At 37.9% G+C, this 132,525-nt stretch overlaps 6 protein-coding genes across 10 annotated transcripts; 2 read left to right on the forward strand and 4 right to left on the reverse strand.

Moving 5' to 3' along the window:
• Positions 1–8,091: 8,091 nt before the first annotated feature.
• LOC586345 (60S acidic ribosomal protein P2) lies at positions 8,092–11,321 on the reverse strand. The gene is made up of 3 exons (XM_786131.5): positions 11,220–11,321; positions 9,405–9,577; positions 8,092–8,417 (listed from the first exon to the last, which is right to left on the reverse strand). Exons 2-3 carry the CDS (start codon positions 9,574–9,576, stop codon positions 8,254–8,256), a joined length of 336 nt encoding a protein of 111 aa, XP_791224.1. The 5' UTR covers position 9,577; positions 11,220–11,321; the 3' UTR covers positions 8,092–8,253.
• Positions 11,322–24,897: 13,576 nt separating this feature from the next.
• Positions 24,898–36,072, forward strand: LOC115926750 (voltage-gated hydrogen channel 1-like). Of its 2 annotated transcripts, XM_030992001.1 has the most exons (6): positions 24,898–25,186; positions 27,048–27,086; positions 29,396–29,563; positions 30,583–30,712; positions 31,330–31,497; positions 35,763–36,072. In XM_030992001.1, the coding sequence occupies exons 1-6, from the start codon at positions 24,920–24,922 to the stop codon at positions 36,014–36,016; spliced, it is 1,026 nt and encodes a 341-aa protein (XP_030847861.1). In that variant the 5' UTR covers positions 24,898–24,919; the 3' UTR covers positions 36,017–36,072. The 2 variants fall into 2 exon arrangements, with proteins under 2 accessions (XP_030847861.1, XP_030847862.1); XM_030992002.1 differs by lacking the exon at positions 27,048–27,086.
• Positions 36,073–41,378: 5,306 nt separating this feature from the next.
• On the reverse strand, positions 41,379–74,665 carry LOC100890423 (pre-rRNA 2'-O-ribose RNA methyltransferase FTSJ3). Its single transcript, XM_030992003.1, has 16 exons — positions 74,518–74,665; positions 73,586–73,691; positions 72,837–72,963; positions 71,784–71,883; positions 69,889–70,107; positions 68,973–69,187; positions 67,901–68,073; positions 64,828–64,947; positions 63,744–63,879; positions 63,083–63,351; positions 61,723–61,937; positions 59,746–60,153; positions 44,349–44,451; positions 43,408–43,495; positions 42,437–42,624; positions 41,379–41,602 (listed from the first exon to the last, which is right to left on the reverse strand). The coding sequence occupies exons 1-16, from the start codon at positions 74,582–74,584 to the stop codon at positions 41,398–41,400; spliced, it is 2,739 nt and encodes a 912-aa protein (XP_030847863.1). The 5' UTR covers positions 74,585–74,665; the 3' UTR covers positions 41,379–41,397.
• LOC115926751 lies at positions 45,350–50,167 on the reverse strand. Of its 3 annotated transcripts, none has more exons than XR_004065247.1 (2): positions 48,563–50,167; positions 45,350–46,604 (listed from the first exon to the last, which is right to left on the reverse strand). XR_004065247.1 is itself a non-coding variant. In XM_030992004.1 (2 exons), exons 1-2 carry the CDS (start codon positions 48,680–48,682, stop codon positions 45,621–45,623), a joined length of 1,104 nt encoding a protein of 367 aa, XP_030847864.1. In that variant the 5' UTR covers positions 48,683–50,159; the 3' UTR covers positions 45,350–45,620. The 3 variants fall into 3 exon arrangements, 2 of the variants coding, with proteins under 2 accessions (XP_030847864.1, XP_030847865.1); XM_030992004.1 differs by having other exon boundaries at positions 48,563–50,159; XM_030992005.1 differs by lacking the exon at positions 48,563–50,167 and adding an exon at positions 47,457–48,520 and having other exon boundaries at positions 45,350–47,394.
• Positions 74,666–76,971: 2,306 nt separating the features above from the next.
• Positions 76,972–95,264, forward strand: LOC582932 (eukaryotic translation initiation factor 3 subunit C). Its single transcript, XM_030992006.1, has 19 exons — positions 76,972–77,206; positions 77,990–78,185; positions 79,408–79,524; positions 80,870–81,013; positions 81,791–81,897; positions 82,392–82,545; positions 83,378–83,640; positions 84,279–84,375; positions 85,994–86,106; positions 86,849–86,972; positions 87,514–87,793; positions 88,451–88,647; positions 89,334–89,459; positions 90,072–90,222; positions 90,847–91,090; positions 91,889–91,954; positions 92,685–92,772; positions 93,878–94,340; positions 95,009–95,264. The coding sequence occupies exons 1-19, from the start codon at positions 77,043–77,045 to the stop codon at positions 95,044–95,046; spliced, it is 3,132 nt and encodes a 1,043-aa protein (XP_030847866.1). The 5' UTR covers positions 76,972–77,042; the 3' UTR covers positions 95,047–95,264.
• A 6,234-nt stretch (positions 95,265–101,498) lies between these two features.
• LOC582170 (lissencephaly-1 homolog) lies at positions 101,499–128,328 on the reverse strand. Of its 2 annotated transcripts, XM_003728400.3 has the most exons (12): positions 128,195–128,328; positions 124,905–125,160; positions 119,616–119,694; positions 115,137–115,418; positions 114,230–114,326; positions 111,010–111,184; positions 108,591–108,687; positions 106,692–106,823; positions 106,137–106,160; positions 103,743–103,841; positions 102,726–102,882; positions 101,499–102,163 (listed from the first exon to the last, which is right to left on the reverse strand). In XM_003728400.3, exons 2-12 carry the CDS (start codon positions 124,934–124,936, stop codon positions 102,090–102,092), a joined length of 1,248 nt encoding a protein of 415 aa, XP_003728448.1. In that variant the 5' UTR covers positions 124,937–125,160; positions 128,195–128,328; the 3' UTR covers positions 101,499–102,089. The 2 variants fall into 2 exon arrangements, with proteins under 2 accessions (XP_003728448.1, XP_787226.2); XM_782133.5 differs by lacking the exon at positions 106,137–106,160.
• Between the last annotated feature and the right edge of the window lie 4,197 nt (positions 128,329–132,525).

Raw genomic sequence — 132,525 nt, forward strand, 5'->3', positions numbered from 1 at the left:
GAATTTTCAGATCCTTGCAACTCCTGTTCATTAAAGAAGCAACCCTTCCTTCATTCTATCACCCCTAAATGAGATGAATTGTCTTTCTTAAAGGTAATACAAAGTTTTGGGAAATTTTGAAAATTGGGTGGATAGTGAATCTTTACAATTTTGATATATTTGGATGCCCCTGTGGATGTATTATAAGCACTAAAAAAAAAATAGCCCCTAAAACACTTCTGTTTTCAAGAAAAATTGAATATAAAAATTTACCGGTGCTCCCGGTAAATTTGGATAAATTTCAAATAGCGCCTATGGCCGTACAATCGTAGCTGCGACCATGAAAATCTCAGAATATGTAGTTGTGATATATAATTTTCAAACGGGAATAGCTAATCGGTCGATTTCAGTCAAGAAACATTGTTTCATAGCTAAATTAATATTTTGACCTTGAGAGGGAGGTATACAAAATAAAGAGTTTATTATGCCTCCGTTACGAAGTAGCCGGAGGCATTATGTTTTCGGGTTGTCCGTCCGTACGTACGTACGTACGTCCCGTTCTTGTGATCGCGTTATCTGAAGAACCGATTGATGGATTCCTGCCAAACTTTGGTCATGTATGTATCTTGCAGAGCCGATGAACTGATTAGATTTTGGGGTCGCGAGGTCAAAGGTCAAAGGTCACAGGGCTCATTAGGTATGTAAAAACAGCTCGTGATCGCGTTATCTAAAGAACCGATTGATGGATTCCTGCCAACCTTTGGTTATGTATGTATATTGCAGAGCCAATGAACTGATTAGATTTTGGGGTCACGAGGTTAAAGGTCAAAGGTCACAGGGCTCATTATGTATGCAAAAACAGCTCATGATCGCATTATCTCAAGAACTGATTGATGGATTGCTGCCAAACTTAGGTCATGTATGTTACTTGCAGAGCCAATGAACTGATTAGATTTTGGGGTCACGAGGTCAAAGGTCAAAGGCCACAGTGCACATTATGTATGCAAAAACAGCTCGTGATCCCGTTATCTCAAGAACCGATTGATGGAATCCTGCCAAAATTAGGTCATGTATGTTACATGCAGAGCCAATGAACTGAGTAGATTCTTGGTTCATAAGGTCAAAGGTCAAGGGCTTATTCTGTATATGAGAAATTGCTTGTTATCACGATATTCTGAGAACCTGTCAATGGATTACAATTGAAATTGAATTCGAAAAATTTCTTCTGTTTTGGTTTGTAAAATTGCTCTATGACGGAGGCATCATTTTCGACTGCGCGCAGTCGAATTCCATCTAGTTATTTATAATTTCATAACTTTAGACTCGATTTCAACCGCGACAACGATCAATGTATATTGTAGGAACGCATATGATTCCAATATGTTAATTTGAACCAAATTCATGACCCCATACCAAAACTTTGTAATACCTTTAATTAGTTTTATAGAGACTAGCTATTAATGACCATTGAATGTAGGGAAAATGGATTAAAGGTTTTCATGTGTCCAGTATCTATTTAGAAACAAATACATACCGGTACTGGTTAATAAGAAAAAGTACTATTAGATTCCTGTGTATGAACATTTACTAATGCTGCAGCTTCAACAGCGACCCCCCAAAATCCTCAATCAATATTATTGTTTGTTATACCGTATTGTATACCACATCTCAGATGCGAATTCTCAAAACGTGATAATTTGACAAAATATTCTGTTCAAAGGTTTTCATTATTTAATGTACCGGTAGATAAAGTGTGTCTACCCTCTGCGTGCATCCATTGTTAATTTCATATTCACTATCTGTCGCTATAGATACTGCCGCCCAACAGTCAGTAGTGAATTTCATGCCTCCGGTTTTGACCAATCTGAGGCCTAGCATCTTAACTTGTGGTATATACAAATCTCTTCTTTTTTAAATTAAAAAATCGACAGTGCAAGTCAGAGGAGAGTATTTTTTTAATCCTAGTCTGATGGTGCCATTTTTGTGCAATTTTTCAATCAATATGAAGGTTGTCCTTTTTTGGTGGAATGTACCAAATCTCCATTTTGACCATTCTAACATCAATATCTTGATGGTGCATGGATATGTGTACCTGTTATTATAGGCTGATTGTACTTAATATTGAGCTAGGCTGGTAGTTTAGCATTGTGATATTAAGTTGTAAATAAGATAGTAATATAACATTCTACTCTGTTTGGCGTATTGTGAAAATTACAAATGATTATTCTCTTTCATAAAAAATAAGTGGTTCATTATAATAATTTCCTCAATTATGTTATTTATATTAAAGAGGGCGTTGCATGACAAGACTATGTGTCTTACCCGTGGCCTGACTCGGGGCTAATCGGGTATAATACGACTACGGACGACGCAAACGCAGTATTCACGTACGTGCAACATACACAAAACCGAAGCGTCAGGAGAATTTCGGTCTGTTCGACGAACGCTAGCGCGCTGACTGTTAATCAAGTCCATTCGGTTACGTGCAGTTGTCTAAAAGAAGTCGTAGATGGCGTTAACCAGTATTTTTCATGCTACACCCCCTTTAACTAGTAGGTTATTTTTTAATTTTTTGTTTAAATACTTACAAACTTTTAATGTAGCCAAATTTACCAAAGGTAACTTTTCTTTTTTTCTTCCATATTCATGAGTGTCTTGTTATGATTGTAAAAGTTTAAAAAGTTATAATTATATTCTAGGAATTTTGTTCACATTTTTATCTTATTTTCATTCTAATTGCAGATACTTGATACCAAAATTCTGAGATTTTAAGCTCTTTTTTTCTCCAACTTTTAGTACCTTTTGTATATATACAGTTTGTATTTTTATTGTCTTTGCCTGCCTTTGCATGCATGGGCATCCATTTGTGATTGTACTATGTTTGTAAATAAAGCTATGTCATCAGTCAGTGTGTTTATATATACAGCGAAGTAAAATAATCCATATTATCTTTGAAGGCCAGGAAGAGTATAGATTGACTCGTACCATTTTAAGTAGAGTGCAGATAATATTTCTGTTATCGGTACATGCAGCCGTGCCTTTGGAACATCTATTTATTTCTGTGCTTTGAACATGTGCAAAATATAGGGAATCAGGCACTAGTCATTTTTGTACTTGTTTTAATTCGTGCATACATCTTCACAAATACAGGTAGTGTTCGCTCACAAGAAAAAGAAAGACAAAAAAAAGCATGTGACTGTACCATTTTAAGACTTGCTTAAACTACAGGTAAGCGATTTGGATCGAAGTCATTTCCGTAATATTTGCCAAAGAAAAAGAGTAAAGATTGTGATACTTGCTTAATTTTCCCAAACAGACCACATTTTTTCTTGCCCCTTTGGCATGCCTTGGAACAATAAGGCAGGTGTGTTTTGAATTGATTTGCTGAGGGGCAATTCATTTTGGAGCTTCCCGCCCCAGTTTCATTGTATTTTTTGCTTGTATCTCATAGTCTTATAACACTACCAGACAGGTAAATTACGTGTTTCCAGCATAAGTGGTAATACCTCAATGTATAGAAGGACCAAAAACATTTTAACATCACAACTCCATTTTTGCACAAAAAAACATTGTGCATTAGCTTGTTGTTTTACTTGTTACATTGCAGTTATTCCATTCTACCTATGGTCAGAATGGCTGTTTATCGATGCATAAGGTTTACTTACCATTCAAAAGTGAGAGGTGCAGCTTAGATATGGAAAGCGGGTATGTTATCATGTTAACGACCTTATTATTATTAATTGGTCCTATGCAATGCAATTCATACTTGGAGTGAGCTGAGAAGAAAACAACGAAATTAGTATAAATGTTCTCTCTTTTTACACGTTTTGCTTTTAAAAGATAAATCTGTATTGCTCTAAAGTAATTTTTTTTTAATATAAAATATGCCAGGTTATTGCCTATGTTCTATATGTGAATGGCTACAGCATCCATAATCTGTAGGTCGAGCACCAAAGTTTGAGAACTGTGTGTGTGTACAAAGCCAATATAATCTTGTATCATTCTATGCATGGTAACTTCAGAATATCTGTGTGCTGTTAATTTCCAACAACAAAACTGTTCAATTGGTCTGGTTATCTCCCATTTGTTTGGATAGTATGGCATTTTACAATGTAAAGTGAGATGACTTCTTGATATTAAAAATAGTGGTGTATTTTCAAGTTAACAAGATCATTTTTTTAGGCTTTAGAAATTGAGACAATTATTTTTGTCTAGGCTTCTTGGCTTGAAGACCTGGAGATAAGTAACGTCGTTGTTTTCAATGAAATTTTAAATTTAATGTTATTTGCATGATGAAAAACTGTATTTTGGCCAATGAGATAAATATGTTGGATATATATATATATATATAAGATTAAAAAACAGTAATGCTCTTTTGAAATTAATTTTCAATCTGCACAATTCAATCAGTGAGTTATGTATTTGAAATGTTTTGTATGTAGAAAGAAAAATAATGCAATATGTAAACTTGGCATGCTAGTTACCAAGATGAATTGCTCGATAGCAAAAACGTATGCACAGATGCAATAAATTGCACTGCCAGTTATTAAAAAGTTAATTAAAACCTCCATTACCTCTGTGTAAGAAAAGCTGCTCATATGTCGATTTTAACGCTTCTTTCAGGGTAATTTTTATTTATGAGCAGTTTATCCCTTTGCTAAAAATAACCTCGTCATGGCGAATTTTTATTATCATTGTGCTATTCATTTGTTTTAATATGCCTCTAAGACTTGCAATTGTGAAATTTTATCAACTGTACTCAAGGTATTTTAAAATGTCAAATATGCAGTAGTAACTTAATGAGAAATAAAATTGCGAGGATGAACTTGTACGGTAAAGCAATATCATGTACTTAGTCAAGTGTGATGTTTGGCCAGTTGATTGAGAATGTGCTATTGTAATGCTCCAAGGCACCAGGTAGTTTCTTTTGTGGATAAACATGTACTTGTTACATGGTTTGCTTGTGCTTCATCTAATAAACTAGTGTTTTAATGTCTTTCCAAAAGTTGTGTCTTTATTATTTTCTTTGAAGTTCAAGAGTTGATTTGTAAGGTAGCCGGGGAACCTATACTTATTGTCCCTAACCTCAGAAACATGATTATCTTTTTTAAAGAGGAACTCCACCCTGATATTACATTAGTTTTAATAGAAATATGAGAGACACTCAGTGTAAGTTTGAGCAAAATCTGATTAAAGTAAGAAAGTTGTGATTGTGACTCTAGCGTATTTTGCTCCTCTCTGATTTGCTCTATACAGAAAATTTCATAAACTGTTGTTTCCTTAGTGATTGATGACGGAGTAGACTAGTTACATACAGGGGTTGTATAAAAACATTTTCAATGATCATATCTGAATGTATGATTGAAAATTTTCTTGTTGGAAAATTTAAATGTTTGAAATTTTTTTAGTGAAGGGCAAATCATGTGGGAGGGGGGCTCACAAGATATGTCAGTATAGCCCCTTTCAAAGTGGAAGGGGTACCACCAACAAAAAAGGGTTCTTTCTGGAGAGAAAAGGGGGCATTTTAAAGAGAAACCTCAAAGCGGTAAATATACAATATTTAAACATTTGTATACAATATACCCCTGAATTGTGATTAATATATTATCAGAGATGATTTCAATGTTTTATTATTCTTTAGGCCATTTAAAACATCTCAAAAATGTAAATACTTTTGCAGTTGGGTGTGATGGTCTGAAAACTCTGAATATTCTTTTTAAGATCTGTTAGGTTACAGTTAATTATAATAAATAGGAAAACACATCCTCATGGGGTTATAAGCACAAGCATATCATGAAATACTGAAAATACCTTCAACATGTAACATAATTATATCAACTATAATTGGGAGAGAGCGTAGCGTGCAAGCTTTGGGGGAAATTAAAGAAAAATTGCTCTTAAAGGAATAGTTGAGTTCTGTTTTCAGACCGCAATGCCTTCAAAGTGATGGTTATTGCTCTTATTCTTATCTATGACATTTCTAGTGCCCTTTTAGAACCTAAAATTGCTATGATGGTAATTTTAGACCCCAAAATGTGTGAAATTTAGCCATCACGATTAGTATAGCAATTCAGCTCCACTTTCAAAAAAATACGGTGACCATTAATTAATTATTTAATAAAAATAACAATACATGGGCCGGCTGGTTGTGCATAATATAGCGAACACGAAAATGCCAACAAAAAAGCTAACATCGGCATTGGCTGAAATTAGACGTAAAAGGCGCTATTTCGTTTTTTCAACAGCTCTTTCAAATTATCTAATATTTGTGGTGGTACACAAAATTATTAGAAATCGTTATATTCATGAATATTTCAGCCATCTCTGAATCGATTTTGATCAAACAAAGATGATTTTGTCATTTAAATTTTATGTTCTTTTAAATTTGACACTCAGTTTTTCATTATCTCACACACAAAAATATCTTGTGTAGCACCCTTTGCAACAGAACTCAACTATACCTTTAAGGGGCATATGATACGGAGAATTGGAAAGGGGGCACTTATCAGAAGGGTAAAGGACACTTATTAGAAAAGAAAAGGAGCATGTGTCGAAAGTAAAAAGGGCAATTATCAGAGATGAAGAGGGCATTTCCCGCACCTGCAAAGGGGCACTTAATTACTAGATATTTTTTAAGGCACTTATGTGAATGGAAAAGGGAAATTGATGATAAAGGAAAATGTGCATTTGTGGAAGGTAAGGGGCTCTCATTTTAAAGGAAAAGGGACACTTATGTGTAGGGAAAAGGGCATTCATTAGGAGAAAAAAGGCACATATCAGAGGTAGAAAGGGGCACTCATCAGAGACGAATAGGAGCACTTGTCAGAAGGGGTAGGGGCACTTATTACAAGGGAAAAGAGACCCTTGTCAATGAAAAACAGCACATCTCAGATTTGAAGAAGGGCACTCACCAGAGATTTAAAAAAGGGCACTTTGGAGTTTTGAGAATGGAAAAGGGGTACTTATTGCAAAGAAAGGGGTCCTTTGTGAAGGAAGAGGGGCACCTATCAGATTTTGACAGGGGCACTTATCAGAAGGAAAAATAAGCACTTATAATTAGAAGGGTAGGGGCACTTCTGACAAAGGAATAAGACCAATTGTCCCAAGTAAAAGGGACAATTAGTAAATAGGAGCAATTATCAGAGGTGAAGGGGCACTTATTGTACCTGAAAACGATCGCTCACCAGAGATTAAAAGGGGCTCTTACAAGAATGTGAAACAGGCACCAATTATAAAGAAAGGGGGGCACTGTGCCTCAATCACCCTCCCCCTCAAGTAAAAAAAAATAGAACAAAAAGGATGCGGGGGGGGGGAATGGCATCTAACAACATTCCCCCTTTAAGTAAGAAAATTGGAGAAAAAATTGGGATAAATCAGATTTTTTTTTTTTTTTTAATCAGGAAGAAAAAAATAACTGGGAAACCGATTTAAATCAGGTCATTATCAGGCCTGCTTCTTTCTTCACTTTGCAAAGATTGAGTAAGCATCATGGCTTTAACTTTGAAGGCAGCCGTTGTCTTGTTTTGTCCCTTCCATTCTTTACATATACCGGTACATTATATCGTTGCTTCCCATCATTCTGTCCCTCCCCCTTCAACTGTCAGTCTCTCATTCCTTTCTTCCTCCCCATCTCTCTCCCTTCTTCACACACACTTACAGTAATATTCCAGCTTGCTCTTTTTTCTCTCGTTCCATCTCGCATCATTCTCATTAACATACCATTCACAAACTTCAGTAGTTCTCTCATGCACATAAACAAAATAGAACATGTACATCAACTACAGGTGCCTAAACTCCCAAGTATGGAACCCTAAATTCCATACCTTTGTAACAAAAGGCTTGTGCATACAGATCTAACAAATCTCATTCCCAGAGAGACTTTTCATCTTTTTTTTTTTGTGATGGATAGTCAGTCTCAGCCAGACCTACCAACATATTTGTGGGTCATTTACATTTTAATGTTTCGCCATTCACAATTGACTTTTTAGTCTGGCAAATTTTGGTTGCTCTAAAATGATTAGCAAAGTATTTTGCACCATCCTTTCAATGAAATACAATAATCACACAGTAATTACACTTTATCAAGAAAAGGATACAAGGACCAATCAGTAATTGATGTTACAACTGTAGTGTATTTATTATAATATATTACAGAATTTGAGGGATATCAAATGCTCCAATAGCTATACAAAATACAAGATGGAAGTCCACAATGTTGCAACATTTTCTCCTTTTGTCAGCGTTTCTTGCCATAGTTTCGAATCAAGCGGCATTCTAATCGAAGAGACCAAAGCCCATGTCGTCATCAGATTCCTCCTCGCTCTCCTCCTTCTTTGCTTCCACCTTCTCCTCTGCGGCTCCACCGGCAGCAGCACCACCACCGGCAGCAGGAGCGGCTCCTCCGCCTCCGGCAGGCATCGATGCCAGCTTGGATTTGCCTGGGTTTGGAGATTAGATTGAAACAAAATAACATACAACATACCAGGGGTGATAGTGAGCACTAAAAAAAAATATGTTTTTTGTTTTGCCCTCAACCATGCCCCCCTTGAGTAAAAAAAAAAAAGAGGATTCGCGGGGGGAAATGGCATCCAACAACATTCCCCCCTTTCCAGTAAGAAAATTGGGAAAAACTTGGGGAAAAAATAGGGCAAAGTAGGGAAGAATAGAGAAAATAAGGGGGAAATCAGGATAAAATTGGGAAGGAAAACAAAATCTGGTTTGTATCAGGCCTGACATACTGACGTAGTACATCTATTCACACAAAGACTACTGGAGACAAAAAAGTATTAACTCTTTTTTTGTAGCTGTCATTTGATTCAGAAACTATTTGATTAGAGTTCTGTTACTTCAGTTAAACTCTGGGCCTAAGATCAAGTTTAACAAAGGAAAACTTAGACCTCTGATTAACTACCTTATTTAGAGCACATCATCGTACAAGAATATGAGCACTCGAGTCTGCGAGACTCAAAACGAGAATAATAGCGCAAGAATCAATCTCTCACCAGATTTTTTTGTATTTTTTAGAGTATGTATAAAGTAAATGTTTGCTTTTGTACTTTGTCCAGAGTATATGACCTAACTTTTTAATATAACTTCAGTCCACATTTTCAGAGACAAAATAGCTCATCACTGACAATCAGCCGAAAGATGGTTAAGTTTGCATCATCATAAAATGTGGCTAGTATGAAGCAAAGTTCCCATATAACTCTGACCAATATGTATACTTTCTCCGTTATCAGGATAAATGAACACTAATTGAGCTACATTAACATTTGGCAATCAAACCTTTCCAATCGATAAGGTGAACAAATAATATTTGATCTACAAAAACAACTTTTGCTCTTGTAAAAAGACCTGTCGTCACTTCCAAAGTGAAACGCATCAACTCAAAAGAGAGGTGTGTGGAAGGATCCCTGATTACTCACCCTCTTCGATCAGATCCTTCACTTTCTTGCCTTCCAGCTCCTTGATGACGATACCGAGCTTCTCATCGTCGATCTCGACTCCGACACTCTGGAGAACTTTCTTCACATCAGCAGCTGAAGCATTGGGTTTGCCGCCAAGGGCGAGTAGGAGGTATGCGGCCACGTAACGCATTCTGCACACAAAGAAAAAGCAAATCCGTTATTGAATAAGGTTCATTTTTCAAGACCTTCTTTAATACTTTTCAATTTATAAACTTTTTTTCATAGATTTGACTTTCACAAAGTAACTTTGTGTGTATCCTCCCATCATATTCAAGATCATTATCGATTGAGGGAGGGTTAAGACTTGATTTTAAAAAGTGCAATTATGGATCTTCAAAAAATTCAAAATGGCAGGTGATCTTATAGCTTATCAAGTTCTGGTTTTAAATGGGGTAAATTAAAAATGAGCTTAGCTGTTAACATAACTAGGACCAGATATATTAAACAAACAGAAAATCACATTCACTGACAGTAAAAGCACACCAAACACATCTGCATACAACACATGGCACCACAAATTATTCCTGGCCTGGAGATTGGCATGACAAGCTCAGCTCCATTTCTTTACATTATGTGCCAATTAATCAGATACACTGTATGACACAATCTCTACCAAAGTTTTACAGCAGATATCATCTGTTTGTACTAGGTCTACCGGTAGTCTGAACAATTTTAATTTGTTTGAATCGTGATTATTTCTATCATCAAAATCCTGATAACTTTTTTAATATTTGTGAAATGTTGTTGGTATAAATGCTCCACGCCACATTCTCAGATATTTGAGAAGACTAATCACAGAGTGTCAGTCGAAAGATGGTGTTCAAATATTACATCATCATGAAATGTGGAGTGAGGATTTCTTGACATGAGTAAAGTAAAACATGTTTGACATTTAGAAAAACATTTAACAAGTCAACATCTAGGGCACATTTCGGAACAACTTTAGAATACCCCACCACTAAAATTGACCAAACGCTCGTAGGGTACCAAATACTTCACCAATGAAGCTGAATTTCAAGACTTTTTAAGTAAAACTAAACCTAATCCTAATTCTTAAGTTAAGCCCACATTTTTCCCTCCAGTTAATGCTGTGACTGTTTTATAAATTTTTATACAAATTTGTCAAAAAAATCCCCCAACGAGATTGTACAATACCAAAAGCAGACAAAAAATAAATTAAGATTTAAGATAAGAATTGTCACATTAATATCAATTCAAACTTGTGACACAAAGAACCTCTCACTGCCTTGTGTTTCATCCGGGAAAAATTAGGACGTTTTGAGAGGAAAAGGAGTTTCATACACCAAATATGTCATGATCAAATCAAAATTGATGGAAGGTTGGGTTCAAAATAATCAATCGAGGTCATTTTAACTGCCTTCACATTCAGATACTATCTCGAAAATTAATGATATCTTATCTCCAGGCAATATCAAATCAATTTACTGATTGTAGCCTGTATGAAGGACCAACAAGAGTAGCACATGTGTTACACCACTTCGAGCAAGCAATCCACAGCCACGCACCACATCATGCACACAACACGTTTCCATTCACACTACACACGTACACATGGCATTCACAGTTGTCGGCGACTCTCGCCATGTCTCGACTCACTGCACTCAGTCACAGACACGATACCATTTTTTCATAGTTAAATTTCCTCCTTAATATTCATTAAATACTATTCTTATTTTCAAAATTGAGCACCTAAAGTTATTAAGTTTATCAAATAAGCGTCATTTATATTTCATAATAGTTTGGGCGTCTTACTTTAAGTCTTTTCGACACGAAACGATGTGCACGCCAAGGCCCAATTGATAACCTTAGTTGAAAGAGGCTGTTCAACGTCGTCCAAAATTGAACTCGCATGAATGCGAGATACGTCGGTACGGTTTGGATTTCGGTACCATACTACGCATATAGAGATTGTCAGGAATGGGGGCGGGGACTTGTTGCAATGTTCATACTTTTAACTTTTCACTAATCAATCTCCTAACTTCTGCACACTATTTGAAGGGGGCAAGGGGAATATTAATTTACACCAGCTCACCAATAACTTTTCAACCATGAGATATATAAAAAAAGAGTCTAATCAAATTTTGCTCATTAAATCACATATATTGTTGCGCTCAGTTGATCGCAATCGGTGAGCTCGCCAGCCAGCTAACAAATATATGCCATAGGTTGAAACCAAAGTATTTATTTTTACTGGTTTTATATTTTTGTTTTGAATATTATTTATTGTGATTCCATTCAACAAATTCAGAAAAAAACAAAATTACATTTTGTTATAGATAATACAAAATCAAGCTCATACGTTTCGAATAATATGACAAATAATGACCGTCAGAATGGAAACAATAAAACATAAAATACCTCAACTCCCTTTCCCTCTCAAAGTCCCCTCCCCCTATAAAAAAAAAACACCCTCTCCTCCCGGCCTAAAACCCCTTCCCCCTCCCCCCAAAAGAAACCCCTTCGTATATATTGTTTTGTTCTTAATAGAGCTTATTTATATCGCATTAAGCAATTTAATACAGAAACAAATAACTCGAATCCATGCATTTGAAGATGAATGGAACCGAAGGGACACTGATATTAATCAAGGAATGGAACAATCATATAACATAAAATGAAGGAAAACATAATAATCCATCATACAATGAGTTCTTATATCCTTCGACCACCAAAATGGCCTCAACTCCGAGGGACATCTACCCAACCCGTCCCCCTATAAGGACCCCTGACCACCCCCATCATATTATTTAGCACCACTCTGCCTTTTTTTTTTTTACCCACTTCTGAAAATCTAAACCTTTTGTTCATCCCTATATTTCTTTCTTTTTGATGCCGGGCCTACAACTGGCGGAGGTATTATCGAAAAGTGCTGTAGCCCGATAAATCATATTATATTTAATTATGAAAGTAACTTAAAGCATTTTTACTCTTTGGGAGTTTCCTGAAATGCCTACATGGATATCCTGCCAATCTATTTCTTAGTATCCCGGATTACTTTTTTTTTTAGGACACCCAGACTTGAAAATATAGTCTACTTTGGGATTAACATTTACTTTCTTCTGATGTGAAACACAATGTATATATAAATTATATATGTGATTTCAACATAAAATAATGCAGATCATAACGCTTGTGTTGAGAACGCCCTTAATACCGTCTAGAGAGAAAAGGCTGCAAAATTTTGACAAGCACGGCTATTTGCGTCATATGGAATATCAGTGAATGTAGATCATAATTAAATTGCATAATTAATGAAGTATGGAATATGATATTGCTATTATTAATTTTTATTTGGGAACAGGAAACCATCACACGGTACGTTATTAGTACCATTTTCAGGGGTCCACAGCGTTGGACTCAATTTGCCGACAAATTTACCACCCCCTCCCCCCCCCCCAGAAAAATGCAGCCCCCCCCCCCTCATTTTCTGAGTAGATATATTTTTATGCACATAATTATTGCTTCATAAAAAATGCTTTATGATTATTGTTTTCTTCTTCATTTTTTTTTTTTTTTATTATTCCTGCTTGTCAGAAATATATTTTAGACTCCTTTTGTGTGCCCGCGCCCGTGTCCTCAGTAGGCCTATTCTGGCATTGCCCTAGTCAATCTCCCATTTACTTCATTAACAGTAAACCCCAACCCTCCACAACCGCAGCCAGGCTTGCCCTCAACTTTGCACGTGTGCTAGAAATTACAGATCCGACGTCTTTAAAAAAAAAATAATGACAAAGTATAAAAGAATGACTCGAGAGCCCCTGACATAACTCAAAGGAGTCCGAGTTTCACTTGATCGAATATTTATGGACGAGTTATTTGACGACTCAGGTACGACTTTTGCCCACACAAAGTCACACGGCATGCATGGGTCATCAAGAAAATATGAGCTTGTTTGCTGCCCTCTATTGATCAAGATCTTTTACAATAGTGGGGCATTTATATCACTGATCTCTCGATCTACGAAAAAGGGAGGGAAAAAAATTGAATGACGTCGCTAAATTTTTTTTTTGTCCCTGAAATTTGAAAATTTGGCAGATCGGTATTGTTAGGAGGGGGGGGGGGGGGGGGAGATCACTTTTTAGGTCAGTTTTTTTTAATTTTTTTTTAAATAAATTTGTTTTGAGGGGGGGGGGGGGTTTTCCTCCACACACATTTAAACAAATTGAGGGGGTTCGACCCCCCCCCCCTGCGTACGCGCCTGTTCCCATCTCTGAAAGGCCCACATTATTTAACATATTTTCCAACAAAATAGCTAGGCTATCTGAAGTCGGGACAAACCTTAAAATAGTAGCGGCTTTTTATATTTACAGGTCTCTTGATTATTATAAAGCAGTGGAATTTGAGGCAAAAGAGTCATTAATTCCCATCGTTTATAGACACTGAACAGTGCTCTTCTTTTTCTTCTTCTTTCTAAAAATCGTGCTTCTGCCACTTTCAATCTGCATATGATCACAATTATTTTTATCGAGTTTAATGAATAGGCCTATATACCACCAGATCAGTTTAATTTAGACCTACTTTTTGTATATTTATTCTGCAATATTATTGCGCGGCGAACATTTATTTAAACAGTTGATAGGTACTATAACGAATACAGACATTAGGCTTTTCATCTAATTGCATCAGTATCAAGAGTAGGCCTTACTTTTTTATTTAAAAAAAATATTGCAAGAATGAACAGAATGCCTCCGTTTATATCGTCCGATTTTTGCTTTCTGTTCATTTTTTACGATGATGATGATGATGACGATGATGATGTAACCTCAACAAAAAGCTTTATTTGCAATTCGTTGCTATTCAATTATTATCCACTTTAGGTTTCATAATTGTCGACAGCTGGTCACAACAGAAGTCCCTATGAAGGAGAATCGCAATTATTATAGGCCCATCCAATTGGTTCACTTCTGCTGCCAAATAAGTGTTATTTATCACTAATCAAAAACAAAAGTAATAAAACAAAGTCTAACTTTATTTTGTCTCGCATACAATTCTTTTTAGAGAATATACACTGTTGCTCATAAAGTTGGAATGTTTTTTGTTTACCCCAATTTATGGAATTAAAGTGACAATGATTTATTCCTAATAGATCTAAATAATAGAATACATTCTCAGATTTTATTGAATAACGATTTGTCAGTGTTTGTTTTACGTAACTGCTAAAGCATGTGTATGCTGCTATGCTTATCAACTAGGGGACCAGTACGCCCTTAAGTCATAAATGACAGTAATGAGGATTAATTGCCCACAAAAAGGCACTCAATATAGCACATCGACACGGTTTTGATCCTGGGGCCTCACAGTTACTAGGCCATTGCTTTGTCACCGAACCATGACTGTACGCAAAGGGGGTTAGGGTGGGGGGGGGGGGGCAGTTCACACAAATAAAAAACAAACAAAGAAAATGCAATAAATAATTCATTGCATTTTACCCCGGTCCCCAAAATTAAAAAAATCCTCTGTACGGCTATGCATTACGGCTTAAGGCATGGGCACGCAGAAGTATTTTTTCTGTTGGGGACCGGGGGAAATGTGAAGATTGGAAAAACATAACAAAACAAAACAGACAGAGAGAACATGTAATGCTTGGAATCAGATTATATTCTAACCCGAAAATCTATATATTATATACGGCGAAGTAAAAAGCAATACAGATTAAGTGATAAACAACCTGTAAAAAAGAATCGCCTTATAAGTTTATAACACTTTTTAAAATAGAATTGATTATGTCTACTGGACAGGATTAGGCCTATTCAATCTCACGTTCCTAACGTACACAAAATTTAGATGGGGTAAAATGGGACCGAGCGTTTACGGTCCGGTTCATCCAAACTATATAGGGAAAAGAACAACAATAAAAAAAAACCTTTAAATATTTCTTTCTCAAATTTTCATCATAAAAAACATCATTGTGTAATATTGAGTAAAATCAGCCCTCTGTATGATGCAGAGTACTCAGAACAACCAGGCGCGTACGCAGGGGGGGGGTTGAACCCCTCCCCCCTTTAACCTTTTTTTCTGTCAAAGTTTTGGAGGACCCCCCTTTTTTTTATTACTAAAACAAATACAAATAGTGGTAATGGATGACCCAAAAACTGACCTTACCCCCACCCCCCCCCCTCACGAAATGAAGCTTCTGCTTTAATCCAATCTGTAAAGCGCTTATAGCGACATCTTCGATGAAAGTGATATTTAAACCCAGAATATCATTATCAGGCATATATTGTTATCATATATTTTTACGGATACAGGAAATGGACTTTTCACGATCGATTTTGACTGTATGCATCCGAGGTCTGATCAGATCCAAACCTGAATGGGACTTGAGGGTTATACTTAATGGATCTTAAATTAGGAATGAAAAAGTTTTAAAAAAAACAAGCGGACCCTTTTTTTATTTTTGGTCTCGAATTTGAAAATTTGACATTTTGCTCCGTTGGGGGGGGGGGTAAGGTCACCTTTCTTAGGTCAGCCATGGGGGTGATTTTTTTTTTTTTTTTTTTTTTTTTTTTTTTTTTTTAAATAATTAAAAAATAAAAAATAAAAAAAAAATCCAAAGGGGGGGGGGGGGGGGGGGGGGGGGGTTTCGGGATTTTTTAGGGGGGTTCACACACATAAAAATACACAAAAAGGGGGGGGGTTTAACCCCCCAAACACCCCCCCCCCCCTGCGTACGCGCCTGCCCATACCCCCTTCCCCCCACCCCCACAAAAAAAAATCAGAAAGCTGTGATTGCGAGCGCACTTCAGAGTTAGCTTCCTGAACGATATCAATAACGGCTCGAATTAAGACTAGTACGAAACACGATAACAACCAAAAGTAAGAACTCCTTTGATCGAAGACGTTGTTTCTCACCTCCTTAATCCCTTAAATATTCTAGAGATTCTACTGCAAACTTCTCCATTATTATCTGCCGGTCAAATTCTTAAGTGATTGCATCTTTTCATTCTTTACAAAGAAATATAAGCCCAAACCCATCTCGTTTTATCGCGTTTTCACTGACGACAACGCCGATGCTGGTGGAGGGTCAAGCTGCAGGCATCCTTGCCTTGCAAGGAGCAAGCTGGAGACCCGATGCGTGCCCGTGTGTCGGCTGAACCAAACCGTAGGCTGCCGACCGTCTTGGCGTGGGGACCGGCCATCAACAGCAAACGCAAGCAAGATCATCATTTTCGATAAGCTGATCAAGCTTGGCCTTTTCTTGTCATCTGCCACCTCCCCATCCCCCCCCCCCCCCGGGAATTTACCAAGCCAAAGAGAGCTGAGCTGACTCAATCTCAAATATTTACGTGAGTTGTTTGCACTGAGCAGTCTTTTCTATTGTAACACTAACACCTATTTCCCCCCTCCTCTTCCTCCTCATCCTCCCTCTCCTCCCTCTCCTCATCCACCTTCTCTTCCTCCTCCCTCTCCTCCTCCTCCTCCTCCTCCTCCTCCTCCTCCTCCTCCTCCTCCTCCTCCCTCTCCCTCTCCTCCTCCTCCTCTGGCCTCACCCCCCTCTCCTCCACCTTCTCTTCCTCCTCCCTCTCCTCCTCCTCCTCCTCCTCCTCCTCCTCCTCCTCCTCCCTCTCCCTCTCCTCCTCCTCCTCTGGCCTCACCCCCTCTCCTCCACCTTCTCTTCCTCCTCCCTCTCCCCCTCCTCATCCCCCTCTCCTCCTCATCCCCCTCTCCTCCTCTCCTCCTCTCCTCCACCTCTCCCTCCTCCCTCTCCCCCTCCTCCTCCTCCCCTCCTCCTCCTCCCCCTCCTCCTCCTCCCCCTCCTCCTCCTCCTCCTCCTCCTCATCCTCCCTCTCCTCCATCTTCTCTTCCTCCTCCCACTCCCCCTCCTCCTCCTCATCCTCCCTCTCTTCCTCCATCTTCTCTTTCTCCTCTCCCCTCCTCCTCCCTCTCCCCTCCTCCTCATCCTCCCTCTCCTCCTCCATCTTCTTTTCCTCCATCTTCTCTTCCTCCTCCATCTCCCCCTCCTCGTCCTCCCTCTCCTCCCTCTCCTCTTCCTCATCCCCCTCTCCCCCTCTCCCCCTCCACCTCTCCACCTTCTCTTCCTCCTCCCTCTCCTCCTCCTCATCATCCCCCTCTCCTCCTGCACTTTCTCTTCCTCCTCCTGACTAAAGTAGATTTCAGATAATACTGAGCTTAACATTGCCATGGTAAATTAATATGGCCTTTGATTATACTTCATGATCAAATGATCAAGATAATGAAACGATTAAACTGCTCTATTTTTTTTATTTAATAATTTCTCATTTTGATCAAATACATGTGGTTGGAAGTGACCCACAGGCTACATTCTAACCTAATGTAGTTTGAAAGCCTGTTTCTGAAGTTCCAGGTTATTTTCGCAATGGGCAGTTTGTTTGAAGTGTATTTCTTTGAGAAAACTACATTGTACTTTCTAGCTTTGGATTTATTTTTCTTCAGGAGATGCTAATGGGCATGCTTATAGTACCTTCTGCTCGAGCAACTAAAACAATTAAAACATTTCATCAGCAATCAGAGCAATAAGAAGATGAAAGCTATGATAGAGAGGGAATAATCCTTTGTTTTAATCATACTTTTGCATTAAAGAAATTTAAGGTGTTTAAGGTGTGAAATATTTACCAAAGTAACAGGAAATATTTGTCTCAATTCAAATTAATGCAATTCGGAATATTAAAACTTGCCAAAGCAAACTTGATTTCAACTCCTCAGGCTCGCTGCCATGGACTTGCATTTTGTTATAGTTTTTAGTTGCATTGAAATTTGAGGGATATACAGTATATTACCTACCTGCTTACACATAGGCTACCAGTAGATATTTATCATATCAGTGTTAGTTAGCGGTAGATTATGACTTGGAAGGCCGAGTAAGGAATAGTTCACAATATACAGGAATAATTTAGCCATAGGATAGCTCACTTTCAAAGAGCCATTTCATGTAAATTAAGTGTATGGCAAATTGGAGAGAAGATACAAAAAGAAGAAAATAAATTAATGTAATTTAGATTGTGGCCCCAGAATATATGAACTGTTTTCCGGCTCTACCTTTTTCTCTGCAAGAAAAATGGAATTTGTAAATGCCATACTTTCAGAATAGAACAAAACTTGACTAACCAGATTCAGAGAGAGTGTTTCAATTGTTTTTACTCTTTCAACTGGTGAAAAAGAGAGACATGTATTTTCATTCATTCATTTATTCATTTATTGCCAACAATTCTAGTTACTTTGTATTTCAGCATGACCTTTGGTAAATGGAGCAAGCAAAGAGGAAGATCAAATCATGTTTGGTCCCATTCTTTACACCATTCCTTATGACAATAAATCAATCACTAAGAGTAAACATTGAATCTTAAAGAAGTAGTTTTTGTTTGCACTAAGGTTAAAAGAATTCTATTGTTATGAAATATGACTCAAACATAGATACATTGCATTTATGTACATGTACATTAAAACTATTTACACAATCTTATTGAATTATTTTAATATTATTCTAGATTCAGATTGTACAATTTTTTTTTACAATAAATGCATCAATAATAAAAAGTAATTAAGTATCTCCTTAAAGAAGGTCTGTTTTGCATCTTTTTCTATGGGGGAGGCTTAATTCGATAATGGAGCATAAAGAAGAACCACTGACTTCATCACTAGCCTAACACCTTTTTTCCCAGTAATAATCCTGAGTTTTGCAATAATTTTATTTAACCAATAAAACACCCCATACAGGTGTACCATATTGGGAAGTTTCAGGCCAGGTGATTATATACAGACTCAAAGGAGGATTTTCTTTCCTTTTCTTTTAATTCTTCAAGTGTCTTTGTTTTACTTTACTGATTGTGTGACTTTTTTTTTTTGGTCTTGAAAAGATGCCTGCATTACCTAGGCATATCATTAAAAGAAAACATTATGTACACATGATTTATGTTATACTGATGTCTGAAACACTTTGGTTCATTTTCGACTAAAATTAAAATACATCACTATGTTTAGGTTTTTGTCAGTTCAAAATCACATTAAAAAAGGAAGTTAGTCAGAGGTCTAAGTCTCTTTTTGTTAAAAGTTATTTCATACCCTGGAACAAATTTAACTTTTTGTTGTTGATATTGATGATCATAATCCCCCCCCCCCCCAAAAAAAAAAAACCACAATGGTCAGGAATGTTGTTCCTTCAAAGAGCCCTCGGTGTATTTCTCAGTAATTGTGTGTCCTGTTTATTTCCTCTTTTTTTTTGCACACAGCACATACAAATTAAAAGTTCATTTCCTCATATTCCGTGTTCTACATGTATGTTATTTTCCCTCTTCAATCTTCAGCTCTTTCATTCAAGCTTTGGGGTCTGTAGCTTGTTCTGTCCTGCCTGAGTGTTTGTTCTCAATTACTTATTGTTGTGGAACTTGACTGCAATATAATTGACGGCCAACAAAATAGATAACTTTGTGTGATCATATTGTGTGTACATGGTATTGTCTGACAGTGAAAGCAGGATAATACATTTTTAGTATCGTGTGTCACGGTCGGATCGGTATTTGAGAGGGAAAAAAGAATCCATTAACTTCTCTCAAAGGGTTCACTTTGTATTGAAGTTAGCAGTGTAAAGCGGTAATGGCCGAGGGTGAAGGTGAAGGTAGGTGTGCTGTAGACTCTGGAACCATGAAGCCTGATTTAAAGCAGACTGAGGAAGTTTCTCAGGGTTTGTTGGAACAGGGAGATGGGGGTGGTTCCCATGGAAACAAAGTGGGAGAAAAGAGTGGTGATGGCCAATTTGCAGAGCAAGGAGGAGTTTGTGAAACTTCCGAGGATAAAAACGATGGATGTGAAACTCATTCAGGAGCTAAAACTGATAAGCATAAAACCAAATTGGAAGGTAAATAAATATTGTTTTTGTGTTGTGCTTCGTTCTCAAAAAGTTTTACAGGACAATTTTCAAAGCATAGGAAGTAACTGTTCAAGATTATTTAGGGGTCACATAGCCCCCCCCCCCTCTCCCTCTCTCTCTCTCTCTCTCTCTCTCTCTCTCTCTCTCTCTCTCTCTCTCTCTCTATCCCCCTTCTTTTAAGGAGCTTTAGGTAAGATTGAGGTAATCCTGATTTTGTAGAGTAACTAGGCTACAAACCATTCTGCCATTTAGATTTATTTGGAAGAATCAGTGTTTTAATTTCTGTCTCCCCTGTCTCTCAGTTTCTCACTCTCTCTCTCTCTCTCTCTCTCTCTCTCTCTCTCTCTCTCTCTCTCTTTCTCTCTTTCTCACTCACTCTCTCTCTCTCTCTCTCTCTCTCCTGTTAATCTTTCTTATTCTTCTCTCACCCCTGATAAATAAAAGCAGATATCAAACCACATATCCTCTTCTATTTTCTATGTGGTTAATCTCTTTTTCTTCATGTCTGGCTCTTGCCATTTTTTGCAACATTGTAATCTATTTTGAATTGTTGAATAGTCTGTTACATGGCATTTCACAGTTTTCTTTAAAATGTAGAAAATGAGTCTATCTTTGATCGTAAATGAATTGGCACCCTTAATTCTACATAATATGTTAAGAACAGGGAATAGTGAAGCAAAAATCAAGCAAACCCATTTTATACTGTTTGTATTTCCTGGTACTATAGGTCATTGATAAATGTATAGTTGTTTGTTTACATGTGGGAATATATTTCATAGCCAAATAGCATACTCATTCTACAATTGATGCTTCTGTTGAGTACAAACATCCTGTCTATATCCAGTATACTTTGTAAAAATAACTGCAAGTCAAGAAACCGCTGTTAGATAGTACTACAGACAGTTAAAGACCAACTCTGAATTGAAAAATGAAATGGATAAATCATATATCAAATTGAAGCTTATAAGCCGTTGAATAATTATGATCCTAGCTGTAATTATTACAACAATCACTGAAAATTAATATGAACTTACCTGTATTTATTAATTATTATCACTTGCTCAATAACAATGTTGCCTATTTTTGCTACATGTATGAGTATCATTAATGCTGATAATATTGAAACTTATGATAATTTTTGTACTTTGAGTGTTGATTGATACAGGTTCCTCTTGTATTTTGTAAAGTTTTATTTCATTGACTTGTTGGCAAGATTGAAGCACATATTTTGCATTTTCCCAAACTGCAAGCAAATTCAAAATATCAAGTTTATTGCTTGAGCTACAATTTTAAGTAAGAAACAACCGCAACATGTATCAGTTCCACGTATCTTCTTTTGGCTTCTGTTTACAATACATTGTGACTCTGTGAGTCCGCCTTACCCAGTGTGCCTAGCCTCTGTGTTTGTCAACTGATAACGAGATTTGCTAAGTGATCGACTACACGGTGTCAGGTACAGTCACATGACTAGTAAAGTTTCGGTCCCAGGGAACCTCATTCTGGTGAGCTGTACTTAGTCATACTATGTAATTAGTTAGGGGCTCAACTTGCACTAGCTTCTACCGTGGGAGTGACATGCAACACGCACCGTGAAGCGATATAGTGTGAGGTCATCAAAGTACATGTAAGCTAGTGTATGAAGAGCCTAAAACAAGTCATTTAGTGTTCATTAAACGTGTAGTATGTACCAGTAGAAAAACAGTAGCGTGCCACTCGCTGAGTTTAAACAGGCCTTATGGTATTCTTGGCAAATCGAGGAGAGGATCAGTTTGTGTTCTTTCTGTTTTAACAAGTTTGGAATTTATTCTCTTCTCCCTGGAATCTTCTCACAGGTGAATTGTTGAAGAGTGGATCTTGTTTTAAGTGCTGTGCACTCAGAGAATTCAATTGAGGTAAAAACAATATCGTTCTCCCTTTCCATACTGAAAGATATTTGACTGTGATGGACTTTGAATGAAATTGAATGTTTGAAAATTGAACTGCCTTTTAAAATAAATTCTACCAATCTGATATTATATCTTTTATTGTGGATTGAAAAGTGATAAGTTTAGTTGAAGGTAACTATGAAGGATGCTCTATTCATTCCAGATCACCTGAGGTTCTGTGAAGTGCATTGTTAGTCGGTTGTAGTTCATTACAAAACTGTTCTGAAATTGAAGGTCACAGAACTAAAATTTAATAAAAAATGGTGCATTGCTAATTGTAAGCTAATCATGGAATTACTAATCATGCTATCATTCACAACAGCAACCATCATAATCTCATAATACACATCCAGTGTATGCTATATAATTGTCCTTGAGAAAAATGACAGCATTCAATGATTGCTTTGCAGGAAGTCTGGGCATGCAATGCCTCCAGAAAATTTTAAAAGGCTATATTAAATCAGAAAGGGAGATTGGAGAATCAAGAAATTAGCAATCAGCAGTTTATAGTGTGGGAAATTGAATCTTTCTATGCAGTTTGCCTCGATGAAATGCTTTTTTCTTTCCGGGTGGGGGGTAGCCATGATAAAGTAGCCTATTTTCACCATGCCTTTGAAGTTAATGTCCCCTGGAATTGAGGATCCCCTTTATTTCGACTCGAATGTGAACTTTAAAAGAATAATACTTTGCCTCCCGGGTTCTACCAGGAATCGATCAGCTCCTTTGAATTGTGTACTGGTAATGCTACAAGGGTTCAAAGTTTGTTTAGATGTGCTACCTTAGAACCCTGTCAAAGTGCAAATATTAGGAGGCGTATCGATCGTTTAACAGGTACCCTCCCACTTTGTCCCCAATCGAAATTGCCTTTGGACTCTGATAATGTAAATATATACTCAAAGAGTTCACTGAGAATTATATATTATTGAACCTATACCGAGGAATAACTCCTTCTCTGTACAGTGTATAATGACTTGGTCAAACTATTCTGGAAGATATTAGATTACAGTACAAGTAAAGTATATAAATTGTTCATTTCCTTGCCATTTCATCATCGTTTGATCCTCTCAGGTTTTTCGAAAATTGTATAAATGTGCAATATTCAAGTATTATGTGTAATTCATTTTGAAGTACAGGCCACTAGGTCAAACCATATGATTTCATAAATGCACCTGTATGACTTACCATTCATTAGAATACACCCTTGATAAAAACAAATGCTAGTATCATGTGGGATGGGTGAAGCCTACCTGGGAGGAAGAATGGAGTAAGTTGTTAATTTTTTTAAAGTGCTTAAATGAGTTTAATTATGTGGAGTAGATTTTTTTTAAACAGTACTTTTGAAAATGTGTATCTTTTTTTTTAATTTGTCGGTCAGACCTAGAAGGGCATTAACTCTGCTGTGATAAAGTAAATGAGTTTTTTTGGCATCATCTGAAAAAAATAGGCATTATCTTTTTAAAGGTAAAGACCAGTATTGGCAACGCCCCAATTTCAAAAAATGAAATGGAAGCTCTCATTACCAATCATGTGAAAGAATATGTTTTGACTAATACATGATGATAAAAAATTTGCCGGGAAACCGCCTACTAATTCATATATTTGGTAAATTTATTTCTCTCATGGTCTGGTGAGAGAGATAGGGTAGTCCCATATACATCTTTCTGTGTATAGTGCTTGTAACTTTACGAAGAATGGGCCAAATTTCTTATCATTTTGATGATTCCAGAACCTTGCAGATGCTAGATGCTAGATGATCAACCTTTTCTGATCGATTCCACAACGTTTCTTTCACAATGCAATCGCATGACCATTACTGGTCTTTACCTTTAAGACTTATATCGATCTGCTCCAGCTACATTGGCCCGAATTCACAAAACAAGGTTTGAGCTCAAACCTCCTTTTGTTTCGCCAAACCTCTTTTTGTTCTTTACAAACCAGGTTTGTAAAAAACGCGTAAAACGCGTCATATGACGTACGAAAACCAAGGTTTGTCGACAAACCTCCTTTGTGAATTCGGGCCATTGTGTATATGAACAAGTGGTGTATTTAGATTCAGGATATTATACATGTATGACTATGTGCAATGTAGTTTATATTCTTGTGAAAATTTGATTTATTCTTTAATGTTAATGTGCTGGTAGAGTTGTCACCACACACATACACTTGTACACTTGTGAGCACATACAATGTACATGTAAGGGCTTGAACACATGTATATGTAAAATTATTCATGTACACGTCTGGCTCCCATGACATAAAATTTGTTATCTATAACAAGTGTTACATTTTTTATAACAATCTTGCTGTCAACCAATCGAATGCAACAATTTCAGTAGCTTAATTATAACAGTTATTGTAACTTGTTATTGATAACAAGTTTTTATGAAACGGGGGCCCTGAACTGAAACATAAAAACACAGTAAGTCTGGTTTTACAAATGATTACCAGTATTACCAAATTCCAAGTTCAACCCTACCAAATAGTCTATATATACTCTATACATGTACCTAATCTTAGCTCTAACCTAATTGAAACCTAACCCTAACCCAGCTAGTAGAGGCATTACATCCTGGAGCAAGTGTTGTAGGAGCAAATGTCAGGTCTACAAGTATGCATTTTCATGTTTTCATTCATGTATTTTCTTTGTCTTTTCAGGTGAGGCAACCCCTGCAGATGCCGAGATGTTTGGTTTCCGTCGTCTGAGTGACACGACAAAGCCTTCCGAAGGCAACGATCAGCAGAGGGTGATCGTCAAAGACGACAGCAGCGACTCGGTGGTCAGCGACTCTCACGATGGTCACCCGGCCAGGACGGAACCGCTCTCGCTGCGAGAGAAGCTCCACGAGATCATGGAGACGCAGAAATTCCACATCGCAATCTTGGTCCTGGTCGTCATCGATTGCATTCTGGTCATCGTCGAGCTTGTCATTGACTTTGAAGTGTTGAGCGTACGTATTTATATCCTGTGCTATACAATTTGAAAAGAATTTTTCAAGCATAATGGAAGTTTTCATACTCTTTCATACACTCTGTACATGAACATGTAGAATTACAGAGTCTATATATTTTTATATTTTATTAATGGTCAGCCGCATACAAGGACCACCTCCTTTCTGGCTGCTACCAGCATTAGCAATTTCCTTTGTATTATTCATGTGTGTAAATTGATTCTGTGTATTTCTGTGTTTATCTATATATTGTAATTGTGTGAAACTTTGTATACTGCTTTTGTTTTACCCTGTATGTTTTTTATTGCTTGGCAAAATAAATTGAATTGAATTGAATTGAATATATACATGTACCTATCATTCATCACTATGAATATGACGGACAAAGAAAGCGGACAAAATATACAGTTCCTCATTCTACCCTCAACAATTGCTGTGGTAGACAAAGGAACATCCCTTTACTGCTATTACATGTATGTAAAAATGTGTAGAACAGGTGTCACATGCATATTCACCTGTTCTACACATTTTTACATAATAGCAGTGAAGGGATGTTCCTTTGTCTACCACAGCAATTGTTGAGGGTAGAATGAGAAACTATATTTTGTCCGCTTTCTTTGTCCATTATGTTCATAGTGCATACTAGGTACAAAGAAGAATGTATAAATTCATGTACCAGTATTTTAAAAAATTTGATCAAAATATGAAATTGATAGTACTTGGCAAAATGCCAGACGTGATGAATATATTGTTTTTATTAAAGATATTACATTTCTGTGACATGACAAGAAAATTTAAAAATGCCAGGTACATGTATATGAAAGTAGATATGGTATCATATTACGGACTATTGTCTACTGGAATTTCATTAGCATCAAGACTAGTCTATATTCTATAAGCCACTGTATGGTTTGATTTGATTTTTGTTCTACATGTATACCCATGCAGGCCTTACAGGCCAAAATAATAAATCTCCCCCCCCCCCCCCCCCCCGAAAGAAAATGTCCATTTCCTCTCTCAAAGTGGAAGTGCATTGGGATATAGTTTACAAGTTTATTTTCAGTTTTCATTAAGACGTTGGCTATCTATTGCCTTATTGAACCCAACTGTTTAGCTTTTAATTACTAAGCTACTGAAAATGGACACTTTCTAATTCGTCAATGTGCCATGTTGTAAAAATGTTGACAGTGCAGGGCCTACATTTTAGAATATGCCACAAATGCAACAATGATGAATAAATAATGATTTACACCTTTTATAATGCATCTCCATGAATATTTATTTCTGAAGGATGTCCAAGGTGCTCACAAAATGGATATTTAAAAACCAATATCATTTCTAGTAGGAATTAACCCCCCCCCCCCCAACAAAAAAAAACAAACAATCAAGTTTGGTATTATAGGTTCGGTATATTCCTTTAAAGACCCATTTTCTTCCCATTGGAAAAGGAAAACTCTGCAAAGCTTGCCAAGTAACTCCTTGGTTAACCGACAGTTCTGTTGGTGGAATATCCTAGCACTAGCAGATTGTACTTGTTGATACTTTCAACAGTTTAGATTATCATTAAGACTATATATCCTCATTCACATTTGTGGAAAAATGTGCACTAAATAGTCTACAGGGAGAAATAACTGCCAAGGAATGTGTGCATGTACATATCGTCCTTGTTTTCACGAAGTGACGGTAGTGAGGAAAATCGTAACGCAAAGTGAATGCAATTTTTTTTCACTACCGTCACTTCGTGAAAACAGCGACGATATATATGATGTTTACCCCTTTTTGTAAGCATACCAGTAAGTACATTAAGCAAAGGTGTTTATGAATCGTCATAATATCTGACTATCAATTAAACATATTTCAGGCAAACAATCATGTGCCTGAAGCAGGCTGTGCTCATCCTGTAAGTATGATATTTTGCTGTGATTGATGCCGGCACAATGCTAATAACAAAACACTGCGGTGGTGGATGGATCATTTAATCATATTTGTCTGCACAGCTGTAAACCCTTTTAATAACCCGGTAGTAAAACCCGTCTTTAAAAGGTCACTGAACATTGTAGGCCTGTATGTGTTCATCTTATCAATGTAATACAGTCAAACCTGTCTATAGTGGTCACTGGAAGGATATGGTTTTAATAATCTTTGTATACAGGTTCTACAATGCATTTAGTCTTTCTATAGGGGATATGAGTCATATGGGACTATTGTAGACAGATGGCCATTATAGCATAACCACCATTAATTTACTATTTATTATTTGGGGTGCAGATAGTTTTACTGCATGCAATGATTATAGCAGGTTTCTATCAGGGACATCTACATCTGGATACGTTTCTCCTCTTTCACAAGTTGGTTGCCATTTAGCAAGTGCGTAAATGGATGGGAACCTGGCTACATACCTAATAAGTGGTGGATTTCTGTATAAAGCATATTAAGTATTTAAAACCCTTAAAGAGCAGGGGGAGAGGGGGTGGGGGGGGGGGTGGGCGAATGCACCTGGCACCTTTCTTTTGATATCTGGACCATCTGGACCGTCTAGGAAAATGTTTGAGAATCCCTGTTATTTAGCACATACAGTTTTAGTTTGTAGATTAAAGTGAGTACACTTTAGGTGGACCCCCACCAGGGTCCCTAAGACGGGCCCCTGGGCCCATCTGATCGTAATTAAATGCCTCTAACCCCTGAGCTTGTGGGGACTCTGCCCCTTGCCCCTGGACCCCACGGCAATTTATGCTGTACTATATACTTAAGCACCCCCTCCCCACTTTGAAAACGTTCCATGGGGCCAACAAAAAAAAAGTTTTTGCCCACTAGATAGCACATACCGTATGGCATCATACAAACACCTTTTATTACTATGTATTAAGTTTGTGGTTTAATAGCCAAGCTGCAGTTTGGAGTTTGATAGCAAGAATGTATAATGGAAAAGTGTTTGGTTTCTCTTGTTGGAAATAAGCATGTAACAATGGAATCATGCCGTTTGTTTGGAGCCAGAAGAGCATTAACTCATATGCTTTAACATGAAGTTAACGTCCTTGTGAAACTAAACAGATGATACGATACTTGTGGGGATAAAAGATTGCTAACATACCAAGTAAATTGTTTCTCTTTGGAGGATAAATATGCAGGCAGGTGAAATGATCTGAGCCTTTGGTTGTAAACTGAAAGTCTAACCATGTTTTGCTGGTTCAAATTTGTAATCAACCCACGATTATTGCAGTTATAATTAGTTAATCTCTAGCTGTTGCAAGAATCATTGATTGATAAAAGTTTGGGTTGAATATACAGGCCTGATAAAAACCAGATTTAAATCGGTCTCCCGATTATTATTTTTTTCCCCAATTTTTTTTCTTTTTCTTCCCGATTTAAAAAAAAGAAGAAAAAAAATGCTGATTTTTTTTTTTTTTTTTTTTTTTTTTACCAGATTTTCTTTCTTCCATTATGTTATCCTGATTTTCTAGATTTCCCCCTTATTTTCTTTATTCTTCCCTATTTTGCCTTATTTTTCCCAAATTTTCTTACTCGAAAGGGGGGGGGGGGGGATGTTGTTACATGTAGATGCCATTTTTCCCCCGCGAATCCTCTTCTTCTTTTTTTTTACTCAAGGGGGGCGTGGTTGAGGGGAAAACAAAAAACCTAAATTTTTTTAGTGCTCACTATCACCTGTGAATATAGGAGTGATTTAATATGACACTAGGATTTCAACATTTTTTTGTATGAGTATCAATCAAGGTATTTCATACCCACATGCTCAGACTAAAAGAAAAGGAAAGGGACAATTAACGAGGAAAAATTTGAAATAGAAGGAAAATGAAGGAGAAGGTAAAAAGGGATTTAAGTTTACCTGCAATAGATTTGTCACATGTACAATGTAATCAGTTGGAAAAATTGCCAACATTGAAAAGAAAAATTGCACCTGTTTATTATAGAATATACTGTTGGTGCAAAAAATTAATGATGATGGATTACATAACTTCATGCCTTCTTGGAGCCTTTCTTAGCAACGTATTCATCATTCATCTCAATTGGTTTGAGTGTTGTACAAATGTCAAATGATGTACAGCTTTATATGCACAAAATTGCCTCCAAACAGGCTTATTGATGAATAAATACTCTTTGTAAGTTATTATCATTGCTGAGTAGTGTTTATTTGTTTGATTAAATTTATTTTGCTTTTTTTTTTGTTGAATTTTATTTTGTTTTGAGTAGCAGGAGGAAGGGCAGTGCAATGCAACAGAGACGGACAAAGAAGAAAAGGAGGTCACTGCAGCTAACGTCCTTCACTATATCAGTATTGGTATCCTCTCTATCTTCATGATAGAGCTTCTCATCAAGATACCGGTCTTCCGGATGGAGTTCTTCAGGAGCAAGCTAGAGGTAAAGAGCTCTTTTAGAGGTGTTGTGGTCTACAGTGGATAAATCGTCGGACTGTGGATCACAAGGTTTGCAGTTCAAGTCCCGCCATGGCACTATGTCCTTTGGCAAGATATTAATCTACCTTTGCCACTCTCCACCCAAGGTACTGATAGGAAGGAATTCCTTGGATACTGTGAGCGCCGAAATCGGCTGCCTAGCAGAGCCGGGGTAATAGTAGGAGCGCTTTGAGCACCATGCATGGTGGATATGTGCGCTATATATATAAATATCCAATATTGTTAATATTATTAGTTTACCAAAACAAATTCTTATAAAGAGAACATATATGTGACAATTTTACCACAAGCTATTCTAATTGAGAGTATATTAGTATATATGACAAGTTTACCATAATTGAAAATGTTACCAGTTTTTACCATCACCTATTCTTATTGAGTATAAAAGTTAAAAACTAAATTATTCATACCCTTTATTACCAAGTATTGTAGTTTCAGGTATGTGAAAAATCAATTTGACCCATTTCATGTTTCTTTCAGTCCTCATATGATGATAGATGCTTTCAAGAGCATTTCAGTATATACTATTTGAATGATACCCATGTCTTGCTTAAAGATGTTGGGTAATGCACTGCTCATTCTTAGAGGAGTTATCCCCCCCCCCCCCCCCCCCAGCCCCCCCCCCCCCCAAAAAAAAAAAAAAAAAAATTGTGGGAAACAAGTAAATTAATCCCCATTCACTAAAGTGACTCAGTAACATATTGCCTCAGATTCTGAAACAAAATCCTGGACTTAGATAATACTGCAAACGTAACGTAATTATAAGCCTTTAGGTCAGTCTTTTAGGGCTTCACCATATCACAGACACTGATAGCACGTAGGGCCATGCATCTCAGATTTAACATGGTTAAACGATGCCTTTAATACCTGTATGGCCATTGTATACAGTGACCACTTATACCATAGGTTTAAAGATTCAAAGCTCTGTTTATTCTTCTTATTTTGTTCGATTCTTTGGAACAGGTATTTGATGGAATCATCATTGTGATATCGTTTGTACTGGACGTTGTATCTCTCATCTATGAGGAGCAGTTTGCAGTGTTACAGCTTCTAGTCCTGCTTCGACTGTGGAGGATAGTCAGGGTAGTCAATGGTAAAAAAATCCTGTCAAAATGAATAATAATAATAATAATAACATTTGCTTATATAGCGCCTAAAACAAGTCTCTGTTAAGCACTCTACAATAATGCAGCAAATTATCTTGGCTTTAGCAGTGAAGCTACCACGCGCTCTGCATTTCAAGGAATAAATTCCTACCAGGTTCCCATTTACTTCACCTGGGTGGAGGGTGGCAAATGTAGATCAATGTCTTGTTCTGTTTTACTATGTATTCATTAAAACAAAATTAAAGAGTTGCTTTGCACTCTGTAACATAGTATTCGATAGTGGTGAGCAACAATCTTCAATCTCAGAACATAAACTGTCATTCTCGGTTTGTATAAACCATGTACAAACATTTTTGTGACCAAATGTCGTAATGTTATGAACCAGAGCAAAATAACACTGAGGTCCTATAGGAAATCTATTTATTCAGATGGTCATATCTCAGCCAATTCAATTGGTTTTCGACATTTGGACATTATTTGTTATGCTCTTTCGGAAAAAGGAGAAAGTGCTGTTTTATCATTATTATTATTTTAAAATGTTACCATTTGATGAATTAATGGCTGGTTACCACTTTACACCCCCCCCCTCCCCCTCCCCCTGCAGGAGTAATCCTATCGGTAGAGACGCAAGCTAAGAAGAAGATAGAGCAACAGAAACATTTAAGGGCGGAGGTGGAGCATGAGATGGAAAAGTTCAGAAGATATTGTGCAGCACAAGAGAAAGAGATAGAAGTCTTGAGAAATACACTCAATCAGCATGGCATTCAAATAGGTGAGATGATGATGATGATGATGATGATGATGATGATGATGATGATGATGATGATGATGATGATGATGATGATGATGATGATGATGATGATGATGAATGATGATGATGATGATCCACATCACTTGAATGGCGCCATTTATCTGTTTCAAACATTTAAAGGCGCCCAATGAGATGTGTTTGGTTTGTATTAAGGTTTTGATGAAGAATAGCTTTGAAAAAAGATATACTGTTTAAAATTGCCTTTTTAAACTTCCAGAATTATAAGAACATCAAAATCAAACAATATAAATGTGAAATACCTTAAAGGGGGAACAAAGCAACTGATAAAGATAGCAAGGTTTTATTGGCTGGTCCATAGAGAGCTAGATGCTAACCTTGATTAGCATTCATTTTTTTATTTTCAACTCTGAGTGCAAGATGAAAATCTCCAATATATCCTTATTTTAAAGGTACTCATTTCAAGATTTATGTTGAGATCATTTGTATAGAGTGTATTATACAACACCTACATGGATCCCTGTCATTTGATTTGAGGATTGTTGGTCACATGATATTCAATAGATGGTATATTGCACAGTCGTGCATTTTTGGTTATATGCGCCGTGCATTTTTGGTTATATGCAGACTGCATCTCTGCCGTGGGCGCGCGTATCCCTGCGTGTATCTGACGCGAAGGCAATCTGAATGTAATCGAGAAGGCTTGAATCCAACTTGAATTTATCTTTAATATTAGGAGTAAAGCATAATTTGTTGATTAACGTTCTATTAGATCTTCTTCGTTTTTCCTTTTTGGTAAGCCCACTCTGTGTGCACTGGCAGGAGGTAGGATTAACACCCTCTGACTCTATCTTCCAAAAATCTGTTAAGTCAACTGGGCTTGCTAACTTAACATGAAGAACTCTTGTTCTGTTCTCTGCTTCCCTCTGAGTTGTGCCAAATACAACCCATCCAACAGCGGACTTCCTAGCAGCACAGCCGCCAACTACTCTAACTTCTCCGGCATGCAGTCTAGCATGGTCTATTCCAACTAGAAGATCAACTGGTCCACTACCTCTTTGCAAGTCCTCTTCTCTCAGTTGAAACTTCTGGGCCAACTCCGGCAGGTTCACCGCAGCTACGTCATCACTTATGCAGTCTATTCCTAATGCAGTAACCATTATTGTTTTGCTTTTATTTACCTCTCTAATGGGCACTTTATACTTCTTCGTTGTCAATGTTTCCTCATCTCTGCCTATCTTGGTTACCGTGATGGTAGCCGAGATCCCCTCCAGTCCCAGCTCAGCAGCAAACTCATCTCTTATTAAACTTATTTGCGCACCTGAGTCCAGGAGAACATTTCCCCTTAAAATGTTCCCTCTGTGCCCAACATCTGCAGTAACCAAGGGCAGCATGGCTTCTCCACTGTCCACTGCAGCAACACCAACTGTGCTTCTTCCACTCGCACCCTCAGAATCAAAATGCAACAATGGATGATGGAAATAGGTACATCTCTTTCCATCCCTCATCTCCGGACATTGCTGCCTCCTCCGACACGTTGCCATTGAGTGGTTCCGCCCTGCTTTTTTCAAACAGCTAAAACATGCATGTTGATCCTTAACAAACTGGAGCCTTTCTCGTGCGGTCTTTGATGTGAACTTTTTGCATTGGTCCACCCAATGGTCTCCTGTCTTGCATATCCAGCAACGGTGTTGCAGAGTTTCTTCTGATTGCTGTCTCTGAGGTGTCTGTGACATGTGCCCTACTGCATGACGACTGTCACTTCTTAGGGGAGCATTTGCTCTCATTCTGGCCTTCATCTCTCCGCTCATCCACTTTAGCAGCATCTCCAGGGAAACAGCTGATTGCTGTTCATCTTTGTCTATCTCTTGATAGCGGAACCATACTCTTCTGTCATCTGGGTTCATCTTCCGTTCAATCATGGCCAACATGTTACTGTTGTTCATATCATTCTCTCGGCCTATTTCCTTTAACGTGTTGTAACTTCTTCTCACCATATGTACCAGATCACAAAAACGACCATCTTCGTTCTCTTTCAGAGGCTTGAATTTGTGGAGATCGTTCATTATTGCGTCAGCCACAAACCTTGGATCTCCATATATGCAATCAAGATGCTCCCATGCTGCTTCATAATCAGCCCCAATACCTCTAATCAGATCAAGTGGACGTCCTTGTAGACAAGTACGTAGAATCGAAATGGCATCCCTGTTCCCGTACCTGCTCTCGACCAGATGTTTGAAATCTGATTTAAATATACCATACTCTCTCACATCCCCATTGAACTTAGGTAGCTTGGGTCTCTCCAGCTGGAAACTACTGACCTGTCTAACATGTGACGTAGGAGGGCTTGCCTGATTGACTTCACTGGATGTATGAATGTCATCAGGTAGGGGGTTTGGATCTGCTTGATTGTTTCTGTCCTGAACTTCAACCACTGGAGTTGGGGACTCCTTACGGAAATAGTCCTTAACATCCATCTGGAACATTAAGAAATCTTTCTGACATTTCTCCATCCACTGTCCTTCTTGCTCAAATGTTGCATCGTCTTCTATAGTTGCTGCATAGACTTCATGGATGCCTGTAAGCTCGTGGTACGCCTGTTGGTACTCTACAAACATGTCGCTCACCTCTGATGAAGGACGATTCTCATCTATCTGGAGGCGGACTGCCTTTTCCTTTCTTGTGAGCTTGGCCTTGGCGGTCCTCCTCTTTACTTTCTCAGACATCTTCTCCCGTTCCCTGGTCAGCTTTAGAGATATTGAATTGTTGGCTCACGGAAAGAAGGAATGCTCAGTCGAGTTTGTCCTGTTGAATCGGATAGTCCTCGATAAATCGAGTGTTTATTCAATCTGTATGAAAAATAAAAGATGAAGAAATCCTTAGCATCATTGCCTTGCGATTGCTAATCACCAATACATCGTTCTGTTAAACCATTAAATATTGACTTTGTGAAACAGGTATATCCTTAGTTTGCCACTTTGCATCAAAATTCTCTTTTTGTATTTACCAATTGTAAACATTCCTAGCCCTCATGTAAATGTACTTCTTATAATTCACTTTAAATGTTAAATGAATATTTGCAATAAAGATTGAATATCCATTCTAATCTCAACTTGAGTAATGCCTGTTTATTAATTTGTTCCAAAAAACCTGTCCTTATATATTTCGACTACAATCAAAGAAATACAATCATGACCTCTTCAGTCCAAATATTCTCACACTGTAACATCTATCAATGTAAAATTGATACAAAACCAACATCTGTTTCATTTACCCACTTTCTAAATTGAAGTGTTTCTTACAACAAAAACCAGAATAAAAACTTCTCAAATCTTACTGTTAATGCCACCAAATAAATCTATTATTTGATGCATTATTTATACAAGCACATCAACACACATATTTAGACAAATATGGTATTAACCTAACTGACCGAAAATACTCTCGCCAAACCTGGCCATACAAGTTGCGTACATTCCACGCTCGTTAGTTACATTTCATTTAACTCTACATTTCTACATTATATATTTGCTTAATTGCCTCTGAACCAATTGATAATTAATACGTACATCTTTGGCAGGATCTACTCGAAACCGTGGAACACAAATTACCCCTCGCGGAGACATTTGTGACAAAACTGTTACATCAAAAATGGTGGACAAACACGTCCGTTCTCTGACTTGATGATGTGGCTCTGAACTTAGCCGTGACTTACTTTTGCCACGTACCGGTCCCAGATATTCTAAGGTGTCCTTAAAGAAACACATGTGATCTTCTCAAAGGAAAATAAGAAAACTTCTTAATATATGAAAAATCGTCTAAATTCTTACTAGACATAAATCACAAATGAAAAAGTGACATTTTCACTGAAACAAAAACAAATAATGAACGGTTATGAGTTCAATGGTGCGAATATTTTCATTCGTTGAAAGATTAACATTAATTCTATTCAACTTGGCTGACGCCTCGTTGAATAGAATGTTAATCTTTCAACTCATGAAAATATTCGCACCATTGAACTCATAACCGTTCATTATTTGTATATTATATCGCTTCTATGAATACTCGGATCGTAAAGAAGGGATATAAAACAAATATACAAAGTATTTCGTTTGTAAGAATAGTGGAAATTATATATCTTTGAGGGACTGGCAATAGTTACTATTTTTTCCTCGATGATAATTTGGTAGCAGAAAGAGAAGATATTAAAACAACTCCCCTGTCTCTACTATGCTTCTAACTTCATCTTCTTCAAATTAATCATTTAGATGATGACTACGTTGCAAAGAAACCCCAATTTAGCCTGAATCAGCTCAATGTGGTGGTTGAGATGAACTCGGCTGACAAACACGACACAGGAGAAGATGAAGGAGAAGGAGAAGAAGGAGGAGGGGATGGAAACACCAGACGCCATGAAAAAGAGCGAGAGGCACTAGGAGAACACACCATCACCCTGACAACGGATGACAACGTGAATACGATTCAGGCGGATTACCATCCTCAGGATACCACGTTCACCTAACAACACCTTGATAGATGGATACTTCCTTTTTAAATGCAAACAAATTTCTTAGCCTCAACCATAACCATGGATTGAATATAAGGCCTAAAAAAGAAGTTGTTGTATTGCCCTTTGCGACCAACCCAAAAATCTTGAAATCTATGTCGGCTTTTTAAAAGTTTTTTTAAAAGTATTAAAGCATTCAAAACTGAGAAATATCAGCCCAAAGAGGGGGTAAAAAAAAATTTAAAAGATTTCTGACCGACCGACCCATGTTTTTGCACCTCTAGGGCAATACAACATCTTTTTTTTAGGCCTAATCCCTAACCCTGGACCTAACCCAAGCCTAAGCCTTACATGATACCTAATCGAAACCCAAACCCTAAACTTATATCTTTGACGAATTGAATCCCAGAGCAAATGTCGCCAGGGCATGTGTCGGATCAGCAGATATTTAATGTCTTTTTATATATATAATCTCATCAATAAGAAATGAAGGGCCTTATACATGTACATAACGTTGGTGCATCATAACAATCATGTATAAAACATTTGTAACTAATTGACTCATCAATCAATATGTTGTAAAACAATGTTTGCTTTGATAAAACAGATTTTTTTTTAAATTTCCCAGTGTCACAGATTGTATATTATGGGATATATTTCCATGGAACTTTCTCTGAGCCCACCTTACATTGCACAACGTGTATTAGTTATTCTCTCTTGTATTTTGTTTGCAACCCTCACGGGCTATTTATTCAATCGGTGTAGTGGTGGTCATTTTTTACCCGACTGCTAAGAAAGCATAAACACTTATTAGTAAGTAACCAGAGGACCGACGGCTTTAGGTCCTCTCTGAGAGACCTGGTAATGAGGATTGATGCCTTACCAAAGGGCACTAGCGTATCACCTTGGTTTCGAACCCGGGTCGCCGAATTACAAGACCACTGCCACCAACTGAGCTATCGTGCCTGTGCCGTATTCTTTTATGAGATAGTGAAACATTTTCTCTTGGATATTGAGCAGTCTTCTCTGGGATTTTATAATCAAAGTGCTTTTTTTCCTTCGGCATGATTTTATTACACATGTATCTTGAACGTGCATTTAATTGCTGAGTGTGGATGCGAGCATCGATCCTTGCAATGTATTTCCATGTATATGTCTAGAGAGATGGAATTTGTTCCACAGAGTAAAGGGTTGTAGTGTGAAATCTTCTACGACGAGGCTTTGATAGTTCAGACATCAAAGATTGAAAATAAGTGATTGTTCACCTTTAGATCTTGGCGATGTAAGACTGGCAATGAGAAATATTTCACATTTTTAATCCTTCTTTTCTCACACTCACACTCACACTGCAATCTTTTCAAAATTATTTTTCTTTTTATATAGAATATTGGAGTATTACAATTGCCTACTTTACATTATTGGCATATTTTGGGCTCATCTGATGAGGCGCATCAAATTAAAGTATTTGATTACTTTAATTACATGATTGTGATAAGATTATAATTCTGATATGTCTGATGCTTATGTGTTGCCATTTTTTATCTGCAAATTTGTGTCTATCGTTTATGTTAGCTGTACGCACATAAGATGTATAGTTCATCGAAAGACCTGTCAAAACCAGTGACGGAAGTTTTTATTGTGGTAGCAGTTATTTACATGGCAAGCTCATGCATGTACATTTTTTTATGCAATGTTTCTATTTTTCCATTACATTTTCTAGCTGTTGGAAATTGGGTAAATATCTAATTTGTTTTATATATATTTTGAGAAATGAAATACATGTATATGACAAATCAAGAAAAGTATTCAGTAATTTATATTGATAGATATTTTGTAATATATTGTAGATGGAATCAGTGCAATTTCTAAGGATTTGTAGATGTGTGTATCTTGTATTGTGTTAAATGATTTGTGAGAATTTCTTTACCACCTCAAATTTGATTTCCCCATTGGAAGTTTCAACTTGTAAATCTAAAACAACTCATATATATTTATATGTAAATGCAGAAAATTTAAGAACAGGAGCAGTGTATTTCCTACTGTATACACAAAATCTTGGCCAAGCCTAAGATTTAACTGGGGTAGTAATAGTAGGAGTGTCACCATGAGTTATACATTGTTACTTTTGTAAGAGCAATACCAAATGCCACTATAATGAGTATGTATCAACATTAAAATATGGAGACATCTTCATATAAAGCTTCGTCTGAAAACATTATATTTTTGGCAAATCCTTTATCCTGTTTATTAGACATTTCTCCCTTCCTACCTGTACCCAAGATGCATTATATAGCCCTTTGTACTCTATACAACTTGTCTGCAATCCCATTGTAATGATTTTTTTTTTTTTTTTTTTTTTTTTACTCGTACGACTACTCGGAGCCTCCGTAATTACATGTACAATGTCACATTTAAATGTTCCTATCAAATTCTATTGCAAGTTCTTCCAAACTTCAATCAAGTTTACGATGTAAGAATACGTATTTCTTGCCTTTTAATTCAACTGTGAAGTGATTAACAACTACTTGTGCCACTTGTTGGTATGAATCATGGTATTCGGTGGTATAAGAATTCTATCATTCTTGTTATATTTATCGTTATTAGTGCATGACCTATTCCTCCATTTAATATTTATGAGGAATTGAACCATTGGAAACTTTCATTGAGCTACGATGAAAACAGAGTAACAGATTGGCAATTTGATTTGAAAGCAATCTCATACCTTTTTGTGTGTTTTTTTTTAGGGGTGGGGGAAGGGATAACAATGATATATCACATTATCATGCCAGACCTTTGTATAATTTAGTATTTAAAAAATCACAAAGACCCAAGCGTGGGAGAATTTTTTATTCAAATTCATGTGGAAAGATGAATTAACTTACTGAATATGAACAAGAACATCATATTTATAAATTTAATGAAGTGAATCTTCATATACATTATTTCCATTTTTCATTGGGAAATTAAAATAATTTACACAACCATTTTAATAAATGGCTGCATACCAGAGTAAATCATTTAAATTAAAATGATTTTAAACACCCAAAATGCTTACAATTTTTTAGATGAACATGTCCATTTATTATTGATCTCAATATTGGTGCTATTGACAATCTGGGAGATTTTATTGTAAATAAGGATATATTGAGGACGTTTTTGAATAAAAAACAATATGAAGTTGAAAAGAAGATTACGTTGTCCTGTCTTAGTTATTTAAATGAATTTACATAAGAAGTATTGTGAGAAGGTGTTAGGCTGTCAATGACATGAAAATCACTCTTACATGAACTGTACTTACCATTATCTGATGGCTTTATTTTGTATTTACATAAATGAGTGGTGATGATGATGATGATGATGATGATGATGATGATGATGATGATGATGATGAGGTGTTGTGGTCGAGTGGATACGTCGCCGGACTGTCGATCACAAGGTCCGCGGTTCGAGTCCCGCCGCCGCACTAATGTCCTTTGGCAAGATATTGATCTACATTTGCCACACTCCACCCAGGTGAAGTAAATGGGTACCTGGTAGGAATTTATTCCTTGAAATGCAAGAGCGCTATAATGGCAGCACAGCTAAAGCCAGGGTAATAATATCTAAGTTTGGAAGCGCTTAGAGACTTATTGTGATTTGCGCTATATAAAAGCTGAATATTATTATTATTATTATTATATTATGGATACTGGGAAAAGAAGGAAGACAGGCAGACACACAGAAATACATGTACCGGTATAGTATACAATGACACTCGAGGATCTAGCTAAAACTATTCCCATCAAAGGCACATCAAATAGTACTATTGATGTTCCTGAGTGCGATTACGAATAGTATTAGCTAGTTCTGAGAATTAGTCATTGTATGTTTGTTTTATATCCCTTCCACCTGTATCATTCCTTCGACACTTTGTAATTGCATGTACCGTACTCGCATTCACATCACATCCAAAAAAGAAATTGCACGGCTCAAATGAAACATTGCTGGCTCTATATACAGGTACTGCAGTAGTGTAGTGCAGTTACTGCACGTCGTGAGCACCCACCACGCGAGTTGCCTGTGTGGAGGCATTTGAAATCCTGTATGCTCACTGAATTTTGCCAGTTTAGGGGGGGGGGGGGGGCCGGAAAACGAATAGTTCACTAAGTACTCGTCAATCTATTCTACCATTTATAATTTCAAATATGATCTTAAATTTTACCACAGAAGAAAAAAAATGAAACAATGACAAACCAAAGAAAATGTACTTGTTACATAAAATCATTTATTTCTAAAATATTTCACTATTTTGATGTCTTCATAATACCAACATATAGACGTCCATCCAATAGACATGATTGTGATAGTATTATAGTTCACATGTCTGCTGAACGACAAAAATCTCCTAAATAGCATGAGACCCCAAAAGAATACGAAGTAGGGAATTGGCTTCTTTTTTTCTTCCTTTTTTAAAGTCTTGGTAGGTTCAACTCAAATGCACACAACATTGTGTTATAAAAGTGACAAAATGTTGATCTTTGGAAGAACCTAAATATTTTTAACAGTTGTTCATATATTGTGCTGATAAGCATACCCGACTATTCCTGACATTATTTAAATGTTTGGGGCCATGACATGCGATGTCTAATATTGTAAAAGTTGTTATAATATGGGGGCCACTGATAATTTGTTAGGTCAAGTCCGCGGTTGAGGAAGAGTCTTGCTACTGGTTATCTTAAAATCTTAAAATCATTTGAAGAAGCGTGCCATGTACACAATACGGAATGATAAAAGTCATCAATATCTTTCTTTCCTGTGCACAATACATTGCATCAAATGCACACAATCATCAAAGGACAAAATTTCGATCTTTGGATGAATGTACACAATTTCTACAGCTGTTCATCTTGTGCAGCTAAACAAATATGACTATTCCTGACATAATTTAATTGTTTGGGGCCATTTTACAGATAAAAGTGAAAAAGATATTGAAGGGGCCATGTGGTTTCATCAATGTACATGTACATGCCAGATTATTCCATTGTAATCCATGACATCACAGTGCTTCTACACAAAGCAATAAGCCAGTTCGCGGTAGCAGTATGAGCGTGAGCAGATAAAGGTCATTGCAGAACAAATTGTGAAATACACGGAAAGTCATGTAATCATGTAACAGGTAGTGCACTCCATGATGCACAGGTGGAAGTATTCTTTGAAAAGGGGAAACGAAGGCTTTTGATGTAGCCCATCCACGGCTGTAGGAGTGATTACTTCAAAATGTACAAGGTGGGACCTCTTCATATTCTGGGTCATTTGGGACATGTGCTAACCGTGAACTGGTCTATTACGCTGTCCCCTATAATATCAAGTTCGTTCATTGATGAGGTACGAGAGAAAGAGAGAGAGAGGGAGAGAGATCAACGCTTCTTCTTGTCCCTCTTCTTCCTTGCCTCTGCTCTCTTCTGGCCCCTCATGTCCTTCTTCATCCTGGGGTCGACGACCTTGAAAGGACCTTTGACCCCACTGGGTCGACTGACCCTCTTGGTGGACTGGTGCTTCCTGGTGACTACGTACTTGACGTCCTTCTTCTTGGTTTGCCCTATCTTCATCTTCTTGTACAGACTGCAAGGGAAGTAAAGAGAGAGAGAGAGAGAGAGAGAGTTAGAAATAATCACATACCAGTAAGGGCAAAAGAACATCTCTGAAACTGAATGTTCTGTATGAAATGATGTCTGGTACATATCAAATAACTTTCATTAGCTAAAAATTTAGGGAGATTAGAAACAAATATATAATATTGTAGTTAATTAAAGAAAGTAAAACTCTCAATTACCGGGTATTTAACGTCATTTCATTAATCCCCCTGTCTCTACTAGGAAGTTGCTTATTGCTTCCATATTTTTAAGCTAGTATATTAAGTGACCTTTGAAAATTGTATAACCCATTGACAATTCAATATGAATCCATTTCATGTTTTACAGAAAACAAAATGTATGTAATGCAGTTACTTGAAAGATAAAGTTGAATTGCATTATTCGCATTGTGAATGAAACGTTGTGAAATCGATCAGTAAAGGTTGATTATCTAGCATGTAAATATTGGTGTGTACTGCAAGGTTCTAGAATCATCAAAATGATAAGAAATTTGGCCAAGTCTTGGCAAAGTTACAAACACTGTACACAGAAAGATGTATATGGGACTACACAAACATGTGGCATAAAAATCTGTCCCAGTTTTTATGATCTTACATGCCATATTTTAATAGAATATGAAGGCATTTAAAGAGCCATGCTTTTCACAGAATATTTTTTATCTGATGTTATTCCACATATGCATAATACAATGATAACGCACACAAATTATTTTCCATCTCTTCTCAGAACTCAACCTTCTCTTTTAGTGAAATGATCTTCAAAATTATCTCCCCGTCTCAACCAAACAGAAGATGAGACTCACTTCTTCATTTGACTCATCTTCTCCGTCTCCGAGGTGTCCACCAGGTCACTGATCACCTCTGCTTTCTTCCGCAGCTTCTCCAACTTGACGATTTGCTTCTTCTTCTTCCTCGCCTTGGCCTCGGCGACCTTCTTGATGGGACGGGCATTGACCTCCCGCAGCCTCGCACGGTACTCTGCAACAAGCTCCTGTAACGAGATAAGGAAAGTAATCGTAATGGAGATAATGTTTTGGTGGGATGGGCATTGGAATTGGTACAGTACCCTACAACTATCAAATAATAATATTAATAGGCAATTCTATAGCTCCATCTATCACTTATTATTACCCCGGCTTTAAAAACCTTCAAGACTTTTCCACCTACATGTAGTACCACAGACCAACTAGCCCCAAGATCAAGTATCATTCAGTCAGTCACAACTATGACCTTTTGAAATACAAGGATGGTACTAGGTAGCAATCATCCTGGAGGGTGTTTCACAAAGATCCCAAGTCAAACTTAACTCTCAGTTAGACTTAAACATTATGGAGAGCATTATGGAGAGCAAATGTAGATTCCATAACTCTCCTTCCTTTTCCTGTTCCTCTTCTTGACATCGCTGGGCATTGTAGCTTTAAAATGAAATATATTCGAAAGCGAAAATTTAAGTATTTTAGACGCTGGATAAATTCCACATCAAGAACATGAAATCTCCTTGATAATAGAAAATATGAATGATTTAAATCAATATTTATGCCTTAAAAAAAAATTACAAAATATTTTCATGGATGCAAACAGCTTTCCATAACTTTTAAGTTCAACTTAGGATCTTTGTGAAACGCCCCCCAGAATAACTATGATTTCTGAGATTATCCTCGCAAAGAGATAGGTTTCCATGGGTGGTCATTATCTAGAAGGGGGCGGGTCAGGGGTAGTTACTGGCCAGCTTGTAGGCAGTAGAGGGGGTTGATTGTTCTGCTCATTATCTAACCTTGGTAACGGGCGTGTTTCTCCTGCAGTGCCTAGTCTCATCCGATCTCAGCCAATCAGGGATCCTGTCCTGGTCTCCATACGAATACCTGACATTAAAGAATACAATCGTTTTCATTGAGACTTGTCCTTGAAGTCTTAACAACCTCACCAACTAGTAGTGTAGTTTGTGTATTTCCCTATCTTGTTCAAAAGTCTCACAATAGACCAATATTTAGAATTTAATGATTAATTACATATAAAGTTGAGTTCTGGTCATGCGATTGCATTGTGAAAGAAACGGTGCAGAATCGATCAGAAAAAGTTGATCATGTAGCTTATAAGTATTGGTGTGTACTCCAAGGTTCTGGAGTCATCAAAATGATAAGAAATTTGGCCCATATAGCAAAAGAAATTTGTTAGTAACGGACATTCCCATGTTCGTCACCATTCAGTCAGATATTCAGAATTACTCTAAACTATGTCTCTTGTCTATGTCATTCTAAACAGATTGCCTTACTTCATTAAAGTATAGTAAAACCCATTTTTGTCTACCACCTCTACAGAAAGACCATCTCTTTTCAATTTTTTCTCCTGAACATTAGTTCTCATTGCACCGTTACTTCTCTCTCTAAATTCTGTAGAACTATGAGGCCTAAAAAATAAAAGATGTTGTATTTCCCTTTGCGACCGACCGCAAAATCTTGAAATCTACGGTCTGCTTTAGAAAAAAAATAATAAAAAATTACAGTTTTTTAGAAAAAAATGTATTAAGGCATTCAAAACTGAAAAATATCAGCCCAAGGAGGGAGTTTAAAAAAAAGTAAAAAATAAATATATTTCAGACCGACCGACCCATGTTTTGGCACCTAAAAGGCAATACAACATATTTTTTTTTAAGGCCTGAGGTGATACATGTTACAAGATTGATGACAAGATGAAGAGGATGTATGGCAGGCATACCTATGGTAAGCATGTTCAATGATCTGTCTGGTTGCTTTCTTTGATGTAGCCATCATGGTACCCAGAGCCAGTCCCTCAGGGTCCAAATGCTGTTTGATTTTTGCTGCAAGTGAGAGAAAAGAAATAGGTATTCAATTAAATTAAATTAAATTCTTTTTATTCATCCAAATTCACAAGAATACATGGAATTTGTTTTGGTCACACATTGTAAAATATGTAATATATATATATATATATATATGAAAATGAAAAAGAAAAAACTATATTGTTGTGTTTATAATCATAGAAGAACCATCAAAATAAATGATAGACAACATAAACATCACAATAGGACCAGGGGGGTGTTTCACAAAACTTGTCATCAGTGACAAATGACAGTTTTTTTTTTAAAAGCTAGTGAAATTCTTGCTTCTAAATGGAGGATCCTTGTCATATAAGCAAGACAGCATGAAAATTACTGCTGTAGTTATCTTTTGTGTCAAAATTATGCATTTATTTATTTTCAAATTATAAACAAGGGAAACGCTCTCGGCGGTCTCGCCTGCATAACGCAATTCAATATGATAAACCAGAACGTCAATGACGTAGCGCTCATCCGCATCTCACAACAACAAATATCGTAAATTTTATGTGGTACACTTTTGAACTGGTCAAAAATAGTAAGATTAAACGAGAACTTACCGTTTGAAGTTTGATCTTTATTTTATGAATATTTAGGAGGAAGTTATTACATGAGATCCCGCCAAGCGCATGCGCAGTCAATATTCAAAGCTACAAATGTGGCTACTCTCAATAGTAAGGAACAGGGAACTTACACTTAAGTTTGAAGTTTGGGTGGGTGAGGAGGGCATGTAATAACTTCCTCCTAAATATTCATAAAATAAAGATCAAACTTCAAACGGTAAGTTCTCGTTTAATCTTACTATTTTATTTCATATTTCGTCGTTCGAAATTACATGAGATTTTGAAGCATAGTAGTCACATTTGGAACAACCAACATGTACGGAAAAGTGAACACTGATTATGCAGATTGAATTGAATGCTTCTAATCAATGACTCACCATATTTGACATTTATTGTAGTCTGTTCATACATGTGGCAAAACATTTCACATACAAGACGTCCATATATAAGATGTCATAATGTTGCAAAAACATTGTTCGTTTCTGTATCTAGTTTATTCTAGACATCTGGTTTCTTAATCCCAGTTCTATTAAATAGACAGCTGGTCTCTTAATGCCAGTTCTATTGAAAAACCTTCTGATGCAGTTCTTAAAGCAGTGTGCTATCTTGTAAGACTGCCTGGGTAAAGTTTCTCTTGTTTTCAAAAGGTTTCCTGTAGAACTTCCTAAACGTTTTCTCTGAAGACCATCCTGCTCGGGCTAGGATCTGGTCCATTGGAAGTGCTGCCTTGGCAGCTGCTGAAGTTGATGCTGCCCGCGTTGAATGAGCCTTATAAACGTTTGTATCCACACCTGCTCTTTTCAAGCAGGTCTTGATCCAGCGAGATAAGGTTTGAGTTGTTACTCTATTATGAGGTCTGGTGTAACTTACAAAGAATGAGTTCTCATTCCCACGAAGTGGTCCTGTGCGCTGGACATAATGTTTCACATATTTTACAATACACAATCTTCTATCAGGTGGATATGCTTCCAATTTAAAATTAAAATCGGTATTTCCTGGTTTGCTTTGCTTCAAGTGTTCATCCAAATGAAAAACCACAAAGCCCCCTTTCAGGGTCATCTTGTTAGTCTTCAATATATGCAAGGTTTGCACTCTCTGTGCCGATACAAGAGCCATTAGCATACATACTTTGAGTGTTAAATCTCTGAGGTTTAAGGAGTTTACTGGAGACAATTTTCTTAGAAAATTGAGGACTGGACTAATATTCCATATTTCTGTATATCTAGGTACGACAGGTCTGAGTTGAAAAACACCTCTCATCAGTCTGGTTATAAGTGGGTGAGTACTTATTGTCTGATTACTGTCAACGAGAATCAGAAAAGTGGATAAAGCGCTACGAGCTGTATTGATCGCACTGTAGCTAAGGTTCCTGTCATGAAATAAACTACTAAGGAATTCTAGTACCGTTTCCACCTCGGCTTGGAGGTAACTCGTATTCCTGCTGTGGCAAAATCTTCGCCACTGTGTGATGTACACTTGGTACTGCTTGCAGGTTGATGCTCTCCATGAAGCTGTAATGATATCCACTGTTCGTCTGCTTAGTCCCCGATTCTCAAAATGTTGCCGCATAACCTGCAACATAAGAGGTCAATATTAGCATTAAGAGGGTGGGTGGTGTTTAACACAGGAAGGAGTAGCAAATCTTCTTGCCTCTGGATAAACAGTGGCTCTCCTTCCATCATGCTAACCAACTGAGGGAACCACGCCTGAGTAGGCCAATTAGGGACCAGAAGTAACCCTCTAGCTTTATCCTCTCTGATTTTTTGCAAGCATTTGGGGATCATACAGAACGGTGGGAATGCATAGAATGCAAAAGGTTTCCAATCTAGCGTAAATGCGTCAACTGCAAAAGCCCCAGGGTCTGGGTGCCAAGTGACATATTTCTCTACTTGAGCATTTAGTCTCGAGGCGAACAGGTCTATTTCTGGTACACCAAAGTGGGAAACTATTCTATCGAACACTTGTCTGTTTAGTTTCCATTCTGTTCGATCATTAAATTTCCTGGATCTTTCATCTGCTATAGTATTGAGCCGACCAGGTACATGGGCTGCGGAGACCCAAATATTTCGAGAAATGCACCACTGCCAAATTTCTCTCGTCATCTTGTCACACATTGCGGACTTGCAGCCTCCCATGTGATTTAAATAAGCCACTGCAGTGGTATTATCTATTCTTACCATCACATGAACGTTACGCTTATTCATGCAAAAGGATTTTATCCCCAACCCAGCGGCTAGGGTTTCCAGGAAATTTATTTCATTGTTTCGTGCCCTTTCTGCCTCAAATTCATTCCAACGACCCCCTGTTTGCTTCTGGAGGTCAGTAGCTCCCCATCCAAGGCCACTGGCATCTGTGTGCAATTCTAAGTCAGGTTTTTTCCTAACAATTGGGGAGGAGGCCATAGAAACATTGTTCATCCACCACTTTAACTCCTCTTTTGCCTCAAGGGACAACTTCATCTTTCTGTCAAAATGACCCCTGTTTTGTCTGAGGGCTGCAATTTTGTCCCTTTCCATTGATCTATAGTATAAGGGGCCATACTCAACCGCAGGGAAAGTTGCTATGACCTTCCCAATCACTCGTGCTACCATTCGTATTGATGGGAGGTACGTGCCCATTAATTCACGGCATAAATCTTTCACTTCTTGTGCCTTTGTTTGAGGCAATTTAACAATCATACTCTCAGTGTTAAGAATGAAGCCAAGAAAGGCTAGTTCACGTGTTGGGGTGAGCACTGATTTTTTAGTGTGAATGAGGAATCCTAATTCTGAGAGGATCTTGGTTGTTGCACTCACACTCTCTTTCAGCTTTTCTTTTGTTTCACCAATAATTATGGTGTCGTCCAAATATCCTATGACTGTATGACCTGCTTGTCGCAGTTCGGCAAAGACTGGCTTCAGCAATTTTGTGAACAGTCTGGGGGCTGTGCTGAGCCCATTAGGTAAGGCTGCAAATTGCCAGCGCTCACCCTGCCACATGAACCTCAAGTATTTTCTACTATTTGGGTCTACTGGAATGGAGTAATAAGCATCTTGGAGGTCGATTGATGCAAGATAACAGTGCGGAGAAATCAAGTGCTTGGCAGTGTGGATGTTATCCATCTTAAAGTGTTGTACATTCAGACTTTGATTAAGCTCTGATAAGTCTAAGATCATACGAGTACCCCCATCTTTCTTGGGTCTCGTGAAGATGTTTGAGAGGAATTCTCCCTCTTCAAATGAGCAAGGTTCTATTACGTTTTTTGCTTGTAGAGCCAAGATTTCTTTAGTAATCTGATTTATTTCTAAAGGGCTCTTTTTGTAGCCGTAGAGGGGCTTATTTCTTGAGGGAACCCCTTTCGAATAATCAAATTCGATCTCATAGCCTCGCACTGCCGATAGCAGAAATAGATCTGACGTTAATTCACGCCATCTACGATAGAAATATATCAATCGACCTCCAACAGGCACATTTGAGATGCATTCTTGTTGTAATGTATATGAAGTAGAAGGAGCATTAACATTCTCACAATATTCATATGTGCTACTTACCTCTTTGGGTAATGGTGTAGCTATTTCCTCCTTGCTGCCTGTGGCCGCTGGAAGGATTGGGTCTGTTTTCCCATGCTCATCGTCTGGGTGTGAGGCGGAGCTCTGTATGGTCTGCCTCATTGGGTTCGCTGGCCTAAAAAAGGCGTGTTGTAGTTCCCACTTGCGGGCCTGCTACTTGGAAAAGTTTGTGATGTGCCGGTGGCACGGTTCCATCCTTGTCTGCGGTATTGAAAAGTGCTGGACGCTTGCGTCCTGTACGGATGGTACTGGGGGCGGGGTGTACGTTGTCCACGCACCACGCCAGATGCAGCTTTTTGTTGTTCTGTAAGATCTTTGACTCTCTTTGTTAAGTCATCGCCAAATAAGTACTGACTCACTGGTGTGGCAGGTTTGCAAAGATGTGAGTACTTGGCATTTAAGTCTGGCTTAATCTGATCTTTGCGTAAGCAGTTGATTTCAAAGTTTGTGTTACACAGCAATGCCAATGCATCCTGTTGTGTCTCAGATAGGCTATCGGGGGACAGAGTTTGAATAAAAGCTGTGAGTCCCCTTGTCAAAGGCTTTTGGATTCTTTGCAGTTTCAAATCACGGCTTCTCGTTTGCGAGGATAGGTTTTCCCATATTGCTGCATTCACTTTGGGGCAACACAGTGGAGTACAATTGCTTGGAGGAGGGTATTTCCCTCCAGCTTCCTCCAACACATTTTCCTCTAGCTGGTGGGACATGAGGTACATGGCAGACTTTGCTAAATCATCGTGGATCGCGCCACCAACCCCAGTAGGGATAGCAAATTTCTGAGCCAGGGCAGGAACTTTGTCCTCATTCTCCTGGTCTAAAGTCAAACCTGGTGCAACAGTTTCGTTGACATCACCCTCATCCATGCTGCCAATGTCATATGACGTAGGGCATTGGCCCATGTTTCCAGTGTCAATATGCTCAAAATCATCATCATCATGTTCAACTTCACGAAATCTCACGTTCGTCGCAGCTGTATCCCCTGTGGGGCGAGTTGCAGATTGACAAGGCAAAAAATCCACCATTCTCTCCATTAAGGATTCCAATTTGTCAAGTCTTCCTCGTAAATCCGTGAAGTCCTCCTTTCCTTCAGGCTTTTTGCCCTTCTTTTTAGGCCCAGAGTTCTTAGACTCATTCGAGGCAGGCTTTGCCAAGACACTTTTGCGTTTCGTATCGGAGGATTTCACTGCCGATGAGCGCTTTGGCTCAGGCTTCGTAGAGGGGCCCGCGGCGGTTTCGCCCGGGGAAGTTCCGGCTTTAGCCGTGCTCAGCGTTTCGCTGGTTTTCTGCTTGGTGCTGCCTGACGGAGACGCCATCGTGTACGTGGAAATCGGAACAAAACTTCGATTTTTGATATACAAACAGCACAGATTCTCAAAAGTCTTCCAAAAACATGAAAAAGGAGAGTTTCTCTCCCTAATGAAGTATTTTTTCGAAACCGGTGGTCCGAAAAAACGCCGAAAATTAGGTATTTTGACTGCTGAGGGAAAGTTACTTTCCCTGTAAAATTCAAATGCGCGGCGAATTGACTGCGCATGCGCTTGGCGGGATCTCATGTAATTTCGAACGACGAAATATGAAATAAAATAGAAATTTGATGCCCTGGAAGGGACATAATTTCATTTCATTTGCATAAAGTACCATAAATAATCAATGGAGCAAAATCTCACAATTCTGTGTAGAAGTTTATTGTTCCAAATTTAGCTCTACCAGATAAGGCAAAATCGGTCAAGAAATGAGGGAAAAGAAGCAATTTTTGTTATTTTTGGAATAAATTTGCATAAATTACCATAATTAATTAATGGAGAACAATTTCAAAATTCTGAATAGAAGGTTAGTGTACCAAAGTTAGCTCTACGATATAAAGCAAACCAAATCAAAATCGGTCAAGAAATGAAGGAGAAGAAGCCTTTTTTGTGATTTCGAATAAATTTGCATAAATTAGCATAGATAATGAATTTCACGATTCTGTGTAGAAATTTTAAATCCCCTCCTAGCCCTATCATATGAAACAATCAGAATCAAAATCGGTTGAAAAATAACGAAGAAGAAGCATTTTGAAAATCTTAATGTTGATGCCACAACAAAGTCTAAGTTTGTTGACCTTAAATGGCCTTTGACCTTAACTTAGTGACCTGAAATTCGACTCACATGATTAGAGAGACTTGATAACCCTATAGTCCAAGTTTCATTGACTAAGAACTTATACTTTCAAAATTATATCAAAAATTCAAAAACTTAACCTTAGGTTAAGTTTTCGATGATGATGCTACAACATAGTCCAAGTCTGTTGACCTGAAATGACCTTTGACCTTGACTTTGTGATCTGAAATTCTACTCACATGATTGGGGATACTTGATTACCCTATAGTCAAAGTTTCATTGACTAAGAACTTATACTTTAACTAGATGGAATTCGACTGCGCGCAGTCGAAAATGATGCCTCCGTCATAGAGCAATTTTACAAACCAAAACAGAAGAAATTTTTCGAATTCAAGTTCAATTGTAATCCATTGACAGGTTCTCAGAATATCGTGATTACAAGCAATTTCTCATACACATAAATGACCCTTTGATCTTTGACCTCATGACCCTAAAATCTACTCAGTTCATTGGCTCGGCAAGATGTCCTGAGTTAAATAGTAATCCATCTGTCAGTTCTAATGAGAATGCGTTCACAAGCTATTTTTGCATACATAATGAGCCCATGACCTTTGACCTTTGACCTTATGAACCAAGAATCTACTCAGTTCATTGGCTCTGCAAGTAACATACATGACCTAATTTTGGCAGGAATCCATCTATCGCTTCTTGAGATAACGCGGTCACGAGCTGTTTTTGCATACATAATGTGCGCTTTGGCCTTTGACCTTTGACCTCATGACCCCTTAATCTAATCAGTTCATCGGCTCTGCAAGTAACATACATGACCTATGTTTGGCAGCAATCCATCAATCGGTTCTTGAGATAACGCGATCACGAGCTGTTTTCGCATACATAATGAGCCCTGTGACCTTTGACCTTTAACCTCGTGACCCCAAAATCTAATCAGTTCATTGGCTCTGCAAGATACATACATGACCAAAGTTTGGCAGGAATCCATCCATCGGTTCTTCAGATAACGCGATCACGAGCTGTTTTTGCATACCTAATGAGCCCTGTGACCTTTGACCTTTGACCTCGTGACCCCAAAATCTAATCAGTTCATCGGCTCTGCAAGATACATACATGACCAAAGTTTGGCAGGAATCCATCAATCGGTTCTTCAGATAACGCGATCACAAGAACGGGACGTACGTACAGACGTACGTACAGACGTACGGACGGACGGACGGACGGACGGTACTACTCACGACAGTATGCTTGTGAGATTTTTGTCTTGTGTGTCTGAAAAAAAGGGGTATCTTGTGTGTCTTTTCATTTTTTCCTTCTAAAGACTACTTGTGTGTCTTAATTCCCAACTTCTTGTGTGTTTGTCTAAAATTAAATGAAAATGCATCTTGTGTGTTTTTTAATACAATATGTGTTGAGACTGGTTTTTAAAATTAAAATTAAGGCTTGTATGCCCAAAAGACATTATTGTCTACCTCTATCCAAGTCAGGAAAATTAAGGCTTGTGTCCCGCAAAAACACATCATTTACCCGCCTAAGTCGTGAAAATTGAGGCTTGTGTGGCAGAAAAGACGATCAGCTACCCTGTCCAAGACAAGAAAATTAAGGCTTGTGTGCCTAACAAACTTGATGTCCAAAAAGTATACAACTATTTATTTGTGACTTTTGAATGACCAAAAAATTGATTTATCTTTTTTCCTCATTGAATAGAAACATCACACACATATAATACAGGTAATGCAATAATATTCCAATGCTGTGGAGGAACCAATGAAAAGCAGAAAAACATTACATGTATTATATACCCCTGTCCAAGTCAAGAAAATTAAGGCTTGTGTGGCAGAAAAACATTACATGTATTATATACCTCTGTCCAAGTCATGAAAATTAAGGCTTGTCATGGCAGAAAGATTATTTACCCCTGTCCAAGTCAAGAAAATTAAGGCTTGTGTGGCATAAAAACATTACATGTATTATATACCTCTGTCCAAGTCATGAAAATTAAGGCTTGTGTGGCAGAAAGACATTACATGTATTATATACCCCTGTCCAAGTCAAGAAAATTAAGGCTTGTGTGGCAGTAAGACATTATTGTCTACCCCTGTCCAAGTCAAGAAAATTAAGGCTTGTGTGGCAGAAAAACATTACATGTATTATATACCTCTGTCCAAGTCATGAAAATTAAGGCTTGTGTGGCAGTAAGACATTATTGTCTACCCCTGTCCAAGTCAAGAAAAGTAAGGCTTGTGTGGCAGAAAAACATTACATGTATTATATACCTCTGTCCAAGTCAAGAAAATTAAGACTTGTGTGGCAGTAAGACATTACATGTATTATATACCCCTGTCCAAGTCAAGAAAATTAAGGCTTGTGTGGCAGAAAGACATTACATGTATTATATACCCCTGTCCAAGTCATGGATATTAAGGCTTGTGTGGCAGTAAGACATTACATGTATTATATACCCCTGTCCAAGTCAAGAAAATTAAGGCTTGTGTGGCAGAAAAACATTACATGTATTATATACCTCTGTCCAAGTCATGAAAATTAAGGCTTGTGTGGCAATAAGACATTATTGTCTACCCCTGTCCAAGTCAAGAAAATTAGGGCTTGTGTGGCAGAAAGACATTACATGTATTATATACCTCTGTCCAAGTCATGGATATTAAGGCTTGTGTGGCAGTAAGACATTATTGTCTACCCCTGTCCAAGTCAAGAAAACGAGGGCTTGTATGGCAGAAAGACATTACATGTATTATATACCTCTGTCCAAGTCATGAAAATTAAGGCTTGTGTGGCAAAAAGACATTATTATCTACCCCTGTCCAAGTCAAGAAAATTAAGGCTTGTGTGGCAGAAAGACATTATTATCTACCCCTGTCCAAGTCAAGAAAATTAAGGCTTGTGTGGCATAAAAAAACATTACATGTATTATATACTTCTGTCCAAGTCAAGAAAATTAGGGCTCGTGTGGCAGAAAGATATTGTCATCTACCCCAGTCCAAGTCAACAAATTTAGGGCTTGTGTGGCAGAAAGACATTATTATCTTCCCCTGTCCAAATCAACAAAATTAGGGCTTGTGTGGCAGAAAGACATTATTGTCTACCCCTGTCCAAGTCAAGAAAATTAGGGCTTGTGTGGCAGAAAGACATTATTGTCTACCCCTGTCCAAGTCAAGAAAATTAAGGCTTGTGTGGCAGAAAGACATTATTGTCTAACCCTGTCCAAGTCATGTAATTTAAGGCTTGTGTGGCAGAAAGACATTATTATCTACCCCTGTCCAAGTCATGAAAATTAAGGCTTGTGTGGCAGAAAGACATTATTGTCTACCCCTGTCCAAGTCAAGAAAATTAAGGCTTGTGTGGCATAAAAACATTACATGTATTATATACCTGTACCACTGTCCAAGTCAAGAAAATTAGGGCTTGTGTGGCAGAAAGACATTACATGTATTATATACCTCTGTCAAAGTCATGAAAATTAAGGCTTGTGTGGCAGTAAGACATTATTATCTACTCCAGTCCAAGTCAAAAAAATTAAGGCTTGTGTTGCTAGAAAGATATTGTCATCTACCCCAGTCCAAGTCAAGAAAATTAAGGCTTGTGTGGCAGAAAGACATTATTATCTACCCCTGTCCAAGTCAAGAAAATTAAGGCTTGTGTGGCAGAAAGACATTATTGTCTACCCCTGTCCAAGTCAAGAAAATTAGGGCTTGTGTGGCATAAAAAAAACATTACATGTATTATATACCTCTGTCCAAGTCAAGAAAATTAAGGCTTGTGTGTCAGAAAGATATTGTCATCTACCCCAGTCCAAGTCAAGAAAATTAAGGCTTGTGTGGCAGAAAAACATTATTGTCTACCCCAGTCCAAGTCCAGAAAATTAAGGCTTGTGTGGCATAAAAACATTACATGTATTATATACCTGTACCACTGTCCAATTCAAGAAAATTAGGGCTTGTGTGGCAGAAAGGCATTATTATCTACCCCAGTCCAAGTCAAGAAAATTATGGGCTTGTGTGGCAGGAAGACATTACATGTATTATATACCTCTGTCCAAGTCATGAAAATTAAGGCTTGTGTGGCAGTAAGACATTATTATCTACTCCAGTCTAAGTCAAAAAAATTAAGGCTTGTGTTGCTAGAAAGATATTGTCATCTACCCCAGTCCAAGTCAAGAAAATTAAGGCTTGTGTGGCAGAAAGACATTATTATCTACCCCTGTCCAAGTCAAGAAAATTAAGGCTTGTGTGGCAGAAAGACATTATTGTCTACCCCTGTCCAAGTCAAGAAAATTAGCGCTTGTGTGGCATAAAAAAACATTACATGTATTATATACCTCTGTCCAAGTCATGAAAATTAAGGCTTGTGTGTCAGAAAGATATTGTCATTCACCCCAGTCCAAGTCAAGAAAATTAAGGCTTGTGTGGCAGAAATACATTATTGTCTACCTCTGTCCAAGTCATGAAAATTAAGGCTTGTGTGTCAGAAAGATATTGTCATCTACCCCAGTCCAAGTCAAGAAAATTAAGGCTTGTGTGGCAGAAAGACATTATTGTCTACCCCTGTCCAAGTCTTGAAATTTAAGGCTTGTGTGGCAGAAAGACATTATTATCTACCCCAGTCCAAGTCAAGAAAATTAAGGCTTGTGTGGCAGAAAGACATTATTGTCTACCCCAGTCCAAGTCAAGAAAATTAAGGCTTGTGTGGCATAAAAACATTACATGTATTATATACCTGTACCACTGTCCAAGTCAAGAAAATTAGGGCTTGTGTGGCAGAAAGACATTATTGTCTACCCCAGTCCAAGTCAAGAAAATTAAGGCTTGTGTTGCTAGAAAGATATTGTCATCTACCCCAGTCCAAGTCAACAAAATTAGGGCTTGTGTGGCAGAAAGACATTATTATCTACCCCTGTCCAAGTCAAGAAAATTAAGGCTTGTGTGGCAAAAAGACATTATTGTCTACCCCTGTCCAAGTCAAGAAAATTAGGGCTCGTGTGGCAGAAAGATATTGTCATCTACCCCAGTCCAAGTCAACAAAATTAGGGCTTGTGTGGCAGAAAGACATTATTATCTTCCCCTGTCCAAGTCAACAAAATTAGGGCTTGTGTGGCAGAAAGACATTATTGTCTACCCCTGTCCAAGTCAAGAAAATTAAGGCTTGTGTGGCAGAAAGACATTATTGTCTACCCCTGTCCAAGTCAAGAAAATTAAGGCTTGTGTGGCAGAAAGACATTATTGTCTAACCCTGTCCAAGTCATGTAAATTAAGGCTTGTGTGGCAGAAAGACATTATTATCTACCCCTGTCCAAGTCATGAAAATTAAGGCTTGTGTGGCAGAAAGACATTATTGTCTACCCCTGTCCAAGTCAAGAAAATTAAGGCTTGTGTGGCATAAAAACATTACATGTATTATATACCTGTACCACTGTCCAAGTCAAGAAAATTAGGGCTTGTGTGGCAGAAAGACATTACATGTATTATATACCTCTGTCAAAGTCATGAAAATTAAGGCTTGTGTGGCAGTAAGACATTATTATCTACTCCAGTCCAAGTCAAAAAAATTAAGGCTTGTGTTGCTAGAAAGATATTGTCATCTACCCCAGTCCAAGTCAAGAAAATTAAGGCTTGTGTGGCAGAAAGACATTATTATCTACCCCTGTCCAAGTCAAGAAAATTAAGGCTTGTGTGGCAGAAAGACATTATTGTCTACCCCTGTCCAAGTCAAGAAAATTAGGGCTTGTGTGGCATAAAAAAAACATTACATGTATTATATACCTCTGTCCAAGTCAAGAAAATGAAGGCTTGTGTGTCAGAAAGATATTGTCATCTACCCCAGTCCAAGTCAAGAAAATTAAGGCTTGTGTGGCAGAAAAACATTGTCTACCCCAGTCCAAGTCCAGAAAATTAAGGCTTGTGTGGCATAAAAACATTACATGTATTATATATCTGTACCACTGTCCAATTCAAGAAAATTAGGGCTTGTGTGGCAGAAAGGCATTATTATCTACCCCAGTCCAAGTCAAGAAAATAATGGGCTTGTGTGGCAGGAAGACATTACATGTATTATATACCTCTGTCCAAGTCATGAAAATTAAGGCTTGTGTGGCAGAAAGACATTATTATCTACTCCAGTCTAATTCAAAAAAATTAAGGCTTGTGTTGCTAGAAAGATATTGTCATCTACCCCAGTCCAAGTCAAGAAAATTAAGGCTTGTGTGGCAGAAAGACATTATTATCTACCCCTGTCCAAGTCAAGAAAATTAAGGCTTGTGTGGCAGAAAGACATTATTGTCTACCCCTGTCCAAGTCAAGAAAATTAGCGCTTGTGTGGCATAAAAAAACATTACATGTATTATATACCTCTGTCCAAGTCATGAAAATTAAGGCTTGTGTGTCAGGAAGATATTGTCATTCACCCCAGTCCAAGTCAAGAAAATTAAGGCTTGTGTGGCAGAAAGACATTATTGTCTACCTCTGTCCAAGTCATGAAAATTAAGGCTTGTGTGTCAGAAAGATATTGTCATCTACCCCAGTCCAAGTCAAGAAAATTAAGGCTTGTGTGGCAGAAAGACATTATTGTCTACCCCTGTCCAAGTCATGAAATTTAAGGCTTGTGTGGCAGAAAGACATTATTATCTACCCCAGTCCAAGTCAAGAAAATTAAGGCTTGTGTGGCAGAAAGACATTATTGTCTACCCCAGTCCAAGTCAAGAAAATTAAGGCTTGTGTGGCATAAAAACATTACATGTATTATATACCTGTACCACTGTCCAAGTCAAGAAAATTAGGGCTTGTGTGGCAGAAAGACATTATTGTCTACCCCAGTCCAAGTCAAGAAAATTAAGGCTTGTGTTGCTAGAAAGATATTGTCATCTACCCCAGTCCAAGTCAAGAAAATTAAGGCTTGTGTGGCAGAAAGACATTATTGTCTACCCCTGTCCAAGTCATGAAATTTAAGGCTTGTGTGGCAGAAAGACATTATTATCTACCCCAGTCCAAGTCAAGAAAATTAAGGCTTGTGTGGCAGAAAGACATTATTGTCTACCCCAGTCCAAGTCAAGAAAATTAAGGCTTGTGTGGCATAAAAACATTACATGTATTATATACCTGTACCACTGTCCAAGTCAAGAAAATTAGGGCTTGTGTGGCAGAAAGACATTATTGTCTACCCCAGTCCAAGTCAAGAAAATTAAGGCTTGTGTTGCTAGAAAGATATTGTCATCTACCCCAGTCCAAGTCAAGAAAATTAAGGCTTGTGTGGCAGAAAGACATTATTGTCTACCCCTGTCAAAGTCCAGAAAATTAGGGCTTGTGTGGCATAAAAAAACATTATGTATTATATACCTCTGTCCAAGTCATGAAAATTAAGGCTTGTGTGTCAGAAAGATATTGTCATCTACCCCAGTCCAAGTCAAGAAAATTAAGGCTTGTGTGGCAGAAAGACATTATTGTCTACCTCTGTCCAAGTCATGAAAATTAAGGCTTGTGTGTCAGAAAGATATTGTCATCTACCTCAGTCCAAGTCAAGAAAATTAAGGCTTGTGTGGCAGAAAAACATTACATGTATTATATACCTGTACCACTGTCCAAGTCAAGAAAATTAGGGCTTGTGTGGCAGAAAGGCATTATTATCTACCCCAGTCCAAGTGAAGAAAATAATGGGCTTGTGTGGCAGAAAGACATTACATGTATTATATACCTCTGTCCAAGTCATGAAAATTAAGGCTTGTGTGGCAGAAAGACATTATTATCTACTCCAGTCCAAGTCAAGAAAATTAAGGCTTGTGTGTCAGAAAGACATTATTATCTTCCCCTGTCCAAGTCAAGAAAATTAGGGCATGTGTGGCAGAAAGACATTACATGTATTATACCTCTGTCCAAGTCATGAAAATTAAGGCTTGTGTGGCAGAACGACATTATTGTCTACCCCTGTCCAAGTCAAGAAAATTAAGGCTTGTGTGGCAGAAACACATTATTGTCTACCCCTGTCCAAGTCAAGAAAATTAGGGCTTGTGTGGCTAAAACACATTATTATCTACCCCAGTCCAAGTCATGAAAATTAAGGCTTGTGTGGCAGAAAGACATTATTGTCTACCCCTGTCCAAGTCAAGAAAATAGAGGCTTGTGTGGCAGAAAGACATTATTATCTACCCCAGTCCAAGTCAAGAAAATTAAGGATTGTGTGTCAGAAAGACATTATTATCTTCCCCTGTCCAAGTCAAGAAAATTAGGGCTTGTGTGGCAGAAAGACATTACATGTATTATATACCTCTGTCCAAGTCATGAAAATTAAGGCTAGTGTGGCAGAACGACATTATTGTCTACCCCTGTCCAATTCAAGAAAATTAAGGCTTGTGTGGCATAAAAAAACATTACATGTATTATATACACTGCACACACAAAACCATCCACCCATGACACACACATACACAGAGCCATACACTGCCTACTACTTTGCTTACAAATACTACACACTAACAAGTCACACACACACACACACACACACACACAAGTACTGTAGATGCGCATAGTACCTAGCTACCTGGATGTCAACTGTAGATGGCACTATTCCGTTTGGCTACTTGGACACAACCCCTCTCTAAAATTTGGACATTTATTTTGGGCCTTTTTTGGGGAAAAATTTTTCTTGTGTGACTAAATCTTAGTTGATTAGAAATGACATGTCAGACATCTTAGACACTGAATATGATAGTTTTCTTGTGTGGCTAGACACACAAGTCTAAAGTGACACACAAGGATATCTCATACGTAAAACTAAACACACAAGCATACCATCGCAAACTCGGACGGACGGACGGACGGACAACCCGAAAACATAATGCCTCCGGCTACTTCGTAACGGAGGCATAAAAATTCAAAAACTTAACCTTAGGTTAAGTTTTTGATGTTGACGCCGTCGCCGTCGCCGTCGCCGCCGCCGTCACCGGAAAAGCGGCGCCTATGTCTCGCTTTTTGCTACGCAGGCGAGACAAAAACTATATTAGGAAGTGTACAAGCAAAAAAAAATCACCACCGCATAGCAAAAATTACCTGATTTTTTGGCTTGTGCGGCTTCTTTCTTGTCTTCACCGTCCTCCATTTTCCTCTTCTTGCTCTTCCCTTCATTCACTCCATTCGTCTTTTCATTCATCTCTCCACCGTCCATCTCCCTCCTCATCATACTCTCTTCCTCATAGTCACTATCAGAGCTGTCGCTGTCGCTATCATACTCATCAGGCCTGGACCTGGACCCAACACCCCCTGTGGGTCCAGAACCTGGTCCCTTCTTCTGGAGACCATTTTGTTTAGTCCTTGTTTCACCCTCGTCATCACTCTCCGATGATAGGTCGTCCTCCTCTTCATCCCCGCTGTCGCCGAGACTGGTGACGGTCGATTTGAAGCTCACGCTCCGCTTGCTCTTTGGCGAGGCCTCCATGGCTTTACTGCCTTCTTTCTTCTCTGTAGATGATAAAGGAACAGGTAATGCAATGAATGCATGAAGAAAACTAAAAAGATTGTACAATGTCCAGAGTATATATGACGAAACTAATAATTGAACATCATCAGTCCACATTTTCAGAGACAAAAGAGCTCATCAGAGACAATCAGCCGAAAGATGGTTAAGTTTGCATCATCATAAAATGTGGCTAGTATGTACCGGGTAGCAAAGATGGTGTACCCTCGAAAACTTTACCTCAAAAAAGTGAAATAGTACATCTATGTGTTGACCTGGGTTGTAGAAACCAAAATCATACACTGTATCATTTCTCTGAATAGTTCTTCGGATTCTATAGCCTGTGCTATGTCAGCAATAGCTTCACAGTAAATTCTAACACAACTCAAATTCAGAAACTACAACCCCTGATCCCAACACAATCCCTAGCCCTAATTCTTAACCTAACCTTACACCCAATCGCAACCAATATATATGTTTTATATACCTCACTTAAGAAATCCAGCCATCTGATTGGTCGAATTGCATTCATAAACTTCAACTGTTCCTGTAAAATTCCCGGTAACCATGCTTAAAACATTTCAATATTTTTAATAACCATGGTTATTAAAAAAATAGGTCAGTCTCCATGGTTACCCCATAGGTTTACATGTTAAAAAATGGTTTGAGCGATGGAGGATACCATACGTGTGCGAAAAATTGGTCGGCAATTTCAATACAATTGAATCTCGATCGATCTTACCGACAATTTTATCTTGCATTGTTGACATGAAGACGAAAATTAACTCTCAAAAACAAAAAAACAACATCTGCCGATAGATCTTGATCTAAGTTCGTGCCAATATGCATTGCAAAAGTAAAAGAAGGGTCCGTTTCAAGGAGCTTTTGCGAAGCATCCCTCACGCTGAGCCGTTTTCAATCCATTTTAATGTATATATTGGAGAAAACTGCCAAGCATGTTAACGGCGCGCGATAGCCGAGTGGTCTAAGCGTTGGTTTTCGATACACCTCTTGTTGTACACTGAGTTCGAATCCCGTCTTCGACAAAAATGTAAATTATTTTTTATTTTTTATTTTTTAGTCTATTTTTTTTCGGCATATAAAAGTATTAATGACTGCTTTAATATTCGAGAAATAGTTGTTTTCATACGCTCTCGGGAAGGTTACAATTGGGCTATTCCCCTCGGCAAGCCTCGGGGAATAGCACAATTCTAACCATCCCTTGAGCGTAATAAAACAACTATTTCTCTCAAAGCAGTCATTAATACTATAATATTCCCACTAAGAGTTCACTTATTACTCCAATACACTGTAATGACTGATGAAATATGATTGTTGAGAGAAAAGCTTTGACAAAATAAGCCTGGAGCAAATATCGCCACACCAAAACACTCAAGGAGCAGGGAACGGTTTCACAAAACTTGTCATCAGTGACAAATGACAGTTTTTGTTATAAGCTACTGAAATCCTTGCTTCTGATTGGTTATCAGCAGATTTGTCACTGGTGTTTGTCATTTGTCTTTGACAAAAAGGCTTTGTGAAACGGATCCTAGATGTGGGATGATGGTACCTACCCAGGACAGCCCCTCCTTGCTGCTTGTAACTCTTTGATGCTTGCTGGATCTCCACGTCCTCATCGTCTTCCTCGTCCAGACCATTGAAGACTCCCTTCTTGAACCAGAGCTTGGTCCTCCTCTTGGCACTCTCCTCGGGGTCCATCTTCTCCAAGTCTACCATCAGGGGATTCCCTGTGTCATCGTCATCATCAGAGTACATGTCATCTGAACCCCTGGTAAGAATAAGGAAATGGTCAAAGTTAATATTATTATTATTCCTTTTACTCAACTGCAGTTTGCTGCACCCGCAACTGCAATTGCACTGCACCCACTTGATCACTAGGTTTTACCAAGAGAGCTTTGTTGCTAAATCTTTTTCATTATTTTTTTCATGAGCCCGCCATCCATTTCCAGCCTAACCGCTCACAATGGCGGTCTCCTGCGTTCTAAAATTCATCTCTTTAGTTCAATGAAAATTATATACAAATATCTGTTGTACTTTTTTGTATGCTTTGTATTATAGTTATTGTATAATATTGTTAAACATTATTTGCTATTTATGTAATACCTATGTAAAAGTGTATAATCTTGTATCTGTTATTTGAACGCAGAAATAAAATCACTCAAATAAACTTGTTCTTTAGTATTAATGTTTCCAAAGCTGCTTGGGAAAACCCTTGTCTCCATTAATGTTGCCTTTGAGAATTAAATGAAATTTTTGTATCTACTGGAGGGAAAATAAGAGTTCTATCTCGTCAACTCTCAAATGTATGCACGACTGTTTCTGGTGTAATGGATAACACTTTGGTACCCTTTGAAGTGGCAATGAAAAAGAGAGGAAAGTCATGAGTAGTAGTAGTAGTAGTAGTAGACTTTATTGGATAACTTGTTTAGCACAGGGCTAATCTGCCACAAGGTCCAAGCTGATGATTCTAACCTGCTCTTGTCTACAGTCCAAATCATTAGTTTTTTAAATCAATTTCTTGCAAAATAACAAGGTAAGGATTCCTGTTTTAATTCATATTCCTTTTGTCTTACGGACTGAACAAATTCTGCAATCTCACACACACCCATTGAACCTCACATAGTGATAGATTAATGGGTTAAGCGAAATCATAACTGTATATCAACAAATACCTTACTTGGATAAACTCAAAGAAGATACTATGAACTATGCGTTGTGGCGTGCGCCTGTAATCCAGCTAACAATGGAAGTTACAAACTGATTCAGCCGAGGACGCAGATTCGAAACTGAGTCACGTCTTTCGGATGGTGACATTTAAAGGTTGATCCCCAGACGTAAATAATTATATCTGATTGATATACGTCTGTAAAAACCCAATACACAAACACATAAACTTAAAATGTCTGAACTCACTTGTCTGATTCTGAATCATATCTTCCACTAACTCTATCAATCTCAGCTCTGAGAGCATTGGCCTCGTCCTCCTCCAAATCACTATCAATCAGGCTACCATCATCGTCATCATCCTCCTCCTCCCCCTCCTCCAGTTCCTCCTCCTGGTCGATGACCGCGGGAGTCTTGGCTGGCTTTAAGGATGGGAGCTGCTTCTTCTGTTTCTCAGGAGCACCTTCGTTGTCATTGGCAACTGTGCCGGCATCATCTGTGTTCACCTTTTGAAGTTGCTATTCAAAGAGAGTCATATGAAAGGGAAATGAAAAATGGAAATTTTCATCACACGGACTTTCAATTCCAACACTTATGATTTGTCTTGAAGCTTTGTAAAATAAAGGAAATAATCAACATGTTTCTGGAAATCCTTTTACCTCAAATCAAATTGTATCCAACAAAGAAAATCAGTTGAAATCAAGCAATGAGAAGATATTTCATTCCATCAAACCAGGGACCTGTTTCACAAAGCCCTTTTTCAATGACACATGACGAAAATCAGTGACAAAGCTGTTGATAACCAATCAGAAGCACAGATTTTAGTAGCTTATAACAAAAACTGTCATTTGTCACTGATGACAAGCTTTGTGAAACGCCCCCCAGGTTCATAGATTGTCTAGCTACTTACCTGTGCATTTTTTATGTTGACCAGACCAAACAATGATTCCCCTTGTGTATCATCGCCCATGTTACTCTGTAGCTCCTTAGATTTGTGAAGTCGCTCTCGTAACTTCTTCCGCTTCTTGAGGGCATCTTTCTTTTTCCTATCAAAAAAAGAACAAATATTGAAAAATTATTTACTTTACTTGTATCAAAGAGAACTGTTGCTGAGCTAGCGTCATGAGGGTCCCTGGACGGTGTGTGCGCTCTATAAGTTAACACTATTATTATTATTATTAAAGTTTTAAAAAAAACAATCAGAGAATTTGATTGAGCATTGAGTCATTCGGGGGGGTAGTCATATATTCAAGTTTCAAGTTTATTTATTTCACTGTATCGAGGATAACATAATTGAACATAACGAACATGGTAATAATCATAACTAAACATAATGTACATGGCGATAGTTATAACAGAGGATACAATCATATAAATCAATCAATAAAGTGGGGGATCTACTAAAAAGCAAAGCTTGTATTATGTAGGTCCCAGTTAATAGGTATATAAATATGTATCTAAATTCACATAAGATATTTGTCAACAAAAAACACTAAAATGCTTCTTAAACATGTTGACAACGGTGCCCGCAATATTTTGTGCAGAGGTCGATAAAAGTACATTTGTGTTATACCGAAGTTAAAATATATTCAACAGGAAAAACAACTTCACAGAGAATAACTGCATTGATTGTTCTAAAACATCAAGGGCAGTAGAGATGACATAGGACTGGGGACAAAAAAAAAAGGGTAAATAGCATACTTCCTGATTTAAAGCCTGTCTGCACTAGTTTGGCCAGGAGGGAGGGATTAGACCTTCCTGCTTGGTCACTGACACGTGGCTATCTCATCCAATCAGTTCTCAATTAATATAAGAAAAAGGGGATCATGGGGGATCAATGGATACCGCTTAGGCATTGTGTACTATATAGAGGGCGTTAGTAGCTACAAGTAGTGCAGTCCCACATTAACTGGTTTTACATTCCTTTCAAAAAGAAGAAATATCATGAACAAAAAACAAAAATAATCCACATTATCAACATTTCTTGCACTTACCTTTTACCAGCTAACCTCTCCTCCTCTTTGATTGTAGCTAGTTGCTTAGCAACCACATCATCCTCATCTTCCTCGCTTTCACCATCTTCATCTTTGCCTTCAAGCTTGGACTTCTCTTTTCTGAAAGATAGTAATTTTGTATAAAATAAATTGTTAGCAATATATATTTTTCTCTCTCAATAATTTGTTCCTGATCATTTTTTTCAGAAAGCATTATGCTTAAAGATAAACTTGAGTTCTGGTAAAAAAATAAAATAAATACTCACAGAATCAAACAAAACTTACACTGAATGTTCAAGATTCTTCCAAGACAGGGCCAAATTTCTTCATCATTTTGATGATTCCAGAACCTTGCAGTACACACCAATACTTACATGCTAGATGATCAACTTTTTCTGATTCATTCCACACCTTTTCTTTCACAATGCAATCGCATGCCCAGAACTCAACTTTATCTTTAACCAAGTAAAGTGCACAAGAGTGTATGCACAATATAGTATTAATGACTGCTTTGATAAAAACAACTATTTCTCGAATATTAAAGCAGTCTTTAATCCTTTTATATGCCGAAAAAAAAGAAAAAAAAGAAAAAAACTTTTGTCGAAGATGGGATTCGAACTCTTGCGTACCAAAGGTGATGTTACTAAAGTCAGCGCCTCAAAGCGTTCGGCCAGCGCGCTCTGTCATCATGGGTAGTAGTTTTCTTTAATATATACATTAAAATGAATTGAAAACGGCTTCGCGTGGTGGAAGCTTCGCGGCTGCTCCATTAAACGGGCCCTTCTTTTACTTTTGCAATGCATATTGGCACGAACTTAGATCAAGATCTATCTCGAATATTAAAGCAGTCATTAATACTTTTATATGCCAAAAAAAAGAAAAAAAAAAAAAAAAACTTTTGTCGAAGATGGGATTTGAACTCTTGCGTACCAAAGGTGATGTTACTAAAGTCAGCGCCTCAAACCGTTCGGCCAGCGCGCTCTGTCATCATGGGAAGTAGTGTTCTTTAATATATATACATTAAAATGAATTGAAAACGGCTTCGCGTGGTGGAAGCTTCGCGGCTGCTCCATTAAACGGGCCCTTCTTTTACTTTTGCAATGCATATTGGCACGAACTTAGATCAAGATCTATCGGCAGATGTTGTTTTTTTGTTTTTGGAAGTTTATTTTCGTCTTCATGTCAACAATGCAAGATAAAATTGTCGGTAAGATCGATCGAGATTCAATTGTATTGAAATTACCGACCAATTCTTCGCACACGTACGGTATCCTCGATCGCTCAGACCATTTTTTAACATGTAAACCTATGGGGTAACCATGGACAGAGCTGCCAACCTCCAGAACAGAAAATCAGTAATCACAAGGCTCAAAATCAGTAATTTGGGGTATAAATCAGTTATTTCTTATGCGGCGCTATGAATCTAAAAAAACGACACGCCAACACTGCGCGGACGCATGATTATCTGAAATTTTTGGTGATTTTACTCACACAAAGATGTTAAGTATTGAATTTCAGGTCATCACAACACAGTTTATCATGAAAAATGGCTCCTATTCACAGCACTCGCTACGATAAATCATATTTAATTCATTAAAAAAAAATAAAATAAATAAAAAAAAAAAAAAAAAAAAATATTTTTTTTTTTTTTTTTTTTTAAATCCGTAATTTGAGACAACATTCCGTAATGGTCGTTAATTTCCGTACCAATTACGGGAAATCCGTACTAGGTGGCAGCTCTGCATGGAGACTGAACTATTTTCCCAATAACCATGGTTATTGGGATTTTGAACTGTTTTTTAACCATGGTTACCGGGAATTTTCGGGAACAGTTAAAGTTTATGAATGCAATTTCGACCAATCAGATTGCTGGATTACTTAAGTGAGGTATATAACACATACTACAGACCATATATTTATAAAATATGCACCCATCTATTTGATGATATTAAGGCTTCATTAATTGTTTACCATTCAAAATATGGATTGGACTATATATTCAGTATATATTAACTCCAGCAAGTCGACGGCTTTAGGTCCTCTCCGAGGGACCTGGTAATGAGGATTAATGCCTTACCAAAGGGCACTAGCGCATCGACTTGGTTTCGAACCCGGGTCACTGGATTATGAGACCATTGCCTCTACCGACTGAGCCATCGCGACTCCTCATTGACACTTGATTGAGATGAAAAACATTTTTATTTCAATAACATACACATAGGTCTTGCATTGAACTTGTCATGCCAAATCGTTTAGCTATATTGCCATTCCAAACTCACAAGACATGGTAATCTCCCACGAGACATGAAATCTACCATGTGATTGAAATTTGCCTATTTCATGCAAGATGTTACCTGCAGTTATGATAAGAATCTGATACCTGTCGCAAAGCATTCAAAAGATTTAATATGATTGTTTATACAGGTTGGATTTTTTTTTTTAAAGAGAAGGTTGAGTTCTGGGAAGAGGTAAAAAATAATTTGTGAGCGTTATCATTGTTATTATGCAAGGGTGGAAGAACATCAGATTAAACATGTTCCCTGAAAAGCATGGCTCTTCAAATGCCTTCATATTCTAAATATGACATAAAACATCGTACAAATCGGGGGGGGGGGGGGGAGATTTTTTTCGCCATGTGATCGTGTAGTCCCATAAACATCATTCTGTGTACAGTGCTTGTAACTTTGCCAAGATTTGGTCAAATTTCTTATCATTTTGATGATTCCAGAACCTTGCAATACACACAAATACTTATATACTAGATGATCAACCTTTTCTGATAGATTCCACACCATTTCTTTCATAATGCAATCACATGACCAGAACTCAACTTTATCTTTAAATACCATACCATTTCATATACATTTTCAATATTTTCAGGTACAGTCAAACCTGCTTTAGTGACCACCTGTCTACAAAGACCACATTTTTTATTTCCCTTGAAAAAAGTTTCTCATTGAAACATGTACTAAACAAACCTGTCTACAAAGACCACTTTTTGTGTTTCCCTTGGGCGGTCGCTATAGACAGGTTTGACTGTATTTCATAATTTTTTCTTTAGCCTACAACTTACACTTGATTAGCTGTTTCCTCTTCCAGTTGTGCTTTCTCCTTGTTGTATTTCTTGTGCCAGTTGAGAAGATCCCTGACCTCTCGCCGACCCAGAACCTTAATGTCACGGCAACAAATCTTGATCTCTTTGGTCGTCAGAAGGTGGGAGGCGATGGAGTCATCGTCAAACACAAGCTGTCGGGGAGAAAATGAAAACCGATACAAATGAATGAAAAATAATAATAATTCATTGAATCCTGACATGCTTACCTTTGTGTGTGTGGAACATAAAATGTCACTTAGATGCTGCTTATAAGTATCGGCTTGCATGGTGGTGTAGATATACAGTAGTCTTGCGGAATTCCCCCTTTGGCTTTCAAACTACCAGGCACAAAATGACAAAATTTAAAGCCCCTCTGCACTAGTTTGGCCAGGAGGGGTTAGACCTTCCTGCAAGGTCACTGACAGGTGGTTATCTCATCAAATCAGCTCTTAATTAACAGAAGAAAAAGTGGACCATGGGGGACCAATGGTCACCGATTAGGCATCGTTTGCTATATAGAGGACGCAAGTAGCTATAAGTAGTGCAGAGGGGCTTAAGGGGTTCCCATTCTCACCTCACTGCAGTTGGTGAGTAGCTCCAGTGCATCCTCACTGTCCATGTACTTACTTGGACACAAGGACAGGATGATAGATGATGTGTAGTCCCCATCATGTACATTGTAACAACATCATATGAAATTATTCAGGGGGTTTAAAACCACTGCACTATTCATAGCTACTTGCACCCTCTATATAGCAAACAATGCCTAATTGGTGACCATTGGTCCCCCATGGTCCCCTTTTTCTTATGTTAATTGAGAGCTGATCTGATGAGATAACCACCTGCCAGTAACCTTGCAGGGTGGTCTAATCACTCCATGCCAAACTAGTGCAGAGGGGCTGTGAATGGTCGACTTCATTTCGGACAGGATGATAGAGAGTGTAGTTCCCATCATGTACATTATAGGAACATCATATGAAATTATTCATGGGGGCTTAAAGCAAGCTCAAAGCTTATTCACATCATCAGTTTAAGGGGTTCTTGTTCTTACCTCACTGCAGTTGTTGAGTAGCTCCAGCGCATCCTCACTGGCCATGTACTTGGACACCTGGACGGGATGGTAGAGGGTGTAGTCCCCCTCGGCGTACCCCTCGGCCTTGGCCTTCTTCACCTTGGAAGGGTCCCTGAGGATTGTGGCTTTCTGCTTGGTGGTCTCCTCCCCTACAACCTCCTTGAAGATGTACTTAGGGTCAAAGAACTTTGGATCTGTGAGTGGATAGAGACAGGTGAAGCGATAGTGAAATGAGAGCAAATGTGAATGAGTGTGGGGTTCTGCTAAGGTTTGATGGAAATTGAGTAAATTGTAAATGTTGGGGAATACATTAGAATGGGTGAAAACTTCTTCCAGGATATTTTTCTTCTTCCGAATTTATTGTGAGGATTTTGAGTACCGGTAGGTACGGTTTTAAGAACACAATATAAAAAAAATTAACATTAGTTTACCCAGAAATATATAAGAACAGACCAATTCTATGATTAATAGCACAGAAATAAATGGATTTCTTTTTTATGGTGCAGCCACTAATTACTGGTAGGTGAGAGCTCCTTAATTCGAAATAATCCATATAAAAATTGGATGGAATGACAATGTATGGGTAGCCAACTATCCCAGGACCAAAATGAAAGTTGATTCTCTGTATTCAAGTTGAATTAATAATAAATAATGCCTGATCAAGATTGGCAACTAGATATCATCTTTTCCTGAAATTTCTTTAGCAGAGGACTAGAAGTAGAACCCACCTATCTTGTCTAGCTATATGAAACCTTGACAAACAACGAAGATCTCTGCAGATTCGTTCATTCGTTTTCTATATCCATCTTAAGTTGAATTAATAAGGGATTCTCTTGTGGCAACTAGATATCATAATCTTTTCCTGAAATTTCTTTAGCAGAGGACTAGAACCCACCTATCTTGTCTGGCGATATGAAGCCCTGACAAACGACAAAGATCTCTGCAGATTCGTTCCTGGACGCCTGGGGCTTGGTGACATGAACCTTCCTGAACATCTGATGGAAGACCCAAAGGAGGGGCTGGTAATCCTTGGAGCGGAAGACCTTGGTGATGAACCACCCGCCCTTGTTGAGGAACTCAACGGCCAACTTGAGAGCATGGAGGGTCAGTTGGGCTGTATGAAGGAAGATGGTGTATTATTGCAATGTAGAAGTGTCACAGTGGAGTGGTTTGGAGACTCAACTGAAGATACCATAGTCATTGGGTTAAAACCCTGATACCAAACATGGCCTTTAAAGGTATAGACTAGTTCAGGTCATGCGATTGCAGTCAGTGTAACTATGACAAGATAAAATCCACATAGCTGATGTATGTCAAAACGACAATCAGCCCGTCAAAAATTACAAAAATGTACATCATTCTGCATCTCCCCTTTCCTTGCCTTTCACAGTAAAACCAGCAGACTAGTAACTGAATCACAAGTTTAAAAAATAAAAAACAAACAAAAACAGTTTTAAAGGCACAGGTGTATAGACCAGTTCTGGTCATGCGATTGCATTGTGAAAGAAACGGGTGTGGAATCGATCAGAAAAGGTTGATCATCTAACATGTAAGTATTGGTGTGTATTGAAGGTTCTGGAATCATTAAAATGATAAGAAATTTGGCCCAGTCTTACGATGTAATAATTTACCAAATATATCAATAGACCAGTTCACGGTTAGCACATTACTGCAATGACCCCGAATATCCACAGATCTTCAAAACATGAAGAGGTCCCACTTTGTACATTGTGAAATAATCATTCCTACAGCGATGAAGGTGCTATATAACATAGCCTTTGTTTTCCCCTTTGAAAGAATACTTCCACCTGTGTATCATGGATTGCACTGAATGTGCAAGAATGAATAACGATTACATAACTTTCATGAGCACGTATCCAGTATTTCGTCTCCGTGTATTTCACAATTTGTTCTGCAATGACCTTGATCTGCTCATGCTCAGACTGCAACCGTGAACTCGCTTATTAGTAGGCGGAAAATTTGTATCATCACATATAAGTCAAACATATTCTTTCACATGATTGGTAATAAGAGCTTCCATTACATTTTTTGAGAAGGGGGCATTTCCAAAACTGGTCTATACCTTTAAAATGGCATTTTAGCAACACTGTTCCTGCTTTACACTAAGGTGCTAAGATAATAACATCATCAGGGTTGAAGTTAGTATATGCAAGTCTGTAAAATGGTGACCTAGCAGTAGCGGTAGCCATAGGAGTATCAGTAGCAGTAGTTGTACTTGTGGTAATAGAAGTAGTCGTAGACTTAATGGGATAACTTGTTTAACCCAAGGCCAATCTGTCTCAAGGTTCATCGCACTTGAGTACAAGATCTCTTTTTATTTTTCTTATTTTTTTTAAATTTGTGTTTTTAATGGCAAGTCAAAGGAAATCACAATATTTACAAATAATTTACATAATTAGAAACAAATTCAATTAACAGAATAAAGCAATAACCATAAAATAAAGTAAATAATACAAAATAAGATTTAGAAATGGCAGAAAATAGAAAAACGTTACAAAGTAAAAATTGTTCAAGAATGAAGCCCCTGTGGTAACAACCTTGGTCCTAGGATTGCAGGGGGGGGGGTCATACAGATGCTAGATGGCAGTGTATCAGACATATTTGTAAATCTATAATACTGTTTTCATTACCACTTTTGCACACAAACCTTCCACAGAATGCCCCTGCATAGGTAATATGCCCATTCTTGAACTTTATGTCAATAGAAAACCTACAATTTGTTCTTTCATACTCTATCAAATGGTTCTGGCTTGGATAAGGGAAACTGACCTTGTGTGAAGGCATCCAGCACCCAACTTGTTCCAACATTAGGAGCTCCGTCATGAAGAACACAATCAGCTTTCCATGTCTTCATCTCTTTGCGCAATTGCTGTAATAATAATAATAATAATGTATCAGGGAAAAAATACTTAAAAATAATCGTGGGCTACTTTTAAAGCTTGCTTGCATGAAAATAACACTCTTTAATTTGTTTTGCATTGAACTCTATGCAAATTTTGTTGGGGTCTTTTATGACTTTCAAGGGCTCTTTTTAGCATTTTGGGGGCTAATTCGCCCTGAGCCCCGTGTATTTTTTTCACTGTAATGTATTACTCTACTGCATTTTCCATATACATGTTCAAATGGTGCATGTATTAAAGATAAACTTTAGTACTGGTAATGCGATTGCATTGTGAAAGAAAACGTGTGAAAGGATCAGAAACAGTTGATCATGTAGCATGTAAGTATTGGTGTGCACTGCAAGGTTCTGGAGTCATCAAAATCATAATAAATTTGACCGAGTCTTGGTAAAGTAACAAGCACTCACACAGAAAGCTATATATGGGACAACACACATGGTGTCGGGGCTAGTACTACCTTGATTTCCTTGTCTTTCTATGCTCATTACTCAGCCAGTATACATTTTCTTCCAAAATTGTTTGGCACATGTCATTTATTTGTAATCTTGAACATTCAGTGTAAGTTTCGTTTGATTCTGTGAGAATTATTATTTTTTTTTTAACCAGTACTGGAGTTTATCTTTAACAGAAGAAGTGAGCTTTCAGACGTTTTTGGAAGGCATTGAGAGATCACCCTTTGCGAAAAAAATATGGGCAGGTTATTCCACCGCTTGGGAGCAGCAGTTAAGAATGTACAAATAATTATAATTCGTTTCCTTATATTGATTTCTGCTTTTCATTCAACACTTCATAAATGTCGGTGCCCAGTAAGTCAGTTTGTAAACCAGCAGAAATATTATGCTTGAATGTATATTTGAACCACATTTTCTATAAGAGGTCCTAAACTGTGGTAAGGGACTGGATCGTTGCTTTAAGTACTTACCATTCTGCATTTGGTTGTTGTGATGTCACAAGTGAAAGAGACCACATTAGGGATGGGTTTGATAGGAAACAGATCCACACCAATAATCATACTGGATATGGGCATGTTCCTTGATGCTACCTGAAGCCTGTCAAGGAAAAAATATTGAAAAGCAGACTTAAGAATACCTGGTAAGCTATCATTTCTCTTCTTCTTTACCCTAGTGTTATGAAACATATGTCTGACAAATCTTTCCTTTTACTATGTTAGTCTATGTTCTATCCCTCCTCCCTCTTTCTCCTCCTCCTTTTTTGTTGTCTTCTTCTTGTTCCTTCTCTATCCTCTTCTTCCTCTTTTCCATGTTCCTCTACAACATCCACATATCTTACCTTTTAAAGAGAACCTATCTTTTTTAAAGGAAATAAGACTAGCACAATGTGATCAAAGCTGGCCTATAACCTTCATCCAAAAACAAGATTGCTTCATTATCATCCCTTACATGAATCAACCCTGGTGCTCCTCCTTTTAAATTACTTTGGTAAAATCTACAATATCTTTACTTTGTCCTAAGGTTTCCTCTTCTTTTTCTTCAAGATAATCTGCCTTCTTCAATACTGAAGATTCTTGCAGATGCCCTATATACTCAACCTGATTGGGGTGTGCAGGTGGACCACTACACCAGGGTTTACCCCTACTCTTACACGAATAGTGCAGTGGGTTCATAATAACCATTTAACATCCTATCTGAGGGACTGCATCATGGTACTCACCATCCTCCTGGTGCTGCACAGAGATCAATGCAGACCCTGGACTCTTGGAGGAAGGAGAACTTTCTGTTCAGCTGAATCAACTTGAAGGCAGATCGAGACCTGTAACCTGATTGAGAAGAAAAGTCACAAATATGTCAAGACTGCAATGCAAACAAACACAAACATACCACAGCATTGAAAGGTCAGCAAAGCAATGATGTATTTCCAGAGCTCTTTGTTTTTTTGTTTCTTTTAAATATGCAATAACAGAAATATGAAACATATAGATCTATCCTTTACAAATTGATGTACTTGATCTGTTCAGAGCCAAAGATGAGAAAAAGAGTGGTTTCATATTTTGTTATCAATCGAGCCTCTGTAAACTGACCCAGATTACTTGCCAGCTAGCTTACACTTGCCAAGACCACAGTTGACCGGATGCCCATGCAGAGGAGTAAAGAAACTTCTAGATCCAATTTTTTAGACTTCCAAAAATAGCTAGACCAATGCATTATGAATACGGTTAACTTAGACAGAAATATTATCAGTAGAGGCGCTGGTCCCAGAATAAGGATCATCCGCACAAACGAGGATTGTTTCCTTAAACGCGGAGTCGCGGACAAACGTGTCCGCAAAAATAAGGATCGTCCGCATTGTCCATGTATTTTTTGTGCGGACGATCCTCATTATATTCTCAGACTAGCGCCCCTAATTATTTTATTACATTTTATTAGTCAACATATAATTTGAACAACCAGATATTATTTTACAACTCACTTCACCATGTCCATCATCCATATAAAAAAAAAGTGGCACTGACTCTGACTGATAGTGATATTTACTATCACATTCACATCTTCACAATTCACAAAACTAAAAGAGTAAAGTCACACTAAAAGTAAAACAACATGAACCCCAAAATGCGTTATTATTGATTCATTTGATTGACAAACCTGTTTCTTTGGCAAGATGATAATATCTGTCCTTCCTCTGCTTTCCAATTTTCGCTTTCTTCCCCATTTTGATAGCGAATTAGCCCCGCGAAATAGAAAATTGTCTACTTCGCCAATGACTTGTAGACTGATGGACGACAGCAATTGCAATGGTACGGTAGCTACCAGCGAAGTCTGAGTCTAATCTTGGCCGAAACCTTGGGCACTGCAGAAGCTCAGTGCTCGAACACGTAGATCACATGCGGGTTTGTGCAGTTTAAAAGGACGGTAATGGTACTTCAATGTCGCCCAACATTCAACTCAGCATAATTTCGTCTCGATCTCGTTTAAAGCTTGCCTGTCTCAAATAAATTTGTATAGACTCTAGATCTAGCAATAATAATAATATATTTGTATACCGCAAATTTCATATTGCCTCTGAGTGATTAAGAAGGAAAATACTTGATAAGTAAAGGATATACGTAAAGGTATACTGAATTTGCATTACAGATTAGCCCTAGACTACATCAATTATTCAATTACCATTAAAACTTTGCAAATGAAAATAAAAATAATTATAAAGCATGCAGGGAGCTAGAGCAGAATCCTCTTCAGTTATTATATCTGTGACAGTGATATATAACCAACTTTTTAACATAGTTACAATGAGTTATAATATCTCACTGCACATTTATCATATGGTTTTGTTCTAATTCTTCAGTTTTGAGACTTGGCTTTTTGCCCCTTCCAGTGAGTATACATAGATCGATGTGCACTACTGATCTGTATCATCTGTATGATCCGTGGTGAGCACTTATTATGATTGTTAAGGAAAAAAATGATCCACAGATCGAGCTGATCGGGATTATTTTATAGCAACAAAAAAAATAGAAAAAAATAACAACTTATAGTCCATCATGATAAAGATAAACCTGATGATTATGGGTTGAATTTTAAGATGGTTTTTAAGTTTCATGATCACTGTTTCAAGCAACCTAAATCTTCCTTATTGTCAATAAAAGTCATGATCATTGAAACAAACATAACATTTAAAGATATTGTTCAACCAAACTGAGGACCTCACCTTATAGGAGGATCCAGAGCCATTTTAATAATGGCTCTGCCATTCCAGCCGTTTTTTCAATTCTTGATTTGTATTGTATTCTTGTATGTATTTGAATTTTTATACAGAAAATAAAACCAACCAACCAAAAGAAGCCTCACAGCCATGCCATGTCGAAGGGTACAACGTACAAGACTAAAGTTACAGTGAGATATTCGGGAGATATTGTAAGTTTATTTATATTTATCCGGCGAAAAATACTGATAAGGCGAAATCAATGGTGTTGAGTTTATTTGGGCCGACTCTTTCAACATCTTCCATGCACAGCAGTTGCACGTGTGACTGTAGCTGCATATGGAACCTTGGCATGGAGCAGAACATGCGTACGAGCGCGCGGGATATACTAGCGCAAAGTTCCTTCGTGCTTATAATTTGATCAGCCACTCAGGCAGGTATTGAAATGAGTTCGTTTTATGCGCTATTATATCACTCCTGTGAGAGCGCGCGCAATGCATTCATTCAACATATGCAATGGTGGCCATTCTTGAGGAGAGGTAAGTAGACCAACATATTGCTGCCTGAAAATCGCCAAAATAATGTTGTCTTTACGAATTTAATGTTATGAATAAGTAATTAATATCTTAAACTATCATGTTGGATGCTTGATTTCAATATTCTCTTCTCGGCCCTCTCTGTAAAAGTGAAATTATGAATGTCTAGCTTGACGAGCGTGAGTGAGGATTGCAGGAATGGCTCGATTGACTGTGTGATCTGCAATGCAAAATCATTGTGACTGTGAATTGTGTTGGAGCAATTTGTAACTTGGATTTTTAATCAATCCTACCTGCCAACGTCATTGGACTGTATTTGAATATATTTTACCTTATGTTCTATGCTTTGTGTAAGGCAAATGCCAAAGCTGTCGATAGCATAATTTATTCCCCTGTGCCTGCCGATGCGACGCCAGGGCGATGACCGTGTTGCATGATTGACATGTTTGTGTTTTGTGCATGGGTTAAGTTATATTGAGAGCCCATTTTGTACCCCTTTTCATGCAAACAACCATAGCCACAGGGTTTGTTTTGTGGGTTTGTGTGGAAAGTGTTCTTTAAAGTAGACTATGCAAAATAGCGGGTCATTTTAAAGTCCACTTACAGAAAGGGCGATGTTACTCAATCCTCAATTTCATTATTCACTCAGTTTTCATTTTCTCCTCTCCCTTCCCCCCCCCCCCCCCTCTCTCTCTCTCTCTCTCTCTCTCTCTTTCTCTCTTTGCTTTTCAACGATAGATTACAAATGTGGGTCCTACATTATTCATAATTCCCTTCTTCATATGCTTTGCATCATATTGTCTATTAAACCAAGTCAAAAGTTCATTAATGGATTCTCTCCTTGTTTTTGTTTTTTTCCAGATAAATCTGTACTCCACCAATCAGTGTCAAATATTTTCAACGAAGCTGGTAGAAAGTGAATAGCATCCAGGATGGCATCGCGATTCTTCGCAGGAGGATCATCGACGGAAAGTGATTCGGAATCCAGTGACGACGGGATCCTAGTCCCACAGAAGCAGGCCCCCTTGACTCGTTTCTTTCTGAGTGACGATGAAGAGGAGACCAAGCGTGTTGTGCGCAGTGCAAAGTCAAAAAGGTAGGCTGCATTTTTCTGGGGGGGGGGGGAATAATTTGCATGAATAGGCATGCAAGGATAAAACCTTTGAAAGAAGATTTAATTCTTTTATTCTGAATAGGTATTATTAAAGATGTTGACTTGTGCACATAAAACATTGATCAATAGAGAATGAGGTCACATTGAAAAGCTCAAAATGCAATTTCCCACAAAGTGTTTTATGTTCACATTATATCATTTTATGATCCTTTCATGATAAAAAAAAAATCTTGTTGTTTCCCAGAGTCAAGTTTGACACGAAATATACTCTGCTATCTTGTTTATTGACTTTTGGGCATTACGAGCCAGCAACTGACACATCTTGCCAACAGAGGAGTCTTAAATTATGTTTATTCCAGTTTTCAGGCTTTTGCCTTATTTGCAGCACTGCCGCCTCTCTTTTTCAAGTGATGTATTGTACAAAGTAATGGGCTCCTACATGACTTGGATGATTCTTTTCCGTAAATTTGTGGCTGAAAATTAAACCTTCGGTCCTGGCTCGATCTAGTCACTGATCCTTACTTGATCTAGTCACTGATCTTTGATCCTAACTTGATCTAGTCACTGATCTTTGATCCTAACTTGATCTAGTCACTGATCCTTAATTGATCTAGTCACTGATCATTGATCCTTACTTGATCTAGTCACTGATCCTTACTTGTTCTAGTCACTGATCCTTACTTGATCTAGTCACTGATCCTTACTTGATCTAGTCATTGATCCTTACTTGATCTAGTCACTGATCCTTGCTTGTTTCCTTTGTAGACATGACGAGATATCGGAGTTCATCAAACAGATCAAAAATCAGAAGAAGATACGAGATGTCTCCCGGGTCCTGACCAGTTTTGAGGAGATGATGAAAGTGTATACCAAGGCTCAGAATGTGCTCAACACCGACGATGGCCAGTGCCCTCGGTTCTACATCCGTTGTCTTGTGGAACTGGAGGAATTCGTCAATGAAGTAAGTTGTGCAGAAAAATTGGTTTCCTGTTTGTTTGTTGTTGTTCTTTCCCCGATTATACCCCTGTTTTCCCTTTTTTCCCTCAATTTTCCTATTTTTTCAGAATTTTCTTACTCTAAAGTGGGGGGAATTTTGTTAAACGCCATTTTTCCCCCCCGAATTCTTTTTTTTTTTTTTAACTCAAGGGTGGTAGGTTGAGAAGGAAAAAGGTGCTCACTTTCACCCCTGGTTGTGCCGCCAAAACTACTTGGTGATTCAGCAGTCGTCTCTTATGATAGCAACTATTGTATCTGGGTGGTACACATTTTTACAGTAGTGATCCAACATGCTCAGGCAAAATTTGTTTCATGTTTTGTCCAAGATATGTTGTCACTGCTGGAGTTGTGATAGATGGTGACCACTGACCAGACATTTGTTCAAGCAGCAATTGCTCACAATAGTCTTTTTGGATTTAAAAATAACAAATTTTTTAATCTATATTGTAACTAATGATGTGACATATTTTTTCTCTGTTGTGTAACAAGGTTTTGTTATTCTTTTAACATTGCTCTTTGTCAGAAACTTCAAATCAAGACCAATGTATTAGACATAGTGCCAAAGAAACTTAACTCTGATACATGTAGATAGATCTCTTTTTTATTTTTGATGTTTGATGGTGATTGTTTTACCTTACTGCTTAAAAAAAAAGCATGTAAATGCTAATGAGTAAACAACCAGGGAACCGACAGCTTTAAGTCCTCTCCGAGGGAATTGGTAATGAGGATTAATGCCTTACCAAATGGCACGAGGGCAATCAGCACATTGACTTGGTTTTGAACTCAGGACCTCACTGTTTCAAGACCACTGTTCTACCATCGGGATTTCACCATAACTCGGCCACATTTCATGATGATGCAAAACAAACCATCTTTCGGCTGATCATCCATGATTAGTTCTCATGTTTCTGAAAATGTGGACTGAAGTCATTTAAAGTTGCTCAAGCATGGGTATATTGAAGGCAGCACACGGACGTACGCACAGGAGTGTAATACCCATTGGCCCAGTGTTATGTAGTGATCGCCAAGTTGCCTACTTCACGAATGACTCATACCCATGCATGAACATCTTTGAAGAATCTTAATATTAAAGAGAGATTACGAGCATCTTATCTGACTCTGATGTGACTTGGGTTGTGTTATTCTTTTTAATCACATTGCTCTTTGTTTGATATATCAAATTTTAGTTATGGGAAGACAAGAAGAAGCTGAATAAGGCAAATGCCAAGTCGCTCTCCTCGTTGAGACAGAAGCTCCGGAAATACATGAAGGAGCTCGACGCACAGATTACTAAATACAAAGATGTAAGTATTTCTTGCTAAATGAATTTAATGGTGATTATTTTACCTGACTGCTAAGAAAGCATAAATGCTTATACGTAAGCAACCAGACGGCCGACGGCTTTAGGTCCTCTCCAAGGGACCTGGTAATGAGGATTAATGCCTTACCAAAGGGCACGAGTCCATTGACTTGGTTTCGAACCCGGGTCAGCGAATTACAAGACCACTGCTCTACCGACTGAGCAATGAAAAGCATTCATGTAAATGTCTGAAGTACAACCATATGCACTCGTTGTGAAGATCTTCTTTATTTTACCGAGCTAAATTTTCTTTTGATAACCATAATTCATATTTCCGTGTGCGGATCATGCCGTTCCATTCAGTGAATAATGTTCATGTTATTCTATGTTTAGATGTACTCCAAGGAATGATTGGGATTTCACCATAACACAGACACATTTCATGATGATGCAAAACAAATCATCTTTGTTCTGACCATCTGTGATTAGTTATCTTGTTTCTGAAAATGTGGACTAAGTTCATTGAAAGAATCTTAACTATTAAAGACAGACTATGAGCATCTTACTTCAATATTTTATAAATCATAATGTACTCTTTCATGTGTAGATGTTATTCATGAATTTCTTGCTGCAAAAGATGAAGCCAAAATTACCAATTTGCAAAAGTTTTTGTGATAAAACTTCTGGATTTAAATTAGGTGATATATTATTTGTAATCCCATTGTAGGGACATGGTTACTTTGCTCCCATAGATAAAGGACTTAATAGCTGTTTATAAATGATAAGCACAAGGAATAACTTTAAAGATTTTATGATATTTGAACACTTTGAGGTACAAAATATAATGCTGGAGAAATACACCTGTAGACAACAAAAAGAGATCAAGACAAAATGTGATAGGAAGGATTCTTAAAGATAAACTTGAGTTCTGGTAAAAAAAAAAAAAATTAATTCCCACAGAATCAAACAAAACTTACACCGAATGTTCAAGATTACAAATAAATGTCATTTGCTAAACAATTTTGGTAGAAAATGTATACTTGGCTGAGAAATGAGCATAGAAAGAAAAGGAAATCAAGGTAAGTGGGCCTGAAACCATTTGTGTAGTCCCATATACATCTTTCTGTGTACAGTGCTTGTTACTTTACCAAGACTGGGCCAAATTTATCATGATTTTGATGACTCCAGAACCTTACAGTACACACCAATACTTACATGCTACGTGATCAACTTTTTCTGAACCATTCCACACCTTTTCTTTCGCAATGCAAATCGCGTGACCAGAACTCAACTTTGTCTTTAATGGCGGAATAAACTTATCTTGATAAAAATTTCATCTCGTCCTTTAGAACCCAGATGCAGAAGACAAGGAAGAGGAGGAGCGCGAAGTGGAGAAGAAAGAAGAAGAGAGCGATAGTGAAGAGGATGAACCTAAATCTGCTCCTGTCTTAAAGAAGGTCGCACCTCCAAAGGTCAAACAAGAAGGAGATTATGTAAGTACCAATCAATATGTCACTCTTCCCATAGATGTCTTGATTTTGATCACTGTTAAATGTTAAACGGTAATGGTCACCATTGTGGATTTGGTAGAAATAATAATAATAATACATGTAATCTGGATTTATATAGCGCTAAACACAGAATAAAGTCTCTAAGGGCTTTATAGATATTATTACCTTGGTCTTCTGATCCATTCACGCACAATGTGCACCATCTCCACTCCCTAAGGAGTATTCCTACCATATGGTCAGTTACTAACACAAATGCTTTCGTCATCCTACCGGGTCCTCATTTCTCTCTTCGGTATTGAGTGGCAAATGTAGATTAATGCCTTGCCAAAGGACACAAATATGTGTTCTTGGTGCGTGTAATTAGTCATATCAATTATCAGTTTTCTTTATTCAGCGTTGGAAGGGATAAGAGGATAGAATAAATGATAATTCTGGTCCAGTTATCTTTCAAAATCATGTCTTTTCCATTTAAAAACACTGTTGTCCCTTGGTAATTCTAAATGTATTTTTGTTGATTGTCAATTGGTGTACATGTACGTTGTGTGCCTGTGCCTTTCAGTGTTAGAGTTTCTTTCTTTTCATAACCTGTTATGTTTTTTAAATAATTTTAACAAATTGTTTGACATGGCTTTACATTCATGAAGAAAGAAGACATAGCTATATTTAGTCCAAAATTTAGCTTGAACATTAACCTTCTTTGGTAGGATTTTCCACTAAGATAACTAGTAACATGTTACCATTATGTTGACCTTGTTACAGGATGATGAGTCTGATGATAGTTGGGATGCATCCATGTCGGAGGATTCCAGCTCAGATGACGACGTACCAGGAATGACAACCCTCACAGCGGAGTACTTCTTGAAGAAGTAAGTGCTTTCCATCGCAGGACCCCAAAATATCCACAGATCTTTTACACAATGGATATGTCCCACTTGTGCATTTGAGATTTAACACTGCCGAAGTGATTGAGGTGCTTCATGAATACCTTTTGTTTGCCTCTTTGAGAAGAATACTTCCACCTGTGTATCAGACAAATATAGTGCAGTGTATAAATGAATACTGATTACATAACTTTCACGAGCACGATACTAGTAATGACCTTTGCGCAGATAGTATTTACGAACTGGCTTATTCTGATGCTCCAATGTCTCGACAGTAGCCATCTTTGATCAACTTGCATGTGGAATGAGCCAATGTGCTTTTTGTAGGAACATATTCAGAAGTTTTCGTAACTATACTATGTATCTGTGACAAAAGTCGACTGTGGCAGTTCAGTGTGTGTTCCATTAGTTGACCAAAGCAGGCAAAGAGTTAAATAACGCAATCATTATGTTGCCTTCTGTCTTTTATCTTTGCCTAGGACGACGACCGGGGATGACAGAGCCTCTAAGAAGAAGGAGCGTCGCAAGGACAGAGTGCGACCGAAAGATGAGGAAGCTTTGGAGGAGGAAGAAGAAAATGAAGACGGAGAAGGCAAATGGGAAAAGGTCAAAGGTGGCATCAAACTTGAGAAGGTCAGTTCAAGGTCACCTTCTGTGTTATATAAGCAGGTTGTGCAGTCATGGTCATTTCTTTGAACTAACGGCTGTTCTTGAATATGTATTTTTAAACAATTTACATCCCCCCAAACAGCCCTAAATGGATAGACGTTATCCTGTAATGATTCTTGATTTTCGTAGCGCCCTATTATTTAATGAATTAATGAAGTACTGTTTATATTGAGGTATTTTGTACCCCCCCCCCCCCCAGTTTCAAGACCACTGTTCTACCATTAGGATTTTGCCATAACTCAGCCACATTTCATGATGATGCAAAACAAACCATCTTTCGGCTGATCATCTGTGATTAGTTCTCTTGTCTCTGAAAATGTGGACTGAAGTCATTCTTTTTAATCACATTGCTTCTTTGTTTGATTTGTCTGATTCTTGAATAAGTATTTTTATTTTTTCCTTTTCAGAATAATACATTACTGAATTATTTACCCCCCCCCCAAACAGCCCTAACTGGATACACATTATCCTGTAAAGATTATTAATTTTCGTAGCTCCCTATTTTTTCATGAGTTACTGTTTATATTGAGGTATTTTGTACCATCGCAACTAATAACAAGAAATGAAAAAACAATTTGAACACAGAGCTGTCTTAATTTTCTTTTATTGTGCTCTGCACTTGCACACTAGTTATTAAATAAGGCTAAAGGGAATGAAAATGATTTGGGAGGGCTATTCTTGAGGTGTTATTATTGAATATCTCTCTCTCATGCTTCTCTTTAAATATTCAATTCCATTTGGTTTATTTTTTGAAAATGTAGAAATAAAGTTTGAATATTAATCTACATCCTAACAGGAGAAGCCCAAAATGTTTGCCAAGGATGTGGAGATTACCCCTACCGTTGTCCTGAAGAAACTCGGCGAGATCGTCGGCGCTCGTGGTAAGAGGGCGACCAATCGTGCAGACCAGATTGAGCTGCTGAAGGAGCTGAGGAACATTGCCAGTCAGCACAACCTCGGACTGGGCGTCGACCTGAAGGTAGCCTTCCACGTCATGTCGGCCGTCTTTGATTACAATCCTAACGTGGCCACGTGCATGAAGCCTGCCATCTGGGAAATGTAAGAATTATTCATGTTTTTTTTAATCAATAATAGATCAACTACCCCCCCCCCCCCCCCCCTTTCGTGCCATGTCGGCTGCTTTTCTTTACAACCCTAACATAGCCACATGTATGAAATCTGATGATTGTTGAGGCCATTTTCAGGGCCGGGCAGGACTGGTGTGGGGGGGGGGGGGGGGGGGGGGGGGGGGGGGGTCTATTTTTTTAAAGATGTGCATGGCTACATATCAGTGAGTCTATATTCAAAGCTTCCAACCCATTTAGTATCGTAGATGAAAAATATTGATAAACAGAATTCAGTAAAATGTATTTATTGATTGCTATTTGAGAACTGCATTCTGTGAAAGAACCACTGTTATGATTGTTAGGTTTAGATTCCAAGCTTGGTGAAAATAGTAGTGAGTTAATGCCCTTCTTGCTCTGGGCAGGCTAGGTATACGCTTGAAGCATTCATAATCCAGCTACTGGTAATCAGCGCAAATCTAAGCCGTTTATATGTCTACACCTGTCCTAAGAAGGGGAGGAGGCAAGAAATTGGACCTGAAAGGTGGGAATTCAGACTCTTTTGCTCACCAAATATATGTTCTAAAGACGTTGAGAGACTGAACATTTTTTATGGGCATGCTTTCCTTGCAGGTGCTTGGCTCTTATGCAGGAGATGCTTGATATCCTGATGGCCAACCCAGATGTGTTTGTCTCTGAGAACTTGAATGAAGATGCTGAAAGCCTATCAGTAAGTATTGATTGATTGATTGATTGACGAATGAACAGGCATCAGTTGAATAAAAGTATGAACAGGGTTCAGTTGAATAAAAGTATGAAAAGGGTTCAGTTGAATGAAAGTATGAACAGGGTCCAGTTGAATGAGAGTATGGAAAGGGTTCAGTTGAATGAAAGTATGAACAGGGATCAGTTGAATGAGGGTATGAACAGGGTTCAGTTGAATGAGGGTATGAACAGGGTTCAGTTGAATGAAAGTATGAACAGGGTTCAGTTGAATGAAAGTATGAACAGGGTCCAGTTGAATGAGAGTATGAACAAGGTTCAGTTGAATGAAAGTATGAACAGGGATCAGTTGAATGAGGGTATGAACAGGGTTCAGTTGAATGAGGGTATGAACAGGGTTCAGTTGAATGAAAGTATGAACAGGGTCCAGTTGAATGAGAGTATGAACAAGGTCCAGTTGAATGAGAGTATGAACAAGGTTCAGTTGAATGAGGGTATGAACAGGGTTCAGTTGAATGAGGGTATGAACAGGGTTCAGTTGAATGAAAGTATGAACAGGGTTCAGTTGAATGAAAGTATGAACAGGGTTCAGTTGAATAAAAGTATGAACAGGGTTCAGTTGAATAAAAGTATGAACAGGGTTCAGTTGAATAAAAGTATGAACAGGGTTCAGTTGAATGAAAGTATGAAGTATGTTCAGTTGAATGAGAGTAGGAACAGGGTTCAGTTGAATAAAAGTATGAACAGGGTTCAGTTGAATGGAAGTATGAACAGGAATCGGTTGAATGCAATTGTGAAGAGGGTTCAATTGAATGTAAGTATGAACAGGAATCAGTTGAATGAAAGTATGAACAGGAATCAGTTGAATGAAAGTATGAACAGGGTTCAGTTGAATAGAAGTATAAATGTGCTCTTTATCTGTTTGATAGGCAGAAACCTCCAACAGGAATCTTGTAATGAGGTTACAATACACCAGTTTACAGTTGTGTGCGCCATTTTAAACAAAGCCAATGACCTAGAGGTCATGTATTTATGCGTAAATTAAGATTGCGCCCATGCAAATGTTGATGATATCACTGCCTACGCGCTGCGTTGTGCGCGCACATCATCATTTGCATGGGTGCAATCTTAATTTACGCATAAATACCAGAGGTCAGAGGTTATTGGCCCCAATTTTGGGGCCAATGACCCGAGGTCAACTGTCTGCGCATGCGCACTGATACAACTGTAAACTGGTGTATTCTGGTACTGGTTGTGATATTGATGATGGTGATGGTGTTGATGATGGTAATAGTGTTGATGATAGTGGTTGTGGTGACATCAATGGTTTATTTCAGTGGTGAAAGTGATGATGATGAAGGCAATGATGATCATATTGATAACGGTGATCGTATTGATAACGGTGATCGTATTTCAATGATCATACCCTATTTTGAAATTGGAAAAACGTTGCCCATCAGAGAAAGAGAGAAATTTCAGCAATTGGTGTTGATTATTCATCAGCCTGCCATGTCAGGCATGTTCTGCTTAGTTAACCTGTGAATGACTGACTGACAATAGCACTACAGATTTATTCAGTTGATACATATATGTTAACTATGAGATTTGTTCTTTCCCCAATCTAGGAGCCTCCGTACAAGGTCCGAGGTTGCATTCTGACGGTGGCTGAACGTCTAGACGAGGAATTCACCAAGATGCTTCAAGCAACGGACGCCCACTCTACAGAATATGTGGAAAGGTTAGACTATAATGGGGTGCATCAATGAGTGATTTACAACATGTTCAAACACTCAGCTCTTTTCTATGGCAAATATATATGTTGATATTAGAGGCTAAAGATGTTTATTGAAGCTTTAACTTGAAGCTTATTTTCAGTTCTGATAACGGAATTGCACTTTTAGGGAAACTAAACAATACATTACAGAACAATATGCTACAGTATAGGCATTTATATCATTCTCTTACAGTACCTGTATTACAGCACTTTACAAGTACTTTACATGAATGTACACCAGTACCTCATTAAGATATGAGCGGATACTACTACACGACTGTAAAATAAAAGTTCTTAATCATTAATCACAAGCAACCAACACTTACCTCAATTGATATAGTGCCTTGAGTAAGTTATTAGATGAGTGGGCTTTATAAGTATTATTATTATTATTATTTTATTCTACCAAGGTTCTGTGATAGGTATCATTCAGCACTTGTTTGATAAATGGTCTTTCTATCATTACCGGAACTCTCTATATTCTTTAAATGTATGCTTCAACATTTTTCAAAAATTCTTCTTTTCCATCATTTGGTGCATTTCTCAAACATACAGTACAGTTTTTAGAGAAAAGCAGAAGATGTTTGATCTTATCCATTGAATTGCATTGATTTTCTTGCCATAGACTATAATATTTTTAAAAATTGTTCTTTCAATAAGTTTAGATCTGTTTGCAACAAAACCGATTGTGTTGTCTGTCTTACAGGTTGAAGGATGAGACAATTGTGACAGGCCTCATCGTGCAACTGCAGTCCCATCTTGAGAATACGAGTACATCCTCCGAGATCTGCAGGGTTTACCTGAGGAACATCCAACATATCTACTACAAGGTCAGTCAGTCAACGTTCTTAGAATGGTTTCAATTCAATACCAAAGTCCGAAATATAAGTAATCTACTTTTGGCTTTGACAAAATTCTTAATAGCATGGAAAGTCAATTCCATATGTTATTTCTGTATTCCACATGAAATTTGAAAAGATTTTGAGGCATCTTCCGTTCAGTGAATAATGTTCATGGTATTCTATGTACATGAATATGAATTGGCTAAGGTATCGTACTTCAAGAATCAAATAATGATTGGGATATCGCCATAACTCAGCCACATTTCATGATGATGCAAAACAAACCATCTTTCAACTGATCATCCATGATTAGTAGTACTCTTGTTTCTGAAAATGTGGACTGAAGTCATTTAAAGAAGCATCTAAAATCACAGTACATAAGTTTGAAATATTGAAGGGGAAAAAAAAATCATATAGTCATTTTGAAATTTCTGGATGAAGCATGAAATGTATCGTATCTTTGTGTGGTCAGCTCAGCTCCTAATGCAAGTAGTCACGTGGTGTTGAATATTATGTGGTTATCTTTTAGTACGACTATGAGAAGCTACGTGAACTGGAAAAGTCGCGTGCCAAGACGGAAGAAGAGAGTCAGGAAAAGACGGATGAGAGCAAGGAAAAGACAGATGAGATCCAAGAAAAGACGGAGGGAGAGGGCCAGGAAAAGACGGATGAAAGCCAGGAGAAGACGAAAGGAGAGAGCCAGGAAAAGACAGATGAGAGTGAGGGAGAAAAGAAGAAGGAAGAAGAGAAACCAACAGAAGAGGTCAAACTAGAAGAAGGAGAAGAAGAAAAAGAGAAGGGAAAGGGAGGTAAGAATTTGATTAAAGCAAATGAATAATTGTTTGTTTGTTTGTTTTTGTTTCAGGGCTTGAATTAATCCAAGGCCACCAAGGCCATGGCCGTGGATGCCCTTTTGATTGGCCTCAATGCCCCTCTCATTGGCCTTGGGAAATTTTTTGTGCCCTTTCCAATTCTTCCTATTTGTGCTGTAATATAGAGATGTTCCCTACAGAAAAATGGCCTTGCCCTAAAAATATTGAAATTTAAGGCCTGTTTGATTATATTTCTGCATTTTTCAACATAATACAAAGTAGTATACAAACTAGGTACATATATATTATAAAAAGTAAAAAAAAACACAACATAATATAATCATATGATGTAAATCCATTAAATAATTATAAAATGCATAGTTGACAAATCATTTCAGAATTGAAAAAAATGCAGGAGACCATCATTTTAAGCTAGAGCTTTAACCTGATGACAGCCTCAGGAAAGGATTCTATATGGGAGAGTATCAAGGGAAACACAAAAAGTGGTCTTTGTAGACAGATTTTTTTAGTGCATGTTTCAATGAGAAACCATTTTCAAGGGAAACAAAAAATGTGGTCCCCATAGACAGGTGGTCACTAAAGCAGATTTGACTGTATTTTCATTTGGAATCTGTCTGTTTCTGTGTATAATAGAAGAGGACTCTCTGACGTTGATGGACAGGATGTGCAAGTACATCTACTCCAAGGACACCACCGATCTGATCCGTACCAGGACGATGCTGTGTCACATCTACCATTACGCTATCCATGACCGTTGGTACACTGCCAGGGATCTCATGCTCATGTCTCATCTACAGCAGACCATCCAGTTCTCTGATATCCCCACTCAGGTAAGCACACTACTGTCAAACTCTTGGTTCCAATAAGCCAATTCATAGTTGCAGTCTGAGCATGAGCAGTTTAAATTCATGGCCCTATATCATAATCATCAGGTGTTCACTACATCCACTACATCAGATGCAAATGATTGAGGAGATACAACTGATCTTTGAACCTGTAACGGATCAATAAGCCAGTTCATAGTTGCAGTCTGAGCATAAGCAGATAAAGGTCATTGCAGACCAAATTGTCAAATACACGGAGACAAAATACTGGATACGTGCTCATGAAAGTAATGTAATCATTATTCATTTATGCACAAGTAGTGCACTCCATGATACAAAGGTGGAAGTATTCTTTGAAAGGGGGAAACAAAGGCTATTTATGTAGCACCTCCATTGCTGTAAGAGTGATAATTTCAAAATGTACTAAGTGGGACCTCTTCATGTTTTGATATTCGGGGTCATTGAGACATGTGCTAACCGTGTACTGGTCTATTAGAAACGACACCATTCAATTTTGGGGAAGGATTTGCCAACCACTGCATGGAGGTGGTGAAACAACTTTTTTGCAAAGTAATTGGGGCAAGATCTTTGACAGGTACTGTGATGTCATGTCATGACTTGATGCTCTTGTAAAATTAAAAGCGAATACTAAAGCTTAATGTGAAAGGTCCCATTTGTTTTCTTCCTTTCAGATTTTGTACAACCGTACCATGGTTCAGCTTGGTCTGTGTGCATTCCGTCATGGTAACATCCGGGATGCCCACAATGCATTGCTTGATATCCAGAGCGGAGGACGAGCCAAGGAACTTCTAGCTCAGGTAAGATGAGGTCCAAACCCTCTTCTGTTCTGCAGGGAATAATGATTTGTAAGATGTCATTTTTATAAAGAAACTTTCATTGGTTGGGGTATTCATAACATGTAAAATCAGCATCTTCCAACCTTTAAGTGACTCTGTAACATTGCCTCAGATTCTGAAACAAAATCCTTGATTTAGCTCATGCTGTAATCATAATTATAAACCTTAAGATCACTCAGGAATCCCCTGACTTTCTTACAAGTCTATTGCCTGTCTAATTTTCAAGATGTTTATGATTATAAATCAAAATTTCATTTTTCGTTTTCCCAACAGATTTTATTACACTACAGTCTATTGGGGAAAATGAGTATGGTAAAACCGGTCTCTCAAAGATTTTTACTTTTTTGAGGCACTTCATGATCATTTTAAAGCGCAATTTGTTAGGGCTTCAATATTACACCATATCACAGACACTAAAAACATGCAGGGCCATGCATCTCAGATTTAACATATTTAAACGATGCTTTTAGTAAGGTTTGTAGAAGCTGAAACTACGTAATGATGAATTTTGCAACGGAGCAGTTATCATATTTCATCTTCTTTTATATTCTCCCTCGTATTAATCCGATGCAGGGTCTCCTAATGAGGCAACAGGAGCGGGACGCCCAGCAGGAGAAGATAGAGAAGAGTCGTCAGCTGCCGTTCCACATGCACATCAACCTGGAGCTACTGGAGTGTGTCTACTTGGTCTCTGCTATGCTGCTTGAGATCCCCTACATGGCATGTGAGTCCAGCAAGACTTGAGATTTCTCATTTCATATGCTAATTTCATCCCTTTTTAATTTTATTCGAAATGATTAAAAAATTATAGTACCATTTATAAAAAAAAATATTGTAGATGATTGAGTAAATAGGCCCTGAAGTCATCCCATATCCCCCCAAAGAATTCTCATAGTTTCTTAGAAATCTGAAGAGAATTCTATTAGAACTGATTCAGTTACTAGTCTACTGGTTTTACTGTGAAAGGCGAGGAAAGGGGAGTTGCAGAATGATGTACATTTTTGTAATTGTTGACGGGCTGATTGTCGTTTTGACATATATCAGCTACGTGGATTTTACCTTGTCATAGTTACACTGACTGCAATCTCCCCATTATGTAGATCATTATCTCGTACCGAAATTCCATATTATTCAATTTTCAAACATTCTGCTACCGTTTTGTTATTGTTCACCACGGAAAGCTTCTTTGAGATTTTTAAATGAGACATTCTGATACAAGTCATGCAGTTGCTTTGGAACGACATATGGCTATCGCAAATCTGGCTTCATTCTTGACTGGTATTTGGACACTGGATCGGTACATTTGATCGTAAAACCATTTTTTCTTCTTCCGCTTTTGAATTTCCAGCCCACCACTTTGACATCCGTCGTCGCATGATCAGCAAGAGTTTCCACCACCAGCTGCGTCTGAGCGAGCGCCAGACCCTGATAGGACCCCCGGAGAGCATGCGTGAGCACGTGGTGGCGGCCTCCAGGGCCATGCGCTACGGTGACTGGCGAGGCTGCAAGAAGTTCCTCATCAACGAGAAGATGAACATGAAGGTCTGGAACCTGTTCAAGGACTCAGACCACGTCAGGAAACTCATCACCAGGTAAGACCAGGCCCACAGTATTCCTCGTTTTCTGGACCCTTTTCTCAAATTCTATCGCCACTTGTGTTTTCGCAGTCTCTATCAGTATCTGTCCCGCCCAAAAAATGTGAGATATCGCTTGATAAGCTCAAACTTTCTATAAAAAAAGTAAATTAGTAAATGATTTATTTTTTTGAAGAAAATAAAACGACAAACAGCAATAATTATGATAATAGAAGTGGCATATTACCCCTAAAGAATTCTCATAGTTTCTTAGAAAACTGTAGAGAATTTTATTTAAACTGTTTTTGTTTGTTTTTAGTATTTAAACTTGTGATTCAGTTATTAGTCTGCTGGTTTTACTGTGTTAGGCAAGGAAAGGGGAGATGCAGAATGATGTTAATTTTTGTTCTTGTTGACGGGCTGATTGTCGTTTTGACATACATCAGCTACATGGATTTTATCTTGTCATAGTTACACTGACTGCAATCTCCCCATTATGTATATCATTATCTCTTTACCGAAATTCAATTTTATTCAACTTTCAACCATTCTGCTATCGTTTTGGTATTGTTTTCGTCACGGAAAGCTTTGAGATTTTTGAATGAAAATTAGTCCATAATTTAATTTAATTTAATGTACTCGTAATACCCCAGGTAGTTTATATGTCATCTAGAGCTGCCAACCATTACGTTTTTCCCAGATTTTTGTTAATAGCCATCATGGTTTCTTTTTGGGGGTTGCACAAGGTTAGCAGCTCTGCCATTGTCCTTGACCAGTAAATCATGTGTTTGTTTGTGTTTGTTTGTCTCCTAACAGGAAGATACAGGAGGAGAGCTTGAGGACCTACCTCTTCACCTACGGCAGTGTGTACGATGCCTTGAGGTACAGACATCTTATTTTATTCACCTGTGCCTTGTCTTACAAACAGTTGCGATTGATCCAAATTAATTGCAAGTCCTCTAATCAATCACAAGTTTGCTTACTGTGGAGCCTTGCCACATGAATAAAATACTGGCTCATCTAAACACGTTTATCTGATGAAAATAATTGAATGTTAACAAATGTAGATACCAATTGACATGAAAGAAAACCCCATAACCATTGGCAAGCTACATGTATGTAAATACACAATGGGTTATTAATTGATCGTTGTACCCCTCTGTACACATCACTTCCTGTTTGCACACTGACGATGCCAACTGCATTTTTATTTTTAATCCTTTCACCGGCGGTTTATCAAACATTTTTTAGATTGTCTGTTGTGACTTTTTCATGCCCATTCAATTATGATTTGAAAACTGTCCGATAAATATTTGTTTTAAGAAACAGATATTTAATCACTTGGTGTCAATGACAAATGTTAGCTTATAGATAACGCAATGAGTTTTATTTATTTATTAATTTATTACACATTTTTAAAAAGAAGGGTAGCCCAATCAGCAAATAAATACTGATTTTCGTTGAGGCCCTTCATAACACAAACAGGTATATACATTTCAACAAATTAAATTGTAAATAAATATAAAAAAATTACAAAATACGACTTTTAAAAATTGCAAACCAGTTTATCATCAGAGTGTGTTATTTTTATTATCTTGTTTGTTCTCTACAGCTTGATTACTCTGTCTGACATGTTTGAGTTGGAGAAGACAGCAGTACACAGCATCGTCAGCAAGATGATCATCAATGAAGAACTCATGGTAAGATATCCTCTGATTTTCTTTTTGTGCTGTGATATAGCTAGCTTTAATATTACGGGCAGCTAACCCAAATGAACAGATAAAAACTCAACTCATGCCTAATGCAAGGCATATAATGTACCCAAACATCCAAATTAGAAGATGATGGTGGAGACTGGAGGGATGATGGTATTGAAATATTATGATTATGATATTATGAGTTCTAATGGTTACAGATCTTTATTTCTGCTGTATAGATCCTTGAATCACTTACCATAATAGTATATCTGTAAAGCGCTTAAGAGACATCCAAGATGTATTAAGCGCTATATAAAGCAGAATTATTATTATTATTACCACCTTGTGTTGGTCACATACGCAGAGATGCCAACCCTCCCGATTTTATCGGGAGGCTCCCGATAATTCACCCCAACTCCCGACCTTACGATCACCATCCTTATCCTCCCGATTTATAAAAAAAAAAAAAAAAAAAAAAATGATTTTTTTTTTTTTTTTTTTTTTTTTTTTTTTTTTATTATGATTTTTTTTGGAGGGCGCTTATCAGTATATATATCTGTGAATTGAAAGAGAAATATCATCTGCTAACTTAAGCATGTAATAATTCCACTATGTTAAAAGACAAATTAAGAGTAGCGAAAGATTGTTTCAGCATATGGATCGCCGTAACCAATGCGTGGATATTGCCACAGAATCCAAATGGCGGAAAATCAGCAAAATAAGACCAGGAAATGGTCTCGGAAGTATAAGACCGAATACAGTATCAAGTACCTGTGTAATCGGAAGTCTGAAAGTAATTCATCATGCATTTTGTACAATTTTTATGTTATTTAAAAAAAAAGGGGGAATTATTTAACTAAATACACATGTAAAATGCTCCAAAATAAGGCTCAGATTGCACCAGAGAGCATCTAGAACCCCAGAGCTTCCAGGGCCCTAAGGCGGGCCCTGGACCCCGGCCGCATGTGTCGGGCGCTACGCGCTCGAGATGTGCGCTACGCGCACATTAATTGGTGTCGATTACAAATCCTCCCTATTTCTGATTTCCAAAAGTTGGCATCTCTGCATACGATAACATCGATACCATGTATGTTTATGTTTTGACCAGGCCTCATGGGATGAGCCAGCTGCTACCATCGTGATGCACCGCTGTGAACCAACCCGTCTCCAGCACCTCTCGCTCCGTCTAGCCGACAAGGTCTCCAACCTGGTCGAGAACAACGAGCGTCTCATCGACGCCCGCATGGGCGACAGCCGCTTCAAGGGTCGCGACTTCAACAAGGACGGCAACCGACGAGAAGGCGGCTACAAGGACGGTGGCCGCGGTGGCTACAGGGGAGGAGGCAGGGACAACCGCTACCACGGAGACAATCAGGGAGGCAACCGCTACCGAGACGGAGGTGGTAGGAGGGGTGGTTACAACCGAGACGGCGGCGGCGGCGGTAGGAGGGGCGGCTATAACAGAGACGGTGGTGGAAGAGACAACTACAACCGGGATGGCCAGAGCGGTGGATACAGGGGTGGATACCGGGGCGGGTACAACCGCGGAGGTGGATATCAAGATCGAGGAGGTAAGAGAAGTCTTTGATTGGATAATCTGACATTTTGCTCCAAGATTTGTTTATTCATAAGTAAAAGTTTGGGATTAATGTTGCCTTGGCATTTAAATACCGTCTGTACTAGTTTGGTCAGGGGGATTAGACCTCCCTGCAAGGTCACTGACAGGTGGTTATCTTATCAAATCAGCTCTCAATTAACATAAGAAAAAGAGAAGATCATGGGGGACCAACAGGCACTGATTAGGCATTGTTTGCTATATAGTGGGCGCAAGTAGCTATAAGTAGTGTAGTGGGGCTTTAAGCTTAAGGTTAGGTTAGGAAGGATAAAGTTAGCAATTCTTTTAGTTTAGATGATTGACCATGGAGCAATTGTTGCCAGAGCATATGTAGTAGAACTAGTTGGTAACTTGAATTGAATTATTGGTAACCATGTAATTTAAAAAGTGTTGATTGTATATATTCATTCTACCATCTAGCCATGATATCATTTTATGAATGAGTACTGTATCGTATTTTGGCCTGTGTCACACATGACCATGTCACACATCTCAGGATGACATACCCTGAAGTAGGCGATTGCATGCAGAAGTTGGGTTTTAAGATGTGATGAAATATTTGTCAAAAGCGAATGAAAAGTTACTCATCATGTATTTTCTTTTTTTTTCTTTTTGTATCTACAGGTCGAGGAAGAAATCGTGACCAGGGGCGGAACTACTAGGCTAGTTTAATGACGTCTGTCAGTAACAGGATCTTCTAAATCTCCTATGATTCCATCTGTCTGTAGCATTGGAATTCTATTATATATTTAATAACAAGATTCCATTTATCTAACTAGTGAAAATAAGAGCATACATGTATGGTGCTTATTAATTGCACAATTGTTATTTCAGACATCATCATCTTTCCATCATTAGATATTCAATTGAAAGATTTCTGTAAAATGCTCGTTTGTGTTTAAGATGGGCATTCTATTTCCGTTTTATTTTCTGAGATTGTTGCCTATGTATGATGTCACCATCATGAAATACATCTATTAATAAAGACTAATAATGAAAGTGTTAGTCTGTTATAATGATACGAGCCTCACACCCAATAAAAAAATTGTGTACTCTTAACCTTTCATAAAGTTGTATCGTCAGTATAAATCCCGTATATGGTTATTTGGAACTCAACAGTTTCAGTAATGGTAATGCCTCGTCCCAATGTTGGCTTGACTCTTAATTTCACAACTTAAGGTGAACTTTAATCCCTTCAATTGCCATGGTTGGCATAGGCTATCGAAAAACTCAAGTTTTTAATGATGTCTTTGTACAACGAAGGTCCACATGTTTCTTCCAGAAACGGAACAATTCGTCGCTGTTTTCACGAAGTGACGGTAGTGAAAAAAAAATTGCATTCACTTTGCGTTACGATTTTCCTCACTACCGTCACTTCGTGAAAACAAGGACGAATTACTTCTTCCATTAAAACTTCAGATGTTATATGCTTAAGTTATCAATAGGAACAGGCATTTCGAGACAAATTTTCAAATCAAAGTTAATTTATGACAATTGTACAGAAACTCTCTCACCAAGAAGGGGTCAATACTTGGTTTTTCCTCTATATTTTATTCCCGTAAGTTTCCTTTTTTTAGCCTGTAGTGAAATGCATGAAAGTTTGTCAGCTACCAAGATGTATTTATTGGTAAATTTAGCTCATTTTGGGATTTATTGAAATTCTGATCATGTTTCAACGATACATTATTATTATTTCCTTCTTCTTTGTCTCTCAGTCTTCTGTGGTCTCAATTTATTCGAAACAAATTGAGGAGTTAATTGAATCTGTATTGAATTAAAATAAATTACAGAAGAGAAATTCAACTTTGCAATTTCGTTTTTGTCAGTTTTGTGTAGGTTTATTTTGATAGAAGTACATAATGGTATGATATCTTTATGTGTTTGTCAGAGCACTATCTAACATAGTGGAACAGTAATGTTAAAAGTAAATCCAGAAGTCAACCAAAATTTTCATGAAACTAAATTCCATTAACTGGATGGATTGAGTAAGAGTAAAATTGATGAACAAGTGAGTGAGCTTGCCTACAAGTGAGTATTGCACCTTCTTTCGCATTATTAAACATGATGAAAATGAGAAGTAATTGGACTGAATTTAGTGACCCCCAAAACAAGTATTTGCATTTTTTTTGTCACCAAGTACTAAAAGTGAAACACAGGTTTACTAATAGTATTTAAAAAATGGTTTATTTTTTGTGAAAATATACATTACCATGGAACCATGGAAAGTGGGTGCAGGTTTTAGGGGTAGCAAACTTGTAGTGCAGAGAAAAAGTGAGAGAAAAGGAAAAAAGGAAATTGTACAGCTATGAGGTAGAGAGAAATCGGTACACTTGGATAATACTGTACTAGAGAGGGTAGGAGTGAGAGAGAAAGACAAGGAGCAGAGGACAGGAGAGAGATGGGGAATGAAAAGGGGAGAAATACAAAGATAGAGATGCAGACATAAAGGTGTTTAAAGAGAGGGGAGGGGTCCATTCACACATGACTTTGTAAACCAGTTCGTTTTGTAAATGATGATTGAGAATGTAACTATACACAGCAAAGGACCTATGTGTAGCAGTCTGTTATAGATGCAACACACTTATCTTACGACTCGACAAATCCATACTACCATTCGGTCGATCACTCAAAGAAAGACAACAACCAGATCTGGATCATTAGTGTTACACAGCATGTCACATTGTTTTAATATTGAAGCATAACACAGGCCGATTGATTCATTAAACATGACATCTTTATCATTCTAACATTATTTACACAAAAGACATTATAACATAGTTACACTTGCGCTTCTTTGCTTTAATACACATACAGGCTAACTTTGTTAAGAGATTTACATGGATATATGCAAATAGATACAATTCTTTATCTTTTTACCCCATAGATTTTCTGATGTAGACATTCCTTGTGTCTACTACATGTATATTCAAGATCTTTAAAAAAAAAAAAAATTAATCTGCACCACTTTCAACTAAGCGTTATAGTTGATATAGAGTAACCTTTTTCAGTTAAATCATGAAAAATGTGAATTTTAATAAACTATTAGTATACAAATCAATGACTATGAATATACAATATTCAGAAAATAGTATCAATTCTTCAAAGTTCATAAAAGATTTTGTGAAATGTCATGCATGCAATATGACACAAATCATATAACCTGGGCAAAGGGATGGGGAAATCAAGTTTTGGGGAATAAAAGGGAAATCAATGGGATAAAAATATATAAAGGATTGATAAATAGTGAAGGCAATGACGTCACAAACTGATAACCAACTTTTTTTTCTTCACATGTGGGACATTAAGTGAATTGAGAATTCTTTGACTGCCCCCCCCCCCCCGTAAGACATCACTGCTCACCCCCCCCCCCCCCCCCCCCCCTTTCCCCATTCAAGATATACATGAAGCTCTTTCCTATGGAACAGGAACATAAAAAGCAATCGATGCAAAGGAAAACCCTACATCGCCTCTTCACCTACCTGAAAAAAACAAGGCAATTAGATGTTTAGATTTGCAGAAATATGTACATCTCGGAACAATCATGATTACTAGTTAATTAATTTCTACTGTTTGCGTGACATTTATAGTTACTCTGAATGGCTCGATAGTAGCACAGTGCGTCGACAAGGGTTCCACAAAGGAAGGTGTGGCTTATAGTTCCTATCGCTTGATATATTTACGGTAGCAGTACAATTCTGTCAACTGTGACAATCTATACTAAAGGCCTTTGACACACTCGGAGCAACATGGAGCAGACTAGTAATAGCTCTGTCTCGATATTTACGAGAAAATGCTACGATGTGTTTGGTGAGCAAATGAGTTGTTAGCTTGGCCGTGAAGGTAAGAAAGTGAATACCAAGCAAATTTCAAAGCTACGCCTTCCAAGATACATGTAGTTGATTCTTGAAAGCTGTTTCCTAGTATAATAGTAAATGCACCACTGACAGACTTCCATGACAGTCAAGACAATTACAGGAATTTAACTTCAACAGCTTAGTTATACTGGCCTCAAAATATATCGGAGAGGACCTAAAGCTGTCGGTCCTCTGGTTGCTTACAAACAAGCATTTATGCTTTCTTAGCAGTCAGGTAAAATAACCACCGCTAAAAAAAAAATATATATAGCCTGTTATACATTATTTGATTTCATTCCTCACACTTATGTCTGCAGTTGACTTTGACAACACACCTAATTTGCTTCATGTTAATTACTTTTTGATTCATTACATCTTATTCTATATATTTGTTGAAGCAGCTTACTACATTTACACCAAATTTACATAAGACATGAAACATTTACATGTATGTATGTTAGTAAATTCCCATTTCCTTTTTTTTTTTTTTACATATCAGTTTATCATACAAATTGCAAATTCCCCACACGAACTCAATCACCGGAAATAACGGTTTGCGTTGAACGTTGAAGACATACATGCATCCCCATGAATTTCATGCTTCTGATAATAACCCCAAACATTATACTGCTTTATTAAAAAACAAACTATACCATCATATTTTTTCACCCAAATACTATATACTTGTATCTGAGATTAAACGCACTGATGTGTTTTTATTTCCTCCACTTGCAACATATTCATTTCTCAAAAATATACCGACATTGCAGTAACCAGATGATACATGTATTAAGATTCACAAACCTAATGCCTATATGGTATTTAATCTCAACATTCTGTAAAAGTTTACAGCTGATTAACTTATTGCATGAAAGCCACAAAGTTGATGGTGCAGTAAGCTACTCCTAAATCTACCAATCTCTAAGGTCGAACAGGGACAATGATATCACATTAACTATGGCATAATCATACTGTAATATTTATATTTAATTGTGTGCATGAAAAAAATATCCTCTGATTTTCTTTTTACAGCAATGATATCAAAACATAACATTATGATCGACAAAAAAAAGGGGATCCAGGGTACATTTTCCACAAGGTAAACATGAACATGGGGTCTGTGTTTCACGATATCTAATGAGGTTGCAAGTACTGACTGACACCTGAAATCAAATGTGAATTTACTGAAACGAAACAGATCTAGAAACAGATCTAGAACCAGATCTAGAAACAGATCTAGCAAGATATGTAGGACTAATGCAACTCTCTCTCACTCTCTGAAATACAAAAAAAATATACATGTATATGTTAATATAAATAAAAGCCCTCGTGATTAGTGTCCTTAAATATATCCAACTTATAAACTGCATGCACATTACTGTAATAACTACAACAGGTAGCAAGGCAACTTAATACCATGAAGGCAGATATGATAGCAAATATATCTATTGGTTTTTTTCATTCATTCGTCCACAGGAACAACACAGCAGGAATGGGATGGAAGTCAAAATTAAAAAATGTTCATGACTTTTGAAGTATAGGTTACAGCGCTCAATATATACGTTTCTAAGCGCTTTAAATTGTAATTTTCGTTATCCCGATCATTGGATTCATTTTCTATTCCGCACATGGTAATGCACACACTCCACTTCCTGGGGAGTATTCCAGCCAGGCGCCATTTTAAAAGCACACACATGCTAATCTAACCACAATGTCATTCCCATCCTACAGAGTCCCCATTTAACACTTGGGTGGAGAGAGGCAATGTAGATAAAAATGCCTTGCTTAAGAACACAAGTGCAGTGCCGGAGATTGAACCCACGACCTTTGCATCTCCCGACAAGTGTTTAAACCCCTTGACGACATCTCTACACACATTTTAATAATAAATTGTGTACTGATACACACTTCATTTCTACAATAAGTTTACATGGTAGAGTCAAATTCCTATACGATGACGATTTCATGCTGAATTACTAAACATAAGATTCAATCCTAGATAATGCCCACCTCATTATATTCATCAAAGATTCCAGCAACGCAATAAACCGGGATCATGAATGGTGTTGTCCATACCGTAAGAAACTCTGCTATCTTATAAGAGAAGATTTGGAAGCAGGCTGGTGTCGCACAAAGAAGATGAACGCAAGGTGTGTATTCCGCCATAAATATCTAACTGACTAACTTACAATATAGTTGCATCAATAACGCGACATCTGCACCTACGTGTATCCTTTCAATTAATCGGATCATACCATGGACTGTCCTGCACGTAATCTATACAATGGTATGCAAATAGTATGCTATTCGGGGGCGTGCACCCCCCTAAAAGACACAAATACACACATTTTCATAGTCGGCAATGGGTACAGACCATCGTAACTATATTGATAGGAGGGATGAGAGATATTCTTTGTGGAAACATGTACTACATTCATTCATTCACACATACATTACATTACACTAGCTCTAAAAGCTACTCTACAAGTCACAGACTACCTGTGTCTACAAATCGTTTCGGAGACCACTCTCCAATCCAATTTAGAATTCTGTGCTTTTTATACAGCAATTTGGTAACCATTCAATATTCAATATTACTTCATATATACATCGATTAACCAAGTGATACGTTGATCGGACAGAGCGTAATAATATCATCACATGACAAGGCTCCACTTTCACCGACGCAGAATTCACATGAAATTGCTGAGCTGCTGAATATGACCGTTAGATTTAATAATGATAGCGTTTGTCATTTCTTGTATTCACACTGTAAACTTTACATCAAGCCCCAATCACAGTTTAGGCTATGTGCTACACGAAACATCTTGTCCAAAATGTATTGGCTCTACAGTAGTTCTGCATAATAAAAATAAAGAGACTTTTGACTTGTAGACAGATGGACAATGCGAACCACAAGAGGGTGTCCTTCACAACGGACAGGTTCTAGTGACATAAAGATATACATATGAAATCAAAATGGTCGACTACAATAATGAGTGCAGCTCGTAATAGTTATATCATAGCATAATATAATAGTCCAAATAGTGTTGCCAATTTCGCACGCTTCGTAAACTCATTCACGTTAGATACATGATGCATAAGAAGCATAATTAAACGCACAAGCTACTCCTCTCCAAATACTAAATCCTCCTTCCTTCCTTACAGTCTCACTAATATCCTAAGAACCTCACTCATTGTTGACTGCATATGCTGAACAAATATTCCTGAATAGCAGTATTGCAACAAAAATAATTATCTTTTTTTTTTAAACACGCCTTAAAATTGTCTTCTTCAGCTCCTCCTCTCCAGTCCGGCATTGTCGATACGTCAACATGAATGTTAAGAGAGCATATATGGGTATGTGAAGCACTAGGTACCTTGTACATCAATTGTATGATCATCATAACTTCAATATTAGATTTCTTACTAATTAAGATCATTTGTGCATACCTCTAATCTGCTGAAATGTAGAACTAAAAAAAGAAAAAAAATGCTTTCTAAATGGTATTTTGTCCTAAACATGTGCTATGTTAGCTTTAACGAGCTAATGAGCGTTTATCAAATATTATAGTTGCTTCAACGTACTGTGCTTCAATATGATTACCATTCATGCGCCGACATACAACAGATGTTTTGTGATAAGGTCTTCCTGTATGCATTCCACCCTGACTGCCTAGTCACCCTGCTTGGTGGGTGGGTGGCTTGCTGGCTTGGCTATGCATTGCCTCATCATACAGGAGAGAGTAGGAAGGAGAAGAGGAGTGAAGGTGACGTAGTTGGTTACAGAGCATATCCAGGATAAACTGAGGTGGGAGAAGGGTTGCTTTATAACGACGCTCGGCCGGTCATCAACGGCATTCCCAGACCTTGATAGTTAGATCCACGCTGCCTGTTATCACGTACGGGGCCGACCGATGGAAATCTGCCAAGAAGAACAAATGCACAGTGTCATGTAATACCTTCTAGATAACACATCACCAGAACCTGCATCCTCATCTACAAAATAATACAATCTGTATAACAACCAGTTTGTGTTAAATTCAATTGGACCATTTACCTTATGACTACCAATGATTTTTTAATATGGTCTATGACATAGAATGCAAATCTTGACAGTGAAAACTTTTGCCCAAGTGATCTTGAAACTGTACTGCGCCCCAAGACAAAGTCAAGGGGCATAGCATCATCTCAAGATCACAGAGGAGATATAGTCTTAACCGTAATCCCCCCTCCCCAAAAGCAGTCAGTATTTGCGACATATACCACATATTGCTAGTGGATTCTCAAAAAGAGATATTTTGACAAATTATGCTTGTCAAAATATATCTGATTATAGGGAAATTTCCCAAATCTAATTGTTAACTTCATGCAGGTAGGACTATGCCTGCTAAACAATCAGTAGTGAATTTTATTGCCAGCATTTTTGGCCAATCAGAGGCCTAGAATCTTGATATGCCGTATACAATAAATCATTAATAGCTTACCTAGCGAAGTAGTGAAGTGCTCGTGGGCCAGCATTTTCTTTGCACAGCGTTTGTTCTTGTAGTCCCACACACGTAATGTCTTGTCATCGGCCACGCTGATGATGAACTTGCCGCCAGGGTGAAACACAGCTCCTCTCACCCAGTTATCGTGTCCAGTCTGTGCAGATGCAGAGGTAAAGGGAAAAGTGATGCAAAGAAAATGAATTCAAAATACAAACAATAAAATTATTAATTACTATAGCCTCAATATTTACCTCTATCTCCCTGTCTAAATTGGTCATTACTATAGCCTCAATGTTTTGGCTCTATCTCCTGTTTAAATTCATGGCCCTATATCATCATCACCATCAGGAGGGTGTTTCACAAAGATTCTTAGTTGAACTTATCTCTAAGTTGGACTTAAAAATTATGGAAAGCCGTTAGCATCTTTGAAAATATTTTGTAAAAGTTATTTTGAAAGGCATAAAATGTTGATTCAAATCATTCATATTTTCTATCATCAAGGAGATTTCATGTTCTTGATGTGGAATTTATAAAAAAAAGTCTAAAATACTTGAATTTCTGCTTTTGAATATATTTCATTTTAAGGCTCCAATGGCTGTCCATAATTTTTAAGTCCAACTTAGTGTTAAGTTCTACTTAGGATCTTTGTGAAACACCCCCCTGTTGTTCACTTCATCAGATGCAACTGATTGAGGAGATACAACTGATCTTTGAACTTGTAACGGATCAATTGTAATAAGTTTTGGGAATCAAAAACTATACAGACTTACTATAAAAGACTTGAATGCTTCTATGTTTTTCATTCAAACATCAATGATAATAATGTCCATATGAATTATTAACTTTATTTTATACTACCAAGAATGAAAAACAGTAAAACATGAGATACAAAGAAGACTTATACTTCATAAAGCTATCACTGAAAATTGGAAAACTTTTCTAAAGAGAAAGATTTGTCATAGAATAATTGTCTCACTGACAATTCTGGATGTTTTTCTGGCAGTTTGGACTTACCAAAGTCATGATGCATGCTCCAGCGCTCACATCCCAGATCTTAATGGCCTTATCACGGGAACCAGACACCAAGAACGGAGTAGAGCGAGCTCCTTTCTTCTGCAAATGTAACGATACATTCAGAAAATCAGTTTTAAAGGTATCGTTTAACAATGTTAAATCTAAGATGCATGGCCCTACGTGTTATCAGTGTCTGTGATATGGTGTAATATTGAAGCCCTAAAAAAAATGATCATGACGTGTCTCAAAAAAATTAAAATCTTTGAGTGACTGGTTTGACCATACTCATTTCCCCCAATAGACTGTAGTGTTATAAAAACTGTTAGGAAAAAGAAAAATGTAATTTCGATTTCCAATCATAAATATCTTGATAATAGGATTGACTTGTAAAAGTCACAGGAATCCTGACTGACCTAAAGGTTTGAAATTATGATTGCAGCATGAGCCAAATCCAGGATTTTGTTTCAGAATCTGAGGCAATGTTACTGAGTCACTTTAAGCTTAATGTACTACTGTAAAACGAAAGACTTTCAAGGCGAGACACTTTCACACATTGCAAAACCCCACTGCAGGTTGTAATGTACGGTATATTTTGCAGCATGACATTTCTGCAAGTCTGAACCGATTACAAAATTTGTGAACATTTCAGGCACACAAAAATTCTTGTTTTACACTCAATCCCATGCATATTAATGATGGATCAAAGACTAGAATCAGCCACTAAAATAAATGACAAAGTATATAATGGTACAAGCCTTATTGTGCATGATACTCAGAAGCACATTAATCATTGAACATGGTTCAACTGATGACTTTCTGCATCACAATCTATTCATGGGCCATCATTAATGATTTCAATATTATCTTTGTACAGAGAAGTAAGGAAAAAGTTAATAATAACTCAAAACTAAAGTGGAATTCTGTTATCTAAAGATAACACTGATTGTTGTACTTGTTATGACCAAAATGCAATTGAAATGTCACCACCAATAGAGGGCTTCTTACACAAAATAAATTAACCATACAAGACTTGGGAAGGAAATACATGGCATTGAACTATTTGTAAGGTATCCCACTTTCAAAATCTTGCAAAATTGAATTGAAGAGAAACCTATAAGCGTATTTATTATCTTGTATCAAAGCACTGATGATCACAATTTCTCTATCCACATAAAATAAAAAGGAACAAATGACTGCTTTAGGCCATCATACAAAACTGGGAATCACACAAACTAGGGTAAGCCTAATGAAAGCTTGGAGTAAAGGGTAGGGATGAAGAAAATAAAATTGATGACACAGGGTTGGGTTATTCAGCTCACAAGTAATAACAATGCAATCTATGTTGAAACTTGTTAATTACAAATAGCTATATCAATATGTTGTCTCACTAAACTGACTTAATACAAACTATAAGGGGAAAACTACACTGGCACTAGACCTAGCATCACTTCAAAACCAAAAGATAACTAAAAAATCTAAACGAAATACAAACTTTAAAATCCTAGTTTGAGTTATAACAAAATTGATTTTTGACACGGCTAGACAAGTAGGGTATTTACTTGACAGATATATGTTTTTTTAAAGAAATTTAAATCAGCTCATTCAGGATTAGAAACCATGCATGCATACAACCAAGCATGTATTTTGCAGGCACATTTCACACTTTTTATAACAGAGCCCTTTGTAAAATAAATCAGTCATTCATTTCATGATTCATCCTGTTATCATTCATTTCAATATGCACATGTCTCCATCGATTGTACAGCAACTGTGGCAGTTCCCTACACTAACTGGATTCTAACTTCAACCAAGGAGGCACGATAGCTCAGTCGGTAGAGCAGTGGTCTTGTAATCCGGTGACCCGGGTTAGAAACCAAGGCGATGCGCTAGTGCCCTTTGGTAAGGCATTAACCCTCATTACCAGGTCCCTCGGAGAGGACCTAAAGCCGTCGGCCGTCTGGTTGCTTACTTACAAGCATTTATGCTTTCTTAGCAGTCAGGTAAAATAACCATCACATCCATATTGTGATCCGTAACATAATCTACATCCCAATTGCATCCCTAACCCTATACCTTTAACAGAATAAAGCCTGGAGCAAATGTCACATCACTGTCTTCATCACCCCTAATTAATCCAATTCATCCAAGACTTATAGCATACAGTCCGATCCGAGCTCTTTCTCACATTTTCGCTCATGAACAAGCATGAAGCGAATTGTCAAATCAAAACAAACAAATCCACATAGTGAAAACGATTTCCATTTTGAGGGCTATGTTCAGTGTTACTCTCAAATGACATGCTGTAAATCTAGGTTCATGATGCTATTATCATGCATGGTCAAATGCTACACAAAACACAGGGAGACAATGCTTGTACACAAGACCATTATCTACCTCTAGACCATCATAGTTGTTCAGCTATCACCAACAGAAATAGGGAAAGAGAAAGATTTTTTGAGGTAAATAAGAGGAAACCATTTTAAAAAGGAAAAGCACTTAAAATATGGAGACGCGAGTACTTTTCATCTATATAAATCATGTTTTCATTACTTATTGATTACAGTCATTTTATTTTTTTTTCAGAAAAAAAAAAGTTTAGATTTGCACTATTTAATTTTCACCATCCATTAGCTAATTACTCTCCTCTGAAACAAATTTGATCATGTAGGTTTTTTGTTATTTGAAATACCAGGGCCCTGTTACATAAAACTTACCTTTGATGGTAACTTTGCCATCAATGGCAACTACCATGGTAACAGGGCTCAACAGCCAATCAAAATCAAGGTTTCAATGGTAGTTACCAAAGTTACAACCAATGGTAAGTTGTGTGCAACGGGGCCCAGAACGAGTCTGACAAAGTCAACATCGATACATTTGCAACCCCCCCCCCCCCCCCCCACAAATCAATGTTCAACACTGTCAAAACAAACAATTACAATCCATACATACCTCTACTCCTTTAATTTCATTGAGGGTGGGGTATGCTGTTTCTGGAGCCCAGGCGACACACTCTACCACATGGTCATGCTCTCGTAGCTCCAGCTTACACTCCTTAGTGGCTACCACCCAAACACGTAGGGTCTGCATCAAAGAAAATACAATCATAACGTTGATGATTAGTAAGGGCATATAACACTGCATGGATACAGTAAAAGCTATCATATAACAAAAACCACAAAAATATTTGTATGTTTTATTCAATCAAAACTAATATCAAAATATTTACAGGTCATCAATAATGATTGGTTATCATATAAAAAAAAAGGTTGATACACATAGGCTTGATATGGATAATTTAAGCATCAAAGTAAAAAAGAAAGGAAACTCTCAATAAAATAAAACTAAGTAAAATAAATAAACTAAGAACAAGTGCTGTGCAAAGAAAATGCTGGCCCGCGAGCACTTCACTACTTCATTAGGTAAGCTGATTTACGGTATATTTGTTTGTTGTATACCACAAATCAAGACCCTAGGCCTCTGATCGGTCAAAATTGCAGGTAAGAAATTCACTATCAACAACTTATCTATCTTCTCTTATGTTCATTTCTTTTTCCCACAAAATGATATATGTCCAGAGCTGCCAACCTTGTGCGACCAAATAAAGGAATCATGATGGCAAAAAAAAAAGGAATTTCAAGCAACAAAAAAAATTCATAAAAATGAAACTTACAACCACGAGCGACACACTTCCAATGCAGAAATGTTCATTCATCATGCTGTTTTTTCCATACAAGCAGGAATTTCTTTTGGTGGTTATTTTGGTAATATTGGCATTTCATTTTTGGGGGGAAGTATCTTTTAAATTAAATTTTCTATAGAATTTGTGATCAAATCACCATTTTAGGGCAGTTGTTTGACGTGCGGTATGTAAAAATAAAAAAAATAAAATATAAAATAAAAAAAATTAAAAAAATTAAAAACGTATTTTATGAAGAAAAAACGTAATACCGTAATTTGGAGGAAAAAAAGGAGAAATTCGGGCAAAAACGGAATGGTTGGCAGCTCTGTGTGTCGCTTCTCATTCTATGGGAAGCTCTTAATAAATCAAAGAGCAGGATTCAATCAGTATCATAAAAAAAACTATGTTCTATTCATCTTTTGGTCGCTTAAATCCTGCAAGTAAAGTAAATTCCAACCATGGTTTTCATGCTTTCGAGTGGGAATGATCCATTAGACTAAATGAAGCACCAAATTATCAACGGTAAATGTACCGAGCACAAGTTCAGATGATATTCAGTGGAGACATACATCCTGATATCATATTTCTGTATCTGACAAATCATTGCACCTCTACCGGAAAAGCCAGGGTACAACAGTATAAGTCAGAGGGATTGATCTATGCACCACTATACCACCACCACACAATGCAATCAATGTGTGGTAGCCGGCTTAATTGGATGCAACATTGTTACACATTGTTGTCAGCAACTTTTAGAAACAGTACATATTTAATGTATGACCTTCTTAAATGATAGACCTTGTGACCCCCATATTTGAGAGCAAATGACTTACTCCATCTTTATCAAGCCCCCCCCCCCCCCCCCCCCCCCCCCCTCTCTCTCATTCTCCGTGCTCTGAAGTGTTTCAAACTGAAATAAAGATTTCAAAATTCCTCTAAAATAACATGATAGTATATGTACTGTATGGTCATAAAAAGAAGGAAAGACGTACTTAAGTGAGCTCAGGGCCCATTCTTACAAAGAGTTGCGATTGATCCAAATCAATCACAAGTTTGCAGTCTCCTATCTCTTAATATGTACATAGTTGCGATTGATATCAACTCTTTATAAGACGGGGCCCTGCTTTCATAATCTTTATCTTGTCAGCTGTTAGGGATGGAGGGCTTACCTGATCATTCGAAGCACTAGCCAGAAGAGAACCATCTGGACTTGGCCTCACCATACGAACCCACTCCCTGTGACCAGTAAATGTCTTCACACAATATCTATAAAGACAAAAACAAGATTTCAATAAAAGGTAATCGCTTTTTTATTTTTATGAACAAGGTTATGCTTACTTTAATTGCAGAGCATGACCAGTCAAAAATGAAGAAAAACATTTCCATTTCAAAAAACTCGAAAAGGACATCTGCAAAAATATTATAGCATTTACACACACAAATAATCAACAAGAAGGATAAAATCCAAGTTTCATATATGAAACCAATATATATTTGAGGATCAAGTACGGGTAGTTAAATGTGAGAAAAGGAAAACTATACATGTCTACCGGTATCTAATTTTGAACTTAGCAGCATATATTGACATAATTAATAGTTAATATTAACCAATTTTATATATTTGTATGTCGTTGTATACCGGTATTCCTATTTCCAAGAAATATATCTGGGAATAATTTCACATTAGTATCGAAAGTTCATTCTGTGCACAGTATTTTTTGGCAAGAATCCATCATTCATTTCCTCATTAACAGTTCATTGCCATAGAAGCATATTATGGGACACCTCACACATATACTGTACATGTATCTCAAGTCATGTCTAATCTTACACACAGGAAGTACAGCTAGTATACACTCAAACCACACCAAAGGATCATATTTCAGCCTTTTCTTATAACCTGTATCAATTATGTCTGAGGATTTAATTTTTACATGCTGCTATGGCAACTGAGAAGGAAATGTTGCAAGTTATGGGGGAAACCTTGCTTCTCTTGAGCAAATATAAATACTGAAGTGCTTCACATACATGTCAACTCAAGAGCAATTGTTCAAAGACAACTCAACATAAATGATGGATTTGCCTGAAAAGGAGACTTTGGTAAATGCCTTTTAAAGGCTTTAAAGGCATCGTTTAACAATGTTAAATCTGAGATGCATGGCCCTACATTTACGTGTTACGTGTTATAAGTGTCTGTGGTATGGTGTAATATTGAAGCCCTAAAAAAATTGTGCTTCAAAATGATCATGAAGTGCCTCAAAAAGAAAATATCTTTGAGTGACCAGTTTTACCATACTCATTTCAAAACGGTTTTTGAAATTTCGATTTCCAATAATAAATATCTTGATAATCAGACAGGCGATCGGCTTGTAAAAGTCATGGGGTTCCTGGCTGACCCAAGGTTTATCACTATGATTGCAGCATGAGCTAAATCCAGGATTTAGATTAGAATTTGAGGCAAAGATACCCAATACCTTTAAATGGACAGGCAAATCAAATGAAAAATATAAATAATTACACAAAAATGTTCAGTATTAGGTCATTCCCAGGTCTAAGGAGATACACGACTCCCCATCTTCCATCCACTACTTAGCAACATACATTGATAAATTCAGCCTGAATCACATACTGCTGAGAAGTTTATGTAAAAACGAGAGAAGAGCACTCTTATTGAACAAAGTTCAAGGGCAGAATGATTTTCTCCAGCGCTTTGTATGCATAGCAATGATTCTTGATGGGGTTCATAGAAAGGGACATCTATTGTTCAAGGGAGAGGGAGATTTATCATGATTTATTGGTATTTTTTTAGTAAAGTGGCTCTCTCTGTATACACACTACTAGCTACAATAAAGTATATAATTGTGGGTTTTTGAAGGATACAGACAAGGCAAATTGTTTTGTTTGCAAATCGACTGTATGTTGACCACATATTTTTTTTTGAATAATGGTATATCATTTCCATAAGGAAGAAGCATAATAATACCACAATGCTTACCCTTGTAAAAAAAAATTGTATCTTGTCCCGCCCTCCTTATTGAGATACAATAAATGTAGAAGATATTTTGGGCACTTTCATCCATGAATTGATGATTGATAGGGACAGTGTGGAGTGGCTACTTAAATTTCACTTGATGGTCTGGTCAATAGAAGGGATGACCAGATGGTGACGGATGACCAAATTATGCATGTTTTCATTTGTACACTACAGGTTCTATCCACCTTTATTGAGGCTATTTATACACCTTTCATACTCCACCTGACGGCTTTGCACTAAACATTGGGTGCAGATAGATCGTATAATTCCCTCATTCCCATGTATCAATTGTATAATTGCAGTTTGAGTCCCGCCACGGCACGAATGTCCTTTGGCAAGATATTAATCTACATTTGCCACTCTCCACCCAGGTGTAAAATGGGTACCGGTAGGAAGGAATTCCTTGAATGCTGTGAGCGCCGAAATCGACTGCCTAGCAGAGCCGGGTAAATGTTGGAGCGCCTTGAGCACCATGCATGGTGGATATGTACACTATATAAATATCAAATAATATTATCAATATCATTTTTTAAAGTTGCTGAGGTATTACTTACCCAGTGGATACTTCCCACTGTTTGATGGTCTTATCCCTGGAGGATGAGACTAGATGATCTCCTGACGATAGGAAACTGATGGAGGAGACGTTGTGGTCGTGGCCGTGGAGGGTCTTCATACATTCAAAGGTGGTGAAATCCCACAGCTTGATCGTCATATCAGCAGAGCAGGAAGCTGCACAGGGACGGAACAGTGAAAAATTGATAATTTAGTCACCCTGTAGCAAAAGAAAAACTGATACAAAATACAGGGGGGAGTTTCACAAAGACTAAGATCAACTTTAAGTTGGACTTAATATGGCAGGCAGTTCATGCCATTGTTTTCTCTCACCATTTACTGGCACTGGTCTCTCAAAGGATGTACAAATCATGGTCACAAATCTACAGAATTTACATTTTTTGATAGTTCATTATTGAAGGAAAAATATCTAAAGATCATAACGGTAAGAGCAAACAGTGGCCTGAACGGCCTGCCATAGTTAAGTCCAACTTACGTCGATTTTAGTCCTCTTGAAACTCCCCCTGGACATGTTAAATACTATCATCCTGATGATCTAAGGTACATATCATATCCAGTTTTCATGATTCATTCCTGTATAAAGGCATAAAGCTAAGAATCGCCAAAGCAGGCAACTGTAAAATGAGGAATTTCTCAAAACAAAATTTGGAATATAGTGTACTTTGTATGCAGTTTACACAGTTGTTTTTAGAACAGTATTAAAGAATCCAAGGTTTGGAACACTACATGTAATTTGAAGACCAAAAAATAGGAGTCATTGCTCCAAATAGGAATCGTTGGCAGCTACAGTACGTAGATGAACAGCAAACATAGGCAACCTTCTTTTTTTTTCATTTACCCTTTAATAGAATACTGCCAATGCTTAAATGAACAATGTCATTCATATTAATGAGTACAGGAAATTCCAAACATGGTTATCATGCTTTGGTGTGGGAAAGAGCCATTAGACTACATTAAGTATCACATTATCAATGGTAAATGTACCGAGCACACGTTCAGATGAAATTACGCTCAGACGTATCCTGGGATTATATATTTCTGTATATCTGACATTTCATTGCACCTCTACCACTGGAAGAAGCCAGGGTACAAGAGGAAGAAGTCAGACGGATTGATCTATGCACCACTATACCACCACCACACAATGCAATCAATGTGTGGTAGCCGGCTTATTTGGATGCAACATTACAAATGGTTGTAAACAACATTCAAAACATTACATATTGAATGTAGGACCTTCTTAGATGATGGACCTTTTATTCCTCTGGAGGAGAGGGCTCTGTTTCATCAAACTTGTTATCAATAACAAATGTTAAATTTCTATGACAAAGTTGCTCTTAGCCAATTAAATGCACGGATTTCAGTAGCTTATAACAGTTATCGTAAATAGTTATTGACAACAAGTTTTATGAAACAGGTCCCAGGTACATGTAGTCTTTAAACCCTGGAGCCTCATTCATACACGGTGTGGTTAACCACCTCAGAAAAACTGGGACAGCAAACTACAAAACCATCATACATGTGAATGAATGGCAAGTTGGGATCAAGAAAAAGTGCGGAACAAAGGTCTCATACCCCCTAATCTGTGTGTCATACAATGTGAAGCACACTGACGGTGGCTTCATTTTTATCATTTTGTTGCAACAGTTATCTTAGGTGGGGTATGGTTTATTGTCTAGGGTGTGAAAAAGGCTTTACTTTACTACAAACATGCATTGCATTGCAAAGCATTGTAAGTGTGTCAGGTTGTACTCCAGGCCAAGGTCAAGTTCAGATTTGTTTACTACCATGAACAATGAACGGAGACCACACAGAGCAGGTAGATAATCACCTGTAATCCATCTATTGTATATATATATCCCGTGAAAGATACAGCTTTCAAAAAAAGTATCTCACGAATGAGCTTGCAAACTGTGTTGTGTACAGTACTATACATGTACTTATTTCAATATGGGTAAATTCCTGGGTGAGCCGTACAATCATGGGGGGGGGGGGGTCATAATGTGCTGATGGGTAAAAAAATAAATAACCCTCATATCTTGCTATAGTCCATTGGGGTGAGCAAAAAACATTGTAATTGGAAAATCGATGATTTATCTTTCTGAATTAAATTACAGCAAAGGCTTGTCCAGATACATGTATAAAGTGGTACCTACAGTACAGCAGATTTTTAGTGTAGATGAATGGCAACTGCGCGCAACAAAGGCCCTCTAAGCATATTCAATGAGCACTGGGTTAAGTAGTAGTGTGTCAAGTTACAAATATCTTTTGAATGTGTTGACCTGAAAGAGTCCTGGAATGGTGTACCTGAAGTGTATTGTTCTGCTTGGTCATGGGTCTGTAATTCTTTATAGCATTAGCCTAACTCCAGATACACCGACACAAAGTGTGTGTGAAAAATAAGGATTTAACCAGGTTCAAATGACTCCTTGTTCCTTTTTGCTCCGTTTACTGAGGTCATACAGATACAAAATAATAGGAGTCACAAATATCAACAATATGAACGTTTACATAGCAAGCAAAAAAACCTTGGTTTTTGTCACATTCTAGAGTTTTGTAGGAGGTTGCTAGGCAACTATCAACAAATACTCTGACAAAAACTCTAGCAGTTTCTGAAATGTGAATCCACGCTCCAAAAAAACGTTGAATTAATTTGGTTTTGGGTCATATGACTCTCCCCACTTCAACGATATTGCGTGCTGAGCAGCAACAGGTCACACATGCTTACTACTCACCATTAAACCAGAACTGGCAAACACTGGCATTTATTACAGAATTTCCCAGTAATGTTGTTGTTGTTTAATTTAGGCAAGTCAGTCAGTTTATGACCATTGTTGCCGAATACTATAATAAAGAATTTGTTTTGAATTCAAATTTACATATACTCGCATAATATGCATGTATATTCCTTCTTCGTCTTAAAAAACCAACAAAAAAATGGAGGGGGGAGATAATGATATCATGTAAGATTACCGATCTCTGTCCTTTCTTAAATTAATAATGATGGCTGCTTATAAAGTGCTTACATTGTAGGTCCATTAAGCATGATGCTCATGCCTCTATACTTGTCTGTTTAAAAAAAAAGTTTTTTTCAGATTGTTTTTCGACAATGTAAATGAAGACTTTTCATGCAAAAAACATAATAGATTCCTACTTTTTCTACAGTTATCATTTAATATGTTATAATACTTGTGCACTTACCAAGCATCTTGCCTGCGTGATCAAAACATATATCTTGAACTGAGTCTGTGTGTCCTTTCATCGTACGCTCAAAATCTCCCGATTCATAGTCCCATACCTGTGATGAAGAGACATAAGAGTTCATAATAACAAGGGGCAAATGGGCCCTCAAATATCGATGACTGGACCCCCAAGCTTTTTAACTTTCAAGAACAAGGAACAAAAATGCATACAGAACCTGAACATTCTAGTAAGGACCTCCTGCAAAATGTGGAGCACTGGAATTACATTTGAATTTAAACTACAAGCTACAATTCCAAGTTGTAAATCTTTCTATTTGCTCAATAAACCTTAGTCTTTTGACACAGTCTATTTTGCATCATCACATGAATTATCAGATGTATTTCAATGTTTCATGTACCAGTTTAAAATGCAATTAGTAGTGGACCTTAAAGATAAAGTTGAGTTCTGGTCATGCCATTGAATTGTAAAAGACACGTTGAGGAATCGATCAGAAAAGGTTGATCATCTAGCATATAAGTATTGGTGTGCACTGTAAGGCTCTGGAATCATCAAAATAATAAGAAATTTGGCCCAGTCTTGGTAAAGTTACAAGCACTGTACACAGAAAGATGCATATGGGACTACATGTACACAAACATGTGGCATAAAAATCTGAACCAATTTTTATGTTACATGCTATATTTAGAACATTTAGAATATTAAGGCATTTAAAGAGCCATGCTTTTCAGGGTACATTTTTCATTTGATGTTTTTCCACACTTGCATAATACAATGATAACGCTCACAAATTATTTTTACCTCTTCCCAGAACTCAACCTTCTCTTTAAGGGCCTATCTCAATCAAATCAAGTCATGAAAAAGTGTTACGACACACACTTGAAGATTGGAAACTGGAGCAGCTTACTTTGATAGTGGCATCTTCCGATGACGAGACCATGACATTGTAGACGGGATGAAAGATGACCCTTGTGATAGGGCTGCGATGACCGCTCAGAGAGTACTTCTCTGGGGGTCTGGGGAGCCATTCTGTCGGTGAACGCTTGTCCCTGTTAGGACCTCCCGAGCTGAATTCTCTCTCCGCCTCGTTCAGCTTCATTTCTAAGTCCATAACTTTCTTTTGTAATCTGATTACCGAGGTCCATTTCTTCTCCAGCAGACCATTGTACTTTCTTTCTACTTCGTCAGGCTGTAACAGAAAGATAGCAAATGGTATCAAATACATGTGTTATGACAAATTTTAAGCTCATTCCTGAATTGTATGCATGTAAATAGATAACTTGAGAAAGGATAAATGAAGCTCGATTTATGAAACACGAACACAGAAAATAAATTAGATTTTGTATTTGATTATTGACAAAAAAATGTCAGTCTCTTTACCACAGAGAATAATTTTACATTTCTACAATTACATGTAGTGTTGCACATGATTTACCGGTAGACTGAGCACTACATTACCAGACGATGATGTAGGATAACAATTAGGTTTTATGACCTGCTATCTAAAACTACTTCAATAATTACTTACACATACAGTACGCAAGTAGGTATACAGATAAACAACTTCCTGCCTTTCACATACATGTACATGCAGTACATGCAGTCCAACTCATTGCTTTCTAAACACATACCTGTATAATGTAACAAAAGCACTCCATTTTTAAAGGTTTCTCATGAGGCCCCTACTCCTTTAATTCCAAAATTTTGAAAGAAATGTACCTGTAGTATAAACCGATGCACGGGACTAGATAATTGCATCAACATAACAAGACATACAGGTACAAACAACAATTAAAAAAACAAAATTAAACAAAATAAAATAATAATCAGCACTTCTTTCATACACTGTATAACACACAGAATCGATCATGGGAAATTGAGTTTAAAATTAGCATTTCATGTTTGGTACAATGTATAGGTGAGTGTTACCAAGGGCCCTATTGATCACATGTATAATTATAATTATAATTACGAACCAAATGATTTTATTCAATACAAATTAATGTATTTGGTGAGGTTGACTGAAGATTGAGCAACAATGGTGCATGTACATGTACATGTACGTGCACAGCATGAGCTCTTTATTTATAGAGTGTGCATGTATTTGATTTGTGATAAAAGTGAAACAGAAAGTGATTTTTCCTTGAGACACAGATCAACAGACCTATTTGTACGTGTACATGTATCTGTCTACATCATTGTGGTAAATACATGTAAATGTACATCAATGTAAAGTTATGGTTATCGTAGAAGGAAGAAAGAAATTAAGAGAATAAAAACACAGGAAAGTGGGTCAATAATCTACATTGGAGTGCTTTTCTTTATTTTCTTATTTTCTTTTTTACACATTCAATAATAGATCGAAGGACAAAAAATTGAGGGACAAAAAAATAGAGACAGAGAGACAGAGACAGAGAGGGGGTGGAGGAGAGGGGTGGAGGAGTGGGGTGGAGGGGTGGAGGAGTGGAGTGGAGGAGTGGGGTGGAGGAGTGGGGTGGAGGAGTGGGGTGGAGGAGTGGAGTGGAGGAGTGGGGTGGAGGAGTGGGGTGGAGGAGTGGGGTGGAGGAGTGGGGTGGAGGAGTGGGGTGGAGGAGTGGGGTGGAGGAGTGGGGTGGAGGAGTGGGGTTGAGGAGTGGGGTGGAGGAGTGGGGTGGAGGAGTGGGGTGGAGGAGTGGGGTGGAGGAGGGGGGTGGAGGATTGGGGTGGAGGAGTGGAGTGGAGGAGTGGGGTGGAGGAGTGGGGTGGAGGAGTGGGGTGGAGGAGTGGGGTGGAGGAGTGGGGTGGAGGAGGGGGTGGAGGAGTGGGGTGGAGGAGTGGGGTGGAGGAGTGGGGTGGAGGAGTGGGGTGGAGGAGTGGGGTGGAGGAGTGGGGTGGAGGAGTGGGGTGGAGGAGTGGGGTGGAGGAGTGGGGTGGAGGAGTGGGGTGGAGGAGTGGGGTGGAGGAGTGGGGTGGAGGAGTGGGGTGGAGGAGTGGGGTGGAGGAGGGGGGTGGAGGAGAGGGGTGGAGGAGTGGGGTGGAGGAGTGGGGTGGAGGAGGGGGGTGGAGGAGGGGGTGGAGGAGGGGGGTGGAGGAGTGGAGTGGAGGAGTGGAGTGGAGGAGTGGGGTGGAGGAGTGGGGTGGAGCAGTGGAGTGGAGGAGTGGGGTGGAGGAGTTGGATGGGGTAGGATGGGGTGGATGGGAAGTCGGAGAGCAAGGGAGATCTATAGTTTAGTTTGGTTGGTTTACAAATACAATGATACATGAAAGGAGTCTCATTTTCTCCCAAAATTAAATTTTATCTACAAGTACATGTACAATGCATGTGCTCATTATAAGTCATGTGAAATGAAGATTATAAATATCCATCTTAAACTTCTGAAGACTAGATCTTCCAATTAATGCAGTGATGAAAAGCAAACGATGCGTTAAATACACAAGTGATGAGCGACGAGGAGAGTGGGAGGGACGACGCCAAGTAAGAAGAAAAAAACCACTCCACATCTGATGTAGAGAGCAAGGTTATTTACCCATCACATCAGACCACTACTACTTCCACGTCATCACCGACTGCATCACCACCACTGCATCCCTTTCATACTCACACATACACACACACAGCATCACATACACAGACACACACATCCACTCACCCACTCCAGACGTAGGGAGGCCCTCATAGAGGATGCAGCTGCTCACCCCCACATGCACATCCAATACTGTTACTTCATATATTCCACATACCATGCATACATGTATATGCACCCATGCTTTTTTAGAGCTCATATTCTGTCTTTTCTCTCTTGGTCTCCCCATGAACAAAATTTCATGATATAAACTGATTATTGTTTTTTCTCCATTCATCTGATTCTCTTTCATTTTCTCCATCCCATCTCATCTCATCCTCTCTTACCTTCTCTCTTTTCTTAATATCAAACTGAAAATTCTACCAGTACCATCTCATCTCTACCCTCTCCACTTCCCCCTTTATTTTATTGTAATACCTGTTCATCGTCTTCTCTTACAGCTTGAACATTTTCATTTTTCTTCCAGAACCTTAATAGAAATCTATTTTGAAAGACATGTACGGTATTTATTTTTTTCAATGATTTGTTTCATCTTATCTCTACCCCCTTCCCCTCCCCCTTAATTGTATTGTATATATTTTTGTTAAGTAACCTACATGCATTCTTTCACATTCCTGAAAGTGTTATTATTTCTTATGTATTATATATGCCTAGAAGGGCTCTCTTAGGACTTTCTGATTAAAAAGTGAGATTGGAATTACATCTTCATTATTAAACTTCTACAGACTAGTATTGTATATGTGCTGCAGGTGCACATGTTGATTCGTAGATATTCCAATCATTAATCTTCACTTTAAGAAATCCCTTGCATTTTATGAATTAAAGGTATATCTCTCCCATTGTTGGTAGATCTCACTTCCCACCCCATCTATTTCTATTATCTCTCTCTCCCCTTCTCCATCTGTCTCTCCCCCTCTCTCTATCTCTTCTCATCCCTGTCTTGCCTCTCCCAATCAATCTCTTTGAAGTCCCCATATCAATTTTCAATGATAGCTGTACTTCAAATTAATTAAACTGCAATCAAGTACAGCCAGCAAAAAGTTAAATATAAAGACTGTAAATGCAAACATGTACATGAACAAAAAAACAGTCAGCACATAAGGCCAAATAGAATTTAAAAAACATGTTTAGCGTCCTCTTTTTTTCTTTCAAAATGGCCGCTCGGTACATTTTCCCTGACAGTCGGGCTATTTTTCAAGATGCCCGCTGACATGTTTTGTTTTTCGAAAACAGGAATAGATCAATTTTAGCAGTGTTTTTCATGTTTTTTTTCTTTGAAAAATTTAATTTAAAAAAAAATTTAAAAAATTGGAGGCGGCCCCCAAAAAGGAAGTGGACGGGGAGGCTAAACATGTTTTTTTTTTTTAATGGCCGAATTACCCCCATTTTTTAAAACTTGTTTAGTTTTCATTCACAATTTTGTCTTTTTCTAGCAATCTTCAAAGGGTTATGCAGCCCATCTCGAAGATGTAATTTTAAAGATTTCAAGTGGCGTGAAAAGACAATGCAATAGAGAGATGATGCATTTATAAGTACTGTATAAAATGCATGATTATTCCCTATGAGATGCAGAAGCCTTGAATCAGACTTGGATCTCCCAACAGGTAAAACGATTGGGCATTGGGTTACCATTTGAAATGCACAAAGTTCTGCATTTTCCTCCCCTAAGCATTTGTCCATATGGCAGGGATGGCTCATGCAAGAAAGCCCTGAAGTGTACTGTATGCAAGTCCACTGACACATACGCACACACGTGGGTTGCTGCTGTACTTTATTGCTTTGTAGTTGGATTTATGATGATCATAAGACAGTTTGGAACTTACCATATCAGCCTCTTTCTGAAATTCCATAAGTGCTTTCTCATAGCCATTTGAACGCAAGTAATCTGCAATAGCTTTATTTCTATGGTGAGAGAAGGAAAAGGAAAAAAAAATGGGAGGATGAGTAAAAATCGCAATTAGTACAAAAGCAAGCAACAAATGAATACATTAAATGAATAATACTTGTTTGATTTAAACAAATTTTCATAGACGAAGCAGTATGTATTGTGATCAAAACTGTGCTCCATAAATAAACTTCATAATTTTCACTTATTATGAGTGAACTAAAATAATGACTGAAACTCTTTTTTTTTCTTCTCATTTTTCATTATGACAATAAAAGATAAAACAACAGAAGTAACATGTACATTTATAGGTATTGGTATTTTATAGCAAATGCGTTCCTACACTGCACATGTAAGGGCATTAAAAACAAAACATGTTTAGCATTCTGCCTTTTTGAAAATTAGGAAGGAGGATGCCCTTTTTTCTCTTTTCTTTTCTTCTTCAAAATGGCTGCTCGGTAAATTTTCCCCGATGTCCAGCCAAACGGGCTATTTATCAAGATAGTCGCCGGCATTTATGTTTAGTTTGTTTTTTAATTCATAAAAACATAATTTCAGCAGTACAGTATGTTTTTCATGTATTTTCAATACAAAAAAGAAAGAAAAAAAAAAGGAGGTGGCCTCAAAAAAGGAAGCGGACTGGGACATTATTATTTTTTTTTTAATGGGCTAAAATGTAATCCTTTATCCCAACTCGATTGTTCTACTTTTATTATTTTGGCATGCTTGTGAAAGAAGTTAAATTGTATAATGTACATGTACATGTATCAAAATATCTCAATATCATGCACACTAGTGAATTAGAATATTACAGTTTCGAATACCAGTTTTGCTACATGCACATCAATCAGTGCAGTGTATTATAATAATAGCATGCATGATGCTACACTGCAGAATTCATTATGCTCAATATGAGTCATCATTCACCATGTAGTAATATTACATGTACATGTACATGTACACCACACATAAGATATACATGTAGTACCGGTAGTTCTTGAATATGAGTTTCATGTACAGTATTCTAGCAAATCAATGGCAGAAACGGCATCCTTCCCATTCTTTCTTTACAAAATCTTCTGCATCCCACATGGACAGTATTAGAATTGAATCAAAGAAATATAAAATCAATCAATAAAGGGATTAAAGGGCATTAGCTTTCAGGGATATATGTACTGACTACTGAACAATGGCCATGTACATGAAAATCAATTCAACAAATCAATAATTTATTTCATGGTTTAAGAAATAAATAAGCACCCTAGCAAAGGCATCAAAATGATAAGATCTCCTGACATCTAGAAGAGAAGAAATAGCTTTGTTTATACCGCAAGGAAAAACCATTCGTTATTCTCACAATTCAGAATTTAGTTGGAAGTTGCTAGGCAACAACCCATGAACACGGCTTTAAAAACCCCAGCTCTGGAGGATATTTTTTTAAATACCAGCCAAACTACGTTTTTTACAAGTAAATGATCGCGCTCAAAACACCAGAGACATTCAAGTTTTTGTGATTCTCCTCGTTTCTGTGCATGCTGCTGCAGAGCACCGACAAGTGAAGCATGCGCAAAACTAACTTTTAAAATATTTTTTTTTTAAATAGAATAAGCAGACAATACATGTAATATGCTAAATGGGTTTTTTCCAGCTGTGTGAAATGGTAGTTCAAAAAATCAATGGTAATTCAAATTGGTTTTTCATTATCTGCAATGTACAGTTGTAAATAAGCCTAAAGAAAAGCAGTAAACAGAAATCCCTATAAAAATTGTAAGGCTCTCTACATATAATCATAATGGCATATTGCCTTCTTACTGTATTTGTTTTGAGCAATAATGAACTGCATAGTCTGGACTTGCATCCAGGGGGCTTTTGAAAAAGTTCTATTCAGGATGCCGTGTCAGCTTGGTGACCTACATGTACATTACCATTTGCAAGCAATATTGTTTATTATTATTTGTATGAAGGGTTTTTGCACCAAAAGTATCCGGATGACCATGCAGGACTGTTCCATGTGTCAAGGATTTGGGTTTGCGAAAAGGTGAAAAAGTGAATGCCTATTTAAATGCCGAAAGGCTAAGACAATGGTTGTATACGTGTAGCGCCCATGCAAAATTCTTGATTAAGGACAAACTGTTTTTCTCCCTGAATTTTATGTTGTAAATAATTAAAAACATAAGGATCTAACTGGAAAAATGGAGGTACAGTTCTATACATCATACAATTAATAGTAATTATGATATCGAATGCCATGTCATCCATGAGGTGTACAAGGGAACATGTAAATATTGCACTCGCCATGCCGACTCATGAAATACATGTACACTGTGTGCCAATCAGCTCATGGAATAAACGATCGTTTCCTACCCAATACTAACCCTGTAAACGATCATCGGATCGGACGCCGATACCGATCCGATCAGGGGTGATCGGAGAATAATTTCCGATCGCCGATCAATTAAAATGATCGGAAAAAAAATCGGCAGAATTTTTTTTTTTCTTCAAGTTTTTGGCTATCAAATGCTGAAAAAAAATCCATGGCTGGGATTATTTTGTCATTTGGAGCTGTTGTAGACCATGTTTGTTGATATTTAGTGCCTTTTCATGACTTTGAAATTAATAACATTGGTCTAAGAGCAGAGGCAAAACATGCGGGCCGCCATCTTGAATTATAATGTAGGTATGCATTTCGTCCAAAAAAAAACATAAAAAATCGGCCAATTTTTTTTGTCGATCTTCCGATCCGATATCGATCAAAGGTGCGCGGGTGTCGCTCCGATCTTCTGATCCGATCAGAGCCCCAACTTACAGGGTTACCCAATACCATTCAAATCAATATTGTGCATGTGCATAAGGCCTATAAAAAAAAAAAGATGTTGTATTGCCCTTTGCGATCGACCCGAAAATCTTGAAATCTATGGTCGGTTTTAAACAAAATATTTTAAAAATTTAGCTGTTTTTTTAGAGAATTTTTTTTTTTTAGAGAATTCGAAACTGAGAAATAGCAGCCCAAAGAGGGAGAAAAAAAGATTTCCAACCGACTGACAAACTGTATGTTTTGGCACCTAAGGGCAATACAACATGTTTTTTTGGGGGGGGCCTACATTTAAGTTGTATTCTAGAAATAAAATAAAGAATCAGGAGGCTATACATAATAATAATAATAATAATAATAGCTCGTTCTTATATAGCGCTTTTCAGGACCGGAGGCCCTCACAAAGCACTTTACAGATAAGTATATTATTACCCCGGTCATTGGATTCAGGCTTACGTGTAGGCTTATAAATGTAGATACACGATATGATAAAAATGTAGAACACAACAAGTGTTAGGTACCAAAATGTGCAAGGAACACTCAAATCCACGAACGCCCAACAAATACCACGCACGCACACAATGTATGCACATTCTCCACTCCCTGGGGAGCATTCCAGCCAGGCGTCATTTTTACATGCGCACACTTGTTGATTGATCCCTATTCATCAAAACGCTTGCCCTTCCCTTGTCTTCCACACCATTACTTTACAAGACCCAGTCACATTCCTGAGACTGCTGATGGACAATCAACATTTGAAGAAGAGGAAAGTTGTTCCAATTTTTAAAGGCTTTGACGCGTACACGGAAGAATCGTGTACCGTATTTACCGGCGATAAGGCGGCAGCGCCGCATAAGCAACACCCTCAACTTTGACATTTCAAAGAGGGAAAAAAAAAATCATAATTTTCTTGTAGAACACTATTTTTTCTACAAACAGATACCAAATTCTTCAATATTATTATTAAGGCTGTGCACAACAGTGTAATGAGGTACCCGAGTACACTCCCAGGCTTACAAGCGAATAATCAAGTATTCGGACGCCATGTTTTTTTTGTTGTTTTTTTTTACTTTTTTTGTTTTTTTTTGCCACCACCATACTACTGGAGCAGTATGGTGTGTATGTGATATAACAAATAAAGTGTGTCTTATACACAGAGATTTGTTGGTACACATCTGTTAGACAACTACACGTGTACAAGAAATCGTACCAGACTACCATGTTGTTTTTGTTTTTTTTAGTGTCGATTTATGCCCCTCCAGCTGTCCCTGTGCCGGATAACGCTCGCTCATGCTCGGAAGAGCCCCGGCATTGCACCTTGAGTAAAAATGTCTCCCAGCTCAATCATTCACAGGGTGTCAACTCAACACTCGGAAACTAGAACCAAACTAGCTGCCAATGTCTGGATTTCTGTTTAGACTTGGAGGAAAATTTGTCTGTCAATTTTAGTTTTAAAAACGACATTGTTACTATTATTTGTGACAAGTTCACAAGCACAAATTGGCACCTTCAACTGCACCCTAGCAGTAAAATAAAGGTCCTGCATGGGTTTACGAAGTCACATTGCATGGCTTTGAGCTTGAAAATAGATTAAATGAATGTGTCATTCTTCTGCCTTCAGAATGCTCACAAAATCTGCACAAAACGTACGATTACACTCCGTGTTATTAAATCAGAAAATTCTTTGTGTGATAAATTCTCACCTTTATTCACTACAACACAGATATTCTTCATTTTGGCAAGCAAAAATATCTAACAGAAATACATGTAGTTTGTGGAGTTAAAACTGTATCAGCATCAAATTCAGATAAGAAAACAAGTGTATGTTTGCAACTGGGCAGACATTTTCCCTTTATCTCCTGCCCTCTGTGGTATACAGTAGAATTATGTCTAGAATCATATCTATGGCATATTTTGGTTATCATTTGTTCAGGCAAAGGTGATGTTTTATGGTTTATTTGTTGTGGATTAGGAGGATATATTTGTTGTTTCAAACTTCAAAGCTTAGCCTTATTCAATCTCGCTCGCTAAGAATTTGTACTGTGTCTGCATGGAGCCCAAAAAGTTTTGATTGTTTTTTTGTTGAAGATTTTCATATCTGCCACTGTAGTTGATAAGGGTACACATGTTACATCATGACCACAGATACAACAAGGCCTATCAACCAACGCCATCAATGACAGGATTTGAAAATAGGTTATGGCTGTCAGAAATGTACACTTACTGTACATCCTAATAACAAAAACAGCAGCATACCTGAACAAGGCTTTTACCAATTTACAAATCCAGACTCCTACCTCATTAGAAATTCTGCAAGTCAGACAAGAAGATATGATTTGGTTACGTCCCAAGTACTGTCTAGGCTATGAAGGTTTTTTAGTTTCTATTACAAAACTGCCATAGTACAGTACTTACAGTTCTTCTCTCTGCCTCTGTGACAGCACCATGATGACTGTGTGTTTTATTGGCTACTATCAGCCCTCACTGTGAGAATCAAGTCCTCCTCCTCCTCCTTCTTCTCCGTCACACCATCAGAGTAATCCTACTGGGGGGAATGCACTCCTTCTTATCTTTCTCCTCCTTCTCCTTGTCAGAATTCTTTCTAATAATTCACTACAACTACACAGCAGCTTCCTCCACACTTGCTACCTCTGCTTCATCTCTGGTCAACCTGGAAGTAAAAAGCAAACAAATCAAAATTACATGACACACAATGTATATTAGTATTGGATTTTGCCTTTTTGATACCGAAGATTCTGCATCAAGGATTGTCTTGTCCAGCTCCAAGCTCATGTAGTACTACATGTAGTAGTAGCAGTAGTATCAATTTATAATTCACTTTTTCAAGTTGACTATTCGGAAGTGGTCCATACAAGGTCTCTGTGAAACCTTTACAATGCAAAGAAAAATTGGTAGTGACCCACAAGCTAATTCATCAAACTGTAGCTGTAAGTTGAACTTCGGGATTTTGATTACTTGTGCATTATTTTCATTTTCATTTTGTGGCTTCTAGCTTTTGAGAAATCACATTTAAACTTATGTGCACACTCTGGACATCTTATTACGTACCGGGTACTCTTTAAAAATTCATATACTTCCGATATTTGCAAAACCATTTGTCAATCAATTTAATTAAATCAAGTCCTGTAATTATTTATTGAAAGATGATTTCTCATATTTTTTTTTAAATTTTGGTACTATTTTCTGAAGTTCACTTGTGGTAAAAAAAGCACGATCAACATCTCAAATCAAATCAATAAAAAGCTTTGTCAAATTTGACATGGGTCATGAGTCATGACCAAGCATCCTTGACAATTTTCAGATGCTGAAATTGATCTTGTTTATAAAGATGACAACTGTGGCACAATCAGTGTTGTCATTTTTGTTGTTGTATAGAAAATATCAAGCTGGCAAATGGCAATGCGGAAACAGGCATTCTCCACATAAATGCTTAGGGACACTGATTTTCGTTTCAAAAAATCTGGAATTCCGTTTCAGATGGGCTGAAAAACGGAAATTACGTTTTGCCATAGACTTTGTATACATGAAAAAACTAAAATTCTGTTTACATAAGATTTTCATTAAAACATGAACTTGTAGGGTACAAATGTTCTATTAAAGCCGCCGCCTTTGACAAGCCACTGATAACCACTCAAAAACATATGGACGGGACAGGATAAACTTGATGCAAAATACTAAATATAGACCCCTACTCTAGGGTCTAGGCTAGACCTGCGACAAATTATCAAATGTTTAGATTTACCAACTTCAAATTCAAACTTAGACAAGCAGACTAAAGTTAGCGGAATGTGTCAGAACACGACATATTCCTGACGAAGGAAACAGTAGTACCGTCGTCGACGAACGATGTAAACATTTCAGTCTTGGCTGTCATGTCAGCGATCCGTGATCGATCGATTTTAGGCGCACATGCTAGCCCCTTTTCGAACTGGACAACAGCGTGTGTACAATAACGCCGCACTTAGCGCCTGCTGCTGGCGTGCGTGTGCCTAACGATCTCTATTGGTCCAGCGAAACAAAATGGCAGCACCATGTCTCCTAAGAATCTGAATATCGCTAAATATTCGGAATTATTAACCATGATTTGAGGCCCGAGATTTTTTCACTGCATAACGAATCACAAAAATAGTGTGAGTTTTCAGTTTTTCTTCTTGAAAAATAAGCAGTTTTGAGGTAAAAGGGGTTTTCCGCGATTTTCTGTTTCAAATGGTCAAAAGTCAAATGGTCATTTCCGTGAATTCCATCATCGCGGAAAATCAGTGTCCCTTTACAGAGACGCCAAGTTCAAAGATCAGCAATGCGTGACATTTGCATGATTCGGCGCGCAAGCACGCGGGGGAGGGGATAACACACATATAGGTATAGCGTTTTTTCAAAATCTAGCATGCGCGTCGTGCGTGAGAGCATTTCCAGACCCTCGAAATGCGTGATATCTCACCTAATGCGTGACACTTGGTAGCTCTGCCCTATATGCTGCAGAAACAACATTAAAATTCTTGACTGATATCAGAGTTTTTTCGTTTTGCGTCAAGCTAAATTATCGAAATAGGAAACCACTCTGCACTGTACAGTAGGGGCACTGGTCCGAGAATAAGGATCGTCAGTTATCCTCGTTATCGCGGACAAATTGCTTCCTAAAAATAGTGATGGTCCACATTTTCGAGTACGATCCTTTTTAAGGATCCGCGCGTTGGCAATGCGAAAAAGGGATTCCACGGTGATGCTCCGTGATGCACTCTCATTGACGCAGCACAGAGATTTTCACGTTATGAACGATAAATCCTTGGGAAGACAGACAACCCCGTAAAAGTAGACAGTAAAATGGGGGTATTTTACTACACGGAATCTGTTTTTCGCATTGCCAGCAGGGGCGCTGGTCCGTGAATAAGGATCGTCTTCGTAGATGCAGACCTAAACGCATCGGCTGCATTTTCGTAGACATTTCTGATTTCGGATCCGAGCATGCGATGCGAAAAAAATGGATTCCGCAATGATTTTCTTCATGCACTTTACATTGACTTTGTACAGAGACTTTCATGTTGTGAGCAATAAATCCTCGGGAAGACGGGCAAACAATAAAACAGTAGACTCTAGAATCTAGATCTAGACAGTAAACTGGGGTTATTTTCTTACATGAAATCTGTTTTTCGCATCGCGGATCAGGAACCTGCAAAAACCGCAGAGCACTGAAGAAAAAAAACGTCCGCAAAAATGCAGACGATCCTTATTTTTTAAATTTTAGGACGCAATTTTTTAAATTTTAGGACGCAATTTATTTTGTCCACGTTTACGGCATTACGCGGACGATCCTCGTTGATTTTGTGATTTCTTATTTCACACCATGACAATCGCTTATATCCAAGCAAAAGAGTGAATAGTAATCATTATTTAGGTCATTTAGTTTTTTCTTGTTAAAGTCAAATTCTGGGTGCAGACTTGAACACGATGAAATTCCCCCATCCTCATTCACTCACATCACACACACACACAGTGGAAGTGCATTGGCTAGTGGCTCGCTAGCAGTCAAACACAACAAATGTCAACGCCTACGGAGCAAACTGATGCAAATGAACATTCGCCCATCATGGCGACACCTTCGCAATTTCCATGCACACACCCAAACTATGCACTAAATAGATATCAAATTAAATGGTATAAATAATCATTGATGAGAGATAACTCACCTGAAAATAAAGAATTCAATAGTCATATATCAACTAAATATAGCAGTATTCGTCCGTTGATTCAAGCTTTCTCACGGCGCATATTGTTCCCGTATTTCCGACTCGCATATATTTTCTACACGTTGAAAATTTACCCAGAAATCCCTACGATACTTGTCTGCAATTTCTGCGCAGAAGAATTGTGCGCACAATAAACTAGTGTGGCGTCGTCTGCAGAAGCAATTTGACGTTGAGTTGCGGTAATTTGGGTTACATTTTTGTTGTATTCTTCATATGATATAGATTTTTAAGAATATCACTAGTTTTCATAATATGTATCCTGTTAAGCAGGTTTCAGAAATAATGTCATCAAGCCTTTACTCGCAATTAATCTAAAAATATGGTTCTGATATAATTTGAGTGACCGTTTATTACTGCCAAATTTGGGACCATTCGGTTTAGCATTGTGAAGGCATTGATGTTGAACTTGAGTTGAAGATTTGTTTTCTTCATATTTTGTAGGTCTAGATTCCTTGATTGTCCAAATTACTTACAAGTCATAGACAACTTTTATCTTGACTATAAAGTCTAGTCTTAGGCCTAGACTTCTAGATTCGAATCAAATGTTCTTTTTTACTGTCATTTTTGGAAGTTAAAAAATAAAATCGTGACTTTTTTTGTCGTTTTGGGGTAAATTTTGCTTTTTCACTGTTCAGTTCAGACAGTTTTTGTTTTGGTTTGAACTTTGTTGGACCTTTGCGTTGCTCATCAGCATCATTGTTAGCCTTAGATGTTACCAACACTGGTGTCCGATGTCTGTGTCCATCCAGGAATATCGGACCATAACATCGTTGCTTTTTCGATCTCGGGGAATCCAAGAACTTGCCGCATTCCGCCAAGAAAAATCTACCAATTCCACAAAGCTGATCTTCAGAAACTCCGCAAGGCTGTTGCGAAATTCTCAATGGATTTTCTATCATCTTCACCAGAGCTGAAGTCAGTTGATGAAAACTGGACCTGTATCACATCACTCATCAACAAGTGCAAGGATGAATTCATCCCATCCAAGATGTCAAGAGCCAGAGGCAACTTGCCTTGGATCACCATTTCCCTCAAAAGGCAAATGAGGAAGCGGGATCGTTTGTTCAAGAGGGCACGAAGTCAGCCTAGTGCATCCAATTGGAAGGCCTACAGGCAGCTTCGAAACGAACTGACCAAACGTGTCCGCCAAGCTCATCACAATTACGTCTGCAACATAATAGGTGAGAGCCTATATGCGAACCCCAAGGCTTTCTGGTCATATGTAAAACAGCGTCGATCTGAAAACTTTGGTATACCACCCTTGAGAAATGATAACAAGCTCCATATCACAAACAAGGACAAGGCTGAATGTTTGAATAATTACTTTCATTCTACCTTCACCAAGAGCAACGTGGATCAAGTTTGCATAAGCCGGCCCTCCCTATACAATGACATAGGGCATCTCCACATCCACCGGTCTGGTGTAGTTAAGCAACTGCTTCAACTGAATCCATCCAAAGCCAGTGGCCCAGATGAGATACATCCAAGACTTCTGAAGATGCTAGCACACGAGATAGCCCCTGCATTGTCATTTCTGTTTCAACAGAGTTACAATACCGGAGAAGTGCCTTTGGACTGGAAACGTGCACTTGTAGCCCCTATTCATAAGGCAGGAGATAAATGTTGCCCAGGTAACTACAGACCTATATCGCTGACGTGTATCTGCAGTAAGGTGATGGAACATATTATGCTTAGCCACATTTCTAAACATCTTGCAGCTAACAACATACTCATTGATGAACAGCATGGTTTCAGACAGAATCTTTCGACAACAACACAACTTGTCACAGCTACCGATGATTGGTCATCCTCTCTTCAATCTAGAGGCCAAACTGATATCGTCTTTCTCGACTTCCAAAAAGCGTTTGATCGCGTACCACATCCACACCTTAGATCCAAACTACATTACTACGGAATCAGGGGAGACTCTCTCCGCTGGACTATGTCACTCCTAGCGAATAGACATCAAGCTGTCGTCGTCAATGGTGCTCGCTCAGCATGGATGCCTGTTACTTCAGGAGTACCGCAGGGTTCTGTCATCGGCCCCGTACTTTTCCTGCTGTACATCAATGACATCAAACTCAACATCAAGTCCACAATGCGTCTATTTGCAGATGACAGTGTCATCTACCGGCGTATCGACTCTCCCTCAGACACTCATATACTGCAAGAAGATCTCCATGTTCTTGCAGACTGGTCTACTAAATGGCTGATGGGATTCAACATCAAGAAGTGTGCTTCATTGTCAATCACAAACAAGAAGCACCCCATCACAGTGGACTACACCCTACTAAATGAGTCAATTCCTCGAGTAAAACAATACAAGTATCTTGGTGTCACGATTACCCATGACCTTAAATGGAACACCCAATGTAAACTCACCACCCAGAAAGCCAATAGAACCCTTGGCCTCCTACGCAGAACTCTATCACCGTGCACCAAGAACATCAAATCCAAAGCCTACACAATGCTTGTTCGTCCCCAACTTGAGTATGGCAGTGAAGCTTGGAACCCTCGGACTCTGACATCAATACAAAGTCTTGAGAAAGTACAGCGAGCTGCCGCCCGTTTTGTATACCAAGACTACCGGAGAGTAACATCAGTCACAGCACTTGTCAACAAACTGGGATGGGATACCCTTCACAATCGCAGGCTTCTTGCACAGTCCACTTTGTTTTACAAGATGCACCATCATCAACTCAACATGCATTTTCCCACTCACATTATCCCAGCTACATATCTGGGCAGAAATGATCACCCTCTGAAGTATGCAGTACCCCCAGCTTCCATTGATAGCTTCAAGTACTCCTTCTATCCTCGCACCATCTGGACGTGGAACCACCTATCAGCTGCTGCGGTAATATCTCCAACAGTGACCATCTTCCAGGAGGCTACTCTACCCATCATCAGAGCGTTGCCTCCTCCTGTTGGGTCCAAGCTACTGTAGACTCCACGTCTTGGTTTTTACTTGCACGTCCACCGTTTTATTGTAAATAATAGACATCATTCACTGTTTTGAATTACTTCATGCACTGTCACTATGCCAGCACGTTGCACGGACATCCCAGTTTAGCTGTATGATAGCTGCCATCGGGATTATCTCTACAAGTAACAAGTAACTATTCTTGTTTCTTTTAATTTTAGGTCATCCTTCGGCAGTAGGGGCGCCGCTGGTCCGAGAATGAGGATCGTCCTCATAAACAAGGATATCCTCATAAACGAGGACAAAATGCGTCCTCAAAAATAAGGGTTGTCTGCATTTTCGAGGACGTTTTTTTTCATCAGCGCTCTGGGGGTTTCATGTTACAGAACGGCCTGCTGGCGATGCCAAAAATGGATTCCCGGGGGAAAATAACCCTAGTTCACCGTCTACTTTTATGGGTTGTCCGTCTTCCCAAGGATTTATTGCTTATAATGTGAAGGTCTCTGTACAATGTCAATGTAAAATGCATCAAGAAAATCATTGCAGAATCCGTTTTTTGGATCGCCAATGTGCCGATCTAAAATATGAAACGTCTCCAAAAATGCAGACGGTCCTTATTTTTGAGGACGCATCAGTCCGTGTTTACGAAGACGATCCTCGTTTATGAAGACGATCCTCATTCTCGGACCAGCGCCCCTACTGTTCGGCCTTCTCTTCCTCCTTGTCCTGACCTTTGGCTTTGATAAAATTCCCGTCAACATCAAAATTCATATTTTCCCTTCATCATTTGTACATTTGTAAATTGTAGTAAATTTAAGTACGTTGCCCTTCAATACCTTCTCCGTCAGACCGCTGCACAGTTGCTAATAAGCATATTGTGCGTTAGACCGAATTTTCCGTCTCTTTCGTTCGTTAGCCTCTTATTGGGGTAGGGTCGGCCGGCTCTCTGTTTAGAGACGGAAACCGTCTATACACATTCCCTTGATAACGCCACGGCCATTTCAGGTCGTAGCGTTTTGCCCCCAAAATCCCCCAAAATGTCATTTTACCTCGTGCATATCCACATGTAAATTAGGCCTATGCCTAGGCTATAATAAATCAGTTCCACTTACCAACTTGACTGAAATAATCAGTTTAATAGTCCCTTTTTAGGAAATTATGGGTCAAAATCGAAATCCATTTTGAAAATCTTTTTCAACATGGATTTCGATTTTGACCCATAAATTCCTAAAAAGGGACTATTAAACTGATTATTTCAGTCAAGTTGGTAAGTGGAACTGATTTATTATAGCCTAGGCCTAATTTACAATATAAAATGCACGAGGTAAAATGACATTTTGGGGGATTT

The sequence above is a fragment of the Strongylocentrotus purpuratus genome, unplaced genomic scaffold, assembly GCF_000002235.5.
Source record: "Strongylocentrotus purpuratus isolate Spur 01 unplaced genomic scaffold, Spur_5.0 spur5_scaffold_2, whole genome shotgun sequence".
NCBI classification, from domain to species: Eukaryota; Metazoa; Echinodermata; class Echinoidea; order Camarodonta; family Strongylocentrotidae; genus Strongylocentrotus; species Strongylocentrotus purpuratus.

Bases quoted from the DNA above. Each gene is read 5' to 3' on its own strand.
- LOC586345 (XM_786131.5), bottom strand. From the start codon at position 9,576: ATGCGTTACGTGGCCGCATACCTCCTACTCGCCCTTGGCGGCAAACCC. The intron at 8,418-9,404 runs GTGAGTAATCAG...CTCCAAACCCAG, and splicing joins GAAGGATCTGATCGAAGAGG to GCAAATCCAAGCTGGCATCG.
- LOC115926750 (XM_030992001.1), top strand. From the start codon at position 24,920: ATGTTTGGTTTCCGTCGTCTGAGTGACACGACAAAGCCTTCCGAAGGC. The intron at 27,087-29,395 runs GTAAGTATGATA...TGTTTTGAGTAG, and splicing joins AAGCAGGCTGTGCTCATCCT to CAGGAGGAAGGGCAGTGCAA. The intron at 29,564-30,582 runs GTAAAGAGCTCT...TCTTTGGAACAG, and splicing joins TCTTCAGGAGCAAGCTAGAG to GTATTTGATGGAATCATCAT.
- LOC115926751 (XM_030992004.1), bottom strand. From the start codon at position 48,682: ATGAGGCAGACCATACAGAGCTCCGCCTCACACCCAGACGATGAGCAT. The intron at 46,605-48,562 runs GTAAGTAGCACA...CTTATGTTGCAG, and splicing joins CTACACCATTACCCAAAGAG to GTTATGCGGCAACATTTTGA.
- LOC100890423 (XM_030992003.1), bottom strand. From the start codon at position 74,584: ATGGGGAAGAAAGCGAAAATTGGAAAGCAGAGGAAGGACAGATATTAT. The intron at 70,108-71,783 runs GTCAGTTTCCCT...TCCTTCATACAG, and splicing joins GCTGGATGCCTTCACACAAG to CCCAACTGACCCTCCATGCT. The intron at 63,352-63,743 runs GTAAGTAGCTAG...CTCTTTGAATAG, and splicing joins TCAACATAAAAAATGCACAG to CAACTTCAAAAGGTGAACAC.
- LOC582932 (XM_030992006.1), top strand. From the start codon at position 77,043: ATGGCATCGCGATTCTTCGCAGGAGGATCATCGACGGAAAGTGATTCG. The intron at 82,546-83,377 runs GTCAGTTCAAGG...ACATCCTAACAG, and splicing joins GTGGCATCAAACTTGAGAAG to GAGAAGCCCAAAATGTTTGC. The intron at 84,376-85,993 runs GTAAGTATTGAT...TCCCCAATCTAG, and splicing joins AAGATGCTGAAAGCCTATCA to GAGCCTCCGTACAAGGTCCG.
- LOC582170 (XM_003728400.3), bottom strand. From the start codon at position 124,936: ATGGTGCTGTCACAGAGGCAGAGAGAAGAACT. The intron at 115,419-119,615 runs GTAAGTTCCAAA...TTTCTGTTACAG, and splicing joins TTCAGAAAGAGGCTGATATG to CCTGACGAAGTAGAAAGAAA. The intron at 111,185-114,229 runs GTAAGTGCACAA...GTCCCTGTGCAG, and splicing joins TCACGCAGGCAAGATGCTTG to CTTCCTGCTCTGCTGATATG.